The 144,179-nt window shown below is 44.6% G+C and overlaps 1 protein-coding gene across 1 annotated transcript; it reads left to right on the forward strand.

Moving 5' to 3' along the window:
- Window positions 1–13,968: 13,968 nt before the first annotated feature.
- Window positions 13,969–93,804, forward strand: nox5 (NADPH oxidase, EF-hand calcium binding domain 5). The gene is made up of 16 exons (XM_087981470.1): window positions 13,969–14,088; window positions 22,813–22,963; window positions 25,149–25,359; window positions 35,980–36,217; window positions 37,563–37,720; window positions 38,154–38,313; window positions 40,861–41,043; window positions 45,175–45,307; window positions 49,105–49,247; window positions 53,881–54,039; window positions 65,459–65,503; window positions 67,404–67,528; window positions 70,843–70,927; window positions 78,755–78,854; window positions 80,944–81,110; window positions 92,843–93,804. Exons 1-16 carry the CDS (start codon window positions 13,969–13,971, stop codon window positions 92,975–92,977), a joined length of 2,313 nt encoding a protein of 770 aa, XP_087837596.1. The 3' UTR covers window positions 92,978–93,804.
- The last annotated feature ends 50,375 nt before the right edge of the window (window positions 93,805–144,179 follow it).

Here is a 144,179-nt window from a genome sequence, read left to right on the forward strand (position 1 = left end):
TGCTCATCATGTTGGGCTACCGTCCCATAAAACCCTATGGTTCCTCACGCAGTGAGCTATTCTCCCTCACTGAAACAGACAGACTGACAGCCAAGAAGGCTATTGAGTAATGGAAGGGATTAGGGGTTAAACCTGATCCTGTTCTAACTAGACATTTAAAGTTCCAGCGACAGTAACTGGATAACAGTTAGGAGTGGAAACCAAGCCAAATTCTCCCTACAGCATTCCAACCCCTGCTGTTTGAGACCGATTAATTCAGATATATCATGGATTGAGTGTCTCATCTTCCTGTTTTTAGTATCATGCTATTTAATAAAATTCATAATAAACATTTTTGCACTACGTTACAGTCAACCAAATTCTTTCTCATTTATTCCCATTGCGTGGAATTCCAAAAAAATCCCATTCACATCCTATAGAAGAAAAACTGAAAGAACTGCAGATTATGTAAATCAGAAACAAAAATAGAAATTGCTGGAAAAGGTCGAGCAGCATCATTTGGAGAGAAATCAGAGTTAATGTTTCGAGTCAAGTGAACGTTCCTCAGTACTGAGGTTCTGAGGAGGGGTTACTCGACCGGAAATGTTAACTCCACAGATGCTGCCAAACTGGCTGAGCATTTTGAGTAATTCCTATTTTTGTTTCACATGCTGTAAAATACCAATTCTACTGATGAATGTGAGGAGCACTTCAGATTTATTTTATTGTTACTCAGTCTGTTTGGCCATGTTCTGGCACGCATTTCCCGAAGTGGGATTTGAACACTGGCCTTCTGGCACAGAGGTAGGGCACTATCACTGCATCCCAAGATCTTTTGTTCAGACAGATTCTTTCTGTTTAATTCGTTTAAAGGTTTTGAACAGAAATGGCAGTGTTAATTGTGCATTCATCGAAATGTTTAATTATGTTCTGGTGGTGGGCCATATAGGGGTCTTGTGGTAGTGTCACTACCTGTGATCCAGGAAGCCTGGGTTCAAGTCCCAACCTGCACCAGAGGTGTATAACAACACCTCTGAACAGGTTGATTAAAATATCTTCGGTGCTACATATATAATATACACATATAACTGCAGGTTGAAACTTTGGAGGTTATTGCTCATATACTTCTCTGTAAATACAGTTTGGAAGCGAACAAAGGCTTGGTGTTGGTTCTGTGTTTGACCATCTTGTTGTCTACGTCATGAGGGGCCGTGCATTTCTGATCTTTGTCATTTCGTTGTTTGTAGGATGTAGGAATAAAGATTTTATGTAGGAACGGTATTTGCTTATCCATTTCTTGTGACCCCTCAATAGTGTGGGTTAACGGTATTTGCTTATCCATTTCTTGTGACCCCTCAATAGTGTGGGTTTTTCAATCCCCTGGCTGTAGTGGGTTCTGGAACCAGGGAACACAGTATGAGAATAAAAGATAAGCCATTTAGGACTGAGGTAAGGAAGCATATTTTCACTCAGAGAATGGTGATCTTTAGAATTCTCTACCCCAGACGGGCTGTGATATTCAAGACAGAGATTGGTAGATTTCTAGATATTAACAATAGCAAAGGACATGTGGGTAGACAGGAAAATGGTGTTGAGGTAAAAGATCAGCCATGATCAGGCTAGTGGTGGAGCAGAACTCAAGGGGCTGAATGGCCTCCTCCTGCTCCTGTTTCCTATGTTTCTATGACATCACATCATGAACAGCAAGTGATATTCCTTGCCCTTTGCTTGATAATCTGATAAGACTTTGTAGTTTTTCACCAGCCCTGTATGTAGTAGCTGGTTTTGAGTGGCAATTTCTGTATTTTTGTCATAGAAGGTCAAGTAAGGGAGACTGAATAATTGAAACCGGCTAATAGCGTTTGGAATTCTGATTCAGGCTGGATAAATATTCAAGTTTTTTTCCCCTTACATTGGACAGTATGGAACTCATGCCAGGCGTGTGCCTGTGATTGAACCACACAAACTGAAGGGATTTTGGAACAAGCTCTGAACTGGTCTGTTTTTCACTCACTCTATGAAATGGAAATACACTTGCAATGTATAAGTTCTACTTCCTTAAACCTGCAGTCATGCAGAGCTTACATCTTGGCTTGCAAACATTCCTGGTATCAAAAACAAGGAGGGAGTAGCTGCAGTGCACAACTGAAAGAACGAATACACAATTCTCATCGGAGAGTGTTATGGACCAGAGCACACCCCCTGAAAATATTTTAAGGCAGTAGCCCAGATCCTACCTTCTTATTTTAAAGGAAAGCGTACAGTGTCTGTTGCTGATGCAATGCAACTGGTCAAACTACTCGACGTTAAGTAAAGCACAATTTACTTAAACACTATGGTTAAAATATAACCAAAGAAAGAGGAATTTAGAATATCAACTCTACTGGAAAACTTAACTGAATAATAGGTACAGTAAATATTACTATTTAGCTGTTCCAATATAGCAACATCCCAGAAACAAATCCCTTGGCAAAAAAGGAACGTTCAGACACAGCTTTTCAAATGCAGTTCTCCACTCCAGGAGGATAAAACATCAAGAGAGATTAACAGCCAGGAGATATTCACTGAAGCTTCCAACCCAGTTGAGACCCTAATAGCTTTTGATGAAAACACCCAAACCCAGATTTCCTGATCTGTGAGAGCTGGACACATCTATTCAGGCTGCATAAAAAAAAAACACCCAAGGCCTCCGAAGCTGTTTATTCAAGTGGTCTTCAGTAGCCAGCTCACCACCTCTTGTTCTCTTGAAAGAAACTAGAACAAATTTAAATCACAACAGACTGTTCATTTGTAACATTGGTCTGAGATTCCATAAATCCCGCCTTTTCACAGTAGACTGGTTGATACTAAGCTATAGATGTGGTTGACATGTGATTTACCATATTCGTACCTGTCTTCATGGGTTAAATTGCCAGAATGGGCATCGTCCTGTCAAGGTATTCTCAATGCATTCTTGATTTAATTCTTCCCTTTACTTGACACTTGGTTCATTTTAAAATAATACCCAGACAATATATGGTCTTGAAGAGCTATCAGAATTTCTAATGAGATAAGCTAAACAAGTCTAGTGCAAATATGTGTAAAACGCAGATGAAGACCACCATTGATTCCCTGGCCCTGAAAACACTGCATTTGGAAATGCTGATCTTCCCCCATGAGTCCTCCACATTCTAGCCACCTTCCCCTGCCTCACCCACACTCTGCAATTTCCTCCAGCTCTTCATGAGCTGTGCTTTTCTGACGGTCATTTGTACCGGCCTCCACATCCCCTCCCACTGCCGTGTAATCGACCAGCATTTGGACATTCCAGCTTCTGACTCAACTCTTGGGAACTCAATCTAAATGTCTGATTGCTTCTCTCTTCTTCAGCCCCGTTTGAAATCTGCCTCCTCAGTGAACTTCTATGCAGTCACTCATCATCTCTGTGAGGTGTATCTGCTAAATGCACGATATAAGAGATATTTTGGCTGTTAGATATGTACAGCATCCCCCCCGGCCAGCCATAGCCTAGCTGAGAGGGCGGCCTGAGTACGATCTCCTGGACCTTTCTGAAATGGCACTGTACAGGGCAACCCTCATATCCATGGAATCATTTTCTGTGGTTTCATTCATCTGTGGTTCCCGTGACCCGAACATATAAAAGGGAACGTTCCAGAACCAGGGAACAGGAGGCTGCTGGGAAGGTACATTTTCTATTTAAATGCATGGGTTCACTCCTTTCTGCGGTTTCACCTTTCCACGCTAGGTTCTGGAACGTATCCCCCATGGGTACGATGAGACTACTGTATTGAGTTTAGGTCATTAACTTCCCCACTGACCTTCCCCTTAATGACTTCACCCACACTCAAAACACTCCTGAACCCTTTGAGCTTGCTGCCTGTCACCTCTCCTTGATGAAGGACTTTTGCTCGAAATGTCGATTTTCCTGCTCCTTGGATGCTGCCTGACCTGCTGTGCTTTTCCAGCACCATTCTAATCCTGAGCTCTCCTTGGACCCTGAGAGCTCACTGGATAGGAAATTGCAGGATTTAGTTAGTTGGTGCCACCTTGCCAAATGTTTTGGAATGTCTACCAGTTGTTCAAAAGATTCTCAACGACAACATTCTTCCTTTGATATAGTGACCCAGAAAATGTACTTAATAATTTTGTCATTATGAAGTAATGCCAAATAGCTAGGGATTAATTGTTTTTGTGTAGCTTTATTTTGGTTTTTAATTAGCTACTCAATCCTGATCAACAAGTCATTTGGGAAAGAAAGCTCACTTAATCTGTTTCTTTCTTCCAACACTAAATCATGGAGGCAGCAACTCAGTAAAAGCAGCAAGTTGTAACTTGGAGTGACACAGATCCACTGAGAGAATCCAGGAATACAAGTGAAACCAGAGATTTAGGTAACAGCACACACACTTGTTAAAACACCCAGGAAATACAAGTTTTGTTTAAAGAAGCAAATAAATCTTTTATCCTTTTGTCCAGTTTCTCTCTTTTCCTGATTGTATTGACCATTGTGAGTCTTGAGTCCAACCCAGATAACAACTCGAAAAAATATTTTTGTGAAAGTTAATAAAACTGGCGAATAACACAGATGGACCTGATTCATATTCTTCAATACAGTAGGACCAGTACATTCATGTCCAAGTATTATTTTTAAAAAAAATATTATTCTTCCCTCTGGGGCATTTATTTCTGAAAAGCAATCAGAAATAAGAATGCAAACCGAATTTTGTCAGAAGCTTTTCAACTACATTGCTCCTAACTGCCACAGCAGCTAAAAGCCAATAATACAGTTTTTGGTGGCACGGTGGCTCAGTGGTTAGCACTGCTGCCTCACAGCGCCAGGGACCCGGGTTCGATTCCAGCCTCAGGCGACTGTGTGGAGTTTGCACATGCCCCCTGTGGCTGCGTGGGTTTCCTCCGGGTGCTCTGGTTTCCTCCCACAGAACAAAAACATGCAGATTAGGTAAATTAGCCATGCTAAATTGCCCATAGTGTTCTGGGATGTGTAGGTTAGGTGCATTAGTCAAGGGAAATGTTGAGTAATAGGGTAGAGTAATGGGTCTGGGTGAGACACTCTTCAGACGGTCGGTGTGGACTTGTTGGGCCAAAGGGTCTGTTTCAACACTGTAGGAATTCTAAGAAAAAAAATACAGTGATGGTTTGTGGTCAGTGGTGAAGCAATGACCCTCACTATGGATCTCGAACAGATCTGCTCACAAAGGGCCAGTTGTCTCCCCCAGTTTCCCCTCTTCCTGGTGGTCACTTAAATCTGACAGCAAGCCAAACGAATCTCCAGGCATCTAGCAGCAGTGATGTCAGAGGCCAAGATAAGCAGCCAATCACAGTGAAGTATTCCCACTGACAGCAATAAAGGAATTTAAAAGCATTGGAACCTTTTACTTTTAATTTAACCTTACAGATAACAAAATCACTGATTTTAATAGGATTAAGAAAGGTACTAAAATATTCTAAACTTTTTTTTAAATCAAAATAGATCGAAACTTTCATCACAATAGATGGATTTGATATTCTTTTATATCAAATTAGCTTTTCAGTGTCAGTGAAGGTATTTTTTTCCACAATTTTGGTATCTGTACAGCAAAAAACATTTAATACAATGTAGCTTTTTCAGTGTGAAATTTGAAGTTTCCATCAATTCACTAATGGCTGGAGATTGCAACCCAGAGAATTTGAAAAGTACACCCACCTGAAAAAGTGTAAAATTACATAGAAACATCTGGATTTCCCTCTTATCCTGAACATGACCACACTCCCAAATTTGCTGTTAGTTTCAGCTGAGTAAAGATTGAGATGCTGGTAATTTTGGACATTGTAAACTTTGGGCCATGGTGCAGTTAAGGGGTTGAGCAAGGGGTGCCATATTCTGCCTTAAATTATAACATGGAGTTCCCTCTCTCCAAAAAAAAAATTCTTCCTTTTAGCCCTACTTAAACCTGTCTCGCTTCATCAACGCTGCCAATATTTACTTTCTTGGATCAATGTCAAGACTGTAATGACACCTTTTTGGGAGGCTAGGACTGTTCCTCTGTGTTAAAGGCACTATATCAGTGAAAGCTTTTGTCAGTAGATGGTGAGTGAAGATTGACGTTAGCGGTGGTGTGCCTGTGTCTTCCCTACAGTCATGGCGCAGAGTCAAAGATTCCTCTGGCAATTCCTCTCCTAAATGGGGAGGCAATGTCCGGTGGTATTATTGCTAGACTATTAATTCAGAGATCCCGGTAATATTCTGGGCCCTGGGTTTGAATCCTGCCATGACAGATGGTGGAATTCAAATTCAATAAATATCTGGAATTAGGAATCTGATGAGAACCATGAAACCACTGTCAATTGTCAGGAAAAACCCATCTGATTCACCCATGTCCTTTAGGGAAGAAAACTGCCATCCCCACCTGGTCAAGCCTAAGTATAACACCTAATCCAATTCAGGATGGGTAATACATACTGGCCTGGCCAGTAACACACATCCTGGGAATGAACAAACTAAAATAGAAATGACCATGGCGGAAAGGTGATCAAAATGAAGGGAGCATCAAGGGTTGGATTTCTTATGGATTCTGACACAAAACAAGTTCATATCACAAAGTAAATTTGGGCTAATCAACGTGGTAGATCTCTGACAATGTTAATATCCTACATAAGCCTCCTCCTAATTCCTCTTTGATTCATTCTCCCTTTTGTGTTTATCTAGCTCACCTTTGAATATATGAACGCTATTATTGTCAATCATTTACTCCCTCTTGTGAGAGCGAATTTCACATTCTCACCATTTCTTGGGTAAAGATCCTTCCCTTGAATTCCCTCATGGATTAATCCATGAGTATCCTATATTTATGGCTCCCAGTTCTGGCCTCAGCTACCATTGATAACATCTCCTCAATGTCTACCACATCAAACTACTTCATAATTTCGGAGACCTCGATCTCGTCTCCTCTCAGTCTAATCTAGCAGAAAGGGACCCAGCCTGTTCATTCTTTGTCCTCTCAGTTCTTATTGGATGTTGTGGCCTTTACTCATAGGAATGGAAGTAGTATTTCATGCCTCCCTTGGAACTTATTGTGTATCTCAGTGACGTGTTCCTGTGCGCCAGCTGTTGGTTTCCCTTTTTGGCTCTCCATCCGAACCACTTTGCATTTGAAATGGATGAGTTAGTGGCTGTTACGTGCTGTAAGCCTTTGTCTGTAGAGAGTAAACTTGAGAACAACACAACTCATTTTGGCACGGCTATTAAAGAGGGCTGCAGAATCCTGTACGACTTAATCTGGGTTTAAAGCTTCTGGAGTCAGAGGGGATTAGTGTCAAATAAACAAACTGAATCATAAAGAGGCTATAATTATGAAATATCTGCAGCCAAACAAACCTGTCATAAGTGTGAAACAAATTTAAGTTGATGTTAATTGTTTCCTTGCCTGAATTTTGATTGTAGCTGTCACATACACAACAAAAGGTGCGGCTGGATTACTGAAGTGCTTAGAATTGTTTTGACGTGGGTTACACCACCAGGAAAGATTGGATTAAACATATGACAAACAGGTACCAGAATAAGAAATAGCAAAGAAACACAGTCAATCACTGCCAATGGTCCCTGCTTCAGAGTTAGAATAATGCATCTCTTTATTACCACCATCCAGAATGCTCTGCATATTTCCCTTTCATATTTGCATCCACAGGTAGCAATATGTTAATCTGGCGAACATGTTAATCTGGTGAATATGTTAATCTGGTAAATGCCAAAAGATTGTGGAAGCTAGATTGCTGGAAGGATTTAAAGAGGAAGTTGATAGATTTTTGATTTGGTTGAGGGCTATGCTGAACTGATGCAGAACTCTGGAGTTGAGGTTTGAGGCTGGTCATCCATCATCTTGTTGAATGGCGGGGGAGACTCGAGGGCTGGATGGCCTACTCCTGCTTCTATTGCTTCTGTCTGTAATAATCTGGTAGAAATAAGTAGCAGGAGCAAGTCTGTCTTTGACAGGCTTATTCACATTACCCAGAATAGGATACAGTGATTCCTTTTCACTTCCACAGACTCGCCCTTCCAGGTGGAAATCAATATATTTTAAAAAAAATCAACCTATTTAGATATTTTGGGTGACAAACGCAGGCCGATCCTGAGATGGGACTTGAACCATCTGGCCCTGAGGTACTATCATTACATCACCAATGTTTTAATCCAGCTGTTTGAACACATTGGGTCAGATCTTCCAAGGCGTGGCAATCACACACACATTGCCACTCCATGTTTATCTAATGATCAGGAGATTCCAATCAGCGCTCCTTACAGATGCAGAGTGAGCATTAATTTTGACAGAATGCAGGATGGTCAGGGAAGGCAAATCATTTGTCCTTTTTCACAGACGCCAGTTGTTGTTTTCTGTGATGTAAAGATCCATCATTGTAGGCATTCTGACAGCTCCTGTGAAGGGAGGAGATTAGTGTACCAGGACGGTAGGGTGCCAGGCAGGTAGGGACAGAGTTATCAAGTCCGGTGCAAAAGGGATGTTTTAGTCTAGGTGATGTTACTGAATTACCCAGACATTTGACTCTTTTTAATTGTCTAATCTTTCCTGGGTAACTATTTAATTAACTGCTTGATTTACACAGACGCTTTGGAGGGTTTCAGACACAGAGGGGTTGCCCAGCAGAATCCTCAATTTCCCAGCAATTGTACTATGTCAGGGATTCTGCTTGATTCCCATGTGCAACTCCCAAGGCGATGCAAGTCCCAGGGCAGGTGAGACCTGAACATAGAACTTCACAAGCCACTCATTGGTAGTTCTTTATTTTCTTCTATTCAACCTGCTAAGGGGTGTTATGACACTCCTCTGGAGTAGTGGGACTTGAACTCTGCTTTCCAGCATCAGAGAGGTACAGCCATTACCACTGCACCACAAGATCCCCCTCGCTGATTGTTTTGTGTGACCTAAGTGTTCTCCAATTTGTATCAGCTGCTGTTAATCACAACTAGAGCATGCATATCTGTATCGTCAACAAGTATAGTCTTTACGATATAAACAACATAATTTGAATCGTGCTCATTTTTAAAGAAAGATAAAACTGTCTTGGGAGTGGAGTTGCCAAATCTCCAGTACTAAACATGATCCGTGGCTTTTAAATATTGATTTCTCATCAAATATATTCCTGTCATAAGTCCCAGTGAGAGAAATCATGGGGGCAACATTGTTTCTTTTTTCGTTGCCTTTGGGCTAATTTGTTTATTAATTATAAACATGTTGGGGATGGGAGAAATGACGTTTGGTAGAATTTACTTATTTTGGACCTGTATCTTCTCCAGTGCATACTAGTATCACAACAACATGTAGTCAGGTAGTCAAGGATCTGCTTTCCAGTTGGGTAACAAAAGGGGATGTGTTTACAACATGGTCAGATGACAGGAGCATATGATTGGGGTCAAACGTTGACTGGTGACTCAACTCCAGAATCAGTGACTCCATTTAGGAGATAGGACTTTTGAAGAAACTGTTGAGCTTTGAAACTTCCAAAATCATTTTCATTATTAACTGTTGCAGTGAGCAAAGTTTGCAAACTGCATTTTTCTTCTGGAGGTAGGAAACAGAGTTTGGGATTGTTTCCAGGTGCCAAGTACCCCCTGCCCAGCCCAGTCCCAGGAACCATTGCCCACTGAGATTATCATTGGGGCACTCAGTTAATTGGTCCAGAGTCAGATTCACTATAAAATCCTCAGGCTATCTGCACTCAGTGAGCACTGTGAGCTGAAGGGCTAACAGAGCCATTCACTGATCACGGAAAGCATCAGGTGCTGCCTCTACAGGACCACCTGATGTGAATAAGACCACACAATAGAGACAAACAGCTAGAGTGTCACATTCCAAGTGACCAGGGCTGATCCATCCTGGACCTGCAAATGAGCAAAATAAATGAAGTTATATTACTACAACATTTGATTGATTAATTGATCTTTTTTCTCCTTATTGTCTTCAGACCCTTTGGTCATCCCTTTAAGGTGGCTGTGTTTTTAAAATATTCCAGATTGAATTTTAAATACTCGGAATAATTTAAAATCAGCCACTCACATTTCGCGTTCTGCGTAGTTGCTGGTTGGTGCAATACTTGCGATGAGCCCTAAACCTGTGCTAGATTTTTTCTCAAAGCTCTGTTTTTGGAATGGCTTAACAGCCCAATACAAAAGGTGTTCACAGGAATATAGCATAAGCATAGATTCATCGTAAATAGGAGCAGGAGTAGGCCGTTCGGCCCTTTGAGCCCATACCACCATTCAATTTGATCATGGCTGATCATGCAATCTCAGCATTCCATTTTCCCACTTTCTGTCCATACCCCTTGATCCCTTTAGCCACAAGGGCCATATCCAGCACAATATATTTCACAAACTGGCCCCAACAGCTTCCTGTGGGAGAGAATTCCACAGGTTCACAACTCCCTGAGTGAAGACATTCTTCTTCATCTCAGTCCTGAATGGTTTACCTCTTAGACTGTGACCCTTAGTTCTAGACTTCTGCAACACTGGGAACATTGTTCCTGCATGTAGCCTGTCCAGTCCCATCCAGACTTCATAATTTCTAAGAGATCCCCTCTCATTCTTCTAAATTCCAGGGAGTACAAGCCCAATTCATCCAGTCATTTTTCATATGTTGGTTCTGCCATTTTGGGAATCAGTCTGGTGAACCATCGCTGGATTCCCTCAACAGCACGAATGTCCTTCCTCAGACTAGGAGATCAAAACTGCTAATATATCTATTAGCAAATTTTTTTAACTTTACAAACAGATAAAATTCTTGAAAACTACAATCAATAACAAATAACAGTATAATAAAAAGAAAAAAACAGAAATTACAAAACAACTACTGTCTCCTAACTATTAACCCACCCTCTAATACAAAACAAACCCTAACACTGTGCAAAGCAACACCAAAAAAAAGCAAAAAAAAAACCAAAAAAACCCACAAAATACAGAACAGCTATGCTCGGCGCAAAGCTCCCAAACAAAGGAACGGGAGCATTGTATGTATACCTGTATTAACTCAGGAGACCCTCTCCAGGGCCCAGGGCTTGACAAACCTAACCATCCTGGTTAAACATAAGCCCTAGTTCCAAGGTCCTGTATAACTGCACCAACTGCAGATATATTAAGTATCTATGTGTAACCCAAGTGAAAAATCAAACCTGGTTGATATTGTAAATGAAAGCTTTCCAAACCATTGAACAAAGAAGGAATTATTGATTTCAAATAATACTGATCTAAGAGTTACCACCAGAAGAGATTGGCAGTATTTTTTTAATTGTTCACGGAATATGAGTGTCTCGAGATAGACCAGTAATTATTGTCCATTCCTAATTGCCCAAAGGGCAGTTAAGAGTTAACCATGTTTTTGTAGAACTGGAGTCATGTGTTGGCCAGACTAGGTAAGGATGGCGGATTCCTTCCGTAATGGATATTAATGAACCACATGTGGCTTTACAACAATTGACAATGGTAACTATTAGACTAGCCTTTTTTTTCAGATTTTTGTATGTTGCACTCAGAGTGAATCACACTTTTATTTGTATTTAGAGTCTATTTATGTAATGCCTGTAGCAAACAAAACACACAACTGAATCTACAGCAAAATCCCCAAGTATAGGCAATGTGATCTCTCCAGCAAAATGAAGTAACTGGAGGACAGTTACATGATCGAAGTAAATCCTAGTCACTTACTTCAGGGGGCGATTCATGGGGCAATTATTAATAATCTCTGACAGTTGTAGCATCTCCACCTTGAAAGCAGCTTACGCCAAGGTGTGGAGAAACAACACTTTATCAGGAGTAAAACCGAAGGCAGCTTGGCTACGAGGAGTCTGAAAACTTGGAGAAAGCCAAACCTAAACATCATCGAGAATATATGAATCGCAGGCAGGATTGAAATCTCACCCTGGTGTGCACAAAAAACAAACACGTGCAGTTCTGATTTAAATAATTAACATGCAACCTTGCAAATCTGTTGTAAATTAGTCTAAAGTAGCAACTGGTCCCCAACAGTGGCTGACAGCAGCATTGTAAATTATGCGCGTTAATTTTCATTAAATAAACTTGGACAAACTAATTGAACTAAGTCTGTAGAGGGAGAAGATTTCCTCTTGTAATGCATCAACAACATCAAAAACACAATAGGAAGGTTTTTATCTTTGTTTCCTTCACCATAACTGTAAAGCTGTACTGATAAAGTGAGTTTATGATAATGTAAGTTATAATAGAGAAATATTGCTTCAGAATCCTTAAATGAGACACCCATTTCTTCATACAATAATATTTGGTAAACCACATTTTCTTTGGAATCCTAGAAATATTTTTGCATTAAAAATATTAGAGATGAGAGGAGGAAAGACAGTGACTGATGGTTAACTTTCCATTTGATGTGGAAGGCAGTAGCTAAAACGTGGAAGTGTCAAAAGTTGTATATTTTATATCTCTCAGAGCAGTGCAGAAATGACATTAATTTCTAAGTGTGCAATAAGTTTATTTACAATGCCTTAAAATACCTGCAGTCACAAATTGTCTGCGCTAATGTCTTACAGTTCAGCTTTCTGCCAGCTCTACCTACTTAGTTCTGGGGCAACATCCAGTCTTAACCAATCCAGTCCAGTGAGCAAGGAATGCATCAAATCAGAGCTGGCGACCCTTTAACTCCCATCATCTTACTCCAGAAAACTCCAACAAACTTTCAATTAATAATCCACATTTCAATTCTTACCTTTGACAGATTGTTTTCCAGGGCAGGATATTCAAACTGTCTCTGGACTGAAGGAACCAGCACTTTTTGTGTAAGTTTGATTTCATGTATGTATACGTCTGTCTTCCATTCCCAATCAAATATTTATCCAGATCCTTTGTAAAAGACTTGATTAATATACCAACTGCTTTGACTGTACGGCTGTTGCACATAGAGTGATAAAGTACAGAGAGGCCTCTGCTGTGCCTTTACTGCTTGTTTGAAGGAGATATTCATCTATCTTATTTCTAACTTGTTATTTTTGTATCCTTGTCCTCAAGCTAGTTACAAAATGGAATTGTGGAAATTTGAAAACAGGAGGCTGTAGGGCCTGTGTTTACTGAATTTAGACCTCTCTATAGAGTGAGTTTCACACCATCAAATTATCTTGCTTTCGCCCCAGTTCCACTCTGCCCAATACCCCCTTCTAACAGCAATAACCGGTCTCTTTTTAATTGTTACATTTAATTTATCTTAGATTACCAGTTGTGATAAAGCCCTCAAATTATAAGTAATTGTAGTGTGTCAGCATTTTCAAAAATTTCCATTTTTACGTACACAATCCTTACTTATGATGGTGATCCTCTGTCTTCAGTTGATCCACCATTGAAATGTTATATCTCTGCATTTCACCATTTTAAAAACTGGAATCCCCAATTTCAATCTTCTCTTCCATGAAATCAAGCTCGGTTTTGCAAATTACTCTTTGAAATTGGTTGAAGTAGGAATGGCTGGAGCTATTGGCAACTGAAGAGAGAACATCAGTGGAATTTGGAAACAGAAGAGAGAACATCAATTAATATTTTGGGTGAGTACTTTACCTGATATCCACAGTAATGAAATTGACTTTTAACTTGGAATCCTCACAAAAAAAAATCAATGTTCTTTAGAAGGTTTGGTGTTTAAAGCTACTTAAAATTTAAAAACACAATGTCTCTTGTAATTTGATATAGAATAACGTCTGCAAAAAAATGATTCTTTTCGAATTGTTCACATTGGCAGTCCGAAGCAAAATGAGGGGCTATGTTTTCATTGTTAATTGTAAAATAAGCTCCCAAAGAAATGGGATGTATGAATATAGTCACCAAAGGTTCTGCTTTCGAGACGTTTGGTGGGCAGTAAGGCTGACCATTGACCATTGACGGGGGTTGCTAATTTTTATGAGCTTTCCTATTTTTAATTATTGCTCCATTTCTTTTCCACCACCTCCTTCTGTTGCAGCACAATGAGTGCAGATGATGATGCAAAGTGGTTGGAATGGGTGACCAAGCAGTTTGAAAATATTGCTGGTGAGGATAAGGAGATTAATTTGGAAGAATTCAAGACAGCACTCAAAGTGAAGGAGGCAAGATTACATTTTTAATGCACAAAGAACATGTTATGATTGTTGCCTTTTCCAAACTCAGCAGTTATAGATTTTTATAGGAATACGACAGAATTTTCCTTTGTAATAAAATGGTAGATATGGCTTATAAAGAACATGTTTATATTATTTAATATTAATTACAGACAGAGAAGATCTTCCCGGATACCTGTATTTTCATTACTTCATAATATTTACACCAATAGAATTCATCTTAAAAAGTACAGAGGAACCTCGATTATCCGAACATCAATTATCCGAAAATCAGATTATCCAAAGGAGATCTTGAGGTCCTATGACACCGTTACAACAAAGTAGTGTTACCGATAATGGTGCCATGATCACGTCTTTTCTTAACAGTACAGGGTAAATGAGGGTTACCGGCACTGAAGAAGATGTGCAAATGTTGCATCAAAGAAGTATTAATGACACTGGTGCAACAATCTCAGTCAGGTGTAAGTGGTTACTGCAGATACTGGAGATTAGAATCAAGATTAGCGTGGTGCTGGAAATGCACAGCAGATCAGGCAGCATCCGAGGAGCAGGAAAATCGATGTTTCGGGCAAAAGCCTTTCATCAGGATGTTGAAAGGCTTTTGCCCGAAATGTCGCTTTTCCAGCACCACGCTAATCTTGACAACAATCTCAGTCAGTCAATTGTAGCCGTGTTAAAATAATTTCAGCCCACATTGGTGTAACGATCACGTCTTTAGTTTAACTGAGGAACACCTGCACTGAAGAAGATGCGCAAGCATTGCAGCAATGAGGTGTTAGTGACACTGGTGCAACAATCTTAGTCAGTCAATTGTCGCAGTGTTGGAAGAATTTTAACACATAAAAATGACTGACATGCTGAAGGATTTAAAATGCATGACAAAATCAGTGGTGTCTTCATTCCCTCTAAGACTTTTTTCCCAGTTCGTATCTGGTCTAACTGATCGAGTTTGTTGTACCTACTTACCAAGTCTGTGAAGAGAAAGCGGACTGCAGTGACAATTGAACAGAAAAGTGAGGTTTTACAGCATCTGGATCATGGTGAAAAGGCAACAAAGATTGTACAGGAGTACGACGTTGGAATAGCAACAGTGTCTGACATCAGGAAAGCAAGACCAGCGATTGAGAAATCCATCAGCTAACGTGACACTGCAAATGTTTGAAAAAGAAAATCCATGAAGCTAGCAAAGGATGAGCAACTTGACTAAGCTGTGTTTTTATGGTTTTCACAGCAGCGTGAAAAGGGAATTCCCTTTTCTGGCCCGATGATACCGGAAAAAGCTGCCAGTTTCCATGAACAACTCCACACCGGTGGGTCTGATCACGGTGTATCATTGGGCTGGTTACACGCTTCAAACATCGTCACGGCATTAGGCAGCGCAGCATTCTTGGAGAACAGAAGTCCGTGGATGACAGCACAATGGAAGGCTACAGGCTGAAACTGCAATCCATCATTCATGAAGGAAAGTATAAACTTGAGCAATTGTACGACGCTGATGAAAGTGAATTGTTTTGGCGTGCATTGCCAGATAAAACACTTGCATCCACCGCGTAAAAGCAGGTATTGGGACATAAAGTGCAAAAGGATCGGATTACAATTTTCCCTTGTGTCAATGCCACCGGTACTCATAAATGACCTCGTGTCTGCATCGGGCGATGTGCTAATCCACGTTGCTTCAAGAACTGTGACAAGAACTCGTTTTCTCTGAGGTACAAAGCACAAAATAAGGCATGAATGAAATATCCACTTTTTCATGCTGATTTCATGAAGCGTTTGTACCTGCTGTCAGGGTCACATTTGACAAGCGCTGGACCTGACCAATATGCCCCTCTACTTGGTGACAATGTGGGGGCACACACTGTGAAAGGTAGCCAGTTAGAATCAGCAGACAGAGCTATCAAGTTTTACCAGCCAACACCACTTCAAGGTTACAGCTGCTTGATCAGGGAATCATCTCAATTATGAAAAAATATTATCATTGTAACATGTTGCACGCCGTCCTGGGTGAAGACAATACAGAGAAAGGACTGCAGGAATTTATGAAGGCATTCACAGTCAAGGACAGTGGGATCATGGGGATCGCTGAATCTTGGGACCGCATCAAGCCATCGACAATTGCGGAGTGTTGGTACAATGGCTTGCATGTTCGTAGCCGGGACAATGAAGAGGACACCCATCCAGAACAAAGGCTAACCACTGACATCACTGAAAACTGGTGACAGATGGGTTTAGGAGACTTTGTAGAGACTGAGATCGATGCTTGGGTAAACTGTGACAACGATATCGGAACAGAGACACTCAGCGATGATCAGATTATCAGCGTAGTCACAGGAGAACAGCAGGAAAGTACAGATGGCGTGGATGGTAAGGAAAATCTGATAGTGACACCTCCAATCCCTGATAATGAAGCTATCGACAGTTTGCGACTTTTCATAGAGTGGTACAAAGCACAAAATAAAGTCGATGCCGTTAGGTTGATGCATCTTCGCCAAATGTTATCGTTCACAAAATAAAAACAACAGCAGCTGGATATTTACTTCGAAAATAATAACCAATCTCCACCTCAATAAATTTTATTTACTGTACCGGTTCACAAAAAGTGATCTAATTTGTAAAAAGTCATGAATTTTTAAGTGGTATCCAGTGTTTGTACAAATTTTAGCGATCGAATGAAATAAAAACTCTGATATTATGCTTTTTAACGCAATTATGTGCAGTGTGGCTTCCTTTGTTAAGATCAAATCAATTATCCGAATAATTAATTATCCATACGAAAACCTGCCTGCCCAATGACTTCGGATAATTGATGTTCCTCTGTACATTGTATTAAATATTAGGTGTGTCTTGAGTAATTTGGGAACTATTTAAAAACATCCTTGTTTTGTTTGTAACACTGTAATTAGAATTTTAATATATGATGATCTTTGTCCAGTGCTACACTGTTCAGCTGGAAAATTCTTCATAAATTTTCATTTAGAAATACATTGCTAGTGGACAGTATCCAGAAACATCATTGGAATCACACAGCATGAATGGAGGCCATTCTGCCTATTTATTGATCTGTACTTTCTCTTTCAAAGTGCAATTCAGTTAGTTCCAGTCCACCGTTCTCCCCCACAGAACTGTAATTTTTCTCCTTCATCTGTTTCCCCAATTCCTTTTTGAAAATTAAGTTCAGGCAGTGCATTCTACATTATAAGTTCTTCTTGTTGTGAATACCCTGTCATGGTTCCTGTGTTTTAGTGTTTAATGTTTAGTTTAGGGAATTATAGGTTAACTGTCTGGATTAGGATAATGCAGTTAAAGCAAGCCTGGAGTCCATCAAACTTAAAAAGTTGAAACTGTTGACTTACGAGGTTAACAGCTAGCAAAGTAAGATCATAAAACAGCTCGTGGGTTTACTCAGCTGAGAGCTAGAGATGTGTCATCTGCTATGCTTGCACGAATGAAGTTTAAAAAATATGTTATTGTTAAAGGAATTAAGGTAGCTTGAAAGCATTCAGTAATGACCTGAAAGGTTAGATCCCTCCCTTTGCCAAACCATATGAACTATTCTGAATGACAGATGGAGAAACTTAATTGAATAAAAATCTGAAATAAACGGCCAACTAAATGCTGTGGATGGCTTGGTGGTGGTTAGCATTGCTGTCTCATAGTAACAGGGACATGTGTCCGACTCCAGACTCGGGCAGCTGTCTGTGTGGAGTTTGCACGTTTCTCTCCGTGTCTGTGTGGGTTCCCTCCGGATGCTTCGGTTTCCTCCCACAGTCCAAAGATGTGCAGGTTAGGTGGATTAGCCATGGTAAATGCAGGGGTACAGGGATAGTGAAGGGGGGCGGTTGGTCTGGGTGGGATGCTCTTCAGGGGGTTGGTGTGGACTCAATAGGCTGAGTGGCCTGCTTCCGCACTGTAGGGATTCTATTGGAAATGAATATTACAGGATGTTTGACAGCAGGCTCCATCAGCATAGAGATAGGTGCAGTTTAGAAGGTTACTTGTTTTAATTTACCTTAGTGTTTGCTAAGAAAGATTTTTAGCTGCAGTTTGAACCTTATGTGGTTTTCAACTCACAGAGAGAAGGTAACCAAAATTAGACAAAGCTGTTCTGCAATCAGAGGAAACACTAACTTCATCATTGACCTTTTGGAGGGTGGGTGAGGCTTCTTCTCAGTTTGCAACTTGCGAGGAACACAAGCTGGAACATTGCCTGCAGTGGGAGAACCTACAGTGGACCTCACAGGGTCTTCTTGCAAAATAAAGCAACCAGCAGATTCGTTTTGGAATCTAAATAGACAAAGAGAGTGAGGCACCCACAGTCAAGAGATAGTAAATGAATATTTTACCTACGAGAATATGTGGAGACGAGGAAAATTCTTTGCAGGATTATGGCACAGTTACGGGTGGTCCCTACAGATGTAAACAAGTTTTATGTGTCTTATAAGAAAATTCTTAGAGAAGTAGGAAGTAAACCTGAGTACAAAACATATGTAATTATGAACCATATTAAGTTAATGCTGCTGATCTTATTCAAACCTTCAATAATGTTGCTTTGTTTTAGAAAAGGTGACATCTTGTGGTGCATTTCCGTTGGTTAAATCAAGATATTCGTATTTCTTTTTATACTTTAATAGTCCTGAACTAGGTTGTACCATTCTCTGAATGTATTTTTCTTACCTCTGTATCATCCTTTTGTCAATTGAACTTAAGCCTTTGTACTCTGGGTTATTAACCTTCCTGGCAATAGAAACATTTTTTCCCAATTTATTCTAAAGCTCTGTCTTCCATCTGCTGAATAAAGAAATTGAATTTAAGTTGTGCATTTAGGACATGTCAAAGTACTTAAAAACAAATTGATTACTTTCAAAGTACGTAAGCTAACCAGTGGGGGAATTGGCATACAGAGAGGTCTAACAAGCCTTTTTAATGGAGTGCTGTTTGTTAAAGGGATGTTGAAAATGTGTTGCTGGAACAGCACAGCAGGTCAGGCAGCATCCAGGGAACAGGAGAATCGATGTTTCGTGCATAAGCCCTTCTTCAGGAATGAGGAAAATGTGTCCAGCAGGCTAAGATAAAAGGTAGGGAGGAGGGACTTGGGGGAGGGGCGTTGGAAATGCAATAGGTGGAAAGAGATCAAGGTGAGGGTGATAGGTCAGACTGGGGTGGGGGCGGAGAGGTCAGGAAGAAGATTGCAAGTTAGGAAGGCGGTGCTGAGTTCGATGGATTTGACTGAGACAAGGTGGGGGGAGGGGAAATGAGGAAACTGGTGAAATCCGAGTTCATCCCTTGTGGTTGGAGGGTTCCTAGGCGGATGATGAGGCGCTCTTCCTCCAACCGTCGTGTTGTTGTGGTCTGGCGATGGAGGAGTCCAAAGACCTGCATATCCTTGGTGGAGTGGGAGGGGGAGTTGAAGTGTTGAGCCACAGGGTGGTTGGGTTGGTTGGTCCGGGTGTCCCAGAGGTGTTCTCTGAAACGCTCCGCAAGTAGGCGGCCTGTCTCCCCAATATAGAGGAGGCCACATCGGGTGCAGAGGAGGTGCAGGTGAATTTGTGGCGGATATGGAAGTTTCCTTTGGGGCCTTGGAGGGAGGTGAGGGGGGAGGTGTGGGGGCAAGTCTTGCACCTCCTGCGGTTGCAGGGGAAGGTGCCAGGAGTGGAGGTTGGGTTGGTGGGGGGTGTGGATCTGACGAGGGAGTTACGGAGGGAGTGGTCTTTACGGAATGCTGATAGGGGAGGGGAGGGAAATATATCCTTGGTGGTGGGGTCCATTTGGAGGTGGCGGAAATGACGGCGGATGATACGCTGTACATGGAGATTGGTGGGGTGGTAGGTGAGGACCAGTGGGGTTCTGTCCTGGTGGCGGTTGGAGGGGCGGGGCTCAAGGGCGGAGGAGCGGGAAGTGGAAGAGATGCGGTGGAGGGCATCGTCGACCATGTCGGGGGGGAAATTGCGGTCCTTGAAAAAGGAGGCCATCTGGGTTGTACGTTTTTGGAACTGGTCCTCCTGGGAGCAGATGCGGCGGAGACGAAGGAATTGGGAGAATGGGATGGCGTTTTTACAGGGGGCAGGGTGGGAGGAGGTGTAGTCCAGGTAGCTGTGGGAGTCGGTCAGTTTGTAGTAGATGTCCGTGTTGATTCGGTCGCCTGAGATAGAAATAGAAAGGTCGAGGAAGGGGAGCGAGGAATCTGAGACTGTCCAGGTGAATTTGAGGTCGGGGTGGAAGGTGTTGGTGAAGTGGATGAACTGTTCAACCTCCTCGTGGGAGCACGAGGCGGTGCCGATACAGTCATCGATGTAGTGGAGGAAAAGGTGGGGGGTGGGGCCAGTGTAGTTGCGGAAGATGGATTGTTCCACATATCCAACGAAGAGGCAGGCATAGCTGGGGCCCATGCGGGTGCCCATGGCTACTCCTTTCGTTTGTAGGAAGTGGGAGGATTGGAAAGAGAAGTTGTTCAGGGTGAGGACCAGTCGAAGGAGGGTGTCAGTGGAAGGGTACTGGTTGGTTCGGCGGGAAAGGAAGAAGCGGAGGGTTTTGAGTCCTTCGTGATGGGGGATGGAGGTGTACAGGATGTCCATGGTGAAGATGAGGCATTGGGGACCGGGGAAGCGAAAATCATGGAGGAGGTGGAGGGCATAGGTGGTGTCCCGAACGTAGGTGGGGAGTTCTTGGACTAAGGGGGACAGGACGGTGTCGAGGTATGCGTACCTACCACCCCACCAATCTCCATGTACAGCGTATCATCCGCCGTCATTTCCGCCACCTCCAAATGGACCCCACCACCAAGGATATATTTCCCTCCCCTCCCCTATCAGCATTCCGTAAAGACCACTCCCTCCGTGACTCCCTCGTCAGATCCACACCCCCCACCAACCCAACCTCCACTCCCGGCACCTTCCCCTGCAACCGCAGGAGGTGCAAGACTTGCCCCCACACCTCCCCCCTCACCTCCCTCCAAGGCCCCAAAGGAAACTTCCAATATCCGCCACAAATTCACCTGCACCTCCACACACATCATCTATTGAATCCTCTGCACCCGATGTCTCTATATTGGGGAGACAGGCCGCCTACTTGCGGAGCGTTTCAGAGAACACCTCTGGGACACCCGGACCAACCAACCCAACCACCCTGTGGCTCAACACTTCAACTCCTCTCCCACTCCACCAAGGATATGCAGGTCTTTGGACTCCTCCATTGCCAGACCACAACAACACGACGGTTGGAGGAAGAGCGCCTCATCTTCCGCCTAGGAACCCTCCAACACAAGGGATGAACTCGGATTTCACCAGTTTCCTCATTTCCCCTCCCCCCACCTTGTCTCAGTCAAATCCATCGAACTCAGCACCGCCTTCCTAACCTGCAATCTTCTTCCTGACCTCTCCGCCCCCACCCCAGTCTGACCTATCACCCTCAGCTTGACCTCTTTCCACCTATCGCATTTCCAACGCCCCTCCCCCAAGTCCCTCCTCCCTACCTTTTATCTTAGCCTGCTGGACACACTTTCCTCATTCCTGAAGAAGGGCTTATGCCCGAAACGTCGATTCTCCTGTTCCCTGGATGCTGCCTGACCTGCTGTGCTGTTCCAGCAACACATTTTCAGCTCTGATCTCCAGCATTTGCAAACCTCACTTTCTCCTTAAAGGGATGTTGGTCAGGATTGGAGAAGTCACTCCTCAACATCAAACAGTACAATGGGATATTGGGTTCATGCATCATCCAAAAAATGATCTCTGGTCATTTTAAAAAGCACTTAGTTGGCAGCCAAAATTTACAAGGTGACTTCTGTCATGGGGTTTGGATCCACAACTGCTGGATTCAAAAACAAATATACCACCTTCTGTTCCTCACTGATTTATATTGGGTGTTTTGATTTGGGACATTGGAAGCATATATAGATTTCAACTTTGGCTCAGTTGGCAAATTCCATCTCACCAGGCTAACATTCCCAGTGCAGAATTTGTGGAGCTCTGAATATTAGAGATTTAATCTTTTGAATGTGATATTAAAGGGAGACCCCACCTGCCCTTGGGACTATGGAGAACACAACAAAAAGAAAGATTTGCACCAGGATTGTGCTTTTCTGGAACACTAGACACCCTGAAGCACTTTAAAGCCAAATAAGGACTTTTTATTTCGCATGGTGGCTCAGTGGTTAGCACTGCTGCCTCACAGCACCAGGGACCCAGGTTCAATTCCAGCCTCAGGTGACTGTGTGGAGTTTGCACATTCTCCCTGTGACTGCGTGGGGTTCCCCCCCAGGTGCTCTGGTTTCCTTTCACAGTCCAAAGATGTGCAGGTTAGGGTGGATTAGTTATGGGAAATTGTCCCATAGTGTCCAGGGATGTGCAGGCTCGGTAGGTTAGCCATGGGAAATGCAGGGTTACAGGAATAGGGTAGGGGGTGACTCTGGGAAATGTTCTTTAGAGGGTTGTTGTGGACTTGATGGACTGAATGGACTGCTTCCACATTGTAGGGATTGTATGTTTCTATGATTTGCTGTATGAGAAAATGTGTTCATTGCTGTATGTATTCATTGCTGTATGAGAAAATGTGGCAAAGAGGGAGTGAATCTAATTGGATGGCTCTTCCAAAGAGCTGACAGAGCCAAGACAGATCAAATAATCTCTTTTGGTGCTATAAGAACTTTTGAATGTTGAATCATCAGTAGCTTTCTCTTTCGTAGTGCACTAAAATGGTCCCTTTTTGTTCTTACTTCAGTCCTTCTTCGCAGAAAGGTTTTTTACACTGTTTGACTCTGATGGGAGTGGCAGCATAAGCTTGGACGAGTTACTGAAAGCTTTGAATCTCCTCACACATGGAAGTGAAACAGACAAACTACGATTCCTTTTCCAGGTCTACGATGTTGATGGTAAAATATAATTGAATTGATTGGCGTGCCTTTAACAGTAAAAGTGAATGGGAGCTTTCAACCCAAGAGGGCTTTCCTCTTGCAGCATGTAATGTCATTAGATAGAAGAACTGTGCAATTACTATTTCATAGTGCACACCATCCAGCTTCATTCAATGTATGGCCTATTTTAAGCCCTCAGTCAATGAACTCCCCTATGATCATTCCCAGGTAATCCTTGATTTATATATAACTACCTGATTATTCCTATAAACAACTGTCATACACATTGTCTTGAACAAAATCTTTTGAATTCCTTAGGTACACCATTGCTTCATGATGATTGCCAGTTATTTATTATTTTCTGTACAAAACAACGATATCCTGCTCTTACAGTTAATTAACTTAACACAAATTTAAGTTTTAATCCTTCATGTATTAGCTTGTTTATAGGCAGCACAGCAACTCTGAGATTGTAACAGATTGTACATCCAATACGTTTGTACTGTGCTGTAGCTTATCCTCTATATTAACAGCAGTTTGAATCTCCTGTTTCTATATCCTTCTATAAACCTCCTTTGCTTTGATCATCTATCTCATCTGTTCTTAAATGTTGACATTATTCCTGTTTCAGAGTTCCCCATTGTGAATATCATAACTGAACAATCCTACTTTTAAAAATAGATTGCATTATGTCACACCTGTAAAAAACTAAATTGTTCAAAAGTATTTGTCAAACGTGTATTAAATAAAGTTTGAGGTTGAGCCACATGAAGAAATATAAAAGGGCCTCTTTTTGGAAGCTTTAAGAAGTAGCTTAAAACAGGAGACACACACACAGAGGCACACACACGGACACGGATGCACACATGGGAACACACACATACACACAAGCACACAGAGACACACACACACACACACACGCAGACACACAGAGACAGAGACGCACACACAGACACACCGACACACAGACACACGCACACAGAGACACGCACACAGAGACACGCACACAGATGCGCACACACAGACAGACATGCACACACACAGACACATACATAGACACAGACACAGAGAGGCACACACACACAGACACGCACAGACAAAGACGGACACACGGACACACACAGACACATACATAGGTACACACAGAGACGCACACACAGACACACACATGGACACAGACACACAGAGAGGCACACACACAGACACACTGACACACAGTCACACACAGACACAGATACATACATAGACACACAGAGATACATACACAGAGACACACACAGACAGGCACACACAGACACATACACAAAGACACACATACAGACACACACGTATACACACACGGATGCATACACAAAGGTACAGACACACACACACACAGACAGACACATGGACACACACACGGACATGGGCACACACAGACACACACACCCACACACACACCCACACACACACAGACACACTTGCACAGACACACACATGCAGACACACCGATACACAGACACACACACACACATGGACACACACACAAACAGAGATGCACACACACAGACACACACACACACACAGACACAACGATACACAGGCACACAGAAACACAGACACACACAGACACATATACAAAGACACAGACACACACGTATGTACACACACACACACAGATGCATACACTAACACACACACACACACACATTTCATCAGTAGAAGACATGGCTGCCAAACTTGGAGTCAAATAAATTAGGAATGCACACTGGAGGAATGCGGAGATCTGAGAAGGTGTAGGACTGAAAGAAATTTACACAGAGAAGGAGAGACATAGCCACTGAGAGATTTGAACACTGGATGACTTTTAGTTTTATATTAATAATGTCTTGTTTTAGATCCCTCAATAGTTGGAAACAGTATATTTCTCTCTAAAAAAGTAAATTCTCTTAATTCATCCTGTAATCTTCCATAATCCAATAACAGCCCTGATTTACTATTGTGGTAACTGGATCAGTGGTGCTGGAAGAGCACAGCAGTTCAGGCAGCATCCAAGGAGCAGCGAAATCGACGTTTCGGGCAAAAGCCCTTCATCAGGAATAAAAGCTGCTCATTGGATGCTGCCTGAACTGCTGTGCTCTTCCAGCACCAATAATCCAGAATCTGGTTTCCAGCATCTGCAGTCATTGTTTTTACCTCTATTGTGGTAACTGTCGACTCACAGGCAGTGGTTCCATAGACCCAGATGAGTTACGCATCGTCCTCAAATCCTGTTTACGGGAAAGTGCCATTTCCTTACCAGAGGAAAAGCTTGATGATCTCACAATGGCTCTCTTCGAGTCAGCTGACAAAGACAACAGTGGCGCCATTACCTTTGAGGAGCTCAAGGAAGAACTGGAGAACTTTCCAGAAGTAATGGAAAACCTGACAATAAGGTAATGATGGAAGAATGAAGTTAGCTTCAATCCAATTTCCTACTTAGCCAAAAAAAATTAGCAAAAAAATTGCTGGTATTTTATGGACTGAATTTTCAGCCTCACTGTAACACCTCATAAGATTGCTGGACACAGCAACCATATTTGTTATGCCAATATAGGAATAAATATCCTTCTTAGATTGTTGATAAGTTGATTATTGAGGCAAAGAAGACAAAGATTTTACCTGAAATATAACCCAGACAAAAACGAACTCAATACTGCCAGGTGCAGTAAAGTTGCCGACTCAGTTGGCTCTTTTCCTGAAGGTTCAACTTTCAATATTTGGACGTCCTCATCTCCAAATGCCCCATTCAGTCAAGCAACCTTTCTCTGCCATCATTGTTTCTTTATAACTATTCAACTGTTCAAAGAAAATAGAGAAAGTGCAATATTTTTAATATTACCTTCGCTCATGGCATGGTGGGTCAACTCACAGCAGGTGGACTACAGTGGTTCAAGAAGGCAGCTCACCACCACCTTCTCAAGGTAAACTCGGGATGGGCAATAAATGCCAGTGATGTCCACATCCCACAAGTGAATACAGAAGAAAAAAAAGTATTTTTAATGCAACCATGTTGGAATACTGTGAACAATTTTGAGCCCCTTATCTAAGAAAACATAAACTGGCATTGGAAGCAGTCTAGAGGAGGTTTGCTCGTTGATACTGGGTATGGAGGGACTGTCTTATGAGGAGAGGTTGGGTAGGTTGGGCCTGTGCTCATTGGAGGTTAGATGACTGAAAGATGACCTTATGAAAACATACAAGACTTTTAAGGGACTTCACAGGGTAGATACAGAGAGTATCCAGTGGGAGTGTCGAGGACCAGAGGGCTTAATCTCAGAATAAAGTCACACATTTAATAAAGAGATGAGGAGACATTTCTTCTCTCAGAGGATAGTGAATCTGTGGAATTCTTTATTGCAGAGAACTGTTGAGGCAGGGATGTTAAGTATATTAAAGACTGAGGTAGACAGCTTTTTAAATCAGTAAGGGAATTGAAGTAAGTCTGCAGAAGCTGGTATCCCATCACCAAGAAACCTTTTACTTACAAGAGCAGTCCTTGACTGATACAGAGTCAGACACCAGGTGTCAGTATCCCTGATGCTCAAGCTGTTTATTTTTTTTTAAGTGCAGTAGTGCTTTTTTTTAGTGCTTTCTCCTGATTTTTTTTTCCTTTCTTTTTTTTTAACCCCCACACTACCACCTAAGTGCGGTACTGCTTATTTTATCCCCAGCACCCATGGTGTGTGTGCGCGGGTGTGAGACACAGTGGAAGACACAAAGTGCACGAATCTTTATTCAATTTCCACCACCAGGAAGATAGGAAAACACCCGGGTGGCCAGTGACAAACACTGCCCTTCACATCAAAGGGCAATGCTGTGTGATCAAAACAGTGAGGGGGAGGGTAGGGACTAAATCAAAATAGAATTGGAGGGAGAAATGATGCACTCCACTCCCTGCGGCGCCCACCTCTCCCTGAACAACTCCAGGGTGTTGGTCGACACCGCGTGCTCCTTCTCCAAGGACACCCGGGCTCTAATGTAACCGCGGAAGAGGGGCAGGCAGTCTGCCCTAACGACCCCCTCCACGGCCCGCTGCCTCGACCTGTTGATGGCCAGTTTGGCCAGGCTCAAGCTGTTTTTTTTTTTGCTTGCGGTTTATATTTTTTTTCTTTTTCTTTTTTTCTTTTTTTTTCCTTTCTTTTTTTTATTATTAACCCCCACACTACCACCTAAGTGCGGTAGTGCTTATTTTAACCCCAGCACCCATGGTGTGTGTGGTGCTTGCGTTTTTTTTTATTTTAACCCCCACACTACCACCTAAGTGCGGTAGTGCTTATTTTATCCCCAGCACCCATGGTATGTGTGTGCAGGTGTGAGACACAGTGAAAGACAAAAAGTGCACGAATCTTTATTCAAATTCCACCACCAGGAAGATAGGAAAACACCCGGGTGGCCAGTGATAAACACTGCCCTTCACATCAAAGGGCATTGCTGTGTGATCAAAACAGTGAAGGGGAGGTTAGGGACTAAATCAAAATAGAATTGGAGGGAGAAATGATGCACTCCACTCCCTGCGGTGCCCACCTCTCCCTGAACAACTCCAGGGTGTTGGTCAACACCGCGTGCTCCTTCTCCAAGGACACCCGGGCTCTAACATAACCGCGGAAGAGGGGCAGGCAGTCGGCCCTAACGACCCCCTCCACGGCCCGCTGCCTGGACCTGTTGATGGCCAGTTTGGCCAGGCTCAAGCTGTTTATTTATTTATTTATTTATTTTCCTTTTTTTTTGTATTTTTTTCTCTTTTTTTTCTTTTTTTTTAAATTTCTCTTTCCCCTTTCTTTTTTAACCCCCACACTACCACCCAAGTGCGGTAGTGCTTATTTTATCCCCAGCACCCATGGTGTGTGTGCAGGTGTGAGACACAGTGAAAGACACAAAGTGCACCAATCTTTATTCAATTTCCACCACCAGGAAGATAGGAAAACACCCGGGTGGCCAGTGACAAGCACTGCCCTTCACATCAAGGGACAGTGCTGTGTGATCAAAACAGTGAGGGGGAGGGTAGGGACTAAATCAAAATAGAATTGGAGGGAGAAATGATGCACTCCACTCCCTGCGGCGCCCACCTCTCCCTGAACAACTCCAGGGTGTTGGTGGACACCGCGTGCTCCTTCGCCAAGGACACCCGGGCTCTAACATAACCGCGGAAGAGGGGCAGGCAGTCGGCCCTAACGACCCCCTCCACGGCCCACTGCCTGGACATGTTGATGGCCAGTTTGGCCAGGCCCAGGAGCAGACCCACGAGGAGGTCTTCAGACCTGCCCTCCTTCCTCCGTACCGGGTGCCCAAAGATCAGGAGCGTGGGACTGAAGTGCAGCCAAAAACAGAGGAGAAGGTTTTTAAGGAAATCAAAAAGGGAGTGCAAATGCCCACACCCAATATAGACGTGGTCCACGGATTCCACAGGACCACAGAACAAGCAGTTGGGCTGGGAGTCCGTGAACCACCGCAACCTGCGGTTGCAGGGGACTGCTGCGTGCAGCAACCTCCACCCCAGATCCCCGAGAGAAAGGGGGAGGACTCCCGCATAGAGAGCCCTCCACTGGGGATCCCCACCGCCCGGTGGCAAATGGGCACGCCAAGGCGTGTCCGGGCTCAAGCTGTTTATTTTTTTTTTCTCCTAAGTGCGGTAGTGCTTATTTTTTCCCCAGCACCCATGGTGTGTGTGTGCAGGTGTGAGACACAGTGAAAGACACAAAGTGCACCAATCTTTTATTCAATTTCCACCACCAGGAAGATAGGAAAACACCCGGGTGGCCAGTGACAAACACTGCCCTTCACAGCAAGGGACAGTGCTGTGTGATCAAAAACAGTGAAGGGGAGGGTAGGGACTAAATCAAAATAGAGTTGGAGGGAGAAATGATGCACTCCACTCCCTGCGGCGCCCACCTCTCCCTGAACAACTCCAGGGTGTTGGTGGACACCGCGTGCTCCTTCTCCAAGGACACCCGGGCTCTGACGTAACCGCGGAAGAGGGGCAGGCAGTCGGCCCTAACGACCCCCTCCACGGCCCGCTGCCTGGACCTGTTGATGGCCAGTTTGGCCAGGCCCAGGAGCAGAACCACGAGGAGATCTTCAGACCTGCCCTCCTTCCTCCGTACCGGGTGCCCAAAGATCAGGAGCGTGGGACTGAAGTGCAGCCAGAAACAGAGGAGAAGGTTTTTCAGAAAATCAAAAAGGGAGTGCAAACGCCCACACCCAATATACACATGGTCCACGGACTCCACAGCGCCACAGAACAAGCAGTTGGGCTGGGAGTCAGTGAACCACCGTAATCTGCGGTTGCAGGGGACTGCTGCGTGCAGCACCCTCCACCCCAGATCCCCGAGAGAAAGGGGGAGGACTCCCGCGTAGAGAGCCCTCCACTGGGGATCCCCACCGCCCGGTGGCAAATGGGCACGCCAAGGCGTGTCCGGGCTCAAGCTGTTTATTATTATTTTTTTATTTTTGTGGTTTTTTTTTTTTGCAGCACCCTCCACCCCAGATCCCCGAGAGAAAGGGGGAGGACTCCCACGTAGAGAGCCCTCCACTGGGGATCCCCACCGCCCGGTGGCAAATGGGCACGCCAAGGCGTGTCCGGGCTCAAGCTGTTTATTTTTTTTTTTTTTTCTTTTCTTTTCTTTTTTTTCATATTTAATCCCCACACTACCGCCTAATTGCGGTAGTGCTTATTTTACTCTCCTCTCTTTTCTTTTTTTTCCATGGTGTGTGTGTGTGCAGGTGTGAGACACAGTGAAAGACACAGTGCACAAATCTTTATTCAAATTCCACCACCAGGAAGATAGGAAAACACCCAGGTGGTCAGTGACAAACACTGCCCTTCACATCAAAGGGCAGTGCTGTGTGATCAAAACAGTGAGGGGGAGGGTAGGGACTAAATCAAAATAGAGTTGGGGGGGGAAACTCTCCTTTTTTTATATTTAATCCCCACACTACAGCCTAATTGGGGTAGTGCTTATTTTACTCTCCTCTTTTTTTTTTTCCTCTTTTTTTTATTTTCTTTTAACCCCCACACTACCACCTAAGTGCGGTAGTGCTTATTTTTTTCCCCAGCACCCATGGTGTGTGTGTGCAGGTGTGAGACACAGTGAAAGACACAAAGTGCACCAATCTTTTATTCAATTTCCACCACCAGGAAGATAGGAAAACACCCGGGTGGCCAGTGACAAACACTGCCCTTCACAGCAAGGGACAGTGCTGTGTGATCAAAAACAGTGAAGGGGAGGGTAGGGACTAAATCAAAATAGAGTTGGAGGGAGAAATGATGCACTCCACTCCCTGCGGCGCCCACCTCTCCCTGAACAACTCCAGGGTGTTGGTGGACACCGCGTGCTCCTTCTCCAAGGACACCCGGGCTCTGACGTAACCGCGGAAGAGGGGCAGGCAGTCGGCCCTAACGACCCCCTCCACGGCCCGCTGCCTGGACCTGTTGATGGCCAGTTTGGCCAGGCCCAGGAGCAGAACCACGAGGAGATCTTCAGACCTGCCCTCCTTCCTCCGTACCGGGTGCCCAAAGATCAGGAGCGTGGGACTGAAGTGCAGCCAGAAACAGAGGAGAAGATTTTTCAGAAAATCAAAAAGGGAGTGCAAACGCCCACACCCAATATACACATGGTCCACGGACTCCACAGCGCCACAGAACAAGCAGTTGGGCTGGGAGTCAGTGAACCACCGTAATCTGCGGTTGCAGGGGACTGCTGCGTGCAGCACCCTCCACCCCAGATCCCCGAGAGAAAGGGGGAGGACTCCCGCGTAGAGAGCCCTCCACTGGGGATCCCCACCGCCCGGTGGCAAATGGGCACGCCAAGGCGTGTCCGGGCTCAAGCTGTTTATTATTATTTTTTTATTTTTGTGGTTTTTTTTTTTTTGCAGCACCCTCCACCCCAGATCCCCGAGAGAAAGGGGGAGGACTCCCACGTAGAGAGCCCTCCACTGGGGATCCCCACCGCCCGGTGGCAAATGGGCACGCCAAGGCGTGTCCGGGCTCAAGCTGTTTATTCATCAGCCAGGGCTCTCTGATTGGTCCAGATTAACAGCTCCAATCAAGGAATTCATATTCGATTAGGCCCTGCTGCCTGACCTCATTACAATCGCTACAGGAATTAACAGTTTTGGGAGGGAAGGGGGGGAGGCAGGAAAGTGAAGGTGAGGATTGTCAGATCAGCCATTGTCTCATAGAATGGTGGAGCAAACTCAATGGACTGAGTGGCCTCCCTCTGCTCATACATCTTATGGTCACCTGATTGTTTCCCTGTGTTTTGCGTCATTTGATATCAGGAAGATTAATCTTTAGTTTGTGGACTGTTAGCAACCCCATGATCTAGGCACTGGGCACCAACCTTGAAAATTGTCATTTTCCACACTGAACATCCCGATTTTCAAAACATACATTTGTTCATGAAAAACGAGCCGAATCCTGAGGTCAACTGCAGTGTTGTCACAGTAGAGCACTCCTGTTCTTGCACAAACAAATGATTGAATCAGAGATCTCACTGCATGGCTGTGGAGGGGCTCAATCAGAGAACTTATTCAATCTCCCACCCCTTCAATTGGGCCAGATTGAATCACTGGCTTTGTCAAGACTTTCCACCAAGTGGGAGCTAAGGTGATGTTTCTATTGAGGTTCCATGCGCTTGTCCAATATTTGCAGCAATTCCCTAATTTCACTCAGCAACAGGCATGTTTAATTAAGCATAAATATATTGTAAACAAGTGTGTTGACCAATGAAGCAGTTAATTTAGACTTTTGTGACAGAAAGAGCATGAGATCTAAATGTATGTGAAGCTCTCCTGGAGGTTATTACAGAGCTGCAAGAAGGGGGATTGTTGCATTAATAATGGCCTTTATTCCAAACTTTAAGGTTTCCATATGACATTCGTCTGTGACTACCTTATGTCACACCAATACTTTGTCACAGAGTGCACCGCGCTGGATGCATGGATCTCCCACACTCTGCAAGGTCCAGGACAGCTGGCTGTCTGAAAAATGAAACTGGTTAATTTGATATCAGCAGATTGTCAGCGTTGACTCTCTTGGGTATAATTCACTCAAAGGACATTGGCATCGTTGACTGGGTCCCCAGTTATTGCCTGTCAGAGGGTATTGGTGGTGAGCTGCCTGCCTGAACTTCTGCAGTTCATTTTCTGTTGGTAGACCCACTCTGGCATTAGGAAGGGAGTTCCAGGATTTTGACACAACAACAGTGAAGGAATGGTAATATACTTGCAAATAAAGATGGTGAGCAACTTGGAGGTGATCTTGCAGGTAGTGGTGTTCTCATGTATTTGCTACCAGTGTCCTTCTAGATGGAAGTGTTTGTGGGTTTGGAGGGTGCTGTCAAAGGAGCCTTGGTATATCCTGTAAGACAGTACACATTGCTGCTACTGAGGATTGGTGGTGCCATTCTGTAACATCAATCTTGTGCAGTGATGTCAAATAAACACAGTTGTCCATGTACTTCTCTGCATTGTGGCTTTGAGTGCTGCATAATCCTACAGGCACTGAGAGATTGATCCTTCATTTCAATATGATTTGTAGGGTTACATTACCTGACTAGTGCTGTGTTGAAACATTTGCAAAGAGATTAAATGCAAATACATTAAGCACTTGTGCAGGACTACTGGCAATTTGAAAATAAACCCTGTCATTTCTAACGACTTTGAAGTAAAGCTCTTTAAAACATTAGCAGGCAATAATTAAACGATTCAAATTAAATTTCTTTTTCTACTATTTTAATGGTGTTATAAGTGTGTTTGCATCTCCATTAATATATCAAAGGAAAAGTTCCAAATAAATATGTTAAGTGTTCACCAACGCACGAGATGACACATAACAGAAAATTATGTGTGGCAAGTGCGAACAAACACGAAGCATTTTTCACATAAAAAAGTAATTGCTGCTATTTGAATGTGGTGGAATGTCTGGACCAGTGCCAATTAGAATTTTACAAAGGGTATCATGTTTGATTATGGTATGTAAACCAGATAGTGGAATTTGAATTCAATAAACATCTGAATGATGACCCTTTTAACCATTGTCTGAAAAACCCATTTGGTTCACAAGTGTCCTTTAGGGAAAGAAACTGCCATCCTTATCCGGTCTGGCCTACACGTGACTGTAGTCCCCAGAGCAATATGGTTGACTCGTAGCTGCCTTCTGGGCAGTTCAGGATGGGCAATAAATGATGGTTTAGCCAGCAACACCCTCATCCTGTGAATGAAGATTTTTTTAAAAATCAGGGCATACCATTAAATTGGGCCATTTGGTCCACACCCAATGTTACGGCTTCTAAGAAGCTTTCTCCCACCGCTTTTCATACAATGGTGTTGGCACAATGTTCTATCCTTTCTCCCTCATGTTATCTAACTTCCCGTTGAGTGTCTCTGTATTGTTTGCCTTACGGATTACTCGTGGTCACTGTTTTATCATGTGGTTTGATGTCATACAATGAGCTTGGATAATTTCCAGACTGATCAAGGAATGAGCAAAATCATAAACTGTCTTCAAGCTTTGACTTCAAAGTAATACTATTAAGGATACCTTCATACTAAACCCTGCTGTTTTTTGGTGATCATAGATACATTATGATTAAATTAGTCACAAATTAATCCATCTTCTTTGTGTGTTCATGTTAGCCTTCCAGAGAGTTGTCCCTAACGTAATGTGGGCTATTCTGACTCCACCATGCTGCTCTATTTATGTTTAGTGATCTGCAGCTCTGTGACATCATCACAAGTTTGCTCCAGGGCCCTGAATCCCTTAGACAATAGTGGCCAGATTCATTCTTTACATAAAGAGGCAACATCCTTGTAAATCTTTTCTGAACCCTTATAAGTTTCATAGCCTACCTCCTATAGGAGGGAGACCATGGCCTTTAGTCTTACTTATGAGCAGAAAAATTCTCAATGAATTCCATATCAAGTGTTTCATAATCATAAAGATCCCTATCAAGTCCCCTGACAACCTTCCCTTTACTGAAGTGAGGAGTCCCAGTCTGTCCAGTTTCACCTGATAGACATCATCTCACGGTTTTGATAAATTTTTGACGATCATTTTTCCACCATCTTAAATACCTCTGTACTCATTGTAATCTGTGAAGACCCAGTACCATTCACAGGACTCTGTCATCTGCTGAGATTGTGAACTTCTTTGCACAATTCAGTATCAGCCACACTTGTGTTTGAAATCAGACACGATGTTACGCAGTGAGCAGGGCAGTGGGATTAGTCCAATGCAGAAGACCACAAGAAATAGGAGCAGGAGGAGGGCATTCAGCCCCTCAAAAGCCTTTCAACAAGGTCATGGCTGATCTGCCCCAGTCCTTATCTCCTTTCTCATGTTAGCTCAGCAAAGCCGTCAATTCCATAATATTTCAAAAATCTATCCACGTCCTCTTTAAATCGTTTCAGTGATCTAGCCTCAACAACTTTGTGGGTTAGAGAATTCACTATCCTTTGGGAGAGGAAATTCCTTCGCATCTCAGTTTGAAAGGAGGATCCCCTTATTTTGTTACTATGTCCCCCAACTCGAGATTCCCCGACTATTAGAAATGTGTTCTCAACATCTACTCTGTCAAGATCCACCAGCATCTTGTATGTTTCAATAAGATCATCCCTCATTCCTCAAAACTCTTAGTGAGTAAAAGCCTAACCTCTTCAGTCAAACGCCCATTTATTCCAGGAACCAGTCTAGCCTAAACAAACAGCAGCAGACACAATGGGCTGAAGTATAGAGGGTTAGAGATAGAAAAATAGATTGGAAATACTGGGGCTTTTTTTCACTGGGTTTTAGGAGGTAAAGGGGTGACCTTATTGAGGTTTATAAAATTATGAGGGGACTAGGTAAGGTGAATGGCAAGGGCCACTTCCTGAAAGTGGGGGCATTCAAAGCTAGGGGCATATTTTTAAGATGAGAGAAGAAATATTTAAAAAGAACATGATGGGCAATTTTTTTTACACAGAGTGTGGTTTATGTGTGGAATGAACTGCCAGAGAAAGTGGTGGATGCAAGTACAGTTACAAGGTTTAAAAGTCAATTGGATAAGTTAATGAATAGCAAAGCTTTAGAGGGATATGGACCGAGTGCAGGCAGGTGGGATTAGTTTAGCTTGGGATTATGGTCAGTGTGGATTGGTTGTACTGAAAGGTTTGTTTACATGCTGTATAATTCTATGAGGGATACTTACAATGTCGGCATAGAAATAAACTGAGAGTTTATGCATAAGTGAACAAGATGTCTGGAAGCAGTGTGGTGAATTTCAATACTAGAGTTTATATTTGGTGAGCCTTGGATGCCAATGAAAATCAGCAGTTCTGGAATTACTGTGGATCTCTGAATACCTTGTATATACAACGATAGAGTTCATAGAATTTCTCCATACCATTTGGCCCGTCAAGTCCACACCACCCCTCCGAAAAGCAACCCCCCCCCAACCTATCCCTTACGTTTCACATGACTAATCCACCTAATCTGCACATCCCTGGACACTATGGGCAATTTCCCATGTCCAATCCACTCCAACCTGCACATCTTTGGACTGTAGAAGGAAACTGGAGCACCTGAAGGGAACCCACACAGATACGGGGAGAATGTGCAAACTCCACACTGACAGTCACACAAGGGTGGAATCGAATCTGGGCCCCTGGTGCTGTGAGGCAGCAGTGCTAACCACTGAGCCACTGGGTCATGAATACATTAACCTAAATCTATTTCATGGCATGGGACAGAATATCCTCATGGTGTTATCTGACAGTGCTCGAGCCTGGATTTGTGACAGAAGGTCTTCCAATTGGTGAAGTGTGTTTTGGTAGGTTGGGAGTGGTAGGAGTGCTAACCACTGAGCCACTATACCGTCCTGAGTTCAAATCCCATGATAGAATTGTTGAACAGGGAGCTTCACTGTAGTTCACACATGTGCAATGCTATTTATTATCAGCCTTGAGAAGTTTACAGGTAACATATCTCACTCCACTGAGGGAGGACAGCAGTTAATTTGGTAACTCTTTTCCTACAGTGCTGCCAATTGGCTAAAGCCACCAGCAACAGAGAAGTACACAAGGCAGACCCCGCGGTATCTGACACCAGCCTACTGGCACAATAATAGCCGCAAGCTGCTCTTCATGTGCTGTTACATCCTCGTCAATATCTTTCTTTTCACGTTTGCTGCACTAAAACACGTTGACGTTGGTGGATGGGTCATGTTGGCTAAAGGTTGTGGGCAGTGCCTTAACTTTAACTGTACCTTCATCGGGGTGAGTACTGAAATTAGCTCCCATTGGAATTTAACCTTAACCTGATTTAACTGAACTTTCTCAGGTAAAGGAGATTGAAGGGTACAAATGCCAGTTGAGCAGGTTAAAGCAACGAAGGTCCTTAGCATGTGAGGACTTAATTGCAGCCACACTAACAGAGCTGTGCTCATACAGAGTGGCAAAACAATCAGGGTCCCTCTGTCCTTGATTGCTGTCAATTGATTGCTGCTGGAAGGTGCATACACAATAATCAGGGGACAATGCTGAGATTCTCCCTCCTCACAGCACACAGCTGAGGTATCAGCAGATTCTCATGTCTCTGATTGATTGTGTAAAATAGAAATATAAATCAGGGAAAATCCATTTCAGGGAGGGCTGCTCACCCCTTTAATGCCAAGGTTAGAATGGTGCTGGAAAAGCACAGCAGGTCAGGCAGCATCCAAGGAGTAGGAAAATTGACGTTTCGGGCAGGAGCCCTTCATCAGGAATGTGCCTTCATCTGCCCGAAACGTTGATTTTCCTGCTCCTCGGATGCTGCCTGACCTGCTGTGTTTTTCCAGCACCACTCAAATCTTGACTCTGATCTCCAGCATCTGCAGTCCTCACTTTCACCCCTTCAATGTCTCTGCCCCAATACAAACAATGACAATTTGAAGATTGCTGAGTCCTGCTAACTCCACCTCCCCTGCCTTGGTCACTACTATAAGCAGGCAATGGAGAGTTTAATCAAACTGTTCAAAATCAGCAGGATTTGTTTTTGTTGAACCATAGAATGGTTAAACGCAAAAGGAGGCCACTCAGTTCATTGTGTTGACTACTAGATTAGATTAGATTACTTACAGTGTGGAAACAGGCCTTTCGGCCCAACAAGTCCACACCGCCCCACCGAAGCGCAACCCACGCATGCCCCTACATTTACCCCTTACCTAACACTACGGGCAATTTAGCATGGCCAATTCACCTGACCTGCACATCTTTGGACTGCGGGAGGAAACCGGAGCACCCGGAAGAAACCCACGCAGACACGGGGAGAACGTGTCTCTAAAGGAACCATTTATCTTATCCCATTCACCCAAGCTTCCTCAGCACTCAGCTCTTCATATTAGGACACAATTCTACTCTCTGGGTAATGAGGATTCTCCTGAATTCTGTACTAGACTAATCTGCGACCACTTTATATCCCCCCCCCCCCACCCCCTGCCCGACCTACTCTGCAATTGGATGCATTGAAGACAAGCAGGTTACTTTAAATACATCAGCCAATTTCGTTTGTTCTTGTCATTATTTATTTTCTAGGAAATTAAGAATATTTTAACCAAACATGAACTACTTTTCCATTGTTAAGGTCCTTATGCTACGCCGATGTCTGACCTGGTTAAGAGCAACTTGGGTGGTGAGGGTTCTACCTTTGGATCAGCATGTACTCCTGCACCAGCTGGTGGGATTTGGTATATTTGGACTGAGTGTTGTTCATGCTATTGCTCATCTCATAAACTTTGGTAAGTATTCAAAGGTGATGGACAATACAATTTACACAAAAAAGCATCTTTTCTGCCATAGTGTTTTCAAAGCCTGAAAATCAGGGTTTCATTTGAATAGAACATTTAAACTACCTTCAATGATTTGATTGGAGAAACACTAAGGGTTGGAATTTATGGAGGTGTTGGTGATTGCATCTGCTGGGGGGATATACTAGCTGCTGGAATGACACAAGCCAGAGAACCAGGATTAAGGAGAGAACCAGCCACAGGGAAGAAATGGTGCAAGTTTCATGGAGTTGCGATCCTAATCCTTATATCAGCATGCCTTTCAATTCCTTTGTCCTTGTACTAATCTCACTTCCCCTTAGATATATCCATTCCAGTCACCTCAATGACACCAAGAGGTGGTGCGTTTATCATGATGTATTTCCTTTTGCAGTGAATTTGACTTTCAGTGGTGGAACCTACCAGCTATGGGAGTATCTCTTCACAACAAGACCTGGGATTGGTTGGATTTATGGAACGGCATCCATTACTGGAGTAATTTTGCTGCTTCTGATAATTTTGATGTTAATCTGTTCAAGTACATTCGTTCGCAGGAGTGGACATTTTGAGGTATAAGAAACTATAATCAGTACTCTTTAGAATTTAAGTTAAAAACCAAATGTAATGATTTGATCATTGGTGTAGAATCACTAAGGCAAGACAATTCATGATCAAAAGGATAATGTTGCTTGACTTAATATACATGGTTGCACACTACGTTAAGTCTATTATTACTGTTTGGATGCTGTTTCATTGAAACATAGAAAATAGGAGCAGGAAAAGGCCATTCAGCCCTTCGAGCCTGCCCCACTGTTCAATATGATCATGGTAGTTGATGTAATCTCAGTATCCCACTCCCGCTTTCTCTCCATACCCCTTGATTCCTTTAGCCGCTAGGGCCATGTCCAACTCCAACATACCTAACAAATTTGCCCCAACAGCTTTCAGTGGGAGGGAATTCCACAGTTTCACAACTCTCTGAGTGAAGAAATTCTTCCTCATCTCAGTCCAGAATGGCTTATCCCTTATTCTGAGACTGTGACCCCTAGCTCTGGACTTCCTCACCATTGGAAACATTCTTCCTGTATCGAGCATGCAGTCATTCTCCATTTAAGTAATCTGCTTTTTTTATTCTTCATGCTAAAATGGACAAATTAACATTTTCCCATCTTATATTCCAACCGCCAGATTTTTCCCACTCACTCAGCCCATTATATCTGTTTGCAACCTTCTTATATCCTCTTCACAACATCTGTTCCTATCATCTTTATGTTATCTGCAGATTTAGCACCACACCTTTTATCCTTTTAAAGTAATTGATGTGACTTGTAAAAGGCCGAAGTCTCAATACAGACTCAAATGATACTCCACTTACCACATCCTGTCAATCAGAAAAAGACCCACTGATGCATGCCCTCAGTTTTCTGCTGGCCAGCCAATCTTCTTTCCATGCTAATTTGAATTTATGTGCTTTGCATTACTTTTCCAGGTTTCTGCTAATTCTGTAACATTACCATTACATAATGTTAAGTCAAACTCTGTTTTTAATTTTGCCAAGGGAACACAGCTTTTATTTTAGTCAGAGCTATTTTCTCCCACACATCTCCCTAGGTCAGAAATTCAGCACCAACCTGATGTTGCAAGGGAGCCTCTGAACTGTGAACCAGCACAAGGAGATGAACAATGATCTCCCTCCTCTCCAATTTCAGCAATTGCCTACTGGTTAATGATTCTTCATGATAGAATCAGCATCAAGCCTTCTGTACCATTAGAAATCATGGTTGATCATTTCCTCAGTGCCTGGTGGGTCTCCTTCCACAGTCCAAAGATGTGCGGGTTACGTGGATTGGCCATGAGAAATTGCCCCATAGTCCCATAGAAATTGTCCAGGGATGTGCAGGCTAGGTGAATTGGCAGTGAGAAATTACCTCATAGTGCCCAGGGATTAGATTACCTACAGTGTGGAAACAGACCCTTTGGCCCAACAAGTCCACACTGACCCTCCGAAGAGAAACCCACCCACCCCTATATTTACCCCTGACTAATCCACCTAACACTACAGACAACTTAGCATGGTCACTTAACCTGCACATCTTTGGATTGTGGGAGGAAACAGGAGCACCTGGAGGAAAGCCACACAGACTGGGAGAATGTGCAAACTCCACACAGTCGCCCGAGGCTGGAATCAAACCTGGGACCCTGGTGCTGTGAGGCAGTAGTGCTAACCACTGAGCCACCATGCAGGCTAGGTGGATTGGCACTGGGAAATTGCCCTATCATGTCTAGGGATGTGCAGGTTAGGTGGATTAGCCATGGGAAATACAGGGTTACAAGAATATGGTGGGGGGGAGCTGAATGGCTGTTTCCACACTGTAGTGATTCTATGATGAACAGCGACTGTGTGAGTAAAATCCAGTCTAGTTCACTAATGTCTTTTAGGGAAGGAAATCTTACCTACACATGGCACCAGACCCACAACAATGTTGCTGACTATTAACAGAGTCGAGATTAGAGTAGTGCTGGAAAAGCACAGCAGGTCAGGCAGCATCCAAGGAACAGGACAGCCCTTTGAGTAATTAGGGATGAGAAATATATATGCTGGCTCGAATAACAACATCAACATCCCATGCATGAGTAAAAAAGGAACTCAATCTGTTGAGAGGACACACCTTGGTAGTATGCAGCACTGCCTGTGCTCTCCGCAAGTGCATGAAGAGTTGGCACTGAGGCCCCAGTAGTGGAGGTTGGTAGCACAGGGGCCTGGGCTAGTCCTGAATGTGTTTATTAAGGGCCAGTCTTACCAACAAAGTTCGAGGTTTGCTAATTGGCAGATGAGGTTTGTCACAAGAAGCTTATTAATGACATCCTGTGGTCCTGTTTCTTGATCCTGTCTGACTGGCATCACCCGATACATATTCTGAAGTTTGTCCTGATAACACAGTTCACAGCAGCTGATGTAACACGGAAGTCTGGGTCAAATGGATCTTATTGTCTGTTAGAGATGCAGTTTTTGATCAATATTGACGAACCGGTGCTTAAAATGTGCATGATCACAGAGAGTCATGAAATTGACCATAGGTTTCTTAATGCTGAACAATCCAAAACCCTCTCTTCCAGGTGTTTTATTGGACGCACTTGAGTTATATTTGGGTCTGGTCTCTGTTAATCCTTCATGGCTCCAACTTCTGGAAGTGGTTTGTGGTCTCTGGATTCTTGTTCCTTATGGAAAAAATAGTGGGAATCACAGTTTCACGAATTGGTGGCACTCAGGTTGTGGAGGTTAACTTACTGCCATCTAAGGTGAGTGATGTACAGTGTGTGTTCACACTCATCATTGAACAAGTGCAGAGACAGCCATTTTTTGACGCTGTTTAAATTCGTTTTTTTTAAATTTAACGGGATGTGGGCGTCACTGACTTAGCCAGTATTTACTGCACGTCCCTAATTGCCCAGAGGACAGTTAAGAGTTAATTACAAACACAAACAAATTGCTGGAAAAGCTCAGCATATCTGGTAGCACCTGTGGAGAGAAAGGGTCACTGGACCTGAAATTTTAACTCCGATTTCTCTCCACAGATGTTGCTACACCTGCTGAGATTTGTGTCGTGCAAAGGCACCGCAGGTCGGACAGCATCCGAGGAGCCGAAAAATTGATGTTTCGGGCAAAAGCCATTCCTCAGGAAAGCCGTCCATTCCTGATGAAGGGCTTTTGCCCAAAATGTCGATTTTCCTGCTCCTCGGATGCTGCCTGACCTGCCGTGCTTTTCCAGCACCACTCTAATCTTGACTCTAATCTCCAGCATCTGCAGTCCTCACTTTCGCCCTGCTGGGATTTTCCTCAATTTCGGTTTTTGTATCTGATTTTCAGCATCCTCAGTTCTTTCAGTTTTTATTTGAGAGTTAATTACATTGTTGCGTGAGCTGGAGTCACATGTAGACCAGACCAGTTACAGGTTAGGAAATGTTACCTGGTAATGTCACTAAGGGACATTGATCGACCAGATAGGTTGTGTTTTTTTAGGACAGTCAGCAATGATTATGTGATCACCATTAGGTTAGGCTCCTTGTTCCAGATATTCTTGGATTCAATTTTCATCAGCTGCCACAGTGGGATTCAAATCCGTGTTCCTCAACATTGGCCTGGGGTTTTGAATTGCTCGTCCAGTGTCAGTAACACCACCACCTCTGCTTACTGGCCCATTTCCTTGGATTGGAGCCTTCGAATAGATTCTTTCATGACAGAGGGTGCTCTGTTTGACAAAGAAGGAAAAAAATCTAACCTAAATCTGGAGCAGTATGTCTATTGTAGCAACATTAGCCAGTTCCTGATTGAATATAGATACCGGGATATTGTAATAAGGGATCTTAGAGTATGAAAAATTCAGCTAACTTTTGTGGCCATTCATCTACCAAAGCTTATACTTTATTCAGGAACCTGTAATGACAAATCTGGTCAGTTGGCATTTTCTCTGGTTCAGGTGTGGGCTACATTATAAACTGTCAGTTAAATACCGTATTGTTCAAATAGTGAGAAGCACATGGAGCACCTAAGTGCAAGGATACTTTTTGCTGATATATTTGCTTTATGTTAATCCAACATTGGATTAGCCAAGAGATGCATTGAAGCAATTCTGGTGACTCCCCTTAAGGGCAATTAGATGTGGGCATTGAATGCCAACTGAGCACACAACAGGCCTATCGTATGGAACAATAAGATGAAGAGAATATGGATAAATTGTAAAAAGATGGTCCATTGTATACCAAATTTGCAAAGATAATAGACTTTATCTTTGGTCCCTGCCTCAAATTCCATTCTATAGTCACCGTCTCCATCCTTCTCCCTGCCTGAGGTCAAACCAGACTGTTAAAAGTTGGATGTCTTGTTCGACTCTGAGATGAACTTGCCACCATATAAATGCAGGTTGCTATAAGCACTACCGCAGTTAGGCAGCAATGTGGTAAAAAAAAATATAAACAGGAGATTTAGAGTCTCCTCAGTTTAGTCTCCTCTGCTAAAAAAAATGCAAATTGTTGTTGCTATTCCCCAAGTACATTTCTGAGGAAGGATGTCGGAATTGTAACAGGACCCCCACCAACAGTTGGTGATGGTGAGAGAGGGGAAACTGGAGCAGTCCACATGATCTCGCTGGAACTAAGTTGTCTTTGGTGGGAAGAGGGCTGGTGGCAAGGGGGAGCAAACAAAAGGAATTCCTCAGCCCAATATAATTCACAGGCTAATTCCATGTACATACTGTAAATAGTTCCTTGTTTACCCTTCAAATAATTGTTTTTTTTTCCCCTTTCTGCTTGTAATGACCCAATGCCAATGGAACAAAGAATCCCTGCTTCATGAACTTTGGCTCTTCAATGTGTTAAAATCACATATTACACAATGGCCTAGAGGTGTTGTAAGTAGACTATTAATCCAGAAACTCAAGTAATGTTGTTGGGACCTGGATTTGAGACCCACCATGACAGATTGTGGAATTTGGATTCAATTTAAAAAATCTGGAATTAAGAGTCTAATAATGACCATGAAGTCATCATTGGGGAAAACCCATCTGGTTTACTAATGTCCTTCTTTAGGAACGATGATTAACATCCTTATCCAGTGTAGCCTGTCTGTGATTCTAGACACATGGTAATGTGGTTGGCGCTTAAATGCCCTCAGGGCAATTGGAGATGGGTAATAAATGCTGACCCAGCTAATGATATCCACATCTTGTAAATGAATAATAAAAATTGTCTTTGTATTTTTTGTTCAACTACTAGACATCTCCTAATTACTGACTCTGTCAGTTTGAAACTCTCTGATTTTCCACTCACTATTGAAACATCACCAACAGCCTGAGGAAATAGAATCTAAATTAAGCTGAAATGTACTCCGTTCTCAGCATGTGATATCAAGACAGTACTCAGTCCAGGGTCTGGATTTTTAGCTCTCCCAGGACTGGGAATAGAGGGAGCATTGGCATGGAAAGTTGCAGCTTCAGTAATCAGCCTGGTTCTGCACTCCATCTTGCCTTTGAGCCATTTTCCTGGGAGCAGGATGGGTGGGGAGGTGTTGGTGGAGGTTGGATGAGTTGCAGCCTTCAAGGAGCACAGACAATTGATGTAATTAAAGGCCTGTTAATGGAGGCCAATGCAGTCTCCCAAGGTGCTCTGAACCTCCCTCTTGGTTACAACAGTCATTGTGAGCCAGTGAGCAGGCTGCTACTGCTGGCCTGGCTGAAAAGACCACTTTTAATCATCAATACTGAAAAACTCAGAGGGAGTGTCATCTCCAATCTCTCCCTCACTTACCTGCCATTGCATCCTTCCACCACTTAGAGTCATAGAGATGTACAGCAGGGAAACAGACTTCAGTCTAACTCTTCCATGCCGACCAGATATTCTAACCTAATCTAGTCCCATTTGCCAGCACTTGACCCATATCCCTCTAAGCCTTTCCTATTCATATTCCCATCCAGATACCTTTTAAATGCTGTTATTACACCACCACTTCCATATACGCACCACCCTCTGCGTGAAAAAGTTGCCCTTTAGGTCCCTTTTATATATTTCCCCTCTCACCCTGAACCTATTCCCTCTAGTTCTGGAATCCCCCACCCCCAGGATAAGCCCTTGTCTATTTATCCTATCCATGCCCCTCATGATTTTATAAATCTCTATAAGGTCACCCCTCAGCCTTCGATACTGCAAGAAAAACAGCCCCAGCCTATCCAGCTTCTCCCAATGGATCCAACCCTCTAACTCTGGCAACATCTTTGTAACCCTGACAACCCTCTGGCCTGCCTCGTCACCACTCCAATCCCCCTGGTAAACACCACATCCACGGGCATGGGCAACGGCGCTCTCTGGAGAGCTTCCTGCCTCCCACTGCCCCATCCTTCCAGGGTGCCTGCGATGTAGCAAGGGTACCCCTTGGCCTGTTCACTCACCTCCCTACACCACTTCAGCTCACGGAAGATCCACTCCAAGCACTCGTGCATGTAAAATGCCCGATTTATTCCGATAAGTGGTCACTCTGGGAAGAGCAAAGTTAAAAATCCCGCAGCACCAGGTTCTAGTCCAACAGGTTTAATATGAGGCACTAGCTTTCGGAGCTGTGCTCCTCCACCAGGTGATTGTGCTTCATCAGGTGGATGAAGGAGCAGCACTCCGAAAGGTAGTGTGGTTTCAAATAAACCTGTTGGACTATAACCTGGTGTTGTGGGATTTTTAACTTTGCACACCCCAGTCCAACACCGGCATCTCCAAATCATGACTCTGGGGAGAATCACTTCCAGTGACTGATCCCCACACAGTGTTGGGTTTCTCTGGGATTTGGAGGCTGACAGGGGTGTGATGTTTTTGATTGTGCCAAGTAGCTACTCGAAGGAAGACCTCTGCATGTGAGATTATAATGAAAGTATTCTTCTTAACATTCAGGTTACCCATCTCGTAATCAAAAGGTCGCCATTCTTTCACTACAAACCCGGAGATTATGTGTATGTCAATATTCCAGCAATAGCCAAGTATGAGTGGCATCCATTTACCATCAGCAGTGCTCCAGAGCAGCAAGGTACGCTGTGAGAAGGCTTAGACCTTACATTGTGAAGGTGGGTTGAGGATGTTTGGATTTCAATGGAAAAGAGTAGACATCATGGTGACCTATAAGTGACGAGGTTTGAAGTTGCAAAGAGATCTGCCAGATTATTGATCGCAACGATCTGATGTAACAAAGGTTCAGAAACCAGTGAGTGCAAAAAGTACAGACTTAAGGACGTTGATGTATGTCAGGTGGTTGATCCTGCCTGAAGGAAGATTGGCGCTGTGAAATAATGTTTCAGGAAACGATAATAAAGTAGGTTCCAGAGGTAACGGGTTGTGTTTTTGAAGAGAAAGATTGAAAGGGTTAAAGAGGAGCAAATAAATTGATTGACCTGTAGGAAAGGAACAGGTTCATAAGGCCAGGTGCTGTTTCCTGTTTGTTAAAAAGCACCCTGTTCCTATGTACATCTTTTATAAATTACCCTCCTGTCTTCTCTTAAACCTATTGATAAATAATACTGACACATGTACCTTCAGGAGCTGTTCTTTACTCAATTTGTCAGGAGCATGGTGGTTAGCACTGCTTCTCACAGTGCCAGGGACATGGGTTCGATTCCACCCTCGGGCAACTGTCCATGTGGAGTTTGCACGTTCTCTCCCTTTGTCTGCATGGGTTTCCTCTCAGAGTCCAAAGACATTAGGTGGACGAGCCATTGGAAATGTAAGGTTACAGGGATAGTGTAGAGGGGTGGGTCAGGAAGAGATGCTGTTCAGAGGGTCAGTGTGAACTCAATGGGCCGAATGGCCTGCTTCCACATTGTAGATTTTCTATGATTGTGCATTCTTTTGTATCTTGGATATCTGTTCTGAATAAATAAAGTCCCTCTATCACCAACCACTGAGCCACCATGCCCCTGACAACTTTAAGCTTTTAACTTTAGTTAAAAGTTTTGTTGTACACTTTTCTTTACCAATGGGAATTTGATGAGATGCCACCCAGAGGATAAGAAGATAACACAAGATAAAAAACACAAGGTGTTGAGAAAATGAATTTGTACGTGGAGGGAGTTCACACGGTTTACCAGACTGATATCTGGGATGAAACAGTTGTCTAATGAGAAATGATTGAGCAGGTTGCAACACTGGAGCTTAACTGAATGAGAGCTAATCTTATGGAAACATGTTAAGATTCTGAGTGGCTTCAACAGGATAAATGCTGAGGGAATGTTTCACCTTGTGGGGAAATCTAGAACTGGGGGCAAAATAACGGGGGTCTCTCATTTAAAATGATGAGGAGGAGGAGATGCTTTTCTCAGACTGTCGCTAACATTTGGAATTCTGTTTCAGTCATCAGTGCAGGAAGGGCCATTGAACATATTCAAGGTTGAGTTAGACACATTCTTGTTATGCAGGGAGCCGGATGATGGGGAGCAGGCAGGAAGGTGGATTTAAGGCCTTGATTAGATCAGTTATGATCTTATTGATTTGCTGAGCAGGGTCCTGCTCCTATTCCTCACCTTCTTATAGAACATAGAATCCCTACAGTGTGGAAACAGGCCCTTTGGCCCAGAAAGTCCACACCGACCCTCCGAAGAGTAACCCACCTGGACCCATTCCCCTACTTCTCTCCATTTACCCCTGACTAACACATCCAATCTGGACACTATGGGCAATTTAGCATGGCCAATCCACCTAACCTGCACGTTTTTGGATTGTGGGAGGAAACCCATGCTGACACAGGGTGAAAGTGCAAACTCCACACAGACAGTTGCCTGAGGCTGGAATTGAACCCAGGTCCCTGGTGCTGTGAGGCAGCAGTGCTAACCACTGAGCCACCGTGCCACCTTATGTTCTAAACCTTCTCTAATTCCCCTGTTAATTTTCTCTGACTTTTCTTTGCATTTTCTTCTGTCCCATTTGAAGTCCTCCAATCCTTTCAACACCAACATCAAATTCATTGGGTCATTATTCAATTGAATCCTAACAGTTTGTGGGGATGATGTCCAATCACAAGATACATTGCGATTTCTGACAGATGCCATTGGGCCACATTGAGTGTGGATTCGATCCACTTTCCACTGCCTCAGTCATGGATCGACTCTTACCTTGAGTTTCTCTATTGTAGCTGAAGCAAATTAATTCAAGCTGAAAATAGTTCAAATCTGGAACCTTCTAGGTCTTTTCAACTGTCTCCTGTGAAAACATTTCGCTCTGATCTGCTAAGATCTTACAAAATCCAATGCTCATCGACCTAATCTTCGATGAGTTGCAGACCCTTATGTTCTAAAGGTGCAATCCTCCTGTGAATTTTAAAACTGCCTCCTTCACTTTACCCATGCTGACTGAGTTGTGACATTCAAGCTACATACAAAGCCAACTAACAGTCTGCAATGTCAAGAGATGGTTATGGTACTTTGTGAATTATGGCTAATTACCTGATACTCCCTTAAGGGGAAATCTAACCAGGGATAGACCTGCTGTGGTTCTGTTCACCGAGCTGGAAGTTTTTGTTGCAAACGTTTCATCCCCTGGCTAGGCGACATCATCAGTGCTTGGGAGCCTCCTGCGAAGCGTGTCTTTGGTGTTTCCTCCGGTGTTTATAGTGGTCTGTCCCTGCCGCTTCCGGTTGTCAGTTTCAGCTGTCCGCTGTAGTGGTTGATATATTGGGTCCAGGTCGATGTGTTTGTTGATGGAGTTTGTGGATGAATGCCATGCCTCTAGGAATTCCCTGGCTGTTCTCTGTCTGGCTTGCCCTATGATAGTAGTGTTGTCCCAGTCGAATTCATGTTGCTTGTTGTCTGCGTGTGTGGCTACTAAGGATAGCTGGTCGTGTTGTTTCGTGGCTAGTTGGTGTTCATGTATGCGGATTGTTAGCTGTCTTCCTGTTTGTCCTATATAGTGTTTTGTGCAGTCCTTGCATGGAACGAAGGACCCAATACCCAACATGAGCAAAACCAATGTAGTGTACAAAATACCATGCAAGGACTGCACAAAACACTGAGGCTCCCAAGCACTGATGATGTCGCCTAGCCAGGGGACAAAACGTTTGCAACAAAAACTTCCAGCTCGGCGAACAGAACCACAGCAACGAGCACCCGAGCTACAAATCTTCGCACAAACTTTGAACAGGGATAGACCTGTTGTCAATCGACCTTCACACAGTTTCCAGCAGGGGTCAGTAGATAGCTGAAATCCTACCATAATACTGCGTCCTATAGTATTACCCTACATGCCTACTTAGATAAATGAGCCAGCTATGATTTTAAATATTTCTTCTGTACTTTTATCAGCTGAAAGGTTGAGGGAATTATTCCTCAAAGCCATCATTTTTATATTTTTGAAACCAATGTCAAAATAAATATAACCATCAGGAGTCGACAGGCAACTGGATCATTTCGTTGCCCAATTGAGAAAAGACATGAATGTTGAGTAAAACTGTTATTTGAGGGAGGTCACACACTGGACTCCAAACCATGTACAGAGAGTGACATCTAGTGGCATGCCACTGTAACTGTTTATGATGTCAGTCCAGAAAAAAGGAGGATCAAATTACTGCAGATGCTGGAATCTGTACTGAAAACAACAAATGCTGACAATCACAGTGGGTCAGGCAGCACCCATGGAGAGAGAGCAAGCTAACATCTCAAGTCCAGCTGCCCCCTCCACACTTCATGTCAGCTCTGATGAAGAGTCATCGAGACTGGAAACATTAGCTTGCTCTCTCTCCATGGGTGCTTCCTGACCCACTGTGACCTCCAGCATTTGTTGTTTTCAGCCACAAAGAAGGAGATCGGTGTTTGTGATGCTTACATTTGTTTTAATCTGCAGACACTATTTGGCTCCATATCAGGAGCCTCGGCCAATGGACCAACCAACTCTACGAATACTTCCGACAACCTGAACTACTGGGCAACGAACCAAAGCGGCTGACAAGAAATCTGAGGAATAAAAAGCGCCAGAAGTCTGCGCAGGTCTGCCCTCTGTTTCTGCCGCTTCCCTCAGTGAATATGATTCTCTGCTACACCCTGGCTTTATAACTCCAGTCCTGTGACCAGGGTTTATGGGTTTTTTTCCAAAAGTTTCCAATAACATGCCTTTTCATGACTAATGCAGCTATTTCCCAGAAAAGCTAAATACTGTGGATGCTAGAAATCTGAAATCAAAACAGAAAATGCTGGAGAAACTCAGCAGGCCTTTCAGCATCTGTGGAGAGAGAAACTGTTCCTCTCTCCAAAGATGCTGCAGGCCTATTGAGTTTCCCCAGCCATTAGCTATTTCCTATATTGGGTTAACTCAGGTTCAACTTTGCAATTCGATACAGCACCCAGTGCACCCATTAGCATTGCATTGGACTTCAGTGAAATTTTCCAGCGTATTCATTCCAAGCCAATGGACTTCAAAGCCTGTGCCTGCCAATTATTGCAACTGTTATCCCTTACCTGGTTGTGTGGGTACTATACCTGGAAGAAATTACCCCTTATATTTATTTTTAATCATGTTTGGACATGTTATAAAACAATTCCAAGATAGGTGGGACTTACACTTCTGACGTTCTGACCCAGAGGTAGAGACACTACCACTACACCACAAGGCCAACCTTTCAGTTAACAACATTGACCAACTGAGCCCCAGCGACTGAAAGTAACGACCTTTTCCATATTTTCAACCAACCTAGTCAGTAATGTTATGATCCATCTCTGGTGCTTGATTGATTTATCGCTGTCACGTGTACTGAGATACGGAAAAGGGCTGTACAGGCAGATCATACCATACAGATGGTGTCAGAGTAACAGAACAGAGTGCAGAATACAGTGTTACAGCCGCAGAGAGGGTGCAGAGAGAGAGAGAGAATAACCAACATTAACATTTGAGAAGTTCATTCAAAAGTCAATTCATGGCAGGGAAAAAGCTGTTCTTGAATCTGTTTGTATGTGTATTCAAACTTCTATACCATCTGCCTGATGGAAGAGGGTTGCAGAGAATATAACCAGGGTGGGAGAGGTCTGATTATGTAGGTCACTTTTCTGAGGCAGCGGGAAATATAATTGGAGTCAGTGGATGGAGGGCTGCTTTGTGTGATGGACTGGGCTGTGTTCATGACTCTCGGTAGTCTCTTGTAGTCTTGGGAAAAGCAGTTGCCATACCTTGCTGTGATGCATCCGGATCGGATGCTTTCTATGGTGCATCTATAAAAATCGGAAAGATTCAATGTGGACATGCTGAATTTCCTTCGCCTCCTGAGGAAATAGAGACATGCTTATTCTTACTGATTGTAGTCTATGGGTCAGGAAGTTGAGGATTCATTACAGAGGGGGTTGCTAAGACCTAGGTCTCAGTGTTAAAAATGTGAGTTTGTTTGGAATTATGGTGTTGAAGGTGGAGATGAGGTCAATAAGTGGGAGCCTGATGTAGATATTCTTGTTATCCAGATGCTCCAGGGATTAATGTAGGGCCAGGGAGATGGCGCCGGTTGTGTACCTGTTGTGCCAAGAGGCGAATTGCAAAGGATCAAGATACCGCAGTAGGCTGGAGCTGATGTGATCCATGACTAACCTCATGAAGCACTTTATAATGATGGAGGTCAGAGCCACAGGGCAGTCATCATTGAGGCACGCTGCAGGATTTTCCTTTGGTACTGGGATGATGGTCATCTTCAAGCAGTGGTGACTTCAGATCGCAGTAAAGAGAAGTTAAAGATATCAGTGGATCCTCCCACCAGCTGGTCCACACAGGATCTGAGTGCACAGCGGGACTCCATCCGGGCCAGTCACTTCCCAAGGATGCCGATCTAATATCTGCGGTGGTGACAGTTGGTATAGACGTACCTGATGCTGTCGGGACAGGTGTCATCGTTTCAGTCACCTTCTGTTCAAAGCAAGCGTAGAATGCATTGACCTCAATCGGGTAGGGATGTATTGTTGCCTGCAATTCTGTTTGACTTTGCTTTGTAGGCCGTTATACTGTGTAAGCCTTGTTCCAAACGACATGTTGCAGCTGTACAGGACATTGGTTAGGGCACTTTTGGAATATTTTGTGCAATTCTGGTCTCCCTCCTATCGGAAGGATGTTGTGAAACTTGAAAGGGTTCAGAAAAGATTTACAAGGATGTTGCCAGGGTTGGAGGGTTTGAGCTACAAGGAGAGGTTGAATAGACTGGGGCTGTTTTCCCTGGAGCATCGCAGGCTGAGGGGTGACCTCATAGAGGTTTACAAAATTATGAGCGAAATGGATAGGATAAATAGACAAAGTCTTTTCCCTCGGGTGGGGGAGTCCAGGACTAGAGGGCATAGGTTTAGGGTGAGAATGGAAAGTTATAAAAGAGACCTAAGGGGCAACTTTTTCACACAGAGGGTGGTATGAGTGTGGAATGAGCTGCCAGAGGAAGTGGTGGAGGCTGGTACAATTGCAACATTTAAAAGGCATCTAGATGGGTATATGGATAGGAAGGGTTTGGAGGGATATGGGCCGAGTGCTGGCAGGTGGGACTAGATTGTGTTGGGATATCTGGTCATCATGGACGAGTTGGACCAAAGGGTCTGTTTCTATGCTGTTCATCTCTATGACTCTATGACTCTATGACAGGTGTCCATGTGGTTAGTCTGTATCTCAAGTTTAATTTGGTATTTTCTCTTGGTGTCTCTGATAGCCTTACGAAGGTTGTACCTGCATTTCCTCTCTAGGTCAGAGCTGCCTGACTTGTATGCCTCAGACCTGGACTTCAATAGGGAGCGGATCTCCCGGATCATCCAGTTTCTGGTTGGGGAACATCCAGATTAACGTCTTTGGCACACAGTCTTCTACAGACTTATAGTGGCGCAGGGGAGTCTTCAACATGGACGTCCTGGCTCAGCGGTTGGGATACTACCGCTGTACTTCAATATTGAATTTAGAGTCCACCAACTCTCATGGTGGGATCTGAACATAGGGCTGATCAATTGCACTTCAGACTTGATCGAAATGCCCTTATACCCTGCAGTAATGTACTTTGGCTATGTAATGGGAAAGTCAGCATGTCATTCTTGAGCCAATCATGTCTCTTCCTTTCCAATGCCCTTCCTACCCCAGGATATTTATAGCGTCATAGAGATGTACAACAGACCCTTCAGTCCAACTCGTCCATCCCAACCCAATCTAGTCCCACCTGCCAGCACCTGGCCCATACCCCTCTAAATCCCTCCTATTCATATACCCATCCAGATGCCTTTTAAATGTTCCAATTGTACCAGCCTCCACCACTTCCTCTGGCAGCTCATTCCATTCACATACCATCCTCAGCGTGAAAATGTTGCCCCTTAGGTCCCTTTTATATCTTTCCCCTCTCACCCTAAACCTATGCCCTCTGGTTCTGGACTCACCCACCCCAGGGAAGCGACTTTGTCTATTTATCCTATCCATGCCCTTCATGATTTTATAAATCTCTATAAGGTCACCCCTCAGCATCCGATGCTCCAGGGAAAACAGCCCTACCTTATTCAACCTCTCCCTATAGCTCAAATCCTCCAACCCTGGCAACATCCTTGTAAATCTTTTCTGAACCCTTTCAAGTTTCACAACATCTTTCCAATAGGAGGGAGACTAGAATTGCATGCAGTATTTCAGTAGGGGCCTTACCTATGTCCTGTACAGCTGCAACATGACCTCCCAACTCTTTTTCTCAATACGCTGACCAATAAAGGAAAGCATACCAAATGCCTTCTTCCCTATCCTATCTACCTGCACTCTACTTTCAAGGAGATAAGAACCTGCACTCCAAGGTCTCTTTGTTCAGCAGCACTCCCTAGGACCTTACCATTAAGTGTGTAAGTCCTGCTGAGATTTGCTTTCCCAAAATGCAGCACCTCGCATTTATCTGAATTAAACTCCATCTGCCACTTCTCAGCCCATTGGTCCATCTGATCAAGATCCCGTTGTAATCTGAGGTAACCTTCTTCACTGTCCACTACACCTCCAATTTGAAATGAAAAAGCTTGGAAAACAATCCCAGGAAAAATTTCCTGAATTTATAACTGATGCAAATACCAGTGTGATTGCTATGCAGAACTATCTCTGTGGAAGCTTACATGGTAAACGATGCAAATCAATTGTTGCATTGGGTTTTGTGTTCAAAATGCTTCTTTTCAGGTTTCAGAAAGCAATTTCTGGAATCTTCTATCTGCAATGTTGAAGGGATAGTCCAAGACAACCATAAAGAACGTTAAGTGATGTTAAATTTGTTCGTATTACTGTCTCCCTGGGCAACAACCTACTGAGGAATTGTGATGACACTGATAAATTACTTGAGCTTCAGACTTATGAGGATAGCTCTTGATTTCATATGATAGTGTAAAATAGATGATAATGAATGGGCAGCCAGTTTTACATTAACTTCAGAGGAAACTTTAAACAAACGAGAAACATGCAAAGACCCATTTTACACAATTGAATCAAATCAAGATCTGTCCCATGGGTTATCTTTTATCTGATTATCCAACTGTGCCAGGTGGGGTTTAATTAAGACTGTGTACTAATTTATATTTAGCACAGTTTGTCCTCCTGGACACACATTGCTCATTCCATCCCACGTTACCTAAATATGCTTCTTTTTCCATTTCTTACTTTCACTAGGAGCACCTTGGTAACTTGATTGCCTCTAATGAATCAGTGGCGACCAACAAGGAAGACATGGTGGAGCTGACATCATATAAACCACGACAGCGCTGTCAGAACGAGCCCTTGGAAGTGAACATCAAAGTGGATTGTACAAATGTCCCTCAGCCCAAGGAGGTAGGAAGCAGACTGGGATATAGAGGGATGTCTCAGTAAGGTTAGATGAGGGTATTGGGTGAAAGAGAGCTTGTGTGTAATATAAACACAGAGATGGATCTGTTATACTAATCGACCTGCTTCTGTGTTGCAAATGGTCTGCAATAAATATGGCAAGACTCACATTCTATGACACCACAGATACCAGAATGGCCCACTAACTGGCATCTCCCAATCTCCATCCTACCAAAGCACACTTCACCAACTGGAAGACTTTCTGTCAGGAAACAGGACACGAGCACTGTCAGATAACACCATGAGGATATTCTGTCACATGCCATGAAATAGATTTAGCTTAGTGTGTTTGCAACTCAGTGGTTAGCACTGCTGTCTCACAGCACCAGGTACGTGAGATTTATTCCACCCTCGGGCGACTGACTGTGTGGAGTTTGCATATTCTCCCCGTGTCTGCATGGGTTTCCTCCCACAGTCCAAAGATGTGCAGATTAGTTGGATTGGCGCTGGGCAATGCAGGGTTACAGGGAAAAGGTGGGGGTGGGATACTCTTTGGAGGGTCAGTGTGGGCTTGATGGGCTGAATAGCCTGCTTCTACACCCCAGGGGTTCTATGATTCTATGACCCTTCAGGGAGAGATGCTCTGATCACTTAGTGGGAGTGATGGTCACTGCTGATTGTGAGAAAGCTGCGTGTGTCACATATTTAACATTCACTGTTCAGTCCCCAGCATTCTCCATTTCTCAGCATTGCTGTGTGTGTGTGTTTGTGTGTGAGAGTGTGTGCTTGTGTCTTTGTGTGAGAGTGTGTGTGTGTGTACAAGTGTTTGTGTCTTTGTGTGTGTGTGTGTGTGTGTGTGTCTCTGTGTTTGAGTGTCTCTGTGTGTGTGCATCTGTGTGTGTCTTTGTGAGTGAGTGTGTGTGTGTTTGTGGCTTTGTGTTTGTGAGTGTGTGTGTGTGTTTGTGTCTTTGTGTGTGTGCGTGTCCGTGTGTGAGTGCACATGTATGTGCATGATGCAAACATTGCTGTATGTTCTCCTCGTAAACCTCTGCAATGCACCAAGATGTTCTTAAAGATGAAAAACGAGTCTGCAAAAAGAAGGCTGAATCTTTCCTGTGCAGGATCGTGACGTGTATCATTCTTTCCCATGGGACAACAGTGATTACATGTCAAAAGTACTTCATTGTCTGTAAAGCAGTTAGTGATGACCAGGTCGATGTAAATACAAGTCCTTCATTTTTGGCTCGACTCTGAATTAGACGAGGTGTGTATTTCCTGTCTGTCAGATCAGAGACATTCTTACCCCAAACAACAGGCAAGGACCGTTTATTCACTTATGGTGTATGGGTGTCATAACTGGGCCAACATTTATTGCCCATCCCTAGTTGCCCTTTCAGAAGGTGGTGGTGAGCTGCCTTCTTGAACCCTTGCCGTTCAACTGCAATGCCATAAGGGAGGGAATTCCAGGATTCTGAACCTGTGACAGTGAAGAAATGGCGGTATATTTCCAAGTCAGGATGGTGAGTGGGTTGGAGGGGAACTTGCTGGTACTGGTGTTCCCAGGTATCTGCTGCTCTTGACTTTCCAGATGGAAATGGCTGTGGGTTTGGAAGGTGCTGTCTGAAGGTCATTTGTGAATTTCTCATAGATGGCACACACTGCTGCTACTGAGTGTCGGTGGTCGGGGTGTGCATGTTTTGGCTGCTCTGTACTGGATGGTGTCAAGCTTCTTGTGTTTTGTTAGAGCTGCACCCATTCAGGCAACTGAGGAGTATTCCATTACATTGCTGATTTGTGCTGCATTAGAGTCAGGAAGTGAGTTGCTTGCTGATCTGGTCTTGTAGCTATTGTATTTATATGGCTGGTCCAATTGTGTTTCTGGTCAATGGTAACCCCCAGGATGTTGATAGTGGAGGATTCAATAACAGTAACACCGTTGAATGTCAAGGGCAAATCTTATAGGAAATGGTCATTGCCTGGCTTTTGTGTGGCATAAATGTAACTTGCCATTTGACAGCCCAAGCCTGGACATTGTCCAGATCTTGTTACATTTGAAAATGGACTGTTTCGGTATCTGAGGAGTCATAAATGGTGCTGAACATTGTGCAATTATCTGTGAACATCCCCACTTCTGACCTTATGATGGAGGGAAAGTCATTGTTGAAGCACCTGAAGATGATTGGGTCTAGGACACTGCCCTGAGGAACTCCTGCAGAGATGTCCAGGAGCTGAGATGACTTATCACCAACAACCGTGACCATCTTCTTTTGTGTCAGGCATGCATCCAACCAGCAGAGAGTTTGCCCCCGATACCCATTGATTCCAGGGCTCCTTGATGCCACACTCAGTCAAATGTAGCCTTGATATCCAGGGCACTCTCACCTTATTTCTGGAATTCAGCTCTTTTGTCCAGGTTTGAACCAAGGCTGTAATGAGGTCAGGAGCTGAGTGGCCCTGGCAGAACCCAAACTGGGTGACACTGAGCAGGTTGTTGCTGAGAGGTGCTGCTTGATAGCACTGCTAATGACACCGTCCATCACTTTACTGATGATCAAGAGTTGACTATCGCAGTGGTAATTGGCCAGGTTGGATTTGGTCTGCTTTTTATGTGCAGAACATACCTGGGCAATTTTCTACATTGTCAAGTAGGTGCCAGTTTAGTAACTGTACTGGAAGAGCTTGGCTAGGGGAATGGCAACCCTTCACTACTATTGCCGGAATGTTGGCAGGGCTATAGCTCACTAATGTCCTTTAGAGAAGGAAACCTGCCATCCTCACCTGGTGTGGCCTACATGTGACTCCAGACCCCACAGCAGTGTGGTTGACTCTCAATTGCCCTTTGAAATGTTCTAGCTAAACTATTCAGCTGTATCAATCACTATTAAGTCTTAACAAAGAAATGAAATTGTATGGAGAACCTGGTATCGATCTGGGCACCAGAAAAATCAACAGTGTAAACAGCCCTGTCAACCTTGCAAAAGCTACTAACATCTAGGGGCTATTGCCAAAATTGGGAGAGCTGTCTCACAGACTAGTTAAACAACATCCTGACATATCAGACTCACGCAGACAATGTTCCAGACACCACCATCACCATCTCTGGATATGTCCTGTCCCACCAATAGGACAGACCCAGCAAAGGTGGTGGCACAGTAGGATACATTCAGGATGGAGTTGCCCTGGGATTCCTCAACATTGACTCTAGACCCCTTGAAGTCTTGTGGCTTTGGGTTAAACATGGGCAAGGAAACCTCCTGCTGATCATCACGTACTGTCCTCCCTTGCCTGATGAATCAGTACTCCTCCATGCTGGACAAACTTGGAGGAAGCACTGAGGGTGGCAAAGGCATGAAATGTACTTGGGGTGGGGGATTCAATGTCCACCACTGAGAGTGACTCAGCAGCAGGAACACTGATCGAGCTGGTCGGGTCCTAAAGGACATAGCTACCAGACTGAGTCTGCAGCAGGTAGTGAGGGAACCAACAAGAGGGAAAAACATAGTTGATCTCATCCTTACCAATCTGCCAGCTGCAGATGCAACTGTCCATGACTGTATCGGTAAGAGTGACCACCGCACAGTCCTTGTGGACATGAAGTCCTGCCTTCACATTAAGTGTTGTGTAACCCTATCACTGTGCTAAATGGGACAGACTTCAAATAGATCTAGCAACACGAAACTGGGCATCTATGAGGCGCTGTGGGCTATCAACAGCAGCAGAATTGTACTCCAGCCCAATCTGTAACCTCATGACCCAGCATCCCCCTCCTTTCTGTATCAAAATATGTCTATAAAATATGTATGCAAGAATCTTTTGGTGTAATATTGAACATGTTCTTACAAAGGGAGATGCTTATCTTCTTTGAATCAATATTTTAAAACATACAAGAATGCAATTGCTGCTGTGGTGAATGGCTTACTTAAGCTCATGGTTTTTATAACAAATGGTTTTTGACATTTTAGCTGATAACTGCTTTACTTATTCATCAACTAGCAATGCACTATCCTATTGTTAGATATCAAATTCCCAAGGCATCACAGGTATTGAAGGATTGTAAGATGAAAAGGAGAAAAGAACTCTGAAGTGGGACATAGGGAGCTGGCTTTGAGTTGCTGCTGGGGCATTGAGAATACCGCTCAGTTTCCTGATTGTATTCCCACCTCGAGGCTGATGTGAGAGTAAGATGTGATAGCTGACAATCCTCAACACTCGTGATGTGTTAGCTCCCATAACAAACAACTGAGATGTGGATCACACAGTATTGAAGAATTCCATGAATGTTTTTAACAGCTCTGGTATCTGTATACGTACAGGTCGTTCTGCTAAAACATGCATTTCGTCCACGCGAATTGGCCATAACGTGATTGACGAATTGTGGAAGTTTGGATAATGCAACCTTTGTACTGAACGGGTATAGCGATTTTCTGTTAGCAATTTTCTACAGCATTATAGCAGAATGACCTGAATTGTGCTCAGTGTGAGAAATAGAGCTGTACTGTCGCACATTTCTGTCTGAGTGCAATGCTGCAAGGCAGCAGAGCTCTGGTACCTTTGTACTATTAGGTCACAGACTATGATATAATGATACCATCACGATCATTCCTGTAAAGATATATTGCACATCTATTGTGAGACTTAACACAACACGGCCATTTTACTAGAGGTGGGATGGGGGTTGGCATGGTAACCTGCCTGCATCTGACTAGTAGCCAATTTAACAACAGCTGCATGAAGCCAATTGTAAGATGGTGATTGGGAATTTCCAGTCAGCTTTGAGGTTCCAGCAAACAGTTGCAGCTGAGGGTCAGTTTAGTGGATGAATGACCAGGAGGCCTGGGGCTCCAGCTGAGGATCAGTTTAAAGGGTGAGTGACCAGGAGGCCTGCAGCCCAGATGGGCTGAGAAGCCTCTGGGTGCTAGAGGAGGGAGCAGCAGCCATTAGTCTCCCTGAAGATGGGCAGCCCCACCATAGAGAAAATGTCAAAATTTGAATCCCAGAACAACCAATAAACATACGGATGATATTCATTTGTTCAACATGTGCTTCAAAATGGATCTCCAATACACTTATAAGAGTATTTTTTTTTTACAACCTTCTGGAATTCAGAAAACTATTGTATTTAAAAATTTGATCACCTCCATTTTGATGTGTTTGTTGTCTGGAAGGCCATTGAATAGTCCACCAGCATCAAGAGCTTATCCATGACCTTAATTAATGAACCACAGGACCCACACATTGCTAAAATGAGTTTAGAAGTTAATGCTTTGCACCTTGCACTTCTCAGAACAAGTTCTCAAGATTCAGACTTGATAAAAAGAGACACCATTTTACACAGCATGAGAAGAGGGTGCTGATTGGTTGGGCCATCATTGACACGGAGCTGCAACACAAATAGTTAACTGTCAATCTTAATTTTCAGATGAGGTGGGTAGACTCTGATTGGTTGGGGTGTTGCCAGGGCAATGCAGCAGGGGTTGGATGCCTTCATGACCCCTCCTTGATGACAAATGAGTAACGTGTGCGCAGATTCCACCTGCTTCGATAAAACTGGGCCCTGAAATCGTATGTTTGTTTATATGTGTGTGTGTGTGTCAGTCAGATTCTGACTGTTTGTTTTCTGTACAGGTTGTGTAAATGAGTCACATTCACGTTGTGTTTAATTAGATGTTATGTAAAATATAAATAGATTTTGTCGGAGGGAAATAAAAAAAATCATTTGGAAAAAAATAAAACTGGTCCATAGTGCTACTGCAGTTATACAGTAGGGGGGGGGGGGTAAAGTTTAAAAAAAATGTAATCAGGAGAGTGCTTTGCAGCTGGTTTAAAATATGCCCCTTTTTCAGAAGGAAAAAAAGTATAACCAGGAGATTTAGAGTGCTGGCTGGTGCCACAGTCAGTGTGTTACTGCTGGTACTGAGGAGGACAGTTTCTTTGTCTTTCCCATTTAAATAAATCTGGTACCTCTGTATCTATATATGTAGTTTCAAGAATTTGCAAAGGGGAGTGACATTCCCATGCAATACAGACTTCTATCCCCCACAGTGAAGATTCAGAAACCCAAAGGGAAAATCCAGTTCCTGAAATCAGACAGAAAATGCTAGAAATGAGGCAATGGCCTAGTGTATTATCACTGGACTGTTAATCCAGCCATCCAGATAATGTGCTGGGTACAGGGGTTTGAATCCTGCCATGGTGGAATTTGAATTCACAGATTATCTATGAATGGCTCAGTGGTTAGCACTGCTGCCTCACAGCACCAGGGACCCAGGTTTGATTCCAGCCTTGGGTGACTGCCTGTGTGGAGTTTGCATGTTCTCCCTGTGTCTGAGTGGGTTTCCTCCCACAGTCCAAAGGTGTGTAGGTTAAGTAGATTGGCCATGCTAAATTGTTTTAGATACATTAGTCAGGGGTAATTATAGGGTAGGGGAGTATGTCTGGGTGAGTAAGTCTTCGAAGGGTCAGTGTGGACTTCGTGGGCCAAATGGCCTGTTTCCATACTGTAGGGAATCTAATCTTTAAAAAAAATCATTCAGGCTCTTATGTCAATATGTGAAGGAGGAGGATGGAATTTGGAAATGGGTCCTTCATCCAACTTGACACTGTCAAGATATCAAGAAACACCTCCCTGGGACTGACAGACATTCCAGAGGGAAGGGTAAAAGCCTGGAGTAGGAGGAGAGAGTGGGAGGTTTCAGGCAAATCAGTCAGGACACTTCTCGATAACTGGGACTCCTGCACAAGTGGTTGGCTAAGGATATGTTTAGGTTAGATCGTTTGTTGTTGATGCCTTTTCTGACGCTTCTCCAGAAAGGCATTGTCATTTGTTGCATGTGACTAGTTGTCCTGAGAATGTGGCGGCAATCTATCACTCTGAACCTTTTCTTCCCCATTCATGGGACATTGGTGTCGTATTCACTGCTCATCCCTAGTTGCCCCTTGAGAGGATGGGGTTGAGTTACCTTCTTGAATTTCTGCAGTCCGTGTGCTGTGGGTTAACCTACAGTGCCCTTAGTGAGGGAATTTCAGGATCTTGACCCAGCAACACTGAAGGAATGTTGATATATTTCCAAGGATGGTGAGTGACTTGGAGAGGAATTTGCAGGTGATGGGATTCCAATGTGTCTGTTGCATGTGGCACTATAACTGTGCTAAATGGGACACACTTGGAATAGATCTGGCAACTTAAGACCTTCCCTCCATCAGAAGGCTCGCCACTGATTGCACAATGTCTGTGTGCGACTCTTCAAAGCAGTCCCTATAAAAGTACAAACGATCTGAACAATATCCAGGCTTAAGCTGACAAGTGGCAAGTAACATTTAGAACATAGAATCCCTACAGTATGGAAACCGGCCCTTCAGCCCAACTAGTCCACACCGACCCTCTAAACCACTCAGATCCCTACTTATCCTAAATTTACCCCCAACTAATGCACCTAACCTATACATCCCTGAACACTATGGGCAATTTAGCATGGCCAACTCACCTGAATTGAAATATCTTTGGATTGTGGGAGGAAACCCATGCAGACACAGAGAGAATGTACAACTCCACACAGACAGTTGCCAGAGGTTGGAATTGAACCCAGTTCCCTGGTGCTGTGAGGGAGTAGTGCTAGCCACTGAGCCACCATGCCGCCCCATCGTTACCTGGCATTTGCATCACACAAATGCCAGGTAATGACCATCTCCAATCAGAAACATCCAACCATCTCTCTTTGATATTAAATGGTGTTACCATTACTGAATACCCCACTATCAATATCCTGGAGGGTTACCATTTACATGAAACTCAACTGGATTCGCCACATAAATACAGTGGTTATTAGAGCAGATTAGAGACTAGGAATCCTACTGCAAGTAACTTACTATCTGACTCCTCAAACCCTGACTACTTCCTGCAAGGCACAAGTCAGGAGTGTGTTGGAATATTCCCCACTTGCCTGGATGGGTGCAGCTCCAACAACCCTCAAGAAGCTCGACACCATACAGGACAAAGCTGGTTGTCACCATATCCACATTGAGTGACTCCACCACTGATGCTCAGTAGCAGCAGTGTGTACTATCTACAAGATGCACTTAGAAATTCACTGAAGGTCCTTAGATAGCACCTTCCAAACCCATGACAACTTTCTAGAAGGACAAGGGCAGCAGATACTTGGACAACACCACCATCTGCAAATTCCCCTCCAAGCCACTCACCATCCTGGCATGCAAATATATTGCTGTTCCTTCACTATTGCTGGGTCAAAAATCATGAACCTCCCTCCCCAGTACTATTGTGGATGTACCTACACCACAAGTGGATTGCGGAGTTTCAAAAGGCGGGCCATCACCACCACCTCATGGGCAACTAGGGATGTGTAATAAATGCTGGTCCAGCTAATGGTGCCCACATCCCTTGAATGGTGGAGTTGTGGATAGTGTAGAAATTTATCAAAGGATACATTAGAATATAGATCAGTTGCAGATATGGGTGGAGAAATGGCAGATGGAGTTTAATCTGGGCAAGTGTGAGATGCTGCACCTGGGAAATCAAATGTTAAGGAAATGTATACAGTAAATGGCAGGAGCCTGAACAGCATTAATATACAGAGGGATCTTGAAAGTCCTAGTCCATAATTCCCTGAAAGTGGCCACACAAGTAGGGAGAATGGTAAAGAAGGCACATGGCATGCTTGCCTTTATTAGTCAGGGCATTGAGTACAAGAGGCAAGATATCATGTTGCACCTTTATAAGACTTTGTTAGGCCACACATAGAGTGTTGTGTTCAATTCTGGCCATGTTACAGGGAGGAGGGAGGCTTTAGAAAGGGTGCAGAGGAGGTTTACCAGGATGCTGCCTGGATTAGAGGGTATGAGCTATAAGGAGAGGCTAGAAAAACTTGAGTTGTTTTCTCTGCAGGCTTAGAGGAGACTTGATACAAGTCCATAAAATTATAAGATGAATAAACAGATTGACAGTCAGAAACTTTTTTCCCCCAGAGTTGAAATATCTAATACTAGGGGCCATGCATTTAAGATGAGTGGGGGAAAGTTCAAAGGAGATGTGAGGGACAAGTTTTTTACACAGAGTGGTAAGAGTCTGGAACATGGTATCAGGGTGATGGAAGAGGCAGATACGATAGGGACGTTTAAGGGACTTTTAGATAAGCACTTAGATAAGGAAGCAACGGAGGGAAATGGGCCAAGGGCAGGCAGAAGGGATTAGTTTCATTTGGCTTCATGTTCAGCACAACATGGTGGGCCGAAGGGCCTGTTCCTATGCTGTACTGTTTTATGTTCTATGAATGAATAAAAATAAAGGTACACACCGTGTGTGCTTGTTGAAGACATATGCCCTCGGGAATTATTTTGGATGAAGTCAGCAGGGTAAGAGTGTGTCTTCGGCAGTGAACCGAGGGTGGGCTGGAGAGTGGAAACAGATTGCGTCCCCACAACCCCAACCGCGCAGGTGTCAGCACATCAGAGGACAGGTGCTATGGATTCTTCTGTCCTTTAAATTGCATCTTTTCTTCCTTTTGTTTTGTTGTTGCAAACTGCGAATGATAATCATAATTAGGAAAAAAAACATCAATTAAGCTGGAACACAGACTACAGAGAAGATCTTATTTGAAGATCTCCTGTTAATTTATCAGGCCTACAGCAAAGAAGCTTTATCTCCATCCTGCCTGCCTGAAAAAACATGAGGAACTGCTTTCATCCCTGAATATTAATTATCATTCTTTATCTTTGCTGCATTTTAATTATATCCTCATCCCCATTTTTTGTTGCACTCAGACTCCAAGCAATTCCTTTCTACACCTGCCATCCTGGAATTGTCCACAAGGTGATGCACAAAGCTAGCCTTGAGATGACTCAAAACAATTGAAGACGTACTTGCATTTATATAGCATCCTTCACAGCCTCAAGGCATTGCAATGTACTTTACAGTGAATGAAGCATTTCTTCAAATGTAGTCAGTGTCGCCAAGGTAAACAAGAAAATAAATATGTGTACAGCAAGCTCACATGAAGAGTAACGTAATATTGATCAGATAATCCATGTTTTCTATACTGATGAATAGATATCAGCCAGGTGACCATATTCTTTCTTCAGATGGTTACATTCACCTGAAAAGGCATATAGGGTTTTTTTTAATAATTTCCTCAAATGGATCAGCATTACGAATAAATGACTCAGTACCTCCAGGGTGTAAATTACCCATGGTTCAATATTAATTAACAGAGAAGGTGTATACTTTTCTAATCAGAGTTTTAATCTAATTCACACATTGCAAAACTCAATACCACTGATCGCTGGCAAGTCACATTGCAGCTGTATAAAACTCTATTTCAGCCACGTTTGGAGTGTTGTGTACAGTTCTCGTCACCACACTATAAGAGGGATGTGGGGGCTTTGGAGAGGGTGCAAAAGAGGTTTACCAGGATATTGGAGTGTATCAGCTAGAAGGAGAGGTTGGAAAAGCTGGGAATGTTTTCGATAGAGTGTCAAAGGCTGGCGGGGATGGGGTGGGATAGGAGTGACCTGATAGAAGTGCAGAAGGTTGAGAGACATGGATAGGGTGAGTAGTCAGAGACATTTTCCCAGGGTGGAAATGTCAAACACTGGGGGGCATAGGTTTAAGGTGAGAGGCAGAATTGGTCAAGTGTTGGATTAGAAATACACAAGGTCATGGGGTCAAATTCCAAATGCCCAACCCTCACTGTCTTTGACCACGTTGCTCTGGGTCTTGAGCCATGTGCAGCCAAGAATGGGTAAGGCTGGTAGATTTCCCTCTGTAAAGTGGACCAGACAGTTTCAGGGTCACCATCACTGACATTAGTTTTAGATTTTTATGAACATAATTCTACACACCATGTTGGAATTTGACCCCATGATCTTGTGTATTTCTAATCCAACACTTGACTAATTCACACCAGTACCTCTATGAAATGGAGTCTAAATGAACATGTAGCAATGGCACCACCAACTCAGTGTTATTGCTAGCTCCTTAGTCATAGAACATAGAACATAGAAGAACACAGTGCAGTACAGGCCCTTTGGCCCTCGATGTTGCGCCGATCCAAGCCCACCTAACCTACACTAGCCCACTATCCTCCATATGCCTATCCAATGCCCACTTAAATGTCCATAAAGAGGGAGAGTCCACCACTGCTACTGGCAGGGCATTCCATGAACTCACAACTCGCTGAGTAAAGAACCTACCCCTAACATCTGTCCTATACCTAAATCCCTTAATTTAAAGTTATGCCCCCTCGTAATAGCTGACTCCATACGTGGAAAAAGGTTCTCACGGTCAACCCTATCTAAACCCCTAATCATCTTGTACACCTCTATCAAGTCACCCCAAACCTTCTTTTCTCCAATGAAAACAACCCCAAGTGCCTCAGCCTTTCCTCATATTAGTCTTCTTTCTTTTCCTAAGGTCTCGACAAAACTGAGTGACAATCATCGATACTGCAACATTAAGGTAAGAGAAAGCTTCTAACATGTAAAATTTCATGTGCATTTATGTACTGCTTTATCAAAAATTCTGAAATAGAAAATTATTGCATAGCTGATAAGTTATTTCACATATAAATTCCTGCATATACAATAAATTACTACACATACAATAAATTCCTGCATATACAATGGATCACTTTCAGGGACTGACATACGTATGGCAGTGTCAACATTTTTAATAGTAAGAGCCAACAAATAACCATGAGTATTTCACCCTGTTTCAGTTTAAAGGTAGAATTTTAACCAAGTTCTCCAATTTTCTTCCTATTTTGCCATGGGAACTTTAACATCGATCTGAATCAGTAGAAAATCTGGATTTGAGATTTGTTTCAGCATTTCACACCAAGGACGGGATGTCTGACAAAGTAGCACTCCCTCAATACTGCACTGAACTGTCCCATAAATTATATTGTCAAGGCCTGGAGGGATTACTGAGTCCGAGACCCTGTTGTTGGAGCAGAGTTCTGTTAATCATTCCACTTCTATTTGAACTTTTGTTTTAACTGCTGTCTTTCGGATTAACTACTGAACTGAGCTACTCTACCCTATCCTTTCAGGGGAATGTAAGAGTTTCCATGACATATTTGAAAGAAGAGCAGCAAAGTTCCTTGTCCTGGTCAATATTTATCCTTGAGCCAACATCAGTAAAAACAGATTATCAGGGCATTATCACACTGCTGGAGTGATTACTGAGTCCACTTGCTTCATTCGAAAGAATGTTGAGAGCCATGGAGCATCTAAGAATAAAGGGGCACCGATTTCAGACTGAGATGAGGAAGAATTTTCTCTCTCACAGGGTTGAGAATTGTTGAAACTCTTTGCCACAAACAGCTGTGGGCAAAGAGTCCTTGTGTATATTTAAGGCTGAGGTGGTTAGATTCTTGATCAGTCGGGGAATCAAGGGTTCTAGGGAAAACGTAGGAAAGTGGACGTGAGGTTTGTTGGATCAGCCATGATCCTAGTGAATGGTGGAAAAGGCTCAAGGGGCCAAACAGCCTATTCCTGTTCCTGTTTCTTATGGACTCATGGTCAAGGACACCAGTGACTTGTTGTTACTCATGTTTGAGTTTGAGCTTTAAGGCAATGATCCTGTTTGTTTAAAGTTGATTTATTCAGTGTACAATATATGAACTTAAGTATTGTCAAGTATCAATAATGTTTCTTTGTGATCAGTAGGCTCAGGTCAGTGTTCATCACTTTCGAGAAAATCGGATGTGGGAACGTTGGGTGAGAAAGCATCAAGCGATGGCTACAGGACCCAGAAGCAGCCTCAAAGAAGGAAGGGGTAGGGAGTTAGAGGGGATTATGGAGGACCTCCAGAGTTCACGGCATTAGCCACTGAAGGTGTAGTTATTGATGATGGACTAAACACAATCGATGAGGCCAGAAGAAGAGGAATGCAGAGATTTCAGAGGGTTATTGATTACCAGGATAAGGGAGTGGTGAGGCCATAGAGGTATTCAGAAATAAGGGAGAGAATGTTACAGAATTTTGCTCGGCCAGGAACCAATGTAGGTCCACAAGAACAAGAGGGGATGGGTCATGATGTTGGCTCAGTGTCATGAGGAAGGCACCTTTGACAGAAACAACCCCTAAGGCAAGTAAACTGCTCCAGAGAGGAGAGAAATATGAGAAATGCTGACAACTCAACATTTTGCAACTTCACAAAATATCTATGGTACAACTCCTTGAGTAAAACATGTTGCAAAGTTTTGAGATATTCTTGAAATTAGAACTTAGAGATATTACAGACCTGAAATTTCACAGATTAATTGGAGTATATCCTATCCCTTTGAAGGCAATATTCTGTATCTTTTTCCATTTATAGGCACATGCATTAATGAATGGCTTGTGCTTCTCCTTAGTGTTACATCGATGGGCCGTATGGAACACCAACCAGGACAATCTTCACTTCAGAGCACGCAGTGCTCATTGGCGCTGGCATCGGTATCACCCCATTCGCTTCCATTTTGCAAAGCATCATGTACAGGTGAGCTTACATCGCTAGAAACGACACAAGGAGCAAATGTCCCAATCTGTTCCATTTCTGTGTGCATCAAGGTGAAGTCTGTCTCAGGTGGGAAATAGAAACCCTCCACTTCAGAAACATCCAGATCAGCAAAAGTACAAAAGAACGTTCTTGTCTTTATATTTCCATAGCATCAGGATGTCCTGTGGTGCTTCAAATCAACACAAGTACTTATGAGATGTAGTTGAAATGCAGGGAATGCAGCAGCGAAATCCCATAGAGAGCAGTGTGATAATGCCCTGACGTTGGTTGAGATAATTGTTCACCAGAACAAGAAACTTTGCTGCTCTTCTTCAAAACATGCCTTGGAAACTCTTATATTCCTCTTAAAGGATGGGGTAGTGCAGCTCAGTTAAGTAGTTAATCCAAAAGTTAAAACTAAAGTTCAAATAGAAGTGGAATGATTGGAATGATTAACAGAACTCTACTCCAACAATAATCTCCACCTTCCAACTGCAAACATTATACCTTCTGACACAAGTGTGTTAGTTTACCATTTCTCATACAAGTTATGCCTTTTTAAAAATAAGAGATCTAGATAAACATGTAGGAAGGACATATTCCCCTTCACCGAACAATCATTAACCAGAAGAATCACAGAATTGTTCGGGTGCAGGAGGAGGCCATTTGGCCCATTGTGCTCGCACCAACTCTTCAGTGAACATCCTAACCTAGTGCCAATCTCCTGCTTTGTTCCCCCATACCCTTGAGGGGAGTTGAGGAGAAATTCTTTCACCAAGAGGATGATTGGGATCTGGAACTCACTTCCTGAAAGAGGCAGAAATCCTCATTGTATTAAAAATACACATAAATATGGAAGACTATGCACAGGAGACTGAAAATGGATTCATTTGTCTTGTTTTCTAATGGGCGTGATGGATTAGACATCCTCTTTCTATGTTGTAAATTTTCCATATTCCTTTAAGATATCGTGGAGTGAAAATTTCCAATTTGGTGCTTGGTTGGGGCCAATCAGTGGTGTAAATCCATGTCCAGGAAAACTGCCCAAGTACAGAATAATGATCACAGAGCACAATCATTCAATTAATGACTGTGGGAATGGACTCAAAATCTTCAAGGACAAAGTGAGGTCTGCAGATGCTGGAGATCAGAGCTGAAAATGTGTTGCTGGAACAGCACAGCAGGTCAGGCAGCATCCAGGGAACAGGAGAATCGACGTTTCGGGCATAAGTCCTTCTTCAGGAAAATCTTGCCAATAGAACCTCCAATGTCCAAACTTCTTGTCTGCATTTTAGTCACATGGAACTCAACATTTATACCATATTGCTTTCTAAAAAGAAGCATGGAATACAAAAGCCAGGAGGATATTATTTTCCTTTTATAAAGCACCGGATTGGCCTCAACTAGAAGATTATGTTGAATTATGGGGCATTGCATTTCAGAAAGGATCTGAGGGCTTTGGAGAGACTTCAGAACAATTTAGGGGGTTGGGTTCCAGTAAGGAACGACTTCAATTACAAGATTAGATTACAGAAGAGAAGTTTGAGAGGAGATCAAGGTGTAGATAGAGAGAAACCGTTCCCATTGGGAGAAGGGTCACAAACCAGAGGACACCGATTTCAGGTGAAAGGAGTCGAAGTAACATAAGGAACAATTCAGCAAGTGGTTAGGATCCGAAATGTACCACCTGTAAAGATGGTGGAGGCAGATTCAATTCTGGCTTTCAAAATGGGATTGGATAAACACCTGCAGAGAAAAGAAATATACTAGGCTATGCATAAAAGGTGGTAGAGTGGGATTAGCTGATTTGCTTCTGTTGAGAATTAGCATTGGTATGATGGGACACGTGGCCTGTTTCTGCACTATGACAAGGGTCATACAGACCATTTGGTCCAGCTCATCCATGCCAACCAAATTTCCCAAACTATACAGGTCCCAGTTGTCTGCATTTGGCCCATGTACTTCTAAAACTGTTCTATTTATGCCAAGATTAGAGTGGTGCTGGAAAAGCACAGCAGGTCAGGTAGCATCCGAGGAGCAGGAAAATTGACGTTTCAGGCAGGAGCCCTTTATCAGGAATGCTGCCTGACCTGCTGTGCTTTTCCAGCATCACTCCAATCTTGACTCTAATTTCCAGCATCTGCAGTCCTCACATTCGCCCTGTCCTATTTATGCCCCTGTCTAAATGTTTTGTAAATGTTGTAACCATACCTGCATCTACCACTTTCTCTGGCAGCTCATTCCACATACGAATCACTCTCTGTGTGAAAAAGTTGCCCTCCGGTACCTTTTAAATCTTTCTGTTCTCACCTTAAGGTACGCCCCCTAGTTTTGAACTCCCCATCCTATGGAAAAGACCTTTGCTATTAACCTCATCTATGGTCTTCGTAATTCTATGAACCTCTATAAGGTCACCTCTCAACATCCTATGCTCCAATGGAAAAAGTCCCAGTCTATCCAGCCTCTTCTTATAACTCAAGCCCCAGCAACATTCTAGTAAACTTTTTCTGAACCCCCTATAATTTGATAATATCCTTCCTATAGCAAGGTGACCAGAACTGTACACAGTACTCCAAACGTGGCCTCACTAATGTTCTGTACAACTTCAACAAGACGTCCCATCTCCTATACTCAGTGGTCTGAGCAATGAAGGCAAGTGTGCTAAACCGTCTCAACCACCCTGTCTACCTATGATGCAACTTTCAAAGAACTGTATATCTGAACCCCTTGGTCTGTCTATTCAATAACACTACCTAGGGTGGTACCATTAATCGTGTAAATCCTGCCTTTGTTTGTTTTACCAAAATGCAATACTCGCATTTATCCAAATTAAACACCATCTGCCACTGCTCAGCCCATTGACCCAATTGATCAAGATCCCATTGTAATCTTAGATAACCTTCTTCACTGTTGACTGTATCAGCAGTTTTGGTGTCATCTGCAAACTTGTCCAAATCGTTTGTATAAATGACAAACAACAGTGGACCCAGCATCGATCCCTGCAGAATACCACTGGTCAAGACCTCCAGTCCAAAATAACAACCCTCCACCACCATCATCTGTCTCCTACCGTCAAGCCAATTTTGTATCCAATTGGCAAGCTCTCCCTGAATCCCATGCGATCTAACTTTACTAATTAGTCAGTTCTAAGATTCATTAAACCATAAAATTCATCCCATGGAGATTTATTATGGAACGTTCCTTTCCTTAATTGTTATCTTTTTGTAAGTGTTCAGATCCTTTTTATGAGGTATTAGGTATAACCAGCAGTCATATTTTCACTATGATAATTTTATGCCTCCTAATTATGACAGGTATCGCATGAGGAAACAGAATTGTCCCAACTGTAGTTACTCCTGGTGTGAAAACGTGAAGGACAATGAAATGAGTTTGAGAAAGGTAAATGGACTCTGAGAGGCCTCCGCTTGGTGTTGCTAATTCTCCAGGGTGGTCTGCAGTCTCCAGCAATGAAACATTAATTATACCGCACTCCAGCTGGGAGCAACCCAGAGAGAAAAATCATTGGAGCATTAAAAAATGTGCTTTTTGTTTTCTTTGAACGCTTATGTCTATTAGTTGGAAACTTAATTAGAGCTGAAAGACCACGTGATGATACCTCCAGGAATGTATCTAGCTGGAGTTAGTCCCCAGAGCTAAGGTGAGTCATATTGAGTGAGCAGGTGGGGTATCAGAAGGCAGGAGATAGGGGAGGTCCAGGTTTTCCCTGTGGGATGGGGAGAGGCACGCTCTCCAGGCATCCCTGACCCTTGATGCATTTAATGTCAGCTTTATTGTGCTCAGTCAACACCCAGTGTGGAGTGATACACCCCAGGGTTAAAATTGTATTGGAGTCTGAACTAAGTCCCTGGATCCTGACATTAGAATTTTTTATGAGGCTCTTGTCAGTCTCCAGTGATTAGCTCACAGTCTACGAAGAGTTAGATTAACAGCGAGATAGTAAACAGCAAGGTAATTATTCGTCTTTCTGGTTTAACTCCTTTTTGGAAGGGAGTGAAGGGTAGTTGTTAACATTGGGTGCTACAACAGTTTCTGATTTACTTATTTAGAGCTTGGACTGTGTTTTCCAAATGATGGAGCCACCTTGTTCAGATTTACAGCTACCAGCTTACTTTGATCGGTTATATCACCAGATAACCATTGATGAAACCTTTTGGAAAGCAGGAAGCAGGGATAGTGGCACCAGCCTATTGCATACAGTACAGGATTGCTAGAATCATATTGTTCTGGATCAGTGGTGCTGGAAGAGCACAGCAATTCAGGCAGCATCCGAGGACAGGCGTGATTTTGCCTGTCCTCGGATGCTGCCTGAATTGCTGTGCTCTTCCAGCACCACTGATCCAGAATCTGGTTTCCAGCATCTGCAGTCATTGTTTTTACCTCAGAATCATATTGTTACCTATTCAAGCTGTGTTTGTCTTGGTTTAGGTGAGGCATGAGTCAGCTACATTAAGTCAATTACCCGGTTGACCTCAGTTTCTGGGTGACCTGGGTATCTCGGCTATGGGTCCTCAAGGTTTTAACCTGCACACCTGTGACCACCCTTGGTCATCAATGAGTTTTCAGTCCCAGCTGGTAGTAATACGAGACAAGTCAATTCCCAGAACAAGAGCTGCCTTGATAGATTATGTGGTTAATCTTTTGCAGTTAATTATCGTGGCAATCAGTCTCTGAAACGTATTTGCTGAGGCTGCAGATGTTCCTCAACAACAGGATAAAAGTTTATTCCAGAAATATGAAAGAAAAACAGTTCAAACAAAGCTATATGTATATGACATTTGGAAAGGTCTAAATATAAACAAGAAAACAGTGTTTCATCCTGTTCTTCAACACTATCCTTTGACTGATACTCAATTCTGGGGCAATTTTACTCCCATCTCAATTCTAATTGAGTCCTCCTAATTTCTTTTTTCTGCATGGCAGAGACAGTTATATGATCCTTTCCTAAACCCACCTTTCACAACGCTGATGATTGTAACATAGAACATAGACCAATACAGCGCAGAACAGGCCCTTCGGCCCTCGATGTTGCGCTGACCTGTGAACTATTCTCAGCTCACCCCCTACACTATCCCATCATCATGCATGTGCTTATCTAAGGATTGTTTAAATCTCCCTAATGTGGCAGAGTTGACTACATTAGCAGGTAGGGCATTCCATGCCCTCACCACACTCTGCGTAAAGAACCTACCTCTGACATCTGTCTTAAATCTATCACCCCTCAATTTGTAGTTATGCCCCCTCGTACAAGCTGGCATCATCATCCAAGGAAAAAGACTTTCACTGTCTATCCTACCTAATCCGCTGATCATCTTGTATGTTCTATCAAATCCCCTCTTAGCCTTCTTCTTTCCAATGAGAACAGACCCAAGTCTCTCATCTTTCCTCATAAGACCTTCCCTCCAGACCAGGGAACATCCTGGTAAATCTCCTCTGCACTTTTTCCAATGCTTCCACATCCTTCCCAAAATATGGCGACCAGAACTGTACACAATATTCCAAGTGTGGCCGCATCAGCGTTTTGTATAGTTACAGCATGATATTGCGGTTCCAAAACTCAATCCCTCTACGAATGAAACCTAACACACCATATGCCTTCTTAACAGCACTATCCACCTGGATGGCAACTTTCAGGGATCTATGTAAATGGACTCCAAGATCCCTCTTCACATCCACACTACCAAGAATCTTTACATTGACCCAGTACTCTGCCTTCCTGTTAGTCTTCCCAAAGTGCATCACCTCACATTTAGCTCCATTGAACTGCATTTGCCACCTCTCAGCCCAACTCTGCAGTTTATCCAAATCCCCCTGCAACCTGCAACATTCTTCCAAACTGTCCACTACTCCACTGACTTTAGTGTCATCTGCAAATTTATTAATCCATCCAGCTATGCATGCGTCTAAGTCATTTATAAAAGCAACCCGAAGACTTTCTAACTCTCCCGACTTAGTAGCTCCACAAACAAAAACAATAACTAGTTCCCCTGAACTAAAAGCTTGATTCTCCCACATGTTCCCCCTTCTGAACTGAATTCCTGATCCTTTTGAACTGAACTCAAAAATGAAATCTAATGACTTTAGGGTCTGTTGGAAAGTCAGCTGACTCAGTCTATTGACACTGCAGGGGTCCTGCCAGGCAACTGACTGGAGTCGTGTGCTTTCTTGGAATTGATGCACTTAGGTTAGTATTCCAAATCATTTTCCTACCTGTGTAAAATAAATTCCTTCACAGAACTGACCTGCATCTATCTACCTCTATCTTAAAATCCAAACTCCAAATACACCTTTCATCACAACTGTGACAGTTGTATGTGTTACAGAGCTAATCAGTATCATTCGAGGACATTTTACCTCTAGGGCAGCAACTAATTAAATAATTAATGTTGCAAAATATGAATTGACATTGACATTTTATGATAATCAACTGATTTACATGTATTATAGTAGACAACAGAAAATGGTTACAAAATGGTAAATTGTGTAAAGAATTTAGGTGGTATCAGAAACCATGAAATAAATGCTTATGGTTCATTCTTCCTTAAAATTAAAAGGTCAATTTCTCCCTAACTTCCTTTAATCAAATCCCTACCATTCCCTGTAACCCTGCACTTCATAGAACATAGAACAGTATAGCACAGTACAGGCCCTTCAGCCCTCCATGTTGTGCCGATCTTTTATCCTACTGTAACATCAAACTAACCTACATACCCCACATTTTACTTTCATCTATATCCCTATCCAAAAGTCGTTTAAATGTCCATAATGTCTCTGACTCTACTACCACTGCTGGCAGTGAATTCCACACACCCACTACTCTGAGTAAAGAACTGACCTCTGAAATCTCCCCTATGCCTTCCTCCAATCACCTTAAAATTATCCCCCCTCTTGATAGCCATTTCTGCCCTGGGAAAAACTTTCTGGCTATCCACTCTGTCTATGCCTCTCAACATCATATACACTTATATCAAGTCACCTCTCATCCTTCTTCACTCCAATGAGAAAAGCCCTCGCTCCCTCAACCTTTCTTCTTAAGACATGCCCTCAGTCCAGGCAGCATCCTGGTAAATATCCTCTGCGCCCTCTCTAAAGCTTCTACATTTTTCCTATAATAAGGTGTTCAGAACTAAACACAATATTCCAAGTGTGGTTTAATCAACACTTTACAGAGCTGCAGCACGACCTCGTGGCTCTTAAACTCAATCCCCCTGCTAATGAAAGCCAACACACCATAAGCCTTCTTAACAACCCTACCAACCTGGGTGGCAACTCTGAGGGATCTATGGACATGGACTCCAAGATCCCTCTCTACCTCCACACTGCCAAGAATCCTGCCTTTAACCCTATATTCTGCATTCAAATTCAACCTTCCAAAGTGAATGATTTCATTCTTTTCCAGGTTGAACTCTATCTGCCATTTATCAGACCAGTTCAGCATCCTGTCATTAAAAGAGAAAATGCTGGAAAATCTCAGCAGGTCTGGCAGCATCTGTAAGGAGAGAAAAGAGCTGACATTTTGTGTCTAACTGACCCTTTGTCAAAGCTAAAAAAAGGGAGAAATAGGGAGGTATTTATACGAGGCTGAGAGAAAGTGAGTCATGGCTCCAGAAGCAAAGGTAGCAATAAAGAGGTGATAATGACAGCGCATAGAGAGATTATAGGGAGATTAGGCGCTGTGAATGACCAAGGCTGAAGCCAGTGCTATGTGACAAAATATGTGGGGGGATGGGTGAAGCAGAGGCAAAATGGAAAACAGGGGAGAAGGGTAGCAAAGGGGGAAGAGGAGAGGAAAATGGTGATGAGAGAGTGGGGAGCAAGAGAAACAGAGACAATCAAGAAATAAGAGGTACAGAACAGTGAAAAAAAATTAACAAAACATCAATTGCTGTATCTTCATCAATGTGTTTTGTCACATCCTCAAAGAATTCAGTAAGGCTTGTGAGGCATGATCTGCCCCTCACAAAGTCATGCTGACTATTTCTATTCAGACTGTGCTATTCCAAATAATCCTAAATCCTGTCTGTTAGAATTCTCTCCAATAATTTGCCCACCACTGATATAAGACTGACTGGTCTGTATTTTCCCCGCGTTATCCCTATTTCCTTTCTTGAACAAGGGAATAACATTTGCCACCCCCAGTCATCTGGTGGTACTACAGTGGACAAAGATCATCGCCAAAAACGTAGCAATATTTTTCCTCCCTTCCCGTAGTAACTGTAGGTATATCCTGTCTGGCCCAGACGACTTATCTATCCTCATGTTTTTCAAAATTTCCAGCACATTCTCCTTCTTAACATCAACCTGTTTGAGTGTATCAGCCTGTTTCATGCTGTCCTCCCAAACGACAAGGTCCCTCTCACTAGTGAATACTGAAGCAAAGTATTCATTAAGGACCTCTCCTACCTCCTCCGACTCCAAGCATAAGTTCCTTCTACTATCTCTGATCAGCCCTACTCTCACTCAGGCCATCCTCTTGTTCCTTACATAAGTGTAGATGCCTTGGGGTTTTCCTTAATCCTACCCGCTAATGCTTTTTTATGTCCCTTTCTAGCTCTCCTAAATCCATTTTTCATGTTCATTCCTGGCTACCTTGTAACCCTCTAGAGCCCTGTATGATCATTGCCTCCTCAACCTTAAGTAAGCTTCCTTCTTCCTCTTGGCGAGATGTTCCACATCTCTTGTCATCCAAGGTTCCTTACCCTACCATTCCTTCCTTGTCTCGGTGGGACAAACCTGTCCAGCACTCACAGCAGGTTCTCCCTAAACAACTTCCACATTTCTGTCGTGCATTTCCCTTAGAATATCTGCTCCAATTTATGCTCCACAATTCCTGCCTAATAGTATTGTAATTCCCCTCCCCCAACTAAATACGTTCCCATACCGTCTGCTCCTATCCCTCTCCATTAGTATAGTAAAGGTCAAGGAGTTGTGATCACTATCACCAAAACACTCTCCCACCAAGAGATCTGACACTTGCCCTGGTTCATTGCCAAGCACCAAATTCAATATGGTCTCCCCTCTAGTTGGCCTATGTACATATTGAGTCAGGAATCCTTCCTGGACACATCCCTGACAAAACCTGCTCCGTCCATACTCTTTGCATTAAGGAGGTACCAATCAATAATAGGGAAGTTGAAGTCACCCATGGCAACAACCCTGTTACTTCTGCATTTTTCCAAAATCTGCCTCCTGTGTCTCTGTTGCTATTGAGGAGGTCTATAGAAAACTCCCAACAAAGTAACTGCTGCTTTCCTGTTTCTGACTTCCACCCATAATGACTCAGTAGACAAACTCTCCTCGATGAGCTCCCTATCTGCAGCTGGGATATTATCCCTGATTAGCAATGCCACTCCCCTACCTTTTTTACCTCCCTCCCTATTCCTTTTAAAACATCTAAACCCATGGGGAATCCAGCTAGTCTGCACATCCCTGGACACTATGGGCAATTTACCACGGTCAATTCACCCTAACCTGCACATCTTTGGACTGTGAGAGGAAACTGGAGCACCCAGAGGAAACCCACATAGACACAAGGAGAATGTTCTTTCCTTAATGTTTTAGAAGTTGTCAAGGCTCTGATATCTCACCGAAGGACACTCAACTGTGAGTGCTTGACATGTGTTACAACTGTGCTATAGCAGAGAGCCTGATTTTGCTGTAATCTGCCTTATCCTTTGACAGTGTCTGTGCTGCTTCAGCACAATTCTTCCAACAAACAGATGGATGAGCACCCATTCCAGTTGTATAGTCATTCATCCAAGCTTTAAACAGTCATGCTGAAACAGCTAAACCACTGGAAATCTAAGCCCCATGCATGTTAAAGTAATCAAGTCACTGATAAATTTATCGGAAAGCCAGACAAAATTAAATTTACCCCACAGTGAAGCATTCTGTTTCCCCACTTCTGAACCCCTTATGCAATTTTCAAAAGGTAAGATCAGCAGATTGTTTTGGTCATAATGATTGGAGGTATTGTTTGATCAGAGTGCAAGTTCAAGTGAGTTAAACATTCTACATCAAGAACAGAAAAAGCAAAACTAGATGCCAGTAATATAATATTGTCACCAAGAAATCAAATCAGGAATTCAGAAGAAATCTTTTCACCCAGAAAGTGGTTGGAATGTGGAATTTGCTAGCACAGGGAGTTATTGAGGCAAACAGCAAAGAGACATTTAAAGAGCAGTTTTAATTAAGTGAGGGAGGGAGGAGAGGGTAAAGGGCCAGTCTGAAGAATTTATGTGGAAGGATGGGTAATAAACAGCTGGATGGACCAAATAGGTTTCTGTGCAGTACAACTTTGTGCAAATTAAGTGTTCTATTCAGATAAACTTGATGTACATTTCCCAATATTTACAAACGTCAGGACTTGAGACATGCTTAGTGCTTGCTGGACGGGAAATAATATTAAAATACTCAGATGCTTTCATTAACAAACTTTCTGCGAGAGTTATTCATTTCTCTTGAGTGTAATTATTTTTCTTATTTTCGTCAGCGCTGATCGAACACAAGAGCAGTGTACAATGACTGAGTTTTCAATTATTTTCCCTACTTTGAAATCAACGTGAGAAAATAATTCAACACAATGTTGCTGATTTTGGCTGTATATTGAGGACAAAATTTGCTAAGATCGATCCAAGATTTTGTGTGTCCAATTTGTAACTCACGTTCGACAGAACTTTCAGACAAATCTCTTCACTCAGGGAGTTGCGAATCTTTAAAATTCTCTCCCCTACAGGGTTTGGAAGCTCCATAATTAAATGCATTAAAGACACAAATCGGGGAATCAAGGGGTTTGGGGAGCATCCAGAAAATTGGAGTTGAGTTGGGTCAACCATGGAGGGAGATCTTGCAATGCAATGGTAGTGTCTCTATCTCTGGGCCAGCAGTTTTGAGTTCAAGATCTCACAAGGATTTGTTGGGCATGAAAGGAGCATTCATGATAATGAATAACCTATGAATTCTTCCAACACTTATTTCCATTTTCCAAAAAGAATAATGGTCTTCCTGGAGCTAGGCAAATAAGAAACAGTGAATGGCGCAGGAGGCTTGAAGGGCTGAATAATCCACTCCAGCTCCACTTCCTTATGTTGATATGGGCCTTTGCGCAATCTGTGGAGATCAGGAGGATTATGGCAAATATTGGGACAGTAACTGTGATTTCCATCTAATAAGGATATAAAGACTAATGGTGATGATTTGTGATTGCAGGTTGACTTTATTTGGATCAACAGAGACCAGAAATCGTTTGAGTGGTTTGTTAGCCTCCTGACTAAACTGGAGATGGACCAGGCTGATGAAGAGCCTCAGGGTAAGTTGACAAGCAGAGATGTGAATTAATCTAGCACCTCGTACAATTTCAGGGTTACTTAGAATACTTCAAAATTACTGAAGTACTCGTGAAGTCTGATTACTGTAGTTGTGTAGAAAACATATCTCCAACAGCATGACAAACTCCCACAAACCGCAAAGTGACAATGGCCAATTAATCTGCTTAGTGATATTGAGGGATCAATATACACTGGGGTGGGGGTGTGGGGGGAGTAATTCCTTCTTCTTCACTTTTATACTGTGGCCTCTTTCACCAGAAAATGCAGATGGAGTCTCAGTTTAACATTAATGCGTAGGTCAGTGGTGCATGGTAAAATATAGCTGAACTGTAGATGTGGACATGAAAAATGTTCCCATTATTATCATTTGAACAGTAAAACACATGGCTGTATAATTATGGATTCTATCCTTCCAGAGTTGAGTTGTGTTTGGAGAGAGTATTTTTATCTGTACAACATTGCTTGTGCATCACAAGTGGTTGCAACAGATAAGTTTCACCTAATTAATTCAAATATGAGGCTGCAGACTGAGCGTGAAATGAAACTGAATAACTTTTTCTGACAGGTGTAGAAAGGGTATTAACATGAAAATGTGAAGGCTGTTTTTCTCTATGTTATGTAAGTGCTAAGAAAAAGCCTAGGACCATTTCACTCATATACTCATGCATACCCAATGGATTGCCACTCCAAACATATTTTTTCCATTGGGACTAAGTTCCATATTTCTAGCTGGGAATTCCAATCCTGGCTCCTTCAGAAATGTGCAGTGAACCTGAAATCAAACGGTTCCCTCAGAGTGCAGGAGAGGCGAGCAAAGTGAAACCATGTCCCATCAAGCAGCAATACGCCAGCTTCTGTGGTTTAAACATTAAGTTGCACAGCTAGTGACTTTGGCAGCTGCTGTGAGAGAGTAGATATACAAGCTAAGTATGACATTAGGGTGGTAGTTGGTTCAGGAGTTAGGGTGCCAGGTAATTAGAATACCAATGTGCAAGATAAATAGTGTACCAGGTAAGTGACGTAATGCATAGGGTCGGTCAGAGTTAGCAGGTGGAGGTTGTGTCATGTTCAGCAGCAAACGAGTGGAGTGTTGAGATGGTGAGGGGTGAGATGGGTTATCATGTCCAGTGGTGGGGGAAGGAGGGTGTCAGGACAAGTGGGAGGAGGGGGGGATTTCCTGGAATCTGCTGAATCTGGGTTTCTGCACGATACTGCAACGTAACTCCAGTCTACACTGCTCTGAAAACTATACCAGAGTATTCAGGCAAAGCATCTATTGAACTAATCATCGAATGCCCTCTTGAATGCCTTAAGTGGACCCATTTCCAGACAGTTCATTCCAAAAGTTTTCTTTTCCCCTCACCTCACATTTGCTTCTTTTGTCAAACCCTTTAAGTACGTATCCTCTGGTTATCAAACCTCTTGCAAGTGGGAACAGGTTTTCCCTATCTATTCTGTTCACAGCCGACATGATTTTGAATGCTAACAAATTATTGATCGATCTGTCCACTCCACCAATTTGTTAATGTCCTTTTGAAGATCTATACAACCCTCCACCCAGTTTATACTGCTTGTAAATTTTCGGTTATCTGCAGACTTTTAAATTGTCCCTGTATACCAAGACAGGGGAGGTGATGGCACAATGATAAATCATTGGACTCAAAGTCCAAATCTCCAGGCTAATGTTTTGGGACATGAGTTCATATTCTACCATAACAGATGGTGAAATTTGATTTAAAAAAGAATCAGCAGTTAAAAAGCCAGCCAAATGGTGACCATGTAACTACTGTCGATGATTATAAAAAAAAATTTAGTTCACTCATGTTCTTCAAGGAAAGAAATATGCCATCCTTACCTGGTCTGACCTACATGTGACTCCAGACTCACAGCAATGTAGTTAACTCTTAGCTTCAATTGGGGATGGGCAATAAGTGCTGACCTAGCAAGTGATGCCTATGTCCCATGATCGAACATAAATAATTTGTCAAACATGATGTGACTGTGATCAACTGATGGTGTGATCAAATTCCAGAATTGTGAAGTTTGTTGTTTCTTTCTCCCAATGTGCAGGTAGATTCTTGGAGATGCACATGTACATGACCTCTGCTCTCAGTAAAAATGACATGAAGGCTTTAGGTTTACAGATGGCTTTGGATCTGTTGGCTAAGAAGGAGAACCGTGATTCCATTACAGGCTTGCGAACCAGAACACAGCCAGGTCGTCCAGACTGGGCCAAGGTAATCGTTTTCATCTTCAGAGGGTAAAAGAAGTAAATCAGACACTGTCTTTGTCGGGCAGTCAGATGTATAGCTCAGTGGGGATTTATTCGGTGATCTCAGCAGGAGATGCCACAACTGGCTTTTCTGCCCCTACCCTGAGGAGGTGCCAGAGAAAGGAGAACTGCACATGGGGTGACAGAAAGTGGAAGAGTGGGGTGACACAGAAGGAATGAGTTCACGAGAGCAGGAGAGGACAGACAATGTGACATTTCCGATCTCTACTCAGGATGCTACATGCTTTTCCATGTGAAATATAACACCAGTAACTCACCAAGATCCTTCCAACAGCACCGTCCAAACCTGCCACTCTATGACCTACAGGGACAGATCACCAGCACATGCCGGTCTTCCCTCTGAGCCACACATCAGCGTAATTTACAACTATATCACTGTTCCTTCAGTGTTATCAGGTCAAACTTTTGGAATTCCCTTCCAACAAGCATTGTGGGAGTCCCTACACTCCAAGGACTGCAGACCCGTTCAAGAAAGCAGCTCAGCATCACCTACTGCAGGGAAAGAAGGAAAGGCAATAAACGTTGGCTGAGCTAATGACACCCAATTTCCCATGACCTAAAAGAAAGCAATTTTATTTTTCTAATCTAGCATGCTATAAATAAAGTCTTTTTTATTGCACTGTTGGTACCAAGCAGAAATGCCTTCCGTCTGCCTGATCTCCAGGTCGCTTTAATTTCTGGGTTGGTTCTGACTTCTCCTTCTAGATCTTTTCTGCACGGCAGTGTTATAAGGCTATCAGTTGTGTCTGTTGACATGCAAGGGATAGATGGATGGGCTGATTCCTATGGCAAATGCAGCAGATTGCACTGTTTAAGGTGACATGTAATGAAATGAGAAAACAGTTCATTAAAGCATCCATTTAATAGTAGATTTTGTCTATAGGATTTCAAACCATCTTCTTTCTTCCCTTTTCCTTCTCACTATATTAGTGAATGTAACTTTGTAATTGTTTTTATACTTCTAATTGTTTTTATGCTTCCTTCCATAGTCTGGTAAAAAGATTATTTCAGAGGGGTGGCATAGTGGCTCAGTGGTTAGCATTGCTGCCTCACAGTGTCAGGGACCTGGATTTGATTCCTGCCTTGGGTGACTGTTTGTGTGGAGTTTGCACATTTTCCCTGTGTCTGCCTTGTGGTTTTCTCCCACAATCCAGAGATGTGCAGGTTAGGTGAATTGGCCTTGCTAAATCACATGTAGTCAGAGGTAAACGTCATGTGGGTGGGTTACTCTGCAGAGGAGAAAGTGTGGACTGCAGATGCTGGAGATCAGAGCTGAAAATGTGTTGCTGGAAAAGTGCAGCAGGTCAGGCAGCATCCAAAGAGCAGGAGAATCGACATTTCGGGCATGAGCCCTTCCTCAGGGCTCTGCAGAGGGTCAGTGTGGACTTGTTGGGCCAAAGGGCCTTTTTTCATACTGTAGGGAATCTAAACTTAAAAAAAATATGTCTAACAGTATCTTGGGGTTTGCTTTCTCACCCTCCCCACTCATTCTGCTTCTTGAATACTCCCCCCTCCACCTTTTCATTTTATTGATTCTGTGGTATGTTCCTTGGGTGATGGTAACAGTGGTAATGTTACTGGATCAGAATCCAGACGCCTGAAATTATACTATGGACGAGAGGTCAAATCCTACTACCAGCACCTGGGGAAATTCAAATTACAATAATTAATGAAATGGGAATTGAATACTGACTTCAGCAATAACAATGATCATGACTGTGGCAAATCCATATGGATTAGTGATGTCTTTCAGGAGAGGTAATCTGCTCTCCTCACCGTGTCTGGCTTTCAGATCCATGGTAATGTGATTGCCTCTTAACTGCCCTCCGAAATGGTGAAGGAAGCTACTTATAAATGATAAAAGTACCGGCGATGCCTATAACACGTGCACTGTAATGATTCAAATGGCAGTTCATCATCATTTTCTGTAGTGAAGTTAGAAATGGAGACTAAATGCTGACCTTGTCAAAATTACTTGTATTCCAAGAACAAATTTTATAAAGTGCAAGGGGGAGAGAATTTGTGAAGATCTTTGCAAAATATAAGGAGGGATAGTGAGCTATAAATCTCGAGTAGAATTAACCAAGTTAGCCCCAGTCTTCAATCCTTTGAGTTGATATTGGCCTAGGCTGATGGTTTTGCTTTGCCTACTCTGAGTATTGGTAATGACAATGTAGTCCACAGGGATACAGATTCAAGTCAATATGAGATTTCTACACCTATTTATATAGTGGAATCAGTTCCAATGTTTGATGAGAACACCTAAAATCTGAGAACTGCATATTCGCATATAATGCATACCGATCCAGCAGTAACACTTAAACAGTAGCTCAGTCATTCTACCTTTGAACGTTCCCAGTATCAGGAGGTAGGCTAACACCAGCAACTTGCATTTCCAGCAATGGATTAAACTGCTTCACAAGAATGTCACCAAAAAAAAATCTCAGCACCAAGTATTACAATCCTCGCTGATGCTACTGAACAAGTCAGATCCCAGATTCCAATCTCCTTTGATAGATCCTATTTTGCTTATTTTGGTTTTAATGAGATTGTCTTTCACAGAATCAAACGCACTGGGTGTTGCAGATTTCATTTTAACAATAAAACGGAAGTTTATTAAGCAAAACAAATGAACATAGAATAAATCAATAAATTTACTTATAACACAAATTTGAAGAGTTTTAAACTCACAGTACAAGTATAATCCCAAAACTTTCCTTTACCAATTCTGGAAAAGAAAAACAAGTCCCTTCTCCAATACCCAACAGCAGCAACACTTGTACAGTACTCAGACCAGTACTCTTTCTCTAACATCTCGATAGGTTTAAAATAGCTACAACTTTAACTCTCAAAGTGCAAATGCTGAGAGCTTCTTTCAGGAGCATATTATACACCTAACAGCTTCAAGTCCTCCTCACAGTTTTATCTTAACACTTCCAGCCTGGGACTAACAATTATTCCTTACTCTCAGATAATCTAGTTTGACTATATTCTTCCCTTCTCAGCAGCACTGTTCTATACCTGTATCTCCATGGAAGGACTTCAAGGAATTGCCCCACTCAAAGCAAAACTCAAAATGAAAAATCTCTTTCTCTAAACTAAGGGTATTTATTTCTCTTAAGCTTGACAAACCTCCTAATCCAGAAATTTCTAACTGAAACATTGAGATACTATTGTCTACGTTGCTAGCTCCTAAAAGATTCTATACCTAGATACTTTTCTCCTAAGATGGCATAGAACAGAGAAAAGTACAGAACAGAACAGGCCCTTCGGCCCACAATGTTGTGCTGAGGATTATGTCCCTAATGACTCTGCTTCCACTAACACCGCTGGCAACACATTCCATGCATTCACAACTCTCTGCGTAAAGAACCTATGTCTGATGTCTCCTCTATACCTTCCTCCTAATATCTTAAAACTATGAATCTTCGTGCCAGTCAATCCTGCCTTGGGGAAAAGTCTCTGGCTATTGACTCTATCCATGCCTCTCATTATCTTGTATACCTCGATCAGGTCACCTCTCTTCCTACTTCTCTCCAGAGAGAAAAGTCCGAGCTTAGTCAGCCTCTCTGCGTAAGACAAACCCTCCAATCCAGGCAGCATCCTGATAAACCTTCTTTGCATCCTCTCCAAAGCCTCCATATCTTTCCTATAATAGGGTAACCAGAACTGGATACAATATTCCAAGTGTGGTCTCACCAGGGTCTTGTAGGGCTGCAGCAAAACCTTGTGGCTCTTAAACTCGATCCTTCTGTTAATGAAAGCCAAAACACCACATGCTTTCTTAACAACTTTATCCGCTTGGGTGGCAACTTCGAGGGATTTAAGCACTTCAACACCAAGATCCCTCTGTTCCTCCACACTGCCAAGAATCCTGTCTTTAATCCAATATTCAGCATTCAAGTTCGACCTTCCAAAATGCATCACTTTGCATTTATCCAGGTTGAACTCCATCTGCCATTTCTCAGCCCAGCTCTGCATCCTGTCTATGACGTGCTGCAGCCTGCAATAGCCCTCGGTACTATCAACGGCAACTCCAACCTTTGCGTCATCGGCAAATTTACTAACCCACCCCTCAATCTCCTCGTCCAAGTCATTTATAAAAACTACAAAGAGCAGAGAGGCCCAAGAACAGAGCCCTGCAGGACACCACTCACCACTGACCTCCAGGCAGAATACTTTCCATCTACAACCACTCTCTGCCTTCTGTCAGCCAACCAATTCTGAATCCAGACAGCCACATCTCCCTGTATCCCATACCTCCTGACTTTATGAATGAGCCAACCATGGGGAACCTTATCAAATGCCTTGCTGAAATCTATATACACCACATCCACTGCTCGACCTTCATCAACCTGTCTCGTCACCTTCTCAAAGAACTCAATAAGATTTGTGAGGTATGTCCTGCCCCTCACAAAGTCATGCTGACTGCATTTAATCATGCTATGCTTTTCCAAATAGTCATAGATCCTATCCCTCAGAATTCTTTCTAAAACCTTGCTGACCACAGACGTAAGACTGACAAAGTTAGTTGGGACTTGTAAATTTTTCTCTGTGTTGATGTGAGTACATGTGGCAATAAAGCTAATTCTAAATTCTGAAGTAAACAAGAACCCATTAGGACCCTTGAAAGGCTCTCACAAACTGTTTTAGAAGAAATCGCCATTGCTACAGAAGTATTTATGTTAATTGTTAACTTCAGATACATAGAAAACTTGTATACTATTAACTAAAATTCAAAATCTAAACTTAAGATAAGTTACATTTTCAAAACAAATTACACAGGTTATACAAATTCAGTCATATAAGAACATACAATGGCAAATGAATCAAAGTTTGGACAAAGAATAGTATATCAGGGATGTATTAAAGGAGCAGAGGAAGGTGTGCAGACTAGCATTGTCAACCCTTATTGGTTGCTCCAACAATCTTTGCTACTTGCAATGCCTTAAACCCAGGGGCAGGTATCAAAATTACCCTGACAGCTTTAAATTTCCCAGTTCCTGCAGACCTGTGCTCCATCTGAATCACTGTTCAGCCTCAATTGGGATAAAGTGGCTTTCGAACTCATCACAAAACATTTTGCTGTGCTGTCACCTCTTGCCTTTCAAAGCTGAATGTTGCTGGTTTGGAGTGTGAGGCAGTGGAATAATTCAGGTATATAAGCACTGTGCTCTATTAAATGCCTGGCTTTATTACAAAATAACAGTAACAAGGAGTAGAAAGAAAGAAAGGGACAAGAAGAGAATGTTAATTTGAATATATAAACTGTTAATTGTCACTTGTGGAATATAGTGTATGCACCAGCGTTTTTGTATTCAAAAAGCAAAATGTTGAATAGACACATTAAAAATAATTTATAGCACAGACACTTTACACAGCATCTTAAATTACATAACAACTGTAAAAAGAGCTTTTAGATTATGACAGAGTGACACGTTGATTGCTCTCTTGTTGGAGCTGTAAATCATTGATTTTTATTCTCCCTATCTCTCCTCTATACTATCGATTTCAGACAGTAATTATGTGGGTGTGAAATGCGTATCAAAGCCGAGACAGCAATTTAATCTAATGATACATGTTTTACAGTAACAATCACTAATGCACTACAAGAAAAGTTGCATTAAGAGGTATTTTAATAATATGTTGTAAAACCTGTAGTCGCTCAACATCAGCAGCAGTAACCTTGCCTTTATTAACCCTCCGCAGGGGAGTTTGTGGCATTTGCCTGAGTGCTTTATTTCTGCTAATTCACATTTCGAGGTTTCCTGCATCGCTAGTGAAACAATTGATGGCTAAACTCACTTCCTGTGGGACTGCGGATGAACTAATTAGATTTTCAGTCCATTTAGGTCAAAGAAATCAAAAATTTTAACTTCAAGCAAGAGTTGTAATGAGCTGAGCCTTTCCCAATGCACTGCACAGTCAGGCTAGAGTTGTGTTCAAATCCTGGAATGGGTTCAAAGTGATTCAAACTGAATATTTATTGCATCATTCTCACTTCTTAGCTGAAGTCTTGGACTTAGACACAATAGAGTCTACACCTCAGTAACAAGCCGTCACACCCGACAATGTGCCAAAGCTTAAGCTCCACTTGAACTTTCTCTCACATTGCTTCATCTCAATCTCTATCAACAGATCCTTCTTTCTTCTCCTCTTCCTTCTGCTGCACCTCTGCCTCTCCTGACCCATTCTCACTGCTCTCTCTGTTCCCTTCTCCCCACCTCTCTTAGAGTTATAGAGTCATAGAGACGTACAGCATGGAAACAGACCCTTCGGTCCAACCTGTCCATGCCGACCAGATATGCCAACCCAATCTAGTCCCACCTGCCAGCACCCAGCCCATATCCCTTCAAACCCTTCCTATTCATATACCCATTCAAATGCCTCTTAAATGTTGCAATTGTACCAGCCTCCACCACTTACTCTGGCAGCTCATTCCATACATGTACCACCCTCTGCATGAAAAAGTTGCCCCTTAGGTCTCTTTTATATTTTTCCCCTCTCACCCTAAACCTATGCCCTCTAGTTCTGGACCCCCCGACTCCAGGGAAAAGACTTTGCCTATTTATCCTATCTATGCCCCTCATAATTTTGTAAACGTCTATAAAGTCACCCCTCAGCCTCCGACGCTCCAGGGAAAACAGCCCCAGCCTGTTCAGCCTCTCCCTGTAGACCAGATCCTCCAACCCTGGCAACATTCTTGTAAATCTTTTCTGAACCCTTTCAAGTTTCACAACATCTTTCCGATAGAAAGGAGACCAGAATTGCACGCAATATTCCAACAGTGGCCTAACCAATATCCTGTACAGCCGCAATATGACCTCCCAACTCCTGTACTCAATACTCTGACCAATAAAGGAAAGCATACCAAATGCCTTCTTCACTATCCTATCTATCTGCGACTCCACTTTCAAAGAGCTATGAACCTGCATTCCAAGGTCTCTTTGTTCAGCAACACTCCCTAGGACCTTACCATTAAGTGTATAAGTCCTGCTAAGATTTGCTTTCCCAAAATGCAGCACCTTGCATTTTTCTGAATTAAACTCCATCTGCCACTTCCCAGCCCATTGGCCCAACTGGTCCAGATCCTGTTGTAATCTGAGGTAACCTTCTTCGCTGTCCTCTACACCTCCTATTTTGGTGTCATCTGCAAATTTACTAACTGTACTTCTTATGCTCGCATCCAAATCATTTATGTAAATGACAAAAAGTAGAGGGCCCAACACCGATCCTTGTGGCACTCCACTGGTCACAGGCCTCCAGTCTGAAAAACAACCCTCCACCACCACCCTCTGTCTTCTACCTTTGAGCCAGTTCTGTATCCAAATAGCTAGTTCTCCCTGTATTCCATGAGATCTAACCTTGCTAATCAGTCTCCCATGGGGAACCTCGTCGAATGCCTTACTGAAGTCCATACAGATCACATCTACTGCTCTGCCCTCATCAATCTTCTTTGTTACTTCTTCAAAAAACACAATCAAGTTTGTGAGAAATGATTTCCCATGCACAAAGCCATGTTGACTATCCCGAATCAGTCCTTGCCTTTCCAAATACATGGACATCTTGTCCCTCAGGATTCCCTCCAACAACTTGCCCACCACCGAGGTCAGGCTCACCGGCCTATAGTTCCCTGGCTTGTCTTTTTACCGCCCTTCTTAAACAGTGGCACCATGTTTGCCAACCTCCAGTCTTCCGTCATATCACCTGTGACCATCGATGATACAAATATCTCAGCAAGAGGCCCAGCAATCACTTCTCTATCTTCCCACAGAGTTCTTGGGTACACCTGATCAGGTCCTGGGGATTTATCCACCTTTAACCGTTTCAAGACATCCGGCACTTCCTCCTCTGTAATCTGGACATTTTGCAAGATATCACCATCTATTTCCCTACGTCTATATCTTCCATATCCTTTTCCACAGTAAATACTGATGTCAAATATTCATTTAGTATCTCCCCCATTTTCTGTGGCTCCACATAAAAGCCGCCTTGCTGATCTTTGAGGGGCCCTATTCTCTCCCTAGTTACCCTTTTGTCTTTAATATATTTGTAAAAACCCTTTGGATTCTCCTTAATTCTATTTGCCAAAGCAATCTCATGTCCCCGTTTTGCCCTCCTGATTTCCCTCTTAAATATACTCCTACTTTCTTTTTACTCTTCTAAGGATTCACTCGATCTATCCTGTCTATACCTGACATATGCTTCCTTCTTTTTCTTAACCAAACCCTCAATTTCTTTAATCATCCAGCATTCCCTATACCTACCAGCCTTTCCTTTCACCCTGACAGGAATATACTTTCTCTGGATCCTTGTTATCTCATTTCTGAAGGCTTCCCATTTTCCAGCTGTCCCTTTACCTGCGAACATCTGCCTCCAATCAGCTTTCGAAAGTTCTTGCCTAATACCGTCAAAATTGGCCTTTCTCCAATTTAGAACTTCAACTTTTAGATCTGGTCTATCCTTTTCCATCACTATTTTAAAACAAATAGAATTATGGTCACTGGCCCCAAAGTGCTCCCCCACCTGACATCTCAGTCACCTGCCTTGTCTTATTTCCCAAGAGTAGGCCAAGTTTTGCACCTTCTCTAGTAGGTACATCCACATACTGAATCAGAAAATTGTCTTGTGCACACTTAAGAAATTCCTCTCCATCTAAACCTTTAACACTATGGCAGTCCCAGTCGATGTTTGGAAAGTTAAAATCCCCTACCATAACTACCCATTTTTCTTACAGATAGCTGAGATCTCCTTACAAGTTTGTTTCTCAATTTCCCTCTGAGTATTGGGGGGTTTATAATACAATCCCAATAAGGTGATCAATCATTTCTTATTTCTCAGTTCCACCCAAATAACTTCCCTTGATGTATTTCCGGGAATATTCTCCCTCAGCAAAGCTGTAATGCTATCCCTTATCAAAAATGCCACTCCCCCTCCTCACTTGCCTCCCTTTCCAAACTTCCTTTAGCATTAAGCTGCCAGTCCTGCCCATCCCTGAGCCATGTTTCCGTAATTGCTATGATATCCCAGTCCCATGTTGCTAACCATACCCTGAGTTCATCTGCCTTCCCTGTTAGGCCCCTTGCATTGAAAAAAATGCAGTTTAATTTATTAGTCCCACCTTGTCCCTGCCTGCCCTGACTGTTTGACTCACTTCTGTTCTCAGCTGTACCTGTCTCAGATCGATCTCTTTCCTTACTATCTCCCTGGGTCCTACCCCTCACCTTACTGGTTTAAATCCTCCCAAGCAGTTCTTGCAAATTTCCCTGCCAGTATATTAGTCCCCTTCCAATTTAGGTGCAATCCGTCCTTCTTGTACAGGTCACTTCTACCCCAAAAGAGATTCCAATGATCCAAAAATGTGAATCCTTCTCCCATACACCAGCTCCTCAGCCATGCATTCATCTGCTCGATCCTCCTATTCCTGCCCTCACTCGCTCATAGCACTGGGAGTAATCCAGATATTACTACCCTTGAGGACCTCCTTTTTAAATTTCTGCCTAACTCTCTGTAATCTCCCTTCAGAGTCTCAACCTTTTCCCTTCCTATGTCGTTGGTTCCAATGTGGACAATGACCTCTTGCTGGCCCCTCTCCCCCGTGAGAACATTCTGCGCCCTCTCTGAGACATCCTTAATCCTGGCACCAGGGAAACAACACACCATTCTGCTTTTTCTCTGCTGGCCATAGAAACGTCTGTCTGTACCTCTGACTACAGAATCCCCTAACACAATTGATCTCTTGGAAGCCGACGTACCCCTCATTGCATTAGAGTCAGTCTCAATACCAGAAACTTGGCTGTTCGTGCTACGTTCCCCTGAGAATCCATCACCCCCTACATTTTCCAAAGCAGCATACCTGTTTGAAATGGGTATATCCACAAAAGACTCCTGCCCTCGGTGCCGACTTCTCTCACCCTTCCTGAGTTAACCCATCTATGTGACTGTATCTGAGACTTTCCCCCCTTCCTATAACTGCCATCCATCACATACTGTTGCTGTTGCAAATTCCTCATCGCTACTATCTGTCTCTCCAACCGATCCACTCGATCTGACAAGATTCACATCCAACATCATTTATGGCAGATATAATCTGCAGTAACACTTAAACTCTCTTTAAACTCCCACATCTGACAAGAAGTACATATCGCTGCAAAGGCCATTTTTGCTCCTTCACAATCTACAGATCCAGAAAATAACACCATCTTATTCCTCTACAAACACTGCCCCAGGTTAAATTAATAGCTATGGCTTATATTTTAAGTTTAATCAAGAGACTTATCTCCAAAAACATATAATCAAGAAAGAATCCACTATACTCACTACTGCAGCCTTTCTCTTGGACAGACTTAAAACAACAATTAACTCATCTGATTCTATGCTGTGAACTTCACCCAAGAGTTCCTCCAAGATTAGTTGTGAAATTCACTGTTTGTTAATTTTCCCAGTTGCACTCCGATGTCCAGCGATACACAAATTCAAACAGCAAAGGCAGTAACTGTGCAGGTTCTCTCTCTCTCCCTCCTGCACTGTCCTCACCATGTGCTTCCTTTGTCTGCTCTTCTCCCTTTTAAACTGCTGTTGTTTTGACTTTTTTTTCCCAAAGTTCCAAAACAATGCAACAGCATATAAAACAGTAATTGCTGCTCCTGGAATTCGAGGAAATCACTTCCAACACTTAAAATACCTCAAAAAAAGGAGCAGCTCTTACAGCCAGAAATTTTTCCCGTCCTCCATCTCTTCCTCCTTCCCAGTGAACTAACGCCTGATCATTGCTGTGCAGATAACATAGTCACTTCATTGTGAAAGCAATTCATCCCTTTTTAAATTTGGACTGGGGTTACAGAACGGTGTTTCCCTGATTATATTTTTGCATCTGTAATATTTGTGTCTTACCTGTTTCTATTTGTGTACCTTTTGTGTGTGGTATTTTAGAATGGGTGATGTTTAAGTGTATAGTCATAAATTACTAATTCTGTTTTTCAATTTTCAGTCATTGGTTGAGAAAATTAAATTGGTTATGATAAACAATTAATTCCTTGTTAATGGTCAAAACCTGATATATATTTGTTTTGTTTTGGTAGTTCAGTTAAATTTTTTAATTTGTGGTAACTCTAGGACCAATAGGAACTGATACCCATGCACTTCCCCAAGTGAATTGTGACGGATTGGTGGTCAGTGTCCAGGAAGCAAAAGTGAGGACTATAGTTGCTGGGGATTAGAGTTGAGAGTGTGGTGCTGGAAAAGCACAGCAGGTCAGGCAGCATCCAAAGAGCAGGAGAGTCAACATTTTGGGCAAAAGCCCTTCATCAGGAATGAGGCTGTGAGCCGAGGGGATGGTGAGATAAATGGGAGGGGGGGGGTGGGGCGGGGGGGGGGGAAGGTCACTGAGAGTGCAATAGGTAAATGAAGGTGGGGATAAATGGTGATCGGTCAGAGGGGAGGGTGGAGTGGATAGGTGGGAAGGAAGATGGACAGGTAGGACAGGTCATGAGGGCACTGCTGAACTGGAAGATTGGTACTGGGATAAGGTGGCGGGGGGCAAATGAGAAAACTGGTGAAGTCCATACTGATGCCATGGGGTTGGAGGGTCAGTGTCCAGTATTTGATATAGTTGTAAGTAGCGTGACAACAAATCTCAATGCATTACGAAGACAATGTGTTTTTAACTTTTTGTAGGTTTTCCAAAAGATTGCTGAAGAAAGAAAAGGGAAAGTCCATGTTTTCTTTTGTGGTTCCCCTGTCCTGGCTAAAACAATCAAAGCTCAGTGTGAGCATTTTGGCTTCAAATTCTACAAAGAAAACTTCCAGTGATGTGGTAGTGGTTGTGAATCAACCAGGTTTCCCTCTGGTGCAATGCACAGGTTGACTTTATGTAAACTTCCTCTATTCATGTGATTGATTAAGATTTGTGGAGCAGTGAGAGGAAATCATGTCCGAGACTCTCCATTAGATTTTGTTTTGTCTGGTATTCAGGAAGACAAATAGTTGGAATGTGGATAGTGGAGATTCCACTTGACTTATTGCCCTGGCATAACTAACCCATTCTGAATCCGAGATCCCAGGTATCATCCCTGAAAAGTGCTAACTAGGTTGATCTTAACCAGCAAAGGTTGGCTGCAGCAGTTAGTTCCTGCCCTGCTGGACTCTGGGAGATTTGTGCGGGCGGTATTAAAGTATGGTGTCCCTCACAGTCAAATATCTTCCTGATTTGGAGATGCCGGTGTTGGACTGGGGTGTACAAAGTTAAAAGTCACACAACACCAGGTTATAGTCCAACAGGTTTAATTGGAAGCACACTAGCTTTCGGAGCGACGCTCCTTCATTCATTACCCAACTCCACACGTGAAGTATAGGCACTTCGACATCAGGGAGGTTCCAAACCCAGGGAATCGGACTGACCACTCGAGCATGAGTCAGAAGAGGAAGGCAAAAGAAAGGGGAGACCCAGGATTTCAATATAATTCATTATGTTCAAATATTTACTAAAATTTTTATTTTGAAAATCCCAGCTTGTTGCATTGAGTATGGGATGAATAATGTAATTGGAAATCCATACTTAATAGTGAGAAACCCAGAGATGCACAAGCTATCCCTGGGACAACCTGGAAGCTCATAACACAACCTGTTCATTTGACCAATCTTGCTAACGTGCCTAAGTGTTTACAGAAATAATATTCATTGCAGCAACAATCTGCATATTTCACTGGCCTCCTGTTGTAACATTATGTGGACTTTTAAAAGAGTGATGTGGCATGTTTCTGTTTGCTCAAGTCGAATAAAACCTGTTGTGGAGCTTGTAACAAGTTCTTGGAAATTGGTGTGTACAATGACCCCCTCAGCACTTCAGAAAATCATGTTCTCATTCACCATTTTCAATCTATGATAGAATTGTATTTGGAATCAATGCTGTGCAACAACCAATCCCATTCCTTTAAGCTTTAGTTTTAACAGTGGCCACCTACTGTGGACTGAACTGAAGAGATGATTTTCTTTCAACTTCCTTTAACACGAGATGGTAAATGTTTGGTTTCCTGAAAGCTGCTCGACAAATGCATGGAGAGAAACCATTTCATTCTTCCTCACTCCCCAAACAGGTTGGCTGATCCTCCCATATTGCAAGGTCTGGAGGTGACTGTTAATGTGCACTCCACTCCAGCCTTGGATTTGGAAAGAGCTGGACACTTTCACTGCTGGATTCATTTTACTAGGTCCTCCTTTACCTCATATGGCCGGAGGCTAATGAACATCTGAATATACGAACGAAAGTAGGCCCTTAGCCCTTCAAACCTGCTCTGCCATTCAATAAGATCACGGCTGATCTGATTTTAACACCAACTCCACATTCCTGTGTATCCCCAATTTTCTTTCATCCCCTTGGTCATCAAGAATCTATCTCCCTGCCTTCAAAATATTCAAACATTCTGCATTCACTGCCTTTTGAGGAAGAGAATCCCAAAGACCAACAACCCTCTGAGAAAAAAAGATGTTTCCTCACCTCTGTCTTGTTTTTAAACTATGAGCAAACTTGTTGCTCTGCACGCTGAGGAGATGATGAGTTGAGGCCAGGTATTGTCTTCAGGGGTTTGTGACTCTTGTGGCGTGTGTGGAGGGCAGTTCACCCTCTGCCCAATGTGGTGTTGCAGGAGTTGGTAGATTGACAGCTGAGGAAATCCCCAGGTGCCGAATCACGCCCCATTAGTCTGTTTGCAACCGTCCGATGTGACATCCCAGAGGCAGCCAATCAGTGCAAGATTGGAAGGTAGTGGGGTGGAGGGGGAGGGTACAAAATCATGGAGTTAATAGGAAGATTAGTGGCAGTGATTGTTTGGTGGAGCTAACGGGTTTGAGGTCACAGTCAGTGCGGTGGGGGTTATGCTGAGCAGGGGCCAGTAAGTAGACTCATGTCATCTGGATATGAGGAAAGGTTGAGCAGTCTGGGCGTTTACTGATTATTGGTGTTTCAAAGATTGAGAGGTGATCTTATCAAAGCATATACCATTCCGAAGGGATTAACTAAGAGGGTGGATGTTGAGAGGATGCTACCCTCTTGGTGAACTCTGGAACGCTGAAGCACAACATAAGAATAAGGGGATGAGGAGGAAGGTTTCCTCTGAGGGTCATTAGTATTTGGAATGTTCTTTCACAAAACTTAGTGCATGCTGAGTCTTTGACTATGTTCATGGCTGAGGTAAACAGAATTGGATTGGCCAGGGAGTTGAATTGCGAGCAGAAGTATCCATTTAAAACCTGTTCTGCCATTCAGTAAGATCATTCCCAATCTGTCTCTCCCAATCATATTCCACATTCCCATCTATCCCCCATAACATCTTCAAAGTTTGTGAGAAGATTTGTAGCTCAGGTTCTCCTGCACTTCACAGGAGGCTCCCAAGCACTGAGGATGTCACCTAGAGAGGGGACGAAACATCTGCAACATAAATTCCCAACTCGGCGAACAGAACCACAACCCATAACATCTGACCCCTCTGCCTAACAAGAATTTATCCATCTCTGCCTGAAAAATATTCAATGACCCTCCTCCACCGCCATCTAAGGCAGAGAGGTCCAAAGTCACACAACATTCTCAGAGAAAATAAATTCCCATCTCTGTCCTGGAAGGGTGACCCTAATTTTAAGACAATGCCCTTTGGTTCTAATGATGGGGTCAGTCCGGAAAGTGAAGTTGAGGTCACATTCAGATCAGCTATGATCTTATTCAATGATCGAGCAGGTTTGATGGGCCGAATAACCTACTCCTGCTCCTATTGTTTATGACCTTATGAAAGAGCAATGGGATAATGACCACACAAGGTTTTTCGTAATGTTATTGAATAATGGGTAAGTTATTACCCAAGACACCAGAGAAAGCTGTCCTACTCTTCCTCAAAACATTCTGGTTACATCCACCTGAGAGAGTAGTCAGGCCCTTGGTTTAACATTGTCTCCAATAGGTGGCGTTTGTGACAGTGCTGCACCGATGTGTTGGTCTATATTTCTCCTGAAATGTCTGGGTGGGGCATGAACCTCCAATTTTCTGACTGAGAGAAGAGAAGTAGAATGGGTTGGCATTTCAAGCTTCATCCACCATGGGCCTTTGCCTTAGACAAAGGATTGTTATCTAAAACATTTTCTCCGCGCTGCTGGCCCTTTTGTGCATCCCTGGTGTTCTGTGTGTTCTACTGAGGAAACCATTAAGCAGAATTGGATAAACCAAATAAACCATTAGGTGAGACAAGAAGGAAAACACAAGGCAATGCTTTGAAGAGAAAACAAGAGCATCTTAGGCAACGCAGTACCGAGGGAGTGTTGCAGTGTCCCAGGTGCCATCTTTTGGGTGTGAGATTAAACCACTGCCCTATTCACTCAGGTGGATGTGAAAGACCCCGTGGCACTGATTTAAAGAAGGTTGGGATATTCTCCCAGATAACTATCTCTCAATCAATGTCAAGTAAAACAAAAACTCTGGCCAGAAAAGGAGTTCAATTGAAATGAATCAGAACAGAGAGAGAGTGGGGAAAAGCATCTTAAATATGTATTACCTTAACTGTAATTGTAAACTATTTAACTGGAAAGGGATTTCAGAACTCAGTGGTATACAGGGAATTTACTATCCTGATACAGGAATTAAAAGAAGCCATAATTAAGGTTCAGTCAGTGACTGAAAAGGCACCTGGAATGTTGGGGTTTATTACAAAGGAAATGGAACATCAAAGTCTATGTTTTACTGCGGTTGTACATGACCTCAGTGAGACCACATATTGAGTACTTTGTATAGTTTTGCTTTCCTTATTTGAACAAAAGACAAAATTGGACAAGAAGCAGTTCAGAGAAAGTTCGTGACTCATGTGATGAGGGGTTGTCTTATAAAGAAAGGCTCAACCTGTTCAATCTATCTCCATTGGGGTTTATAAGGATGAGAAATATACAAAATCCTGAGAGCACTCAGCAGGGTGGATACTGGGGGGGGGGTGCATGGGGGGGATCTGATGGAAGAGACTAAAATGAGAGGAAACAGTTTCAGAATAAGAGATCTACCTTTTAAGACTGAGATGAGAATATCATTTTCTCCCTAAGGGACCGTGAAATTCTCTTCCTCAGAAACAGTGCAGGCTCTTCACTTTTGAGGCTGAATTCCGTAGAGTTTAGTTTGACAAGGGAGTCAAGGTTTAAGGGGATTAAGCAGGAAAGTGAAGTTAAGGCCATAATCAAAGCAGCCCTGGTCTTCTTGATTGACAGTGCAGGGGTCAAAGGGCTAAAAATGGCCTATTCTTGCTTTTAAGTCCTATGTTTATTAAAGCAGGGACATACTGTGACTTAGACATATCACCTCCAACATAGTCCTATTGGCTTGGACCTTATTCATGGTAGAACATGACCAAGCCAATGATAACACACGTTGGTGAGCTTCAATCATGCGAAGAGGTTCAATCTGACTCAGACACTAAGTTGTACCTTGATATTATTTAGACAATTCAATGAAAATCATGACACCAATACCTTTGTACTAAAGTGCACCTTTACCAAATACCTACCTAAAGCACATTGGCTCATATTGTTAAAATGGAGCAGAAAACAATTTGGGATAAGCACCTTATCTGGTTGCAAGCTAATAATCAAGCGGAACAAATGCAATTTCTACCCAAAGGTATTTGTACCAGATTCCATGTATTTGGACAGACGTTGTCTATTTTATTGTAAAAACAACATTGGCATTTGGATCATTGAAAATAATTCATGTCTATTTTAATGAACTATTAATTCAGTGCTTCAGGAGTAATTAAACTCCAGTCTATATCTTGCTTTCTTTTCATTTCCTCAGGCTCGTGATTCAATTTAATTTCTATTTTGCCCAGGTTTTGAAAAATGTAGATTGATTCTCTTGTGGTATTTGTGGCTCTTACAATGTGAACCAGAGATGTCAAGGTTAATGTAAAATGAACAAACTAGCACAAAGCATGAATTCCAACTGACCCTACACAAGATGGGTCAGTTGGGCAAGCTACAAGAATCTCATTTAACACTCGAAAGAATGATTGCAAGAGAACGTTGTTTCAAATGTTAATTTTTGGCATTAAATAAATATTGCCTGTTAAGGTTAAAATAAGGGTGTGGTAAAAGCATTGTGAATGGAATAATCTGTGAGTCAATCTTGAAGTCATAACAGAATCATTGAGTCATTTTATTGTCTATAATATTCTATGCTTGTCTTTACTTATCAGTGATGAAGTCTCTGTGGTTGTTCAATGTGGAATGTCTGCATTTCATGGGAAATAAATATCTGTCTGTAAATGTTATTAAACATAGTCTCTCCTGCATGCTCTAATAATGCAGTGTAAGCTTGTTTCTGTATTTTTATTTCCTGACATGAACTTGATGGAAACCCATCCACCATCTTAAACATTCACTCTCATCTGCCACACAATGACTGCATTATCTATACTTCGACAAAATGCACAATTGTTGCATCTCATCAAAGCTCATTTGACAGTACCTTCCACATCTGCTACTTCCACCAGTGGGAAGTACACATGCAACATTACTTCCAAGCCACACACCATCCTGATTTGCAATCATATCACTGTTCTGTACTAGGGCAAAATACTGGTGCTCTCTCCAAACCGCTCTGTGGGACAGCCTACACTGTTTGGATAGTTGTAGTTCACCACCACCTTTACCAGGGCAATTAAAAATGGGTAACACAGACTGAAATTGCTCACATCTCAGCATCAAATTTCTAAAAATTAATGACTTAAGCTGGTATCAGACACATTGCTCACTCTCCTACATCTGGTCCCCACGGCCATAATTACTCTCTGGTCTGAAACCATTGATAAATCTGTGTAACTGTTTATGAATATGCCTGTCCTACACTGTGCCTGGAGCTCCTGCAGTAAAGAGTTTAGTTTCTTCAGCTGCTTGGCAGACATTGAACAGCTTAACCCAAAGACTAGCTTCAAATCCTTATTCTTCAATGACAATAGGATGAAATATTGTCCAAGGCAGATAAAAGGTCATCATTCTGCTTCTCGCTCCCCACATCTGTGTGCTGTGCTGCCTGTTCCCTGGGGTTGTAACTGGGAAAGCTCTGATCAAGAATAGAGTTAGCTAGGGTTAACCCAGGGAGCGATAAGAATGTGGAACCTCACAGAATAGCGAAGGACAAAAACATAACTGCATTTAAGGGGATACAAGACAAGTAGCTCAGGGTGACTGGAATAGAAGGATATGTTGATAGACTGGAATGAAGCAAAGGGGAAGGAGGCTCATGTTGAGAATAAACATTAGCAAAGACCTACTGTATCTGTGCTGTAATTTCCATATCATTGCATGTAACTAGATAGGTAATGTAACCTCATGCAGAGAATTAAGACATGCTTGAGGTGTACAGGAGTATTTAGTCCAGAAGGGGGTAGCACTGTCTCAGTGATTGATTATAATCCAGCTTCTCTACGATCACTTTCAGATTTCCGACGGGCACATTCCTGTGGGGGCTGCTGGCTCAAATAAATTCAATTTACTCTCGTGTTATTTCCCCTCTCTAGCTCGTCAAAAATTGGCTGGGTACAATTTACAGCAGTTTTGCTGCCCATTTAGTCTCTATAAAAGACTGTTGACCAAACTTTGCATATTCATGAGTTAATTAATGGCAAGGAATATAAATTAGAGCTTAAGGAATAAATACCCGATTCACTCAATTATTAAAATATGAAGTAAGTTCAGATAAATCGGTTTTGCTCTGTAATGATGATTGAAATATTACATCATTCACTTAAAACCTGGGAACAAATATACATTGACTGTAGATTGTAACAGCTTGCCAATTTATGAGGAAAGACGTACATTAACATCGTGATTAGCATGACCTCTGGACACCTCCAAATGTTTTAGAGCCAATGAAGCACTTTTGGAAATGTAGTACTTGTACAGGAAACAGTGTGGCCAATCTGTGCTCAGCAGGTTCCCCACCGTCAGCAATGTGGTGGCATCCCGATCATCTGTGTTTATGACATGGATTGAGGGATAGATATTGACCGAGGGTAAGTTATGTCTCCTTCGAAATAGTGCGCTGGGATGATCGATATCTGGTCAAGCAGATGGACAAAGCCTCATTTTAATGTCTCATCTGAAAGATATCTGGTCAGATGGCAGCACAGTAAGATGCTCCAGCCAGAGACCCCCATGCTCTGCTGGCGTAATTTCTTCCACCACCCACTCCCTGCTCTCCCTTCTCTCTGCCTGGGACACCTGACCCTCTATTCTGACTCCTGACCTTGAACGCGGGGTTGGCGGAGTCGCTAGTGGCCCAGTTCAGAGCAGGGATAGCAACCCAGTGTGGAGTAGGATAGGGCCCGACGCAGAGTGGGGATAGGGCCCAGTGCGGAGCGGGGATAGGACCCAGGGTGGAGCGGGGATAGGTCATAGTGTGGCACGGGGATAGGGCTCAGTGCGGAGCAGGGACAGGGCCCAGTGCGGAGCGGCAATAGGACCCAGGACAGAGCGGGGATAGGGTCCAGGGCGGAGCGGGGATAAGGTCCAGGGCGGAGCGGGGATAGGACCCAGGGCGGTGCGGGGATAGGGTCTAGGGCAGAGCGGGGATAGGACCCAGGGCGGAGAAGGGATAGGGTCCAGGGCGGAGCAGGGATAAGGTCCAGGGCGGAGCGGGGATAGGGCCTAGTGCGGAGGGGAATAGGGCCCAGTGCGGAGTGGGGATAGGGCCTAGTGCGGAGTGGGGATAGGGCCCAGTATGGAGCGGGGATAGGGCCTAGTACGGAGGGGAATAGGGCCCAGTACGGAGCGGGGATAGGGCCTAGTGCGGAGGGGAATAGGGCCCAGTGCGGAACATGGATAGGGTCCAGGGCGGAGCAGGGATAGGGCCCAGTGCGGAGTGGGGATAGGGCCCGGTGCGGAGTGGGGATAGGGCCTAGTGCGGAGGGGAATAGGGCCCAGTGCGGAACTGGGATAGGGCCCAGTGTGGACTATAGCGGCAGCAAGTGGCCAGACCACGTGGACGTCACTGATGTTGGTCTGCTGCAGAGAGAGAATGATGGTTGTCTATTTTAACTTTGCTTCTTGTTTTCTCTGACCTACGGTTAAACTATGTAACAGCTGTAACTTTTCTTTCTTCATTTCTCTATCCTGTAACTAAGATTTGTACCTAGGTACTCTGTACCTTTAAGTACAGGTCGTTCTGCTGTATTGCATGTTTCATTAACACAAATTTGCTACAACACGATTGACGAATTGGAAACACTGGTTCTAAAGTGCAAAGTTTTAAAGTGTATTGGTTATAACGTGAATCTGACCCCATTAGTTTAAGTGGTGCTGCTAATACACGATTCTCTCATACAGGATTGCATGGGAATGGAACTACCACATTATAACATCACTGACTTTATAGGAGTTGGGACATCATGTTCAGGTTGTACAGAACATTGACGAGGCCTCTTCTGGAATACTGTGTCCAGTTCTGGTCGCCCAGTTATAGGAAAGATATTATTAAATTCGAGAAGGCTCAGAAGCGATTTACTCGGATGTTGCTGAGTACAGAAGGTTTGAGTTATAAAGAAAGTCTGAGGCTTTTTTCACTTGAGCGTAGGAGATTGAGCAGTGATCTAATAGAAGTTCATAAAATCATGAGGGGTATAGATAGAGTTAATGGTAGTTGTGTTTTCCCTTGAATGGGGGATTTCAAGAATAGGGAGCACATTTTTTAAGGTGGGAGGAGAGAGATTCTAAAAAGACATGAGGCAAATTTTCACACGGGGGGAGGGGGGGGGGGGGTGGGCTCATGTGTTGAATGAACTTCCTGAGGAAGTGATGAATATGGGCCAGGAGCAGGCAGGTGGGACTAGTTTACTTTGGGATTATATTCAGCATGGACTGGTGGGATCGAAGGGTCTGTAGGAGTCTATGTGACAATAAAGCTAATTCAATTCAATTCAAAAGAAGGCACTTCTAAGAGTACAGCACTCCCTCAGCACCACACTGTGACTTGCTTTAGAGGTGTGACAGCTCCAACTGAACTACAACCGACTGATTTGATGATCCCTGTTGAACACTACTGTTAGAGAATTTCCCACCTTTGACTTCAATGTGTCGTGACACTGGCTTGATATGAAAGTGACATAAAACTTGCAACTCAATGCTCAGAATCTTTTTCCCCAGAACTGTAATGTCTAATACTAGGAGATGTGCATTTAAGGTAAGAGCAGGTAAGTTCAAAGGAGATGTGGGGGTAGTTTTTTTTACAGAGTAGTAGGTGTTTGGAACACACTGCCAGAGGTGATGGTGAAAGATAGGGGTATTTAAGCGACTTTTAGATAAGCATGTGAATACGCAAGAAATAGAGGAGTATGGATGAAAGGGCAGGCAGAAGGGATCAATTTATTTTGGCGTCATGTTCAGCACAACTGTGCTGTACTGTTGTATGTTCTATGTTTTTGTGACCCTATTGAATGTGATGTCAACCAAGCAACAGATAGAGCCAATAGAGCCATTGACTGCTCTTCAATGAGTGAATTATGTAGATCAAAATCACAACTCATCCTGAAGGAAATATGTCAAGAGATATCACATCGCTTTGATAAAACAGCTTTGGAGTGCATCAAGGTGCAACAGGACCAGTATTTGGTATCTCAGAGCTGTGCAGAGAGGACATTAGGTTTTAAGGGTGCAACAGGTTTGTTTATAAGAGTTTGAAAATATCTCTGCTTTTAAAAAAATGCTTGCATTCAGACAACTCAGCTTTCTGCTATGTCTGTTCACTTTGCTCTGAATCCACACCCAGGTTAAATCAAACAAACATGTTGAGCATGAATCAGTTAACAGACTCAAAAAAACAAACACAGATGAAATGAGCAGGATTACACCAGCAAGTCAGGTTAGCAAACTAACTCGTGAGAAAACAATAAAGCAGATGGGCTAAAAGATCTTTTAGATATTCTGATATTGTTCTATCTCAACATTTAATTAATTTGTTCCTGGTCAGTGTGATGCTTTGTTAAGAAAGTAGCCAGACTATCCATTGGGCCCTCTGGGGACTTTATAAACCTCAAGTTGCAAGTTTGCTTGCTGACCTGGTAGGTTTGCTCTCAGACGTTTTGTCACCATGCTAACATCATCAGTGAGTCTCAGGTGAAGCACTGGAATTCTGTCCTGTTTGTTATTTATGTGTTTTGATCTGTTACAGTGGGTGATATCATTGCTGGTTCTTTTTCTCATAGGTTGGTAAATGGGGTCCAAATCGATGTGTTTATTGATGGTGTTCCAGTTTGAATGCCAGGCTGCTAGAAATTCCCGAGGGTGTCTCTGTTTAACCTGCCCTAGGATGGATGTGTTGTCCCAGTCGAAGTGGTATCCCTCTTCATCTCTGTGTAAGGATACTAGTGATAGCTGGTCATGTCTTTTGGTGGCTACTTGGTGCTTGTGTATCCTGGTGGCTAGTTTCCTGCCTGTCTGTCCAATGTAGTATTTGTTACAGTCCTTGTATGGTATTTTGTAAATGACATCCATTTTGCTGGTTGCTGGTACAGGATGCTTTAGGTTCATCAGTAGCTGTTTCAGTGTGTTGGTAGGTTTGGGGGCTACCATGGTGCCAAGGGGTCAGAGTAGTCTGGTTGTCATCTCCGAGTTGTGTTTGATGTATGGTAGTGTGGCGAGAGTGTCTGGGCGTGTTGTCTCTCCTTGTTTGGGTTTGTTGTTTAAGAATCGGCGGACTGTGTTTATCGGGTACCCGTTGCTCTTGAATACGCTGTATAGGTATTTTTCTTCTGCTGCTGTTTTATTACCCCATATTTAACTGCTATTAGAATGCAAATCTACACCTGGAAACAATAATCACGTATGACTCATCAGACAGAGCTTTCCACATGATGAAGCTGTAACTGGCTGTATAACTCAGGTCTTCTCGCCATGTATTACACAATCCTGGTGTTGGTCCCCAAATGACACCATGCTCTTCGACAGTCCAAAGGGACCCATTACCTTTTCAACACCAATGAAGTTCACTTCAGTGCATAGTTCACTATTGCATATGGTTGCTAACCAGGGCCAATCAGGGATCTCATACTCAACACGATCCATCTGCTTAACCTTGTTCACTAAGGTTACCTCTTCCACCAACAGCACTTTTCTGTAAGTTCTTTGATTCTATCAGTGGGAGGATCTCCTGCACTGACCCAGCAACAGACTGCCCCTTAAGAGAAAGGGAGAGACTGAGAGGGGCCCCAAAGTGCACAGAACTGCTCCCCAAATTCATTTACCTTTTATATTTTACAAATAGCCCCCACAATCGTGGACCATGATTGTGGAGGGAGCCTGAAACCAGGCAAGTGGAGAGGGCTCTAACCCTGAATGGAGCACATTTCACTTCCCCCTCCTATTCTGCCCCCTAAAGGCAGCTATATTGTTCCACATTGTTCTCAGCTTTCATACAGCATCCATCACTGTGACAGTGCCACACTAATTGGTCCTTCGTTATGCACACCAGCGCATCACAAAATGAAATAATTCCCCTGAAGTTCATCTGACATTAAAAATATCTCAGGGCGTGTTCCGATGTTTTAGATCTTAAGAGACTTGGTGAATTCCACTCAGTCTCTGACAGAAGACCTTAACAAACCTTTAATTTTGGGAACTGGCCATGGGTGTGCATCCTCGCTGGCATTCCTATTCCACCACCAGCAAAATGGTCAGAGAAAGGGCTGGAGCTTGGGCAGGCAGTGATGTTATCTTTCATATTGTGGAGGAGCTGGTGTTGGACTGGGGTGGACAAAGTTAAAAATCACACAACACCAGGTTATGGTCCAACAGGTTTAATTGGAAGTATAAGCTTTCGGAACACCGCTCCTTTGTCAGGTTGCTGGAGTTGTGTAGTTTTATCTTTTGTGCCAGAGCGTTTGACTCCTTCTGGGCACCAACATTCAGCCTGAGAAGTTGATAGCACCAGCAGATGTCGAGCAAATTAAACTTTACAAATCTTTGTCTTAGTGTCCAACTGCAATGATTAGCAGAGGCTGATACAGTAACCCATTTGGTTTGTTTTTTATTTCAAAAATATATTTTATTCATAAAAGTAGCTTTATATACACTAAACCAGTTCATGGAATCCCTATAGTGTGGATGCAGGCCAATCTGGCCCATCGAGTCCACACTAACCCTCCAAACAGCAACCCATCAAGGCACACCCCATCACACCCTATCCCTGTGGCTCCTGTTATAGCTGTGCTAACATGCAACGTAAAATATAGGAGAGGGAATAAAATGATATTCAGGTCATCATTTACTCTGAGCTTTTATATAGTATCCATCACTGTGATGGTGTCACAATAACTGATCCTTCATTATGCACCACCAAATGAAATAATTCCCCTAAAGTTCATCTTACATTAAAAATGTCTCGGAGCATGTTCCAATATTTTAGATCTTAATAGAATCGCTGTTCTCAAAATAAATTGACAACATTCCAGAAACTGATCCTTGAAATCACATTCTGCAGCAATGGGAAGGCAGGAAGGTCAAAAGAATCAAGCCTCAAGCTTTCGGAGGCTCACCTGACCCAAGCTTCAAGCCAGCAAGTAGCTAAGTTTTGAAAGGAAAACAGAAATTGCTGAGCAGGTCTGGCAGAATCTGCAGAGAGAAAACTGAGTTATCGTTTCAAGTCAAGAGATGGATGGAGTGGCTGCTCAATGGCTAATCAGCCAGTGAGGCCTTTCACTGTTTCGCTCAGTTTGTTGTGGAAAAAAAGGGAAGATAAGGAAAACATCTTAGTCTGAGAACTCTCCCTGCCAACACGGTCTCTATTTATAATTATCGGGTAAAATACCAGAGAGCTGGTGGTGTCAATAGAGCTGTAACCGACCCTGAGTCAACACCTTCAGAGAAATAAAATATGCAATAATTTAAAAGGGACCAAAGGGGCAACTTTTTCATGGAGAGGGTGGTGCGTGTATGGAATGTCTTGCCAGAGGAACTGATGGAGGTTGGTACAACTATAACATTTAAATGAAAACATTTACCCATATCTGGATGAGTACATGAAAAGGAAGGCTTAGAGGGATATGGGCCAAGTGCTGGCAAATGGGACTGGATTACGTTAGAATATCAGGTCGGCATGGATGAGTTGGATTGAAGGGCCTATTTCCATGCTGTACATTTTAATGACTCTCTCACTCTAACTTGAAAGAAGCCATTAATTACCAAGATTTGTGTGATCATCTATGTCGTTTTGTCCTATAATCATCCCCAGACATCCATTATTCTTTCATTATTCTGTATTTTTACTGATTGGAACAAGGGCCAGGTGGCTCTCATTGAGACTGAGTTTTTTGAAAGGGTCTGTTAACCTGGGCCAGTCAGGGAGCCCTGGCTTTCAGAAATAAACAAGAGGCTTGCTCCTGGGCCTGGCCAAACTGGCCATCAACAGGTCCAGGCAGCAGGCCGTGGAGGGGGTCGTTAGGGCCGACTGCCTGCCCCTCTTCCGCGGTTATGTTAGAGCCCGGGTGTCCTTGGAGAAGGAGCACGCGGTGTCGACCAACACCCTGGAGTTGTTCAGGGAGAGGTGGGCGCCGCAGGGAGTGGAGTGCATCATTTCTCCCTCCAATTCTATTTTGATTTAGTCCCTACCCTCCCCTTCACTGTTTTTGATCACACAGCACTGCCTTTTGATGTGAAGGGCAGTGTTTGTCACTGGCCACTCGGGTGTTTTCCTATCTTCCTGGTGGTGGAAATTGAATAAAGATTCGTGCACCTTGTGTCTTTCACTGTGTCTCCCACCTGCACACACACACCATGGGTGCTGGGGAAAAAATAAGCACTACCGCACTTAGGTGGTAGTGTGGGGGTTAAAGGGGGAAAAAAAAAAAAAAAAAAAAAAAAAAAAAAAAAAAAAATAAACAAGAGGCTTGCTCCTGGGCCTGGCCAAACTGGCCATCAACAGGTCCAGGCAGCAGGCCGTGGAGGGGGTCGTTAGGGCCGACTGCCTGCCCCTCTTCCGCGGTTATGTTAGAGCCCGGGTGTCCTTGGAGAAGGAGCACGCGGTGTCGACCAACACCCTGGAGTTGTTCAGGGAGAGGTGGGCGCCGCAGGGAGTGGAGTGCATCATTTCTCCCTCTAATTCTATTTTGATTTAGTCCCTACCCTCCCCTTCACTTTTTTGATCACACAGCACTGCCCTTTGATGTGAAGGGCAGTGTTTGTCACTGGCCACCCGGGTGTTTTCCGATCTTCCTGGTGGTGGAATTTGAATAAAGATTGGTGCACTTTGTGTCTTTCACTGTCTCTCACACCTGCGCGCACACACACCATGGGTGCTGGGGATAAAATAAGCACTACCGCACTTAGGTGGTAGTGTGGGGGTAAAAATATAAAAAAGAAAGAAAATAAAAGAAAAATAAGAAAAAGAAAAAAAAAAATAAAAGAGCTGTCTATATTGGGTGTGGGCGTTTGCACTCCCTTTTTGATTTCCTTAAAAACCTTCGAAAAAAAAAACAAGAGGCTTGCTCCTGGGCCTGGCCAAACTGGCCATCAACAGGTCCAGGCAGCGGGCCGTGGAGGGGGTCGTTAGGGCCGACTGCCTGCCCCTCTTCCGCGGTTACGTTAGAGCCCGGGTGTCCTTGGAGAAGGAGCACACGGTGTCGACCAACACCCTGGAGTTGTTCAGGGAGAGGTGGGCGCCGCAGGGAGTGGAGTGCATTATTTCTCCCTCCAACTCTATTTTGATTTAGTCCCTACCCTCCCCTTCACTGTTTTGATCACACAGCACTGCCCTTTGATGTGAAGGGCAGTGTTTGTCACTGGCCACCCGGGTGTTTTCCTATCTTCCTGGTGGTGGAAATTGAATAAAGATTGGTGCACTTTGTGTCTTCCACTGTGTCTCACACCTGCACACACACACCATGGGTGCTGGGGGAAAAAATAAGCACTACCGCACTTAGGTGGTAGTGTGGGGGTTAAATTACAAAACAAGAAAAAAAAATAAACAAGAGGCTAGCTCCTGGGCCTGGCCAAACTAGCCATCAACAGGTCCAAGCAGCGGGCCGTGGAGGGGGTCGTTAGGGCCGACTGCCTGCCCCTCTTCTGCGGTTACGTTAGAGCCCGGGTGTCCTTGGAGAAGGAGCACGCGATGTCCGCCAACACCCTGGAGTTGTTCAGGGAGAGGTGGGCGCCGCAGGGAGTGGAGTGCATCATTTCTCCCTCCAACTCTATTTTGATTTAGTCCCTACCCTCCCCCTCACTGTTTGATCACACAGCACTGTCCTTTGATGTGAAGGGCAGTGTTTGTCACTGGCCACCCGGGTGTTTTCCGATCTTCCTGGTGGTGGAATTTGAATAAAGATTGGTGCACTTTGTGTCTTTCACTGTGTCTCACACCTGCGCGCACACACACCATGGGTGCTGGGGATAAAATAAGCACTACCGCACTTAGGTGGTAGTGTGGGGGTAAAAAAAAGAAAAAAACAAAAAAAACAAAAAATAAACAGGCGATTAAGGGCAGTGTTTGTCACTGGGAAAAAAAAATAAAATAAGCACTACTGCACTTAGGTGGTAGTGTGGGGGTTAATAAAAGAACAAAAAAAAATATATAAACAAGAGGCTTGCTCCTGGGCCTGGCCAAACTGGCCATCAACAGGTCCAGGCAGCGGGCCGTGGAGGGGGTCGTTAGGGCCGACTGCCTGCCCCTCTTCCGCGGTTACGTTAGAGCCCGGGTGTCCTTGGAGAAGGAGCACGTGGTGTCGACCAACACCCTGGAGTTGTTCAGGGAAAGGTGGGCGCCGCAGGGAGTGGAGTGCATCATTTCTCCCTCCAACTCTATTTTGATTTAGTGCCTACCCTCCCCCTCACTGTTTTGATCACACAGCACTGCCCTTTGATGTGAAGGGCAGTGTTTTTCACTGGCCACCCGGGTGTTTTCCTATCTTCCTGGTGGTGGAAATTGAATAAAGATTCGTGCACTTTGTGTCTTTCACTGTGTCTCACACCTGCACACACACACACCATGGGTGCTGGGGAAAAAAAAAATATATAAAAAAAATAAACAAGAGGCTTGCTCCTGGGCCTGGCCAAACTGGCCATCAACAGGTCCAAGCAGCGGGCCGTGGAGGGGGTCGTTAGGGCCGACTGCCTGCCCCTCTTCCGAGGTTACGTTAGGGCCTGGGTGTCCTTGGAGAAGGAGCATGCGGTGTCGACCAACACCCTGGAGTTGTTCAGGGAGAGGTGGGCGCCGCAGGGAGTGGAGTGCATCATTTCTCCCTCCAACTCTATTTTGATTTAGTGCCTACCCTCCCCCTCACTGTTTGATCACACAGCACTGCCCTTTGATGTGAAGGGCAGTGTTTGTCACTGGCCACCCGGGTGTTTTCCTATCTTCCTGGTGGTGGAAATTGAATAAAGATTCGTGCACCTTGTGTCTTTCACTGTGTCTCCCACCTGCACACACACACCATGGGTGCTGGGGAAAAAATAAGCACTACCGCACTTAGGTGGTAGTGTGGGGGTTAAAGGGGGAAAAAAAAAAAAAAAAAAAAAAAAAAAAAAAAAAAAAATAAACAAGAGGCTTGCTCCTGGGCCTGGCCAAACTGGCCATCAACAGGTCCAGGCAGCAGGCCGTGGAGGGGGTCGTTAGGGCCGACTGCCTGCCCCTCTTCCGCGGTTATGTTAGAGCCCGGGTGTCCTTGGAGAAGGAGCACGCGGTGTCGACCAACACCCTGGAGTTGTTCAGGGAGAGGTGGGCGCCGCAGGGAGTGGAGTGCATCATTTCTCCCTCTAATTCTATTTTGATTTAGTCCCTACCCTCCCCTTCACTTTTTTGATCACACAGCACTGCCCTTTGATGTGAAGGGCAGTGTTTGTCACTGGCCACCCGGGTGTTTTCCGATCTTCCTGGTGGTGGAATTTGAATAAAGATTGGTGCACTTTGTGTCTTTCACTGTCTCTCACACCTGCGCGCACACACACCATGGGTGCTGGGGATAAAATAAGCACTACCGCACTTAGGTGGTAGTGTGGGGGTAAAAATATAAAAAAGAAAGAAAATAAAAGAAAAATAAGAAAAAGAAAAAAAAAAATAAAAGAGCTGTCTATATTGGGTGTGGGCGTTTGCACTCCCTTTTTGATTTCCTTAAAAACCTTCGAAAAAAAAAACAAGAGGCTTGCTCCTGGGCCTGGCCAAACTGGCCATCAACAGGTCCAGGCAGCGGGCCGTGGAGGGGGTCGTTAGGGCCGACTGCCTGCCCCTCTTCCGCGGTTACGTTAGAGCCCGGGTGTCCTTGGAGAAGGAGCACACGGTGTCGACCAACACCCTGGAGTTGTTCAGGGAGAGGTGGGCGCCGCAGGGAGTGGAGTGCATTATTTCTCCCTCCAACTCTATTTTGATTTAGTCCCTACCCTCCCCTTCACTGTTTTGATCACACAGCACTGCCCTTTGATGTGAAGGGCAGTGTTTGTCACTGGCCACCCGGGTGTTTTCCTATCTTCCTGGTGGTGGAAATTGAATAAAGATTGGTGCACTTTGTGTCTTCCACTGTGTCTCACACCTGCACACACACACCATGGGTGCTGGGGGAAAAAATAAGCACTACCGCACTTAGGTGGTAGTGTGGGGGTTAAATTACAAAACAAGAAAAAAAAATAAACAAGAGGCTAGCTCCTGGGCCTGGCCAAACTAGCCATCAACAGGTCCAAGCAGCGGGCCGTGGAGGGGGTCGTTAGGGCCGACTGCCTGCCCCTCTTCTGCGGTTACGTTAGAGCCCGGGTGTCCTTGGAGAAGGAGCACGCGATGTCCGCCAACACCCTGGAGTTGTTCAGGGAGAGGTGGGCGCCGCAGGGAGTGGAGTGCATCATTTCTCCCTCCAACTCTATTTTGATTTAGTCCCTACCCTCCCCCTCACTGTTTGATCACACAGCACTGTCCTTTGATGTGAAGGGCAGTGTTTGTCACTGGCCACCCGGGTGTTTTCCGATCTTCCTGGTGGTGGAATTTGAATAAAGATTGGTGCACTTTGTGTCTTTCACTGTGTCTCACACCTGCGCGCACACACACCATGGGTGCTGGGGATAAAATAAGCACTACCGCACTTAGGTGGTAGTGTGGGGGTAAAAAAAAGAAAAAAACAAAAAAAACAAAAAATAAACAGGCGATTAAGGGCAGTGTTTGTCACTGGGAAAAAAAAATAAAATAAGCACTACTGCACTTAGGTGGTAGTGTGGGGGTTAATAAAAGAACAAAAAAAAATATATAAACAAGAGGCTTGCTCCTGGGCCTGGCCAAACTGGCCATCAACAGGTCCAGGCAGCGGGCCGTGGAGGGGGTCGTTAGGGCCGACTGCCTGCCCCTCTTCCGCGGTTACGTTAGAGCCCGGGTGTCCTTGGAGAAGGAGCACGTGGTGTCGACCAACACCCTGGAGTTGTTCAGGGAAAGGTGGGCGCCGCAGGGAGTGGAGTGCATCATTTCTCCCTCCAACTCTATTTTGATTTAGTGCCTACCCTCCCCCTCACTGTTTTGATCACACAGCACTGCCCTTTGATGTGAAGGGCAGTGTTTTTCACTGGCCACCCGGGTGTTTTCCTATCTTCCTGGTGGTGGAAATTGAATAAAGATTCGTGCACTTTGTGTCTTTCACTGTGTCTCACACCTGCACACACACACACCATGGGTGCTGGGGAAAAAAAAAATATATAAAAAAAATAAACAAGAGGCTTGCTCCTGGGCCTGGCCAAACTGGCCATCAACAGGTCCAAGCAGCGGGCCGTGGAGGGGGTCGTTAGGGCCGACTGCCTGCCCCTCTTCCGAGGTTACGTTAGGGCCTGGGTGTCCTTGGAGAAGGAGCATGCGGTGTCGACCAACACCCTGGAGTTGTTCAGGGAGAGGTGGGCGCCGCAGGGAGTGGAGTGCATCATTTCTCCCTCCAACTCTATTTTGATTTAGTGCCTACCCTCCCCCTCACTGTTTGATCACACAGCACTGCCCTTTGATGTGAAGGGCAGTGTTTGTCACTGGCCACCCGGGTGTTTTCCTATCTTCCTGGTGGTGGATTTTGAAAAGGATTGGTGCACTTTGTGTCTTTCACTGTGTCTCCCACCTGCACACACACACCATGGGTGCTGGGGAAAAAATAAGCACTACCGCACTTAGGTGGTTAAAAAAAAAATTTAAAAAAAAATAAACAGGAGATTCCGGTTACGTTAGAGCCCGGGTGTCCTTGGAGAAGGAGCACGTGGTGTCGACCAACACCCTGGAGTTGTTCAGGGAGAGGTGGGCGCCGCAGGGAGTGGAGTGCATCATTTCTCCCTCCAACTCTATTTTGATTTAGTCCCTACCCTCCCCCTCACTGTTTGATCACACAGCACTGTCCTTTGATGTGAAGGGCAGTGTTTGTCACTGGCCACCCGGGTGTTTTCCGATCTTCCTGGTGGTGGAATTTGAATAAAGATTGGTGCACTTTGTGTCTTTCACTGTGTCTCACACCTGCGCGCACACACACCATGGGTGCTGGGGATAAAATAAGCACTACCGCACTTAGGTGGTAGTGTGGGGGTAAAAAAAAGAAAAAAACAAAAAAAACAAAAAATAAACAGGCGATTAAGGGCAGTGTTTGTCACTGGGAAAAAAAAATAAAATAAGCACTACTGCACTTAGGTGGTAGTGTGGGGGTTAATAAAAGAACAAAAAAAAATATATAAACAAGAGGCTTGCTCCTGGGCCTGGCCAAACTGGCCATCAACAGGTCCAGGCAGCGGGCCGTGGAGGGGGTCGTTAGGGCCGACTGCCTGCCCCTCTTCCGCGGTTACGTTAGAGCCCGGGTGTCCTTGGAGAAGGAGCACGTGGTGTCGACCAACACCCTGGAGTTGTTCAGGGAAAGGTGGGCGCCGCAGGGAGTGGAGTGCATCATTTCTCCCTCCAACTCTATTTTGATTTAGTGCCTACCCTCCCCCTCACTGTTTTGATCACACAGCACTGCCCTTTGATGTGAAGGGCAGTGTTTTTCACTGGCCACCCGGGTGTTTTCCTATCTTCCTGGTGGTGGAAATTGAATAAAGATTCGTGCACTTTGTGTCTTTCACTGTGTCTCACACCTGCACACACACACACCATGGGTGCTGGGGAAAAAAAAAATATATAAAAAAAATAAACAAGAGGCTTGCTCCTGGGCCTGGCCAAACTGGCCATCAACAGGTCCAAGCAGCGGGCCGTGGAGGGGGTCGTTAGGGCCGACTGCCTGCCCCTCTTCCGAGGTTACGTTAGGGCCTGGGTGTCCTTGGAGAAGGAGCATGCGGTGTCGACCAACACCCTGGAGTTGTTCAGGGAGAGGTGGGCGCCGCAGGGAGTGGAGTGCATCATTTCTCCCTCCAACTCTATTTTGATTTAGTGCCTACCCTCCCCCTCACTGTTTGATCACACAGCACTGCCCTTTGATGTGAAGGGCAGTGTTTGTCACTGGCCACCCGGGTGTTTTCCTATCTTCCTGGTGGTGGATTTTGAAAAAGATTGGTGCACTTTGTGTCTTTCACTGTGTCTCCCACCTGCACACACACACCATGGGTGCTGGGGAAAAAATAAGCACTACCGCACTTAGGTGGTTAAAAAAAAAATTTAAAAAAAAATAAACAGGAGATTCCGGTTACGTTAGAGCCCGGGTGTCCTTGGAGAAGGAGCACGCGGTGTCGACCAACACCCTGGAGTTGTTAGAGAAGAAAAAAAAATAAACAAGAGGCTTGCTCCTGGGCCTGGCCAAACTGGCCATCAACAGGTCCAGGCAGCGGGCCGTGGAGGGGGTCGTTAGGGCCGACTGCCTTCCCCTCTTCCGCGGTTACGTTAGGGCCCGGGTGTCCTTGGAGAAGGAGCACGCGGTGTCCACCAACACCCTGGAGTTGTTCAGGGAGAGGTGGGCGCCGCAGGGAGTGGAGTGCATCATTTCTCCCTCCAACTCTATTTTGATTTAGTCCCTACCCTCCCCCTCACTGTTTTGATCACACAGCACTGCCCTTTGATGTGAAGGGCAGTGTTTGTCACTGGCCACCCTGGTGTTTGCCTAATTTGAGTGTATGTGCAAGGACTCTCCTTGAAGGCGACTATCCCTAGACCAGCTGCCCTACAGAGAGAGGAAGAAAGGAGAAGGAGAAGGAGAAGAAGAATAAGGAGAGACCAGCACTCCCACTGCTGGTCTCTGGGACCCCGCCCAGACTTGCCTCAGCTGTTGCTGCTTGGGGCCTACCTCACTGCTGCTGCCTGGGACTTGCCTTGGGGCCCCTCCCAGGACCTCCACCACTGCCACTGCTGAAGGCCCACCTCCACTGCTGCTGCCTGGGACTCAATTTTGGGGCTGCCTGAGATTTGCCTTGGGGATCCTCCCCAACACGTCTGCCCCCACCACTGCGACCAAGGGCCTGCCCAGGACCTGCCAGAGGCCTGCCTCCACTGTTGCTGTTGTCTGAGGCCTGCCTCTACCACCGCTGCCTAGGACTCGCCTTGGACCCCTCCCCAGGACCTCCACCGCTGCTGCCTGGGACTCAATTTTGGGTTTGCCTGGGACTTGCCTTGGGGACCCTCCCCAACAGGTCTGCCCCCACCGCCGTGACTGAGGGCCAACCTAGGACTCGCCTGAGGCCTGCCTCCACTACTGTTGTCGCCTGAGGCCTGCCTCCTCCACTGCTGCCTGGGACTCGCATTGGCCCCTCCCTACAACCTCCACCACCACTGCTGCTGCCGGAGGCCCACCTCTGCCGCTGCTGCCTGGGGCCTGCCAACGTCCAGCAGCAGAGTATGGCGAGCCCGAAGGTCGCGGGGCCCAGCCGCACCTATGCCGGGGTAGCTGCTGCCTTGGGCTCGGCTGTCCCAACCCCGGCTGCGACGTCAACTCCCTTCAGGCACCTGACCAAACGCCTGGGGGTAAAGGCCTATCCCCACCCCAACATGACCATCGAGGCCTGCAGTAAGGCCATGGCTAGTGTGGTCGGCCCACTGGCCATCATCGCTGCGACCAGGATGTACGGGAAGGCTGTCTTTTTCCTGAAGACCGAGCAGGCGGTCCACCTGGCCGTGGAGAGGGGGCTCACTGTGGGCGGGACACATTTACCCGTTGACCCTCTGGAGGTTATGGCCCAGAGGGTCGTGATCTCCAATGTCCTGCCCTTCGTTTCGAGTGAGCTCCTTCTTCCCCACCTCACCACCCTGGGGGAAATCCGGTCAGGGGTCCAACCGCTCCTGCTCGGTCTGAAGGACCCTGCCCTAAGACACATCTACTCCTTCCGACGCCAGGTATTTATTTGCCTGGCCCGGGAGGAAGTCACCGAGGGCAATCTTACCGTCCTCCACGAGGGCACGGCCTACCGTGCCTTCTGGACGGCGGACGGCACCACCTGTGGGGCACATAAGGAAAAACTGCCCCACCCAGAAGGCTGCCCAGCCCGTGCCAACGGCTGATGGTGGTGCTGCCGCACACACTCCCCCTCCCTCGAAGCCAACACCTCCAGCCCCGGCACCGAAGCCAGAGGCTTCCAACACTTCAGCCTCTGGCAGGGAGGGGGGTGAGCGTCCGGCCGGACAGAAGGCGCAGAAAAAGACGCGGCGCGTCAAGCCTGCCCACGGGGAGACCACCCTATCCCCTTCCCCGACACCTAGCCCACAACCTGCCCTGCCCCGGCACGACAATGCCCCTGCGGCCGTGCCAGCGTCGCCCCGGCGCGGGAACCCTGACCCTCAAACCCCCGAACCCGTACCTGACCCTGACCCCACACCCACTCCCCACCCCGATAGAGAAACCCCTCGGGATTCGACGCCTGCCCCTGGCACTGCAACACCTGGCCCGGGGGAGCCCGAGCCCTGCCCAACCCAGCCACACCCTGGCACTAACCTGGGGGGAACCACCGCTGCTCCACCTCCTGCAGCGACCGTGTCCCCGGGCCCCGGAGAGGGAACCGGACCCCTGCCCCGCCCACCCTCCCTCACCTGATAAACCGGGGGCGGGGCAGGAAGTGACACGGCTGACCCTCCCCACCCTGGCCACGCCCCCTGTCTTCCCCCAGCCATTCGTATTCGTGGAAAGGCTGGGGGAAGGGACCCCGGGCCCCATGACCACCGAGACGGGAGGGGAAGGCCCATAAATCCCCCCCGCTCTCTCTGGGGAAGAGGCACTGGCCCTTGGAGGGGAGGGACCCTCCTGCAGCGCGCCGGCGGTGCTGCCCCTCTCTGGGGGATGAACCAACGGTGCCCCTCGACTGTCCCGCACCGCGGCCCGACTTACCCAAACAGGGGCTACAGCAGGGCCTCTTGCTGCTTCGACTCCTCCGGCCCCTGGGGAGGACCTCAATAACCACGAGGGCCGTGGTGCGGGCAACGACGGAGGATCCTCCGCTGGGTCGTCGAGCGGTGGAGGGGAGGAGGGTGTTATCCTCGCTCCTCCCTCCCAGACTGTTTTTCCGGGGGCCTTGGCCCTGGGGGATGACCTTTTCCCCAAGGAGCCAGGAGTCCCGGCGTCGGGAGAGGAGCGTGGCCCCGAGCCTCTGCCGCCCGACGACCCGAACTCAGGGTGTTCCGGGAAGGGGTGCGCCGAGGAAGGTACCGCCAGTGACCCTGGGGGTGGGGTCGCCGGGGGTTTGAGGCCGGTTGTCGGCGCCGGACCAGCCCCCATCCTCTCGGTGGGGGAGGGGTCGGTGACCGAGGGCGACCTCCTGGAGGAGGGTTTGGGATCGGTGGCGGACACCGGGGACGACGCGGACTCCGTCTGCAGTGACGTTTTTGAGTCCCAGGTGCCCCCCACCGATCTCCCCCTCATCCCCCTTGAGGAACTCCGGGAATTTGTCGAGGAAACTCGGGGTCGCCGGGATAGAGCCCAACTGGCGCTCGACCGCTGGAGCTCTTTCGAAAAAGTTTACTGGTCGGCCCACGCTGCCCGCCAGGTGCCTGGGCTCGACGTTAACGAGCGAAAGTGAGTCAGGAACTTCCTGGGGGCACTCCTGGTGAGGGCGAGGGACTTCAGTGCCCCTCCCTCGTCCTCCCTGTAAATATATACACGGGCTTGTTAATTGTACTGGTGGTGGTTGCACAACGCTTCCGACATGGAGACGACTATAGCCAGCCTCAACATCAACGGCAGCAAGGAGTCGCAGCGCAGATTCCAAACCCTCTCGGTCCTTCGGGACGGGAGGTATGCGGTGTGCTTCCTGCAAGAAACCCACACTACCCCGGGAGACGAAGCCACTTGGCTCCTGGAGTGGCGAGGGGGTGGGTCTACATGAGTCACCTCACCCGCAGATCTGGCGGGGTGGCTATCCTGTTGGCCCCGCATTTTCAGCTGGAGATCTTGGGGGTCAGGGAGCCAGTGCCAGGCCGTTTGCTTCACCTGATGGTTCGGCTGGGGGGCGCGGTGCTTCACTTGGTGAACGTCTACGCTCCCCTGGCCGGGCCGAGGCAAGCGAGCTTCTTCGAAGAAGTATCCGCTCATCTCGCTTCCATCAACGAGAACCAGTGCGTCGTCCTCGGGGGAGATTTTAACTGCGTCCTCGAGGGCAGGGACCACGGCGGTGCCCGCACTGGCTGGGCGTCGGGGAAGAGGTTGGGGGACATGGTCAAGTCCTTCGACCTGGTGGACGTCTGGCGAAATCTCCATCCCGACTCCATCGCCTTCACCTTCGTGAGGCCTGGGGCCGGAGCGTCCAGAATCGACCGCCTGTACGTTTCGCGGGCGTACGCCTCCTGTTTTCCGAAGGCCTCCACGCGGCAGGTGTCGTGCACGGACCATCACCTGGTGTGGGTGGAACTCCTTCCGTTCGGCGCCAGGCTCGGCTCCGCGTACTGGCACTTTAACAACCTGCTGCTGGAGGACGGGCGGTTCCGGGACTCGTTTCGTCATTTCTGGGCCGGCTGGAGAAGGAAGCGGGGAAGCTTCCCCTCCCTGAGGCTATGGTGGGACGTGGGCAAGGCTCACGTCCGCGTCTTCTGTCAGGAGTACGTGAGGGGGTCGACGACGAGTCGGAAATCCAGGATCGGGGAGTTGGAGAGGGAGATGCTCGACCTGGAGTCACGCCTCGGTCAGCCCGACGCGGACCCGGCCCTGCGCGGGGCGTACGAAGAGAAGAAGGCCGTGGTCCGGGACCTGCAGCTCATCGGGGCTCGGGGCGCGTACGTGAGGTCGCGGATCCAGCTCCTCCAGGACCTGGACCGCGGCTCCCCCTTCTTCTACTCGCTGGAAAAAAAGGCGTGGCACCCGTCAGCAGCTCCTTATGCTGCTGGCCGACGACTGGTCCCTCGTCTCGGATCCGGAGGGGATCAGGGCCCACGTCTGAAACTATTACACGGCTCTGTTCTCTCCGGATCCGTCCAGCGAGGATGCTCGCAGAGTTCTGTGGGAGGACCTGCCGCAGCTCAGCCCGGAGGACGCCGGAAGGCTCGAACGCTCCCGTCACTTTAGAGGAGCTGACCAGCGCCTTCAACTGGCTCGCGAGGGGCAAAACCCCGGGGCTGGACGGGCTGACTGTGGAGTTCTTCAGGGCGTTCAGGGACATCCTGGGAAGTGACTACGCACAGGTCCTGGGGGAGTGTCTAAATGCCGGACAGCTGCCCCTTTCTTGGCGCAGGGCGGTCATCGTCCTGCTGCCAAAGAAGGGGGACTTCGTTCTTTGAAGAACTGGCGTCCGGTCTCCCTCCTCAGCACGGATTACAAAATCTTTGCCAGGGTGTTGTCTTCTGGCCTGGCCTCCGTGCTGGCCCACATGATTCACCCGGACCAGTCCTACACGGTCCCGGGCCGGAGGATACACGACAACGTCCACCTGGTCCGGGACCTGATCCATTTCTGTCGACGGGCTGGTCTGCCGAGCGCCTTCCTGTCTCTCGACCAGGAGAAGGCGTTCGACAGGGTCAATCACGAGTACCTGCTCGGGACTCTGCGGGCATTCTGGTTCGGGACGCAGTTCGTCGCCCGGATCCGACTTTTGTACGCCGCCGCAGAGTGTCTGGTTAAAGTTAACGGGTCCCTGACGGCGCCCCTTCGCTTCGGGAGAGGAGTGCGTCAAGGCTGCCCCCGTCCGCCCAGCTGTATTCCCTGAGCGTGGAGCCTTTCCTACGCCTCTTGCGGAGGAGGTTGTTGGGGCTGGTTCTGCGCGGTGCGGGCACGGGGGTGGTCCTCTCGGCCTACGCCGACGACGTGCTCCTCACTTCCACCAACCCAGCTGACCTGGGGAGGATGCGCAAGTGCCAGGCCCTGTACTCGGCAACGTCTTCCGCCAGGATCAACTGGGCCAAATGTTCCGGACTACTGGTCGGTGCGTGGCGGGTGGACTCTCTGCCGGAGGAGTTACGGGGGTTCAGCTGGAGTACCACCCATCTCCTCTACCTGGGGGTCTACCTCAGCCCGGCTGAGGAATCCTGGCCGGCCAACTGGCAGGAGCTGGAGGCCAAAGTCTCGGCTCGCCTAGGCCGCTGGACAGGACTGCTCCGAGTGCTATCTTACAGGAGTCGAGTGCTGGTCATAAACCAGCTGGTGGCCGCCATGCTGTGGTACCGGCTGGTCACTTTGGTCCCTCCTCCTGGCTTTGTCGCTGACATCCAGAGAACGTTGGTCGACTTCTTCTGGGACAAAAAGATGCACTGGGTTGCCGCGCAGGTTCTGAGTCTCCCTATTGAGGAGGGCGGTCAGTCGCTGGTGTGCGTCCGCACCCAGGTCGTGACGTTCCGCCTTCAGACCTTGCGGCGATACCTTTACGTCGAGCCTCCTCCTAGGTGGTGCGCCCTGGCGACGGATTTTTTCCGCCAGGTGCGTAACCTCAACTACGACACGCAGCTCCTGTTCGTCGACCGTGATGGTTTGGAGGTCGCCCTCAAGACGCTGCCTGTCTTTTACCAGGACCTGATCACTGATTGGAACATGGTCGAATCGCACCGCGCCTACCCTCCGGCTGGAGTAGCGGCTGTCGTCAGGGAGCCGTTGCTCAGGAATCCGCACCTCCCGTACTCTTGGGTTCGAGTGGCTGTCGGAGGGGAGGGCCGTGGTGGCGAGGGTGACCAGGGTCGGGGACGTGCTGGGTGCCGGGGGCCTGGTCTGGACGCTGCCGCAGGACATAGCAGGCAGGGCAGCGGTAGACGTCCGGTACATGGCCATCTGACACCTTTAAAACGGCGGTGCTCGGACCCGACGTAGTGCACCAGTTGGAGGATGCTCAGGTGTGCAGTGGGATCCCGTCTGTGCTCACTCCAGCCCGAACGGAATTTCACATTGGCCCCAAGGTCCCGTACTTCCTGCGGGAGCCTGTGCCCCACAACCTGAGCTGCCTCCGGAATTTTCATTTTGTTCCCTTTCAGGGGGTAAAAAAGCAGGCCCTGTATAGACTGCTGCTGCACACCGTCCACCTCTTCTCCCACATCCACCGTCCGGAGACGCCTTGGCATGCCCATTTGCCACCGGGCGGTGGGGATCCCCAGTGGAGGGCTCTCTACCCGGGAGTCCTCCCCTTTTCTCTCGGGGATCTGGGGTGGAGGGCACTGCACGCAGCGGTCCCCTGCAACCGCAGATTGGGGTGGTTCACGGACTCCCAGCCCAACTGCTTGTTCTGTGGCGCTGTGGAGTCCGTGGACCATGTATATATTGGGTGTGGGTGTTTGCACTCCCTTTTTTATTTTCTTAAAAACCTCCCTCCTCTGCTTTTGGTTGCACTTCAGTCCCACGCTCCTGATCTTTGGGCACCCGGTACGGCGGAGGGAGGGCAGATCTGAAGACCTCCTCGTGGGTCTGCTCCTGGGCCTGGCCAAACTGGCCATAAAGAGGTCCAGGCAGCGGGCCGTGGAGGGGGTCGTTAAGGCTGACTGCCTGCCCCTCTTCGCGGTTACGTTAGAGCACGGGTGTCCTTGGAGAAGGAGCACGCGGTGTCGACCAACACCCTGGAGTTGTTCAGGGAGAGGTGGGCGCTGCAGGGAGTGGAGTGCATCATTTCTCCCTCCAACTCTATTTTGATTTAGTCCCTACCCTCCCCTTCACTGTTTGATCACACAGCATTGCCTTTTTGTGAAGGGCACTGCTTGTCACTGGCCACTCAGGTGTTTCCTTTCTTCCTGGTGGTGGAAACTAAATAAAGATTTGTGCACCTTATGTCTCTCACTGTGTCTCACACCTGCACACACACAACATGGGTGCGGGGGGAAATTATAAGCACTACCGTGATTAGGCGGTAGTGTGGGGGTAAGTCAAGAAAAAAATAAATAGGAATGTCAGAGGTTTTGTTCACATTTTTAAAAAAAAGAAATAAAAAAAATAAACAGGAGTCTCATAGTCTCCTCCCTCTAGAGACTGGCTCAATGCTGGCTGGTCAGAGCCCATGTACTATGTACGTATAAATAAAGGGTGACGTGGTGACAGAATACCAGCCTCTGTGCAGTTATTTCAGACTTTCAGTAAAAATATAAAATATTTGCAATTGGATGACGAGAGTCAATAAAGGAGTATTTTTTGTTTTCTGGATTGACTTGCTTTGCTAGTTATTAGTCTGAAGATTAGACTGCTGCTGGAAATCTGCAGTCCTCACTTTTACCTGAACCGCACCAGCTGCTATATTCCAGCCTCTGCTTTGAAAGTCAAGCTTTGACTTGGAGACCATGGTGATGGAGAGGAGGGGGAGGCATATACTGACAGTCTGTCACAGAGGTGGGGGGGATCTGGGTGTTGAAGAAATGGGTGGGGAGTGGGTGGGAGCAGTTATCAGAAACTGCTTAAACCCAGAAAAATGGGTGGATTCAGCTCTGTTAAAATTCCAAATGGGTGCTCTCGGTCCATTCATGTGGCAGGCAGGAGAAAGACAGTTGGACCATCATGGTTTAGGAAATTCCAGTCACCAGTTAGATGATCTCAACCATGTGTCAGAGTTGAATAGTGTGGTGCTGAAAAACCACAGCCGATCAGGCAACATCTGAGGAACAGGAGAATTGATGTTTCGAGCATAAGCTCTTCATCTGGAATGGTAACTGCAGAAAGGATGCTTTTGATAGCTGGGGAGCCCAGAATCAGAGGTCACAGTCTAAGGACACAGGGTAGGCCAATTAGGGCTGTGCTGAGGAGGAATTTCTTCTCCCAGAGAGTGGTAAGCCTGTGGAATTCTCTGCCACTGGAAGTGCTTGACACCAAACATTGATATTTTCAAGGAGGCCTTAGGTATAATTCTTAGGGTTAAAGGGATCAAAGAATAGGGAGAAAGTGGGAACAGGGGACTGTGGGGTGATCGTTCCCTCCCTAAGGGTGTTGTGGGACTACCTATAGCACGTAGACTGCAGTGGTTCAAGAGAACAGCTCACCACCATCTTCTCAAGGGGCAATTAGGGATGGGCAATAAACTCTGGCCCAGCTAGTGACACCCATCTCCTATGGGTGAATAAATAAAATGCCATGTTCACACTGAATGGCAGAATAGGCTTGAAGGGCTGAATGGTCTACATTTGCTCGAATTTAAATGTTTCTATGTATATAATCCCAATGAATAACTGTCTGAAATTAAAAGGCTGATTTTGAACTCCAGTCTGTGAGGGAGGGTGGTTTGTGCGTGGGGAATGCCCTGTGAAATGATGATAGACCCAATTCTAACACTATCTTCTAAGGAGTCACTACAATGCAGATAGAGACCATTTGGCCCATCGAATCTGCACCAAAGAGCATTTCACCCTATCCCCACATTTACCATAGTTAACCCACCTAGCCTGCACATTACTGGACACCACAGAGCAATTTAGCATGGCGAATCCACCTAACCTGCACATCTTTGGACTGTGTGAGAAACCCCATGCAGACACAGGGAGAATGTACAAACTCAAACCCAGGTCCCTGATGCTGTGAGACAGCAATGCTAACCAATGAGCTTCCCTCGTCCCATTCGACACAAATGTTGCTGGTGATAGGATGGAGATGACTGATGAAGAGATAGGGTTGAATGAATATGCCGATGAGACTCGGCACCATGCTGTGACGTAACTGGGGCCTCAGTGGTCTTCAGTTAGAGGCCTAGCAAAAAGGTTGGATCCAGAGCAGCTCAGCGGGTTCTGTTACCATAACAGCATATACATGCTGTTCATAAATATTATTCAAAAAAACCAATGCTTATCTGGAGAAATGATGGACCTGTCCTAAAACAACTGACACATTCCTGAAACTGAACTTCGCAGGCACTATAAAACACCTGGAATATCACCGCAGCAAAGAAGTGAACACAAAATGTAATTTGGATAATTCTCCGCTACAAGCCCTGGCTGCATCCCGGCCATTTGCCAGAAAGAATATAGAACAATACAGCACAGTGCACGCCCTTCAGCCCTCGATATTGTGCTGACCTTTTATCCTACTCAAAGATCAAACTAACCTACATACCCTTCATTTTATTATCATCCACGTCCCTCTCCAATAATCGTTTAAACGTCCCTAATATATCTGACTCTACTCCCACTGCTGGCAGTGCATTCCATGCAAGCACCACTCCCAGTGTAAAGAACCTCCCTCTGACATCCCCTCTAAACCTTCCTCCAATCACCTTAAAATTATGCCCACTTGATAACCATTTCCACCCCGGGAAAATGTCTCTGGCTATCCACTCTCTCTATGCCTCTCACCATCTTGTACACCTCTATCAAGTCACTTATCATCTTTTGTTGCTCCAGTGAGAAAAGTCCTAACATCCTCAACATTTCTTCGTAAGACATACCCTCCAATCCAGGCAGCATCCTGCTTAATCTGAAAGCTTAATGTATTGCTGGCTTCTAACCCATGACCACCAAGACAGCTAAAAGTGTTATTGTGTGCCCTATGTGTTGGGAGGGCTGGTCGCCCCGAATGTCAACTTCTTTCAGGAGACTCCCCAGTTCAACCAGACTGCTCAGACCAGTCTGTCGAGTCTCAACAGTTGTGCATGTTCAGATGTCAACAGACTACAAAAGGCCAAGAGGTGCCTGGAGGGCCCGCCTTGCCTCTTGGACCCGCTGCAAGTGTTAAACACATTGTTTTCAAGTGGTACTTCTAAGGGGCATTAGTCTGGCGTCAAGCTTGAATGGCTCACTTTTGTTTCATCCACTGCCCAACGCTGCTGTAAATGCTGGATCTGGTGCCAAAGGTGCTGAGCCAAGTTAGGTTCCGGGGGTCAGGCCATGTTCTGTTGTGAGGGTGCCATCTGCAATGCCAAGGATGGCAGGCCACTTTGTTCAATCTCTGTGACTCACCAAGCAGGCTCATCGAGTCTCCACTCCCGAAAAAGGTTAGCTGGCATCCCTCGAGATTTCTGACAAAGCCTCCTGCCACTCTCATTATTTTAATCATTAACAGGATACTGCCTGAATGGATTGTGTGTTGAAGACCATGAGACAGAGGCTTGCTTTGGTTGATCATTCTATTTTAAAACAGCATGAGCATATCGGAATCTGTCAGTGTGCTGGAAACTGGATGGCTGCCCTGAATTGGACAGTCGGGCATTGAACTTAATTCTGCAGCGAGGAGCTCCTGTTTCTGTGAGAGGTTTTATATCACAAGAAGGTGCAGAAAGAATAAAGAGCTTGTTATTTATCCAGTTCCTTTCTTAGAGGTCTCAGAATGCTTTACTGCCAGTTAACTACTTGTGGACTGGAGTTGCTGTCATAATGTAGAGAAGGCGGTGTAGTCAGGTTAATATACTGAACAATTCCACAAACAGGATTGAGGTGAATAGCTACCTGATCCCTCTTTAATGATAGGTTCAGAACTGGGGGACACTGTTTAAAAATTAGGTGTCATCTATTTAACCCAAGGTTTGGGGGAATTTATTTTCCCAGAGGCTGGTGAGTCTTCAGAACTCCAGCTGAAAACATGGTGGAAGCAGAGTCCTTCAGTATTTTGAAGGCAGAGTCAATGGAGTCATACAGCACCAAACAGGCCCTTCGTCCCATTGAGTTTGTACCAAACTATCTGCACTAATCCACTTTCCAGCACTTGGGCTTGAACGTTGTTACACTTCAAGTGCTCATCCGAGTACTGTCTAATGGTTGTGAGGTTTCACACCTCAGTTACCCTCCCAGACAGGGCATTCCAGACCCTCTGGGTGAAAGAATTTTTGCACATGCCTCCTTTTAAATCTCCTGCCCTTCACCTTGACATGATGTCCCCTTGTTACTGGCCCTTCAATGAAGGGAAATAGCTGCTTTTCAGCCAGCCTATCCATGCTCCTCGCAATCTTATCCACCTCAGTCAGGATCCCGCCACCCCCCCTCAGCCTTCTCTGCTCTGAAGATAACTAGAGCCAACCTACATCTCTTCATTGCTAAACTACTCCTAGCCAAGCCCAGGTAATATTGGACTCCAATCTCTTCTGATCACTTGAGAGTTTGGCAGATAGGACTATGGTTTCATTGCACACCCAACAATGCAGCGTTACCTTTCTTCCGCACCAGCATATCAGCCTGGATTATGTATTTAATTGTCTGAAGTGAAACTCGAACCAAAGAGCTAAAAAGGAAAATACTTTTTGTAAGGAGACAACAAGACAGGGTCAGCCGTCAGAGGCTGTGCTGTTGGACTTAAGTAGTTTGAAAATTTTCACAAGCTGTACCTTCTGACCATTGAATTTTCGGTGATGATGATTCAATTTTGAACTGCGTAACACGTTTAGATAAGAACTTAACATAGATGTGATATCTTGGCTTGTGCTCCACAGTTCAACATCGAAGACAGAAAGATAAATCTGTAAGTTGGTCAAAAAGTGATGAATTGTCCTCAGTTATCAGAGGGAGAGACTGGTCATTTTATATTCGGTGTGCTGTAGTTATGAATCATGTCAGTGATGCAGAGTTAAAGGTGCTGCTCATTGCACTTTCTATTCGATCTTACTGAGTTATTACTCCTGTAAAAGTGCTAGGTTCAAATAAAAAGATACATGTGCAATTCATAGACAGGCCTTTGTTTACACGGAGTACCATTCGTAAAAACACGATACACCAAGCACCGTATCACTCTGCAAACTTTGTTTCTTCAAGACTTTCAAGCTGCCAAGGAAATTTTCTAAGAAATAACTTCAAGTTACCATAGTGCCAGAGGACCATAGGCTGCTCTCTCCTGGGAATTAACTGGTAGTGAGTTTAACCTGAGAGCAGAAGGTAGGACCACTGCATTCCTCTATCTCCGACCTCTTGACGATCTCCTCCTTCACCTCACTATTGGTCTTCAGCTCCCTGGACCCGAAGCTCTGGAATCCCCTCCCTAAACCGCTCGGACTCTTTCTCCAACTTTAAGATCGTCCTGCACCTTTTTAAGCAAGCTGTTTAACTCAGTGTCAAGTCTTGTTCTAATGATGTTCCTGTGAGGTATTGTGGGTCTAGTTACTATGTTAAAAGGTGCTATATAAACAATAGTTACTATTGCTAAAAATAACTAAAAATTGGAGTAGAGATTTGTCTTAGAGATTTATATAAAATAAGTTGTATTATACCATTCTCCTTTTATATATCCCACTGGTATACCACTCTATTTCCTGGAGAGGAACTGAATAATACAGAGGCTGAAGTAATATTGCCCAAGACAAATCCCAACATTAACTTGAAGAGCAGTGATACAGAAATGGTGAAGAAGTCATTTGGTATGCTTGCCTTTATTGGACAGTTGGACAAAGCATTGAGTATAGGAGTTGGAACATCATGTTGTGGCTTTAGAGGACATTGATTAGATCAGTAATGGAATATGCATGTAATTCTGGTCTTCCTGCTGTAGGAAGGATGTTGTGAGACTTCAAAAGGTTCAGAAAAGATTTGCAAGGATGTTGCCAGAGTTGGAGGGTTTGAACTCTAGGGAGAGGCTGAATAGACTGGGGTTGTTTTCCCTGGAGCATTGCAGGCTGAAGGGTGACCTCATAGAGGTTTATAAAATCATGGGGGGCATGGATGAGGTGAAAGGTCAGATCTTTTTCTGAGGGTAGGGAGTCCAAAATAAGACGACAAATGTTTACGGTGAGAGGGGAAAGATTTAAAAGGGACCTGAGATGTACCTTTTTCACACAGAGGGTGGTGTGTGCATGGAACAAGCTGTCAGAGGAGGTGGCGGAAGCTGGTTCAATTACATCATTTAAAAAGCATCTGAATGGGTATATGAATAGGAAGGGGTCTGACAGATACAGGACAAGTGCTGGCAAATGGGACTGGATTTATTTAGGATATCTGGTCAGTATGGACAAGTAGGGCCAAAAAGTCTGTTTCTGTGATGTCCATCTCAACGATCCAAATGGTAAAACCTTTTGAATGATCAGCTGTAATATCTTTCTGTGAACTTGGAGCATGTTAAGCCTGGGGAATGAAGCACTTTCTTAATTCAATCATGCATTGATCTGCACAAGTGTTCCCAATGTGGGTTGATGCAGGGGTAAGTGTCCTCTGTGTAATTCTGCTCCAAGCTCTGAGTACTGACAACAACAAGGCCTGTATCAGCCAACCAGTTGTGGCAAATTAGGGTCATTCTTGTGTCTCAGCCATTCCACTCTCCCCACTGAGACTGCTCAAGGGGTTTGGAGAACTAAAGGAGAAAGAAAGACCTACATTTAAGTTCAGCCACCTGACATCTCAAAGCACTTTACAACTCAAGGCCTAGAATGGAACCCATGGTTCAATCAGTCCCCAGCCATCTAGCTAATTGAGCTAAACAGGGATCTACAAATCCATCTCATTGCCAAGTAGGGCACCAAGTTTCAGAAGAAGCAAGAAAGGAGGAATGACATTTTGAGAGCAATAACGATGATGCCGGAGCCAGTAAACTGGTTCAGATGTGGTGGTGATATCCCTGATGGGATGTAACAGTTCTAGTTCTTGACTCCCGGTAACCTGGATCAAGGCATTGTCTTCTTCAAGGGTGGATGGAGTCATTAAATCAGTTTGAAAATAGTCGTGTAGAAAGCCAAAAGCCTCCACAAGCTACAAACAATAATTCTTCTGATAAATTGGTTAATTCCTGCATTGTCCAGTTGGAACTGAATAGTTATCCAATCTTCTTTTGAAGGCTGCTATTGAAACTGCTTCTGGCTGTTGTGTGGGTTTGGATTTCATATCCACATGAAGTCTCTGCACAAAATAAATGCTCTGCGTCACCCATCACTCTCCCCTACCCTCACTCCCACCTGCCCACACACACAATTTCTTTTGCCATGTTAAACATTACTTGTCTTGTTTTACCTACACAGAGCACAGACACATATACTTCTAACTTCCGCCTACGCACTGCATTAATCCACCTAAATGTTCGATAAAGAGAGGTTCAGAAATAAAACAGTATCTGAAAGTATGTTGTAAAGAATGATGGAAAGGGATGGGGAAAAATAAAATCTTCAAACACATAGTTATCAAAATGGCATCCTCTTTATCATTGTGAAAAATGGCATCTAAAATGTCACAATGTCAACTCGTAAGTGGCAGTGGTACACTCAGACGATAATGGACCAGTAACTACGAGATTTATTGACTCGGATGAATGATAATGGATCAGAAAGTAGTATAGATGTCAGGCCAACCTTTCAGGTCATTTGTAAGATTGTGCAGCAGCAGGGACCATTTGGCCCATAGTGTCTGTGCTGACTTTTTGAAACAACAATGTGGAAGTTAATACTGAAACTGCATTCACCACCCTATCCAATTGCGCATTCCAGATCAGAACAACCTAACATGTTTAAAGGAAATCTCCACATCTAGCCCCTTTTATCACAAATACCCTTTGATCTGTATCCTTGGATTATTGTGATAAAGCTGGCTATAAAAACCATCAGTTATTTGTGCCTATTTTTGGGTGAACCGTATGCCATTGAGGTGAATGATGTTAGGGTAGAAATTGACCTTATTCATTGACGCAAATCTGACATTGGATCGAGCATCAGTAACTGATATTTTGTTTCACTGCAGTCAATACCAAGTAGTTGTGGAATGAGAGTTTGATCTAATAGTGTCGGTTCTTTGCCAACAAACAAGAAAAATTACCACCCCTTGTAGTTGTGGAGCAATGTCATCATGTGATTGAGAACTCAGACAAACATTTCCTCTGGTTTATTTTTAAATTTGTGCACAAACTGCTTTACTGAGGAGCCGTGCTAACGCTGCTGGATCCTGATGCACCAATGACAACACTTAAAAGGCACCTGGATGGATACGTGAATAGGAAGGGTTTAGAGGGATATGAGTCAAATGCTGTAAAGTGGGATTCGATTAATTTAGAATCTTGGTCAGCATGGACAAGTTGGACTCTAAGTGTCTTGCAACAAACCAAAGTTACAGGATCAAAGTTAAGCTCAGTTATTTAGCTTCCCATTTGAACTTACAAAATTCTTAAAGGGCCTTCCAACGTGGATGCAGAAAGAATGCTTTTCCCCTGGCTGCAGGGACCTAGAATGAGAGGACACAATCTCACAATAAACAGCAGGGCACTGAGGATTGAGATGAGGAGGAATTTCATAAGGTGGGGAAGAAATGTTTTGAATTCATTTGGGGACCGTGGAAGCTTGGTTATTGAGGATGTTCAAGATGGAGATCCATAGATTTCTAACTACTGATGAGTCAAAGAGATATACCACAGAGAAACAGCCCTGCCAGCCAATTGTGACCAGGCTGGAAAATAATGTGAAAGGATCTGGGGATAGTACAGGGAAATGGCATTGAGGTTAATGATCAGCTGTGATAGGAACACCACCAAATGCAAGTTCCCCTCCAAGTCACTCAACATCCTGGACTGGAAATATTTCGCTGTTCCTTCAATGTAACTGGGTCAAAGTCCTGGAGCTCCCTCCCTAATGGCATTGTGGGTATCCCGACACCAAATGGACTCTCAAAAGACAGCTCATCACCACTCTCTCAGGAGTGACCAGGGATGGGCAATAAATCTGGACCCAGGTAGCAACACATGAACTAATTTATAAAATGGCTTGCTCCTGTACCTAGATTCCTGAGAAGCACTGAAATAAAGAAAAACCCTGCATCAAAGCAGCTGAACTCAAGTTTAATTTCCTTCCTGGATCAACTGGTGCCCAAGAGGCAACTATATGTCAATGGGATCTTTTGGATTTCCTTTCCCCCTTCTCCTACCCAGTTTCCTCTTCATTGTGTTTGTGGCCAAGCCACCTTCAAGTCGCGGGAGCAGAGAAGGTCATTCCCTGATTGGTGATCAATCACCAAACAACCTTGGCCTGACTTTCCAGGTCCAGGTGAATAGAAAAAAAATCATATATTTTCTTCCCCTCCCAGAACCCAACCAGTTTCATCCCACTGCATTCTTTGAGGAATTGGCTTTTGAAGCAGGAGATCCTTCCAAAGGTGCACCGTTACCTGAAAGCAAGAGAGAAAAACAGCAGGGAAACTGAGATTGAAACATTGAGATGGAAGAGGCTGAGGATAGTGAGACTGACAGATTAAAGCTTTTCAAAAAGAGAGAAAATTAGAGAACAGGGAGACACATAAAAAAAGGATATTTCAAAAGAAAATCATCAAGTAGTTATCAATTAGTCACTCAGGTTGTCCCAAGATTCTTAAAAGGCGTATGAATGGGTATATCAATAGGAAGCGTTTAGAGGAATATTGGTCATACGCTGGCAAGTAGGACTAGATTTGGTCAGGATATCTGGTCAGCATGGATGAGTTGGACTAGAGAGTCTGTTTCCGTGCTGTACATCTCTATGACTCGATAATTACTTGGCTGAAGTGTATAAACGGTCCCTGGTTTACTTGCAGTGCGATCCCGTACAGAGCTGCCTGAATACTAATTATAAAGATTTGTCATGCAAACATTTCCTTGTTTACAAACAGTAATTTGATGCTAGGTCTTTCTCTATGTTCTGACTTGCGTACAAAGTGACTTACGATCATACTGGAGAATGGAACCTGTTCCCTACCCGGTGACTGCCTGTAGTTGTTGTTGCAACGTGATAAATGCAACCAATTTATGCACAGATAACTCCCACAGACAGGGCATATCTGAGCTATTTTCAGCCAATAAAATACTTTTGACATGTAGTCACTGTTGTCATGTAAGAAGCACAGCAACCAACTTGTGTGCAGCAAGCTCTTACAAAAAGCAATACAATGATGATCAGATCATCTGTTGTGTGTGGTGTGGTTGTGGAAGATGTATTGGCCCCAACACCATCTCCATTTTTTTCTTCAAACTTTTATTATCCAAGAGAGTAAGATTTCTTCTGAAAGGTGGGGAAGAGAAAATAGAACTCTGAGCAAAGAGGGAGAGATCAGGAGGACAGAGTGTGTGAGTAAGAGAGAGCACTATTAAATAAGAGACAAAAAGAAGCAACAGAGATAAACAGGAGGATGAGATAAAATACAGATGCCAGAAAAGGAGCAGACAGAGGAAGATTGACAGGTTTGTGGGGATAATGAATCAGAGAAATGAAAGAGAGAGGTGAAGAAGGTCTTTACATTATTTTGCTTTTATTTTAAAGTTTAACATTATTATTGTTACATGCAGCTCAATCTTTGGCCGTGTTACGTGTACCTAGCCTCCAGCTGTGTCTGAGCGAATAACAAATTACATGTTATTTAAAATTTGATTCTCATTGTGTTGTATGGGGCATCCAACATCCTTTATTTAACTCAATTGTGATTGATAATTATATTTTCTCTGTTATAAATATCTTGTGCCCTTTCCCTTCATAGTGAAAATCTAATTGCACAGATTTCTTTGAACCTGTTCCATTGGTTCTGTTGGAGAAATTTATTTTGCTGTCTCCTTCCCTGTAGAGGCACTGAATACACCCCCAGGGGAAAAGGTGCACATAGATTCTGCACCATCACAACAAGGACAGGCCGAGGAAAGCAACTGACCAACCAACTGTTAGTCATTTCCAAAACAAAATGTCCTCCACTGGTTATCAATTAGTTACTCAGGTTGTTCCAAAATTCTTCACAGCCAGTGAATTATTTAGTTGAAGTATATAGCCAGTCCCCGATTTATGAACATCAGTCTATTGAACATGTTCCCATACAGGGCTGTATTAATATTAATTTTAAAGATCTGTCATGCAAATGTTTCTTCGTGCTTGTGTTGGTCCGCACTGTGCTCTGACTTGCATACGAACCAACTTGTGAATTTATTCGAGAATGGAACTATTTGCAACCCTGGGAATGCCTGCAGTCACTATTGCAATGTGGTAAGTTTGCACACAGATAGCTCCCACAGACAGAAATGTGAAAAACAGGCATGAGAAATGACCAGACTGGGTGGGAGGTTGTTTGATGGGTTAGTGCAGCCTTGATGGGGCTGAATGGCCTCTTTCTGCACTGTAGGGACACTCATACACTCTCTCTCTCTCTCTCACACACACTCACACACTGACATGAACATACACACACATGAACACACACTACACACGACCACCCACACACACATACAAGCACACGAAAACACAAACAGACACACACACACAAACACTCACACTAAAGAAACACAAAATACACTTAAACATGCGAGTTAGAAGGAAAAGAAAGCCATTAGACCCCCTCAAGCCTGCTCTGTCATTAAACATGAACATGGTTAATCTTAGCGAGTTTTGAGAAGATTTGTAGCGCAGGTTGAGGTTCTGGATGTCGGTTTGCTCGCTGAGATGGAAAGTTCATTTCCAGACGTTTCGTCACCCTACTAGGTAATTCTTCAGTGGGCCTCCAGGTGAAGCACTGTTCATGATTCCTGCTTTCTATTTATATGTTTGGGTTTCTTTGGGTTGGTGATGTCATTTCCTGTGTAATGTCATTTCTTGTTCTTTTTCTCAGGAGGTGGTAGATAGGGTCTAACTCGATGTGTTTGTTGATAGAGTTCCGGTTCAAAAAGAATGGGTACCCAATGAACACAGTCCACCGATTTCTTAACAACCAACCCAAACAAGCAGACAAAACATGTCCAGAAACCCTAGCCACTCTCCCCTATATCAAAGACATCTCGGAAATGACTGCCAGACTACTCAGACCCCTTGGCATCATGGTAGCCCACAAACCCACCAACACACTAAAACAGCAGCTAATGAACTTGAACGACCCTATACAGACAAGAAGCAAAACTAATGTCATTTACAAAATACCGTGCAAGAACTGTAACAAACACTACATTGGACAAGCAGGCAGAAAACTAGCCACCAGGATGCATGAATACCAACTAGCCACAAAACGACATGACCTTCTCTCACTGTATCCTTACATACAGATAGGGAAGGACACCACTTCAACTGGGCCAACACCTCCATCCTCGGACAAGCCAAACAGAGACACGCACAAGAAGTCCTAGCAGCATGGCATTCCAACCGGAACTCTATCAAAAAACACATCGAGTTAGACCCCATCTACCACCCCCTGAGAAAAAGAACAGGAAATGACATCACCAACCCCGAGAAGCCCAAACATATAAATAGAAAGCAGGAATCATGAACAGTACTTTACCTGGAGGCCCACTGAAGGTATTACCTGGTAGAGTGATGAAACATCTGGAAATGAGCCTTCCAGCTCAGCGAGCAAACCTACATCCATATCCATGGTTAATCTGATTGTAACCATTAATTCCTTATTCCTGCCTTGTCCTAGAGCCTTTTACCTCCTTGGTTACCAAGAATCCATCCACTTTGCTTCAAGAGTTTTCAAAGACTCTGCTGGCATACCTTTACAGGAAGAGAGTTCCGAAGGCTTTCCAAGCCTCACGGCTGCTCTGAGATTCCACACGTGGTGGTTGTGGTTGGCACATTGATCACAGTACTGACCCCCATGCCTGGGAGTCACTGTCGCTCATCAACCTCAGAAGCCTGTGCTGCCCGAGAGAAAATTGGAGGGAACACTGCTCACAAACCTCTTTGAAGAACGGAGGTGGGTCTGGAGTAAGTGTAGATGGCAGCAGCTGAATAGCAGCGAGGAAGGGAATTATGGAAAATCTAGCAAAGAGGAGAAGGCTCCTGCAGCAGGGAATATTAGTTAGACCCAGAGTATGGGCTACCAATGCAATTGTACACTAAATGGCCAACTAAAGATTAGCATCTTGATTCTCAGTGACTGTCTTGTGTAGTGCTCCTTGAACACCAACAGCTAATCTCCAAGCAAATGGAAACAAGGATTAAGATCCGAACTGGTTAAGACAGGGAGGCTGAGTGCCTAACAGAAAGGTGAACAGCCATTCCTCGAAGCTTACATTCCAGTCCAGGATGGTGCCAGAGCTGGTCTGCTCTGGCAGCTTTTCTTTTTCTTTATTTTTACCTCTCTTTAATTTTGCTGTATTTACTTCCCTTGACCTGAGCCGGGACAGCATTGGCATCAGCAATAGCCCAGAACGCAGACCTCAAACAGGCCCAGGACACATGACTCAAGCGGACCCAGGGCGTGGACCACAAATGGAGCCAGTGTGCGTACCCCTTGAGTGGGTCTAGCATGGAGGAGAGTGAGCCACTAATTAGCTTTCCAGTCCAAGCCCAGCACCTGGAATCAGCCTGCTACATCGACAGCGGAGATGTTGGAGAGGTACACCCAGCAGCAAAAGATGGCATTTGAGGATCAGTGACTCTGTTGTTGGTTGATCTGGCCTGGTGGTCGCAAAAGGGCATCGTGGTAACATTGATGAGCTGGGCCCAGCAGTGAGAGACACAACTGTAACATTGATGGGTCCAGAGCAGGCATAGGCAGAGGATTATTGGCCCAGCGGCAAAAGATGGCAGCCAAGATTGGTGACTTCGATGTTGTTGTGGTTCTGTTCGCTGAGCTGGGAATTTGTGTTGCAGATGTTTCGTCCCCTGTCTAGGTGACATCCTCAGTGCTTGGGAGCCTCCTGTGAAGCGCTTCTGTGATGTTTCCTCCAGCATTTATAGTGATTTGTCTCTGCCGCTTCCGGTTGTCAGTTCCAGCTGTCCGTTGCAGTGGCCAGTATATTGGGTCCAGGTCGATGTGCTTATTGATTGAATCTGTGGATGAGTGCCATGCCTCTAGGAATTCCCTGGCTGTTCTCTGTTTGGCTTGTCCTATAATCGTAGTGTTGTCCCAGTCGAACTCATGTTGCTTGTCATCTGAATGTGTGGCTACTAAGGATAGCTGGTCATGTCGTTTCGTGGCTAGTTGGTGTTCATGGATGCGAATCGTTAGCTGTCTTCCTGTTTGTCCTATGTAGTGTTTTGTGCAGTCCTTGCATGGGATTTTGTACACTACATTGGTTTTTCTCATGCTGGGTATCGGGTCCTTCGTTCTGGTGAGTTGTTGTTTGAGAGTGGCTGTTGGTTTGTGTGCTGTTATGAGTCCTAGTGGTCGCAGTAGTCTAGCTGTTAGTTTGGAAATGCTCTTCATGTATGGTAGTGTGGCTAGTCCTTTGGGTTGTGGCATATCCTCGTTCCGTTATCTTTCCCTTAGGCATCTGTTGATGAAATTGCGCGGGTATCGTTTTTAGCGAATACATTGTATAGGTGTTCTTCTTCCTCTTTTTGCAGTTCTGGTGTACTGCAGTGTGTTGTGGCACTTTTGAACAGTGTCTTGATGCAACTTCTTTTATGTGTGTTGGGGTGGTTGCTTTCATAGTTTAGGACTTGGTCTGTGTGTGTGGCTTTCCTGTATACCTTTGTGGTGAATTCTCCGTTAGGTGTTCTCTGTACCATCACGTCTAGGAATGGGAGTTGGTTGTCCTTTTCTTCCTCTCTAGTGATTCGGATTCCTGTGAGTGTGGCGTTGATGATCCAGTGTGTGTTCTCTATTTCTGTGTTTTTAATTATTACAAAGGTGTCATCTACATATCTGACCCAGAGTTTGGGTTGAATTTGCGGTAAGACTGTTTGTTCTAATCTTTGCATTAACCGCTTCTGCTATGAGTCCAGAGATGGGTGAGCTCATGGGTGTGCCGTTGATTTGTTCATATATTTGGTTGTTGAATGTGAAGTGTGTTGTGAGGCACAGGTCCAGTAGTTTGAGTATGCAGTCTTTGTTGATAGGTTCCCCGTCCTGTTGTCTGTTCTGTATGTCCAGCAGGTTGGCTATTGTTTCTCTGGCTAGGGTTTTGTCGATAGAGGTGAACAGTGCCGTTACATCGAATGAGACCATGGTTTCTTCCTTGTCTATGTGTATATTTCTGATGATGTCCAAGAATTCCTGTGTTGACTGTATAGAGTGTCTGGATCCGCTGATCAGGTGTTTCAGTTTCTGCTGTAGTTCTTTAGCCAGTTTGTGTGATGGTGTCCCTGGTAGTGATACTATGGGTCTGAGTGGGATGTCTGGTTTGTGCACTTTAGGTAGTCCATAGAATCTGGGGTGTTGTTGCTTTCAGGTTTCATTCTCTGTAGGTTAAATCTGGTTATGTGTCCGTTTTTTTGTAAGTTCCTCAGTGTGTTGTTTATCCTGTTGGTGAGACAAACTATCGTACCCCTGATAACAAGGAAAAGACAAATACATAACCTCAACACCAAGGAGAGGGAAGCACTAAAATCACTAAGAAATGATAAGAACATAATCATACTACCAGCAGACAAAGGCAGAATGACGGTCATCCTGGACAAAGCAGAGTACATCCAGAAAGCACAACAACTACTTGCAGATACCAACACCTACCAAAAGAGGGAGTTTGACCCCACCCCACAGCTCACCAATAGGATAAACAACGCACTGAGGAACCTACAAAAAAAACAGACAGATAACCAGGTTTGACCTACAGAGAATGAAACCTGAAAGCAACAACACCCCAGATTCTATGGACTACCTAAAGTGCACAATCCAGACATCCCAAACTTTGGACTTCAATGTTGGTTTGGGTCCTGTGTAGATGGTGTAGTGAGGTCGTGGAGGAGGGATGGTGGCTCAGGCATTAATGATGGTGATGAGCTGGCTTAGGACTGAGGCACTCTCTTCATGCTATACCTTTCCTTTTTTACCCTTATTTATAAATTATTAAAAACTATGACAAATGTATTTTCTTGTATTCCTACTGTAAAATCCACTTGACAATAAAATCAAAATGCTTGGAGGCCGTTCACACAGAGATCAGAGCTGAAACGAGCTGGGGAATTAAGGTCTGTCCCCTTATTGTATCACTCTCGATACCTTGCAACTTGCCCCTAAATTACGAAATGACAAAATGACTGACTGCAGATCATCAGAGCTCCGAGAACACATCCGAAGTGCAAGTAGTAATGTATAAACTGCTGGCAAATTTCTGATCATATTGCACCTTTCGACAGTGAGTGTTCCAGCTGCAGACTGGGGAATAGAGAAGGAAAAAGCTGGAAGGTAATCTTTTAATATGACCTGCCTCTCTACATCACAGCATGCTTTCTGATAACCCTGATACTTTGAAGCCGAAACTGGAGAATCCCAAGGTAGCAATACATTTTTATGTTTAGTTCTTAATTTGTATTTCATCTCCCCGTGCTCACTGCAATTTTTCACCAGAGACTAATACTGAACACCACAATCTAGCAATACGGCAGTTATAAATATAGCAGAATTGGATTCATATCTGAAAAGGAAAGATTTGCATGCAGTTTGAGGAAACCCTGGGAGTGAAACTAATTTGATAACTCTTTCAAAGGGTAGAGACAGCCTGGCCAACTCAGTGAAAAATGTATCACTTTTGACAGCCATTGGATGTATTAAAGTGTTTTTAACAATAAATGAAGGAGGTCTGCGATCCAGTCATTGTTGTAATGCCTGAAACCCAGCAACCAATTCATACACAGCAAGCTCTCACAAATAGCAAAGTGATCGCGGTCAGATCATGCTTCTTTTGTGAGACTGTCCTCAGCTCCTGCACAAGTGCTGACACAGCGCAAACTTTCACAAGGCCCCAGAACATATCTTATAAACATTGAGGGATTATTGTGCTGGTTACTGGAATTCCATCACAACAAGGCTACGAGAAAGGTATTTTCCAAATATTGTCTTCCCACAGTAAGGTTTAGTTTATTTTAAGCAATTCTTTTTCTGTTGAAACGTTCAATGGGAGCTACCAAGTATGGCCAGGATGGTGGGGGTTGGGTAAGTTTTGATCATGTGACTTCAAGCATTATAAGCATCTGATAGACTGTGCATCTTCTGCCTATCACTCTCTTGTGCTTGGTCACACAGGTTTAGAATATGTAGAGTTTGATATCGAGGAGGGGGTGATGTCTGAGAAGTTAACTCCTTCCTGCTGCCTGGTGACCAGCCTCATACTGCTCGAGTTTCACTGGTATACTGTCTCTGGGTGTTTGGATAGAATCAACAAGGTAAAAACAATGACTGCAGATGCTGGAAACCAGATTCTGGATCAATGGTGCTGGAAGAGCACAGCAGTTCAGGCAGCATCCGAGGAGCTTCAGCTGTGAAAGCCCACTTGGTAAACCAGCCTTTCAGATTGGTTTAAATACAGAAGATCTGTTGGTGCCTGTGGAGTTTACAAGGTTTTTTTCCAGGTATGGAGAGGTTTTATTATGAATCATAGATTACCTACAGTGTGGAAGCAGGCCATTCAGCCCATAGAGTCTACACCAACCCTCTGAAGAGCATCTCACCCAGACCCACCCCGATCCCTGTAACTGCATTATCCATGGTTAATCTACCTAGCCTGCACATCCCTGAACACTATGAGCAATTCAGCAGGGCCAATCCACCTAGCCTGCACACCTGTGGACTGTAGGAGGAAACTAGAGCACCCGGAGGAAACCCACACAGACACAGGAAAAATGTGCACCGAAGGGTGGAATCGAACCTGGATCCCTGACACTGTGCTAACCACTGAGCCATCATGCTGCCCATGAGGATAAGGTGAATTGGTTGGGCTAGAACTTGTTGGAGTTTAGAAGCAAAGAGATATCTTTATTAAAATATACAAAATTCTTAGGACTCGACAGGCTAGATGAGGAATGGTTGTTCTCCCCTGTAGAATAGTCTAGGACCAGAGGACATCATCTCAGAGTAAAGGATCATCCATTTAAGGTGGAGATATGGAGGAATTTCTTCTTGCAGAGGGTCATGAATCTGTGGATTTTTTAATCAGCGGGGCCTATTAAGGATGTTCAAAGCTGAGACAGATTAATTTTTCATCAGAAAGGGAATAAAGAGTTCAGGCAGGAAAGTGGAATTGAAGATGACCATATTCGATTCCCTACAGTGTGGAAACAGGCCATTTGGCCCAACAAGTCCACACCGGCCCGCCGAAGTGTATTCCACCCTGACCCATTCTCCTACATTTACCCCTACATTATAATGCACCTAACATTATAGCATGGCCAATTCACCTAACCTGCACATCCTAGGATTGTGGGAGAAAACCGGATCACCCAGAGGAAACCCACGCAGACACAGGAAGAATGTGAAAACTCCACACAGACAGTCACCCGAGGCTGAAATCAAACCTGGGTCCCTGGTCCTATGAGGCAGCAGTGCTAACCACTGAGCCAACATGCCACCCATCTCAAACCAGCCATGATCTCATTGAGTGGTGGAGCAAACACAATGGGCTGAATGGCCTGCTTCCGCCGTTGTGTCTTATGGTCTTTAGGTCAGGCAACAAAATCTGAGTAGAATTATCATCAACTTCAGAGAACTTGCAAAAGAAACCCTCACTGAGTTATCCTGCCTCCGGCCGGCCTAGTTAAAGAGAATTGGTCATAAAAATTGTCTTATTTCGGGACACCTGCCTCAGGAGGTCAAATCTATTTTTCATTATAAGAATGAAGCATCGAAGTTACTCCAGAGACTGGATTGAGCTGGTTTAATTAGGGTAAGAGGATGATTGACGGCTGTGGTGATTATAGCAACAAAACGCGACTCAGAGGTTACATCAGCTTCCCAGTGAAGTGCCGAGAAGGTAAGGTGAAAGATTCTGCTGGATGCTGAGACTTGATTAGCAGGTTATTTGAACCCTGTCTATAATTAGGCTCCAATTGATGGTTTCCAGCAGTGTGTCACGCGCGATATAGAAACCTCCCCATTGGAGTCCCTGTTATATTTCCAAATACATCTTGGCTGACGGCCAAGTATTTTTTAAAATTCACCAGAATTCAGTCAGTAGTAATCTTGCCTCTGTGCCTGAAAGTTGCAAATTTACACTCCTCTCTGGAGACATTAGCAGAGAAACCATGTTTGACACTTGCAGTGCTGTATGAGAGAGAGGGCTATGCTCTCAGTGATGGTATGTTTTGGATGACGCCTTCATTTTCTACTTTCTCTGGTTGATGTATAAGAATATGTGTTACTATTTCAACCAAAAACTTTCAGTGTCCTTGTTAATCGTTAGCCCTCATCTAGCATCTAGAGGTTGAGGGGTGACCTTATAGAGGTATATAAAATCATGAGGTGTATAGGGCAGGTGAAAGGCTGGTGGCTCAGTGGTTAGCACTGCTGCATCACAGTACCAAGGACCCAAGTTCCATTCCAGCCTCGGGTGACTGTCTGTGTGGAGTTTGCACATTCTCCCCGTGTCTGTGTGGGTTTGCTCCAGTTTCCTCCCATCATCCAAAGATGTGCTGGTCAGGTGAATTGGCCATGCTAAATTGCCCATAGTGTTAGGTGCATTAGTCAGAGGGAAATGGGTCTGGATGGTTTACTCTTCGGAGGTTTGGTGTGGACTGGTTGGGCCAAAGGGTCTGTTTCCACACTGTAGGGAATCTAATCTTTTCCCTAGGGTGGGGGATTTCAAGACTGTGGGGGCATATTTTAAGGTGAGGGGAGAAAGATTTAAGAAAAAGTCATGAGCTGCAATGTTTTTACAGAGAGCTGTTCGTGTGTGGAATGAACTTCCAGAAGAACATTAAAGAGACATTCAGATAAGTTCAAGAATAAGAAATGTTTGTAGGGATATGGGACTAGTTTAGTTTGGGACTATGGTCAGCATGGACAGGTTGGAATGAAGGGTCTGTTTATATGGTGTATGTCTCCATGGCTGTATTAAATCAGATTGTCCCAGTGCAGTTTGTGGGATCTTGCAGTGCACAAATTGGTGTTGCTTTTCCTACATTGTAATGTAGACTACACTAAGGAGTTGAATGTTCAAAAGTTGTGAAAGATGCTATGTAAATGCAAGTCTTTCTTTCATTTTGATCCAGGAGGCCTCATATTTGACAAACATTAGTTTTCCTCAATAGCATCAACAACAACTTGCATGCGAGTAACAGTTTTTAAACTCATGAAGATCCCCAGGCACTTCACGGGAATGTTATACAACAATACTTTTACATCGAGCCACATAAAGAGACATTAGTACAGGTGAGCAAAGATCTGTACAGAGACATACAGGAACTAATGCATTTACCATGAAAGAAATCCCAAATTACAACCAGTAACTGCTGGAAAACAATGAAGATAATACATTGTGGTCTTCTGTCCTCGCTGATCCCACAATGCTCCATAATTTGCAACATGCTTGTTTGCTAATCTTCACAGTCTTCCCATCCGTAGGGAATGGTATGGAATGTTGGAAGGATACTGCAAACTGATTAGCCACCTACTTTGGCCATGTGAGCACTCTTGCATAATCCTGAAGTCCTCAGTGGGACTTGATGTCCGTACCTATGGCTCAGAGATAACAGTGCTATTCGGTTAAAGGCTCAGTGGAGTACAATACTCTGTCTTTATTAGATTGCCTGTAAGGTAGCCCCCTGCAATGTGTGCCTCCTGACTGAGCTCACACAACTACAGGAAGCTAGAAAGTATTATGTACAGTATTGCATTTCCATTCAAACATCACCCTTCTCATCCAAACAAATTAAATTTCTGTGTTGCATCATTAACATTGTGAGTTACCCCTGTTATTTAGCTGCAGTCTGTTTCGTTGTTTACTTTTCCTTTTCAGAGATGTATTGCAGCTTTCAGCAGCTCGGAATATTTCTGCGTTCCTCTTTTAGTAGCTATGCTTCTATTGCAGCTCTTCAACTCTCAGTCTCAGCTCTACTTATGGCACCATGTTACAAGCTTAATGGAGTATGATATTGTTTGCACTCTGTCTTGATTGGTATTGTCTGCAAGATGGCTGTCTGTGATGAGCACATCATGGCAGAGGTCACATGATTACCACAGGCGGGGTAGCACATTTTGTGCAGCATTGAATTTTTATCCAAACATATCCCCTGATGTCCCTTGACTGCGATGGAAAGACCAAACTACATCTTCTATTTCCAATAGAGGGAGCACAAGAGCAGTTTAAATGTGTGAGGTACAATTAGCCAAGAGATTGTGTCTTCTCTTAATTGAGGATTGATGGAGTGTTTGAATGATGAGTAATAACCAGGGATTCCTCTACACTCCAGTTCAGAACCCTGGTAGTGGGCTTGGCAAGGCATTAAATGTAATCTTCCAGGACATGGAGAAGGAAAATGCTCTTACAGCACTGGCCAAGGATGGTGGGAATCTACTGGTATGATTAGAAAATGGCACTTGACAGGTTAGCTGTTTTGTTGGAGATTGCGACTTCCCAATGCAGCTCCCCTGAAATTTCCTACCACCTCCCCCTTTCTCCACTTCCCACCTTCTCTGGATCCATCTCTAACAAGCTGGGAATATTCAGCCCTAAAAGACATTTGAATGACAAAATGTTAAGTCCGTTCCAATAGTATAATGCCCCCTCTCCCCATAGCTAATGTGCAAAGTCAGTGTGATTTCTTCAGATTGTTCGAGTGTGCAATTTAGTGGTTCTGCCCCAACTGTTAGTATCTGAAAATGTATTGAACAAGTAACTGTTTGCACCCATGTAACACAGGCTAGGGCCCTGAAGTATTTGTGCAGAGATGGAACTTGTGTTTGGGTCTCAAAAGTCCATTATAACTTGAATGTCAGGGTGTAAAAAGTGAAATGACATTTGAGCTGGATCATATTGATAGGTAAATACTTATTTCCTCTTGTTTTAAATAGCAAAACGATTATTTAAATAAAGATTTACCCCATTCAAAGCCAAGAGAGCCTGCATTATAATTTGTGATATGTTCTAACAGACTTACATTGTAGCTATTTCAACCTGAATAAATTGTTCCCATTCCATTCACTCTTAAATCACAAAAAGCCACAAAGCAATATCAATGAAACTAAATTGTCACCTCCCCCTTTGCTGTCCAGTTGATGATGACCTGGACACCTTGGGCATTCTGCTCATTATTAGCACCTACAAGACCAGCTGTCCTGTCCCTTAACTCTCTCTCCACCCTGTGACACCACAACACTCAGCCAGCCTGTGTTCAGTACCTCCCACTGAGGAGGGAGATTGTAAATCAGGCTGGGGGAGTTGAAGATTCAACCCAGGTCCCACTAGGGGACAACACCAGGGAGTTACCGGCTGTGGATTTAAACCAGGACAGTACCATTTGGCTTTCATTGCATTTTGAGGCCACCTAATGAGATTGGAAGACCAATTGCAACCCAGCTTACTGCTACATTGCAAGGCCTCCTTTCTCTTTGTTTGGTTTGCCTCCCGTATATTGACGACAATAATGAACGACTTTCCACTCAGACCTACCAGGATCAGCATCTCACTGTGGCAGCTTGATCTGGTTTGCTGTTTGAGTTAACTGTACCATAAATTGATCCAACAGAAATCTGGTGATTGATTTTGCTTTCCTTTACACAAGCTAATTAATCATCTAGAAGTTTCCACTTCTTGCTTTCACGAGGCACTGATACTTTTCGCACCAAGTTAACCTTTAGTGGGAATGCTTTGCAAAGCAAGGTAAGTGAACACCTGTTCGGATTGTTCTGTTTATTGTATTGGAGGCATTAACACATTCTAAACTAAATAGAGATTAATTGTTTATAGCAAACACAAACTAAAGAAGGCATCTAACTTCTTATCCATTTATTATCTACTATTTATTCCCTCCAGAGACTTGTGTTGAAGGCTGACAGGGAGTACTGCATTGTTGGTGATGCCATCGTTCAGTTGAAACATTAAACCTAAGTCCGTCTGCCTTCTCCTGTGATGTAAAATACCTAAGGCACTTGTTTGAACAGGAGCAGGGGAATTATTCCTAATGCCTTGCTCAACATTTATCCTTCCAGCAACATCCCAATGCAGATTGCTGTTTGCAGGAGCTTGCTGCATGTAAATTGATTGCTGCATTTGAACATATCCCTTCAAAACTACTTGTCAGCTGTAAAGTG

Source organism: Chiloscyllium plagiosum, unplaced genomic scaffold (genome assembly GCF_037043375.1).
Source record: "Chiloscyllium plagiosum isolate Xiang-an unplaced genomic scaffold, Cpla_swu_hap1 HiC_scaffold_39, whole genome shotgun sequence".
Classification (NCBI taxonomy): domain Eukaryota; kingdom Metazoa; phylum Chordata; class Chondrichthyes; order Orectolobiformes; family Hemiscylliidae; genus Chiloscyllium; species Chiloscyllium plagiosum.

Bases quoted from the DNA above. Each gene is read 5' to 3' on its own strand.
- nox5 (XM_087981470.1), top strand. From the start codon at position 13,969: ATGAGTGCAGATGATGATGCAAAGTGGTTGGAATGGGTGACCAAGCAG. The intron at 49,248-53,880 runs GTCTGCCCTCTG...TACTTTCACTAG, and splicing joins AGCGCCAGAAGTCTGCGCAG to GAGCACCTTGGTAACTTGAT. The intron at 65,504-67,403 runs GTAAGAGAAAGC...GCTTCTCCTTAG, and splicing joins ATCGATACTGCAACATTAAG to TGTTACATCGATGGGCCGTA.